We start from the raw sequence: 112,461 nt of genomic DNA, 5'->3' as shown, positions 1-112,461 counted from the left end.
AGAAGTAGTATCCCATAGTCACCTTAGCCAGGCCTGGAGGTCAAGCTCACTTGACCCCAGCCACTTGTACCCTTCCCATTCTTCTCACTACTTCCGTGGAGGGAGCAGCTTCCCTTTACTCTGATCATTCCCTACCAGCTGGTACCTCCCTCCCAAATACTGACTATCCATCTCAGGACTGTCTGGAGTTGGAACTTCACAGAGAATGTTGCCATTTCCCTCAAAGAGTTCACCACTCCACAGGCCAGTGAAACCCCTGGGAACTGGAGCATTTGACTATATTTGTCAATAGTTCTGAGCGCAGGGGATTCCACCCCTGGGGGATGGTAGAGTCACAATATGGAAAGAACTATTGTTCTACTATTGTTCGATATTTCATATTATATCCTTAAAGAAATGGTTTGATAACAGAATCAAGAATGAAAAACTTATAGAAATAATACAAACTCTATAGACTGGTAATGAGAAAGTTAGATACTGTTGAAATTGACAGTCAAAATCTATTAAAAAGTTATGACACACTACCAGACAGAACATCCCTACTGGAAGGCTATATAGTTGCCATCCAAATAACCTCTAAGGATGAGAAGATATCACTAATGGAAAATTTAAAAACTTGGAATCACATGTGCAAAATGAGAACCAGAAATTAAATGATTTGATGAAATCGTTAGAAATATTCACAGGTCAAGAGATTCAGATTTTACAAAAGACAGTGATAAAAAGATTTGAAACAATTGAAGAACTTGTCAGAACTGAAAAGCAAGGAGCTGAGGTAAATACAAAAGACAATAGTAAAGACTTAACATCGCCAGTACTTCTCGGAATCAGAGATGACTTAACAGAGTTTTAGCTACTTACACTGTTACTATTTCTGAAAATCCAGAAAATATTATATACACAAAAGGATATACATGTAAATAGGAGCCTAACAGTATGAAAGATCTAAAAGATATTAAGGAAGCAATAGTTTCTTATGGCATGCATTCACCATATGTGAGACAGTTAGTCAAGACTTGAACTTCAAAAAATAAGGTTATTCCACATGATTTGCTTCAATTAGTCTCAGCTGTATTAGACCATGACCACAGCTATAGTGGAAGACTTATTAGGAGGAGGCTAAGGCCCTTGAGCATCAAGTTAAAGTCAGAAGTTTTGAGATCTTCCAAGATCAAATTTTGGTGAAGACTGTTATGCTGATCCAGATAGTCAAGCTACATACAATGAACACATCTGTCTCCATGTCTTGAATGCTTGGGACAAGATTCAAGAACTAAGAAAAATAATTGAATTGTATACTATGGTTATGTAAGGCCCAAGAGAACCCTTTAGTCACCTTTTACAAAGATTAACTAAAGCTATACAAAAAGGGGTAGCAGAACCCACACACTGAGACAATGGGGATGTTCTATTGGGAACTCACCAAGGCCAGCTGTCCTGGGTCTGGAAAAGCCTGGGATAAAACCGGACTCTCTGAACATAATGGACAATGAGGACTACTGAGAACTCAAGAACAATGGCAATGTGTTTCTGATCCTACTGCACGCACTGGCTTTATGGGAGCCTAGGCAGTTTGGATACTCAACTTACTAGACCTGGATGGAGGTGGGAGTTCCTTGGACTTCCCACAGGACAGGGAACCCTGATTGCTTTTCGGGCTGGGGGGGGGACTCAATTGGGGGAGGGGGAGGGAAATGGGAGGCGGTGGCGGGGAAGAGACAGAAATCTTTAATAAATAAATAAATTTTTTTTTAAAAAAAAAAAGGGGGTAGCAGATCCAGAAGCTAGACAAGTACTCATTGAATCTCCAACTTTTGAAAATGCTAACTTAGAATGCAAAAAGGTATTAGGGACCTTAAAGGTCAGATCAGCACCAATGGATGAATGGATCCTGCACACAGTCGATGTTGAACACTTTGACTATAATACTGAGGCTTGGGTAGGAGAAGTGATTTCCAAACGTACAAAAAGACATCAAAAATATCAAATATTTTAATTGTGGTAGAATAGGCCATCTGAAAAGGAATTGTAGACAGAGCATTCCTAGAAATAATGCTTCTTCTGGGAATAACCAAAATAGAAGTCCCTAACTTTCTGAATTTTGCAGAAGATGAGTCAGAGGCCAACACTGGACCAATGAATGTAGATCAACAAGAGACAAACAAGGCAACAAATACTATTGGAAAACTCCTTAGGGGGCCTCTCACAGACCCCCAGATCGAACGTGGTCCAGTCATTCCCAGTCACTGTGGAGGACACACCTCTCCAGGAAAATTAGAAAATCCAGTGTCTGTTGAAAAAAAAACACTGCTCTGGATGATAGGATAACCATGGAGGATAAATCAAAAATTTCAGTAGAAAATAGAAAACATATATTTTGCCAGAGTTCTATAAATAATCAAAGACCAAAACTGAGGGTATGAATAACTTATAATTGAAGGATTATTAGACACAGGTGCAGATGTGACTATTATTACTCCAGAATCTTGGCATCCGAATGGGCCTCTACAGGAGGCAGATATTTGATTCCAAGGAATTGGAACCCTATCTCAGGTAAAACAGAACAAGACATGGGTTGAATGCATAGGGCCAAAAGAACAGAGAGGAAGGCTGAGGCCATATGTGGCTAATATAGCAGTTAATCTATGGGGTCATGATCTGTTGCAACAATGGAATACCCAAATTAACATGCCTGCAATCTCAGAAATGGATCATAAACCCAGAATAGCCAAAACAATCCTGTACAATTTAGGAACTTCTGGAGACATCACAATCTGTGACTTCAAACTCTACTACAGAGCTAAAGTACTGAAAATAGCCTGGTATTGGCATAAAAACAGACAGGAGCACCAATGGAATCAAATCAAAGACCAGGATATCAAGCCACACACCTATGAACATCTGAGTTTTGACAAAAAAGCAAAAAATATAAAATGGAAAAAAGAAAGAATATTCAAAAAATGGTGTTGGCATAACTAGATATCAACATGTAGAAGAATGAAACTAGATACATATCTATCACCATGCTCAAGTCCAAATGGATCAACCTAAAACCAACCACACTGAACCTCATGGAAGAGAAAGTGGGAAGTATACTTGAACACATTGACACAAGAGACTACTTCCTAAATATAACCCCAATAGCACAGACACTGAGAGCAACAATTAATAAACGGGACCTCCTGAAACTGAGAAACTTCTGTAAGGCAAAGACACAATTAAGAAGACAAAATGGAAGCCTACAGAGTGGGAAAAGGTCTTCACCAATCCCACATCAGAGGACTGATCTCCAAAATGTACAATTATCTCAAGAAATTGGTCATCAAAAGAACAAAACAATTTTTAAAAAATGGGGGTACAGACCTAAACAGAGAACTCTCAACAGAGGAATCTAAAATGGTTAAAAAATGTAGGAGCTGCTTGGCTGCTCAGCCCTGGAATAATCTCACATAAACTATATTATTTAAAACACTGTTTGGCCCATTAGCTCTAGCTTCTTATTGGCTATTATTTAATTCATCTCCATTAGTCTGTGTATCACCATGTAGCAGTGGCTTACTGGGTAAAGTTCCATCTGGCTTCAGTGGGGCTACATGGCTTCTCTTTGACTCAGCTCTTCTTTCTCCCAGTATTCAATTTAGTTTTCCCTGCCTAGCTAATTTCTGCTCTGCTATAGGTCCAAAGAAGTTTTATTATTCATTGTTGATCATCACAGCACAGAGGGGAATCCCACATCAGAAAGACACTTAAAAAAATGCTCAAAAGAAGGAGAAGGAGCACGAGCAAGGAACTCAGGACCGCGAGGGGAGCACCCACACACAGAGACAATGGGGATATTCTATTTGGAACTCACCAAGGCCAGCTGGCCTGGGTCTGAAAAAGCCTGGGATAAATCCGGACTAGCTGAACATAGCGGACAATGAGGAATACTGAGAACTCAAGAACAATCGCAGTGGGTTTTTGATCCTACTGCACGTACTGGCTTTGGGGGAGCCTAGGCAGTTTGGATGCTCACCTTACTAGACCTGGATAGAGGTGGGCAGTCCTTGAACTTCCCACAGGTCAGGGAACCCTGATTGGTCTTCGAGCAGATGAGGGAGGGGGAGTTGATTCGGGGAGGGGGAGGGAAATGGGAGGCGGTGGTGGGGAGGAGGCAGAAATCCTTAATAAATAAATAAATTTAAAAAAAATAAAATAAATAAAAAAATAAAAAAATGCTCAACATCCTTAGCTATCAGAGAAATGCAAATCAAAACAACTCTGAGATTCTATCATATACCTGTAAGAATGGTCAAGATCAAAAATTCTGATGACAACTTATGCTGGGAAGGCTGTGGGTAAAGGGCACACTCCTTTGTTGCTGGTGGGAGTGCAAACTGGTATGGTTGTTTTGGATATCAGTATGGTGATTTCTCAGAAAATTAGGAAACAACCTACCTCACAACCCACCAATACCACTCTTGGGTATATACCACAAGGACATGTGCTCAACTATGTTCATAGCAGCACTGTTTGTCATAGACAGAACCTGGATCATCCTAAATGCCCCTTGACCAAGGAATGGATAAGAAAAATGTGGGACATTTACACAATGGAGTATTGCACAGCAGAAAAAAAAAACAATGACATCCTGAAATTTGTGGGCAAATGGATGGATCTAGAAAACATCATATTGAATAAGGTAACCACACCCAGAAAGACAAATATCATATGTACTCACTCATAAGTGACTTTTAGACATAAAGAAAAAAAACAAAAAAGAAAAAAAAACCCCAGCAACCTACAATTCACAATCCCAGAGAACCTAGACAATAATGAGGACCCTAAGAGAGACATACATGGATCTAGTATCCATGGGAAATAGAAAAAGACAAGATTTCCTGAGTAAATTGGGAGCATGAGGACCATGAGAGAAGGTAGAAGGTGAGGGGAGAGGAAGGAGGGGAGCAGAGAAAAATATATAGCTCAATAAAAACAATTTTTAAAAAAGAAATGGCAGGTGTTAGTTACAGTTATGGGCATTCAAGATCATGGCATTGACATCTGCTTGGTGCTATTAAAGGCCTAAGAGTAAGTGGCATCACGTGGTGGGAATGCATGCAGAATACATCACACAATAAGATAGAAAACAGAGATGTTGTCAACACAGTTGCTTTATAACAACTCATTCTTGGGCAAACTAATCTACTCTGAGAGACAAGTATTAATCTCTTTCAAGGGCAATATCTCAGCACCTGGGCATCTTCTACAAAGGCTCACCTCTGAATGTTCTATTCCTTTGACAACTCTACAGAAGGACACCAGTCACATCCAGACCAGAGAAGGAAAGGGTGATATGGACATACTTTTAAGGGGAAATAAAACTCTGTGTTACTGAACCCTCAAAAAAGTCACTGACCATTCATGCTGTATAAAAACACAGAACAACAACTGGCAAACTCTTAGAGATACCAATGGCCCCAACTTTGAAATAGTTAACTAAGAAACCTATATGGATAAGCAATAGCCTTTAACAAAAGAGAAACTACAGGCTTTAAAACATCTGATAAAGGAGCAACTAGATGCTTAGCATACAGAAGAATCAACCAGCCCTTGGAATTCTCCTGTATTTGCTGTTAAAAAGAAGTCTGGAAAATGGAAAATGGTAATAGATCTAAGGGCTGTCAACAAGATAATTTAGCCAATGGGCTCTGTACAATCTGGAATTCCTTTGCCTTCCCTATTGCCTAAAGGATGACATCTTATAGTTATTGATTTAAAAGGTTGTTTCTTCAGTTTACATTCACAAGAAAAAGACTGTAGTAATAAGGGCGGCGGGGCTGCATCCCCAGCATCCCAGCTGCCCGCAAGGCTAGCTTATGCCCGAAATATCAACACACAAACTGTATTCATTTAAACACTGCTTGGCCCATTCTCTTCTAGGCTAATTCTCACATATTAATTTAGCCCATTTCTAATCATCTGTGTATGGCACCCCAAGGTGCGCTTACCAGGAAGATTCTAGCCTATGTCCATCCTGGGTCGGAGCTTCATCCCGGGAGCAGGGCATGGCATCTCTCCCAGGCGTCTGCTCCCGAGAGGAGAGCTGTCGAGACTGACCTCACTTCCTCTTCCTCCCAGCGTTCTGTTCTGTTTACTCCTCCCACCTATCTTCTAACCAATAAAATGGGCCAAGGCAGTTCCTTTATTAGCCAATGACCTTAAATTTGCCTACACAGTGCCTAATTATAATAATTTTCAAACTGCTAATAGATATCAATGAAAGATTATCCCACAGGGAATGTTAAATAGTTCCACTCTACACCAATATTTTATAAGTCAGTTATTGGACATGATAAGTAAGCAGTTCCTGAATATATAATTTATCATTACATGGATGGCATTTTACTGATTCAAATGTAGATACTTTAGAAAGAATATTTGAAGAAGAAAATTTTGCCCTGTGTGAGATTACAAATTGCTCCTGAGGAGATTCTATTAGTTATTTATGCTATAAATAGGTTTACAGAAAATTAGACATCAAAAGGTGCAAATTAGGAGAGATGAATTACAGACTCTTTACGACTTCTAAAGATTACTAGGAGACATTTCCCATCTATAGCACACTATTGGGATAGGTCCTGATGAACTGAGTAATTGAAACAAAACTTTAAATGGTAACAAGGAATAATAATCCCAGAGAATTATCTGTTGGTTTTTATTGAAAAGAAATTACAGAAGGCACATGTTGATCATGTGGATCCAAATCTCAACTACAATCTGGTCATATTACCCTCCAAACATTCCCCTACAGAAATTTTATTGCAGAAGAAAGATACTATCTTAGAACAGATCTTTTTATCACATAAACTGAGAAGAGAATTAAAAACTTTTGTGGAAAAGATATTTGAGTTAATTATAAAAAAAGGAAAATTGAGACTTCATCAATCAACAGGATTAGACCCGGCAGAAATGATAGTACCTTTTAATAATGATGAAATTGAAAAGTTATGGGAATAAAGTGAACCCTGGCAAAGAGCTTGTAGTAATTTTTTTCAGAGAGATCAACAAATATCCCAAAAGCAAGAGAATTTGACTTATAAAAAGAACTAATTGGGGCCTTCCTTTTATTGTATGGGACACACCAATAACTGGAGCCCCCTACATTCTATACTAATGCAAATAAATCAAGAAAGGCAGTTTACAAACAAAAAAATTTAAATAAAGTGGATCAAACCCTTATGATTCTGTCCAAAAGTCAGAATTATATATTATTGTAATGGTACTAATGTATTTTAAAGAACCTTTCAAGATAGTTACCAATTCACAATTTGTAGAAAGGACTATTTTGCATATTAAAACCATGACTTTATGCCAGATGATACAGAATTGATTTTATTGTTTATTCAGGTACAAGATATAATCAGGAATAGGCATCATCCCAAGTACATAACACATATCTGATCCCATACGTATCTGTCAGATCTTCTAGCACAAGGTAATACAAAAATCAATCAATTATTGATTGGAAATGTACTGAAGACCTCAGAATTTCAAAACAATCATGTAAATAGCAAAGGTTTAAAAAAGGACTTTTCCATAAAATGGCAACAAGTTAAGGAGATTATAAGGAAATATCCTACTTGTTCTTTATACAACCAAACACCACTACCTGCAGGAAGTAATTCAAGTGGTACTCAAAGGAATGAAATCTGGCAGATGGATATATTCCATTTTGTAGAATTTGGAAAACTAAAATAGGTACACCACACCATTGATACATATTCAAGTTTTCAATGGGTAACTACTTTAAGTTTGGAAAAGGCTGATTTGGTAATCACACATTTACTAGAAGTTATGGCCATCATGATTACTTGCACAAATAAAAATAGACAATGCTCCAACATATATCTCTAAGAGAATGAAACAGTTTTTTGCTTATAATAATATAAAGCATATTAGAGGTATACCACACAATCCTACAGGTCAGGAAGTTATAAAAAGATCAAATTGAACTATAAAGGATATGCTAAATAAACAGAAAGGGATGACAAATATCCCCAGAAACAGATTTCATAGGCTTTATTAATCTTGAATTTTCTTAATGCTAATGAGAAAGAAACAACAGCTGCAGAGAGACATTGAACAATAGACAAAACTTCTGAATTAAGTCAGCCAGTGTAGTTCAAAGATGTGTTGACCTCAGAATGGAAGTCAGGAGATGTGTCACATTAGGGAAGGGTTTTCACTCTTGTTTCCACAGGAGAAGAAAAGCTATTGATATCGTGAAAATTAATCAAGATTCAATTTGAAAAGGAGAAACCTCGGGATAAAGAGAAATGACAGCTCATTCACCAAGGTGACAATCCTACAAGCTGGAAAAAAAAACTTACAAGAGTTGGGGCAGGGTTTTGTTCTTGTCTTTGCAGGAAAACAGAATAGGGATCTCTTTTGGGAAAGAACAAAAAAGGGAAGAAATGCAATAGATAATAGGTAAATTAGTGTATCTACTTGTGAACTATTAGTTATAGACAACTGATATTGGTATAGGTTCTTATAAATTAATAGATACATAAAATTATCTCTGTATTCCTGTCTAAGATAATTTGTATATTGATAAAAATTTAAATTATATTTGTTATATTGAATATACTTCTATTTCTGTTTGCAATAATTGCGCACGTATGCAAAGCTTTTTGTCATATTATATGCAAGCATATTTCTACCTATGCTTAAGCTATTTTGTATATATATGCCATTTTAGTATATATTTATCATATTGTGCTATGCATTTCTACCTCTGATATATATATATATATATATATATATATAGAGAGAGAGAGAGAGAGAGAGAGAGATACTTATGTACATTGTTTACATTTTGAGGTCATTATTCTCATTTGCTGCATATCTGTTTAAAGATATTTTTTATAATGTGAAACCTTAGTCTTTAATTTATATAGGTATTAAGAATTACAAGTCAATAGTCACCCATGTTTGTCATACTTAAGACTAGTCAGGTTCTTTAGATGCATAGAGATTATATTACACACACACACACACACACACACACACACACACACATATATATATATATATATATATATATGTAATCTTCAACCACTTCAAAGAACTGTAGAATATGGCATTTAAATAACTCAGGATTCTGTTGAAGCAAGACACAACTGCTCCTGGCAGCACCAATCTATTCCTAAGAGAATGTTGGGCACCAAAGACACTCCACTTGGAGCTGGTTTTCTTCTTGGCAAAACCAGCTTTTGGTCCCTTGCCTCAACTACTGACAATATGCACACTGTCCAAACTGGACAAGCAGGATACAAGCAAAAAATGACTGCCAAATCTTGCCAAAACAGGGTAGGACAGTTTTTTTTTAATTTTCCTGCCTCTGAAAATGGTTTGTCAGATACTCTAGGCCTTAACCAAAGTTGGTTACCCCAATGTTTCAAATGAGACTTTGGGTGATTGCTCAGATAGCCAGATGTCTCTGTCATTTCTTATACCTTTTGGAAGTTGCTTGCTCACACTTCCTGATTACTCAGGTAATATTATTTCCCTTCTCAGGTCTTTGATGGGATTGAAGACTAGATAGTCATAGCTACTTTCCTCTCATAACTTAGCTAAGGAATTTTTAATATAATATACTTAGACTGCTCAGGATAAGATAACTATTGAAATAATCTCTGTTACTTGCTAATTACCTTAGACTGAACATTTAGCATGCATTTCTTGCTTGATGTTGTTCATGTTGGTTGTAGTTCTACTTTTATATATGTTTTGGCTTTTCTTTTTCCTGGACAATACTTGATATTTTTTCTTACTGCATATAGTTTTGTTTTGGGTTTAGAACCCTCTTATTTAGACAAAGGGGGGAGGTGTTGTGAAAGTTAATTCAGCCAATAGTCTTTTGGATACAGGCCCATGAGGATGTGGTCTGAGGTACTATAAGAGGAGACAGGAAGCATGCTTGGGCTCTCTTAGTTGGTGGTTGGAGTTTGGTTCATAGCTTCAAGTAACCACAGAGGACCATAGTGCTCTACCCTTATTGTGAGTTTTTCCTCAAATAAACAAATACTTGTTATCCTTTATTCTGGGCTCTTGTGGATCTCCTTAATTACCCTACAGGACTCATAGCCTGAGTGCCCGCCTAGAGATGAGTCATCCCCAACTAGGGATGCTGAACTGTGATTACAATGTTTTTTCTCTTTAGACAAGGTCTATATAGCCATTGCTAACCTGGAACTTACTTCACAGACCAGGCTGGGGACACAGTGCCCAGTACCACCCAGAGAACAAACCTTTAAAGAAGCCAGAGACTGTACCTAAAGTTCTGTCTAGGTACATGGCCATTTACCAATAGTTACCTATCTGCTTTTATTTTATTTTTAGTTAGTGCATACAATAATCTGTTTTATGATCACATTCTCACTCATATGCCATAATTCCTTGCTCTTATTCACTTTTCCCTCTACATCCCTTCTCTCCTGAAGTAATCCCTTCTGTATTCATATCATATAATTATATATACATATATATATATGTCTAAATTCTACATACAAGAAAACATGAATATACTCTTTTTCTCCCCTCATTAACTTCTCTTGTTCACCTCTCCCCACTCCCTTTAGATTCTTTTCTCCTCCTTTTATGTCACCTATTTTCATTATATATAAATAAATTATATGATAATTTATATTCTATATTATAATAAATACATATATTATTATGTATGTCATATTATTATGATTATTGTATTTATATTTAAATATAGAAAAATCCTACATTTGTTTCTAAAAGTATATATATATACATATATATGCATGTATATGCCCATGTGCCACGGCATGTTTGATGTATGTGGAGGTCAGAGCTAACTTGTAGGAGTTGGTTCTCTCCTTCTACCAGGTGGGTCACAGGCATTAAACTCAAGAACTCAGGCTTGGTAGCTTGTGCCTTTACCAGCTGAGCCAACTCTCCGCCCCCGTAGTCAGTCACAGCCAGAGCCCAATCGAATGCACTGTCTGGTTGACTTTCTCAAACACATTTGCTTTCTCTAGCCTGCTCTTCAAAGTGGGCAGAGTGTTCAAGTCACTTTAAAATCTACCAAAATGAGAACAAAAAGAAAATCGGTGGTTAAACAGGTAATAGAGTGAATAAGGCCAAGCCCTGACTGAAGAGAATTGGAGTGGTTGGTGAGTCACTGTTGAGTTGTGTACTGATGGATATCAGACCAGGTGGCTTCCTTAACACACTCTCGTTTCTCATAGGTCTGGTCTCTAGAAGATCAAAGGCAACATGATGAATGTTTAGATTGTCCTGTGCCCATCCTCATTGGCTCATGGGCAACTAGATGCCACCTTGCTGTGCCCCTCCATGCCTGTCCCCTGTGACTGTCCTTGATCTCTCTTCGTATGTCCAAGTCTTTATCTTTTATAAGGTCAGAGTGGTTTAGGTTCACCCGAAGGCTCACTTAACTCAGTTGCTTCTTTATGGACCCCGTGCCCTCAACCAGACCCATTTTGATGTACTGGGGGATATGAGGAATCTTGATGGGGTAGCATTCGGCCCATAGCAGTGAGAGGAAAACTGGTGGCTACTGGATGATTCTTTTCCTTTTGAACTTTTAAAATTATTTATTAATAGAGACATGAAAAGTTTTTAAGCAAGCGACTTAGTTAGAACAAGATAAGGGTTGAGACAGGTCAGCCCTGTGTCTTCATTGACCAATCTGAGGGCCCTGAAGCCACACAGAGCTTAGGAGTCAATGCTTTGGGGAGTTTGCAGCCACTCATCATGAGGACAAGACACCTCTCCACCCCACTCCCCACATGTATGCCACAAAGACACCTTGAGAGGAGCCACAAGGAAAAATAAGAGCCACCTCCTGCCTGTCATTATTTTATTCAAGCCATGTATCAACAGTGCCGCCTTTGCCCAGAAGAACAAAAGAAAACAAATCTATCCCCTCTCCTTCCACAGGGGAATTGTTTTGGATCTTATCTAAAGGAAGGCATCTGCTTCTTCGAGTTCATGTTCTAATTTGACCAAATGGCCTGTGGTGGATGGAGAGGGAAGAGGAGACAATGTTATTAGGAAACCAGGGAACATCAAGAAGCCTCCATGGTGCTGGCTGCGCCTTGGCCGGGAATTCGATTACAGCTGCTGGTATCAATCAGTAGGCGCTATTAAATCTTCTGCTCAGCTTGACAGGGAAGGCCAAGTTTGTGGAATTGCTCAGGAGATCTGGCCACAGGTCAAATGCCCTGGGCCTGCAGGGTGAGTTCTTCCCTACACCTGCTGACAGCTGTGGACGGGTGGAAGGACCCTGTGCATCCATGTCTTCATTTTTCCACGGTGACACTTTGCTATGGGAACTTGAAATACAAAACTACATGGCTCACTTAACTCCTTCCCCTAAATGCCTGTTCCATCTTAGCCTGGTATATAAGTTGTCTGGGGTTCCATAGGAAGTGGGAAAGAAAGAAGCTGGATTCCTGGGAGACCTTGACTGCCCAAAGCACAGACAGGCATCTGACCAACTCCCCCGAATCCCTGTATTCCAGAAACTGGAGGACACAGAGGTGCCCCTTTGAACTCTATTGTGCAACAAAGCTTCCACAGAGCAAGTTGCCAAGATGAAACCGCAGCTTTCTGTAATTGTTTAATTGCAGAAATCCTCCTGCTTTGGCTTCCTAAGTGCGGACATCACTGTTGCGTCACCATGTCTAGCCCTCTTAGTTCTTTTACACATATCCAAAAGATTATTCTGTAATGTAGGAGCCATGAAGGTTTCTGTGCGCACAGATAAACATTAGGAGAGCCTGGAGTGTTAAACACACAGGGTTGTTCATTCAAGAGAAGGGATGCATAACCTGTTATCTTCCCTGACAGTCACGAGCAGACACGGTTACAAAATTCTGGCAACCTTTGCACTATCTGTGTGGTGAAAACCACACCAGATCCTTCCTCCAGACCCTATTGTAAGCTTTTTTTTTTCCCCAGTCAGTCTATAGAAGCCATCTTTGTGGACTGTACAAAGAGTTTTGATGCAGCCAAGTGTGGTCTGTGTTTACCTTTCTTTGTTCCTCAGTGTAATTTATATATGCTTTGTTGTGCATGTAGGCTTGAGTTAATTAACACCAGAATAAGTTTTCACCAAATGGTGCTGTGCCTAAAATAACCACTCCGGGTCAGACTCCAGACGTTTGAACCAACAGTGGTTACTGAGTTATACTGAACCAAACTATCTTCTTGTCTCCCATAGACGGTTACTGTGGACGGTTACTGTGCCGGCTGTGGTTGTTGCCGAGATGCCCACTCTGTAGAAAATGGACCTAGATTCTTTTAAACAGCTTCATAAGATTTCTTTACTCGGAAGAGCAAGAATGTGTCCACTCTGTTCTCTCTGATGTGCAATCAGGTGACTTGCAAACATTCATTAGAGGAAAACGATACCTCAAAATCATCTTCTTCTTTGTGCTGTGTGCATCATAGGTGAGTCTCCAGGAGCAGAAGTAGCAGTCAGGGAGTGTATTTTACACGTGCCATCTGCTTTACTCCACGAGGCCCTCAGCAGTCAACTCGTCTTCCTAGGAGCAGGGGATGAAAGTGTCTGCACGCTGCAACAGGCAGTCCACTGTGTAGCTTTGAGGGGAGAGACAGCATCCTTTGTGGCTTCCTTTGCATTTCCCTTGTAGTGGGTGGCACCATGGACACTGTCACCTACTGTCTAGCCTTTATACTTTCTTCATTAGGCTGCTGGAATTACTCTTTCATGATGAGGAGAGTAGTACCCCATTATACGGCTCCTCCTCCTCCTCCTCCTCCTCCTCTCCTTCCTTCCTTTTCTCTCAGTTTCTTTAGGCTTCAAATACACTTTTTAATGAAGTGGAATTTAATGAATCAACCTTTTCTTTTTTGGTTTTTGCCCTATCCCACCACCACTTCAGTTATACAAAAAACTCCCAAGCTTTCCTTTAATAATCTTACAGAACCTGTTTCATATTTAAAATATATTTATATTTGTACTTTGTATTATAATATAAGGTGTAAGTCTGTTTACTTTTTCTCAGAGGACAGTTTTTCTTTTTATTAATTTTTAAATTAACATACAAAGTAATGCTTTTATTATATTTTATATATATATATAATTTATTGTTCTCATATGTGCCTCCCATTACCATTCCTTTTGTTGGTCTCTCTTCCCCCAAATAACCTTCCTGCTTATTCTTGTGTGTGTGTGTGTGTGTGTGTGTGTGTGTGTGTATGCGTGTGTGTGTGTGTTATACACGAGAGAACAGAAGACACATTTCTGTGCCTTAAAGCAGGAAACAGAAGTCTATTCCTATAAACTTAGTCAAAGTCCATGGCGGGAAGGGCACAGGCCTTAGTGAGGAGTCTTGTACTGTTGATTTATACTGAAGTCCTGGAGTAAACTACCTGTAAATGCTTGTTTATATCCATACATTTGGAGAAGCTGCCTTTTGAAGCAATTAATGCAGACTCAAAACTTGTCAAAGTGCTGAGATTAAGTAACTGTAAGCATCAGCCGTCAATGAACAGTTTGCACTCCTACCCCCAACAAGGCTCAGGGAGAATCATGGAAGAGGAGGGGCAGAAACCATGGAAGAGCTGGGGGTGTGTGGGAGAAGCTATAAAATTGATATGGCTGTTGAACTCATAAATTTACTGCAGCCATGATTATCTGCACAAAATCAAGCTGCATATAAATATAGACTCTGCATGTGAGAAAAATACTATATTTTATCAATCTTCCTTATTACCCTCTCTGGCTCCCCTGTCTATTTAGGCTATTTCATCCCTCCAAATAGATCCCTTTCTATTTTCATATGCAAACATGCATGTTAATAAATGTTTTTATAATTGCATAAACATGTATTATCTCTGTGTTTATGAAGAGTGTCTAGCATCCTTGTATGAGAGAAATAAATGTGAGATTTGTCTGAATTCAGCTTATTTTATGCAACATGATGATCTCCAGTTGCAGACATCTTTCTGAAAATGGCACAATTGTGTTCTTTACTGCTGAAGAAAACCCCATTGTGTTTACACGCCCCGTTTTCCTTACCCTTTTATCTGCTGATGGACATCTAACCAGCTTCCATATCTTGGCTTCTGTGACTAGCACTGTCATAAACAAGAATGTGTGGGAATGTCTAATGCTGATGCAGTCTTCTTGGGTGTGTTCCCAGGGATGGGACAGCCGGGCTCTGCAGAGGCTCTCTCCTCTGCCTTTTTTCTGAGGCTCCTCCACACTGACTTCCATAGTGACCTCACTAGTTGGGCATTCCCACCAGCAGTGTGCAAAGGTTCCTCTCCTCCCCCACCCTTGACACTTGACAGTATTTACTATTGCTTGCTTCCTTTTCTTTTTTTTTCTGGTTTTTTTTTGTTTATTTGTTTGTTTGTTTTGAGGTCAGGCCTCGGTCTGTAGCCCCAGTTGATCTCAAACTCATTTCAGTCGTCTTCCTGCCTCAGCCTCCCTAGTGCTGGACTATCCGGGTAGGCACCATGCCCGACTTGTTATCTTGATGACAGCCATTCTGACTGGGATGGGGAAAACATCAGTGTAGCTTTGATTTGCATGCAACCGATGGCTAAGGGTGTTGAACATTTTTCACACATTTGTTGGTCATTCTTTCTTTCTTGTGAGAACTGTCTATTATGACTCTCCTTGAGCCATCTCCGGCTTCTACTTCTGCTTCTTACGACATTACCACCAGTGAGAAAGCGTATCACCCAAACCCAAACCAATGTGGCTCCCACAAGGCCCTGCTGCCTTCTAGACACTGGAGTCTTCATCCCACCAAATACTAACTCTTCGTGTTGAGATTTTGGTTTCTGCCTCACCATGGAGAATTTGGAAGTTTCTAGAGACAACTGTGAGGTTTACTCCCAATAAAAATTGGTTTTGGAAAATGTGTTGGCCATCTGAACACAAAGTAGCAGGCCAGCTTCAACCTCTTCTGAGAGTGAGACCTTGCAGGCCCCTCAGATAAGGCACAAGTTTGTCACTGGGGTGAACTAGGGTCTCAGCAAGAAGAGAGCATGGCTGTTGTCACCCCATCCCCAGCCGTCCTGTGTCACTAAAAAGCTCTACACAGGGTCTGAAGCTAAGAAGGCCTGTCTGGTGCATGCATCAGTCCCAGAAGGAAGTCCCCGAAGCAAGGGGACAGCTGCTGGGGCTTTCCCAAAGTCTTCAGAGTGGAGCAGCTGCAGGGTGGGGGTGGGGCTGGGACAAAAGAGGGTCCAGGGAGGCTGGAAGGGGTGGACCTGCGCAAGTCCCCTTCAGGTTTCTTCCCTTCCTCTTCAGTCCTCATCCCAGATAGTTGACTGAGAGACTACACCAGCCACATGCTCCCTCTCAGCTGTCCCCAGCTCCCAAAACAAGCAACTCCCCCGTGTTTTCATTGGTTGCCATGGGGATATAAGCACAGGTTTGAAGGAGAGATGCTTGTGGCTCAGCGATGGAAGGGTGTCAGGTTCATTTTTAAAAACACCCGGGGAAGACCATGGCCAGGGAAGGAAAGCTTTTTTCCCCGAGTGGCCCAGTGTCTTCCTTCTTTAGGGCCTGCTTGAAAACCGAAAGTGGCAGAAAAATGGTATTTCCTGCTTTAATTCACTAAGTGTTTTAAGCAAAACATTATTTAGGCTTTTGGGTTTTGATGCAATAAACTGCAGGGTGAATCATAACCTTTTGACATGTGTCTACACACGGTGAGAGTCTGGAAACAAGATAAAAAAAATGTATGTAAGTCACAGGTTATGGGACAGGCACTATTCAAAACACTGTACAGTTCATGATGAGACTCCTCAATCCCAAGACCGGAATTGTGAGTTACGTATGTTTACTGTGATGGATGGCAATTTGCCTAAGGTCACAAAACTAGAAGAAATATAAAACTTGACCCCAAGGAGCAGAATGCCTGAAGAGCTGTTCCCAATACCACTAGGGTTGCCTCTGTGATGACCTGGGAAGAAACTTGGTTCCCCAAGATTTGGTTTGTAACTATCCCAGCTCCCTGTCTTCCTGGGGCCCCCTCTAGCATTGAAATCCAGTGGCTCACGTGGTGACCAGGCCAGGAAGACACCTTGCTTGCATGGACTTTGTGTTCTACTTTCTTCGCTGCTCCACCAGATAACTCACTGCATGCATGCACATTCCTGTCTGCTGCATTTAATCTGCTAGCATTTAAACAAAGCTTATGAGAAATGTGATACATTGAATGGCCCCTATCGATATCTAGACCTGAACTGTGGTTCTTGTAAATGCTACGTTATGTGGGAAAGGGGGCAATGTGGGTATAACGAAGATACTTGAAGGAAGGAGATGATCCTGGGATATCTGGGAGGTCCCTAAATGTGATCACAAGTGTCCTTAGAAGAGAGAGGCAGAGGCTGGAAGATATAGTCCCGTGTTAGAGTGCTTGCCCCTGTGTTCACACCGCAGCACCACAAACACACACTAGACACTGCGAAAGGAGATCTGAGAAAGAAGGCCAAATGAAGCAAAGTGTAGCATGGCTGCATATGAACACAGGAAAGAAAGCCGGGACACGAAGAATCTGAGAAAAGGTGAGGAAACTAAGTCTTCTTTGGGTCCTTGGCCTCCCCCCAGTGGAAATTATTTCAGACTTCTAAAACTGTAAGAGAATTGGGGTGTCCTGTGCCAGTGTTGGAGGTGATCCGTGTCCACGGGAAGGTAATGAAGTAACTACAGTGAGCTGGGGCGGTGGTTTCTGAAGCGTGGATGATGCGCTGTGGCCTGGCAGCATTAGAAGCACTACAGTGATGCAGATGCTTGGGTCACTTGAGAACCTCAGATTCAGATGCTTGAGTCACTCTAGAACTTTGGGATCAGAACCTCTTGGGATGGGTTCCAAGGATCTGTATTTTAACAAGCCATCACTGTCTCTGATGCTGGCTATTGTGCGGTGGTTAGCCACGGCTAAACCTTCTGATGGCTAGAACTTGAAACAATGCCCATGCCTGATCCACAGCCTACAGATTTGGACCTCATTAGTCTGCTCAGCTTAGATGCTGGGCCTCTGGTGAGCTCCTTAGGCAGCTCTAGCTGGGCTGGGAACCCACACTGTATTATGAGAGTTACTGATGTGGAGTGCTCCCTCCAGTACTGTGTTATGAGGCACTGATGTGGAGTGCTCCCTCCAGCACTGTGTTATGAGAGTTACTGATGTGGAGTGCTCCCTCCAGCACTGTGTTATGAGAGTTACTGATGTGGAGTGCTCCCTCCAGTACTGTGTTATGAGGCACTGATGTGGAGTGCTCCCTCCAGCACTGTGTTATGAGAGTTACTGATGTGGAGTGTTCCCTCCAGTACTGTGTTATGAGGCACTGATGTGGAGTGCTCCCTCCAGCACTGTGTTATGAGAGTTACTGATGTGGAGTGCTCCCTCCAGACTCATCAGTGCAGAGCTCTGGAAACCTAGAAAGGCATGCTGGAGGCTAAGAAGAGAGGGAAAGGCAGAGGCCAAGGCAGCAGGGCTTCTGGCTGCCAGGCCTAAAGTCATGTGCCAGAGGGGCTCACAGTGGTAGATATAATTGGAAGAGCGGAGCAGGTGTAGGACAGGAGGGTGTGGAGACACCGGGTGACTGGGAACAGACTCTCCAGATAGCGATATGCCATCCCAGAAGGAGGGATCAGAACTACCAGGTTGGTCAGTGCTCCAAGAGATCTGTTTCTAGGAGATGCCAGAGATATATTAAAGTATAAAATCATGCATTTTTTAAACATTCACAATGAAAGCAATTGACCTCCACTCTCTGATCTCTCTATGGTGCCAAGCATGAAGTTAGTCACCAGCAGGCCAGTTAGGACACGTTCTCAGAGATGACTGACAGAAGTTCCCTGTGGGTAGGATAACTGTGTGTGAGCTACAACCCACTTGCTGGCACATGGTTGGCTTTCGTTAGAATTTTAGTTGAATGAATGAATACTTCTAGAGTATCTCTGAGACAGAGACTGCTATGCCCATTTTACAGATGAGGAACTTGAGGCCACCCCAGTGAAGGGAACTTCATCACTATCCAGTTCACAGCTATCAGTCAGAGTTCAAACACAGGACCTCTTACTATGGGGGATGCTGTAAAGATCAAGTACTTTATAACTGTCAGAGATCTCTGTAACAGAGAGGTTGGGGCCATTGGTAACAGTCACGGGCGGTACTCATAAGCAGCAGGAGCACTTAAGGAAGGCCTGTCACTAGTTTCTTGTGTGTCACATGGAAGCCAGAGGCTCTCCTTCTCTGAAGAAGCTATGCAGCTTCTGTATGATGATGCAGCAGAGGAAGGCAGCCCTGGATATACTGGAAGGTAAAGGGGAGGAGGGATCAGGATGACTAAAGGGAGAGCTTCCCATCTCCCATACCACTTCTGTTCTCATGGAGATGGGGAGTCGGGAGACCCCTGCTTCTGTAGAGGTTTGGAATGGGGGTGGCAGATGCCTGAGACCCCCTAGAGAGCCGGTAACTTTAGAACCCTCTCTGATTTTATTATCTGGAGGATATATGGAGAACTAAATGAGAGGAGACGGCTTGCTAGTGCATTAAGGAACATTAAACAATAGCTGATCAGCATCAGACACAAATAAATGGCCTGTGATCCAGTGCCAAGAATCTGGATGGTCCCCAAATGGTGGTCTGGCTGGCTTCCAGTCAGCAGAGTGGGTAGCTGGTCATCGTATAGGCCACAGAATGTATCAAGAAAGGATTCCAGCACCTGACCAGACTCACTCCCTTCCAGGAGACCTCACTCTACTGCAGGAGATTTGTGTCCTTTCCCTGACCTGGATTCTGACATTTGGATCCACAAATGCCCTGGAGACCTCCTGTCTGCCTTCTTGCCTGCCTGGGAAATCCTTGACAGAGGAGGAGCCTGTGTCCACGTAGGCTAAGGATCGGGTGGTTCACAAGGCCTAAAGAAATTTGTGGAATTGCCTTGGTTACAGGGAGGTCCCACCCTGACTCAAACTCTTCTCACTAGCAGGTCTTTTAGGTCTCATTTTTCAGCCCCCCCCCCACTAAAATAGAAATACCAGAGAGATAAATGGGTAGCTGGGCAACTCACACACAAGTTTATAAAGCATCAGTAAGCTGAGCATGGAGGGGTGCGTCTGTAATCCTAGCAGCCAGGAGACAAGAGAAGGATGCTGATAAGCCACTCTGACCCAGCAAGCAAGTTCAAGGCCAAGTGGAAGAGAAAAAAAACCCAACAACAACCAAAGCCAATATTCAACCGTTAGAATGTTGGGCAGTGACAACCTGAGGACAAGATGGGAAGGAGTGGACAATGAAGAGTTTCCATGGAGGGTGGATGGTGAGGGGAGGAGGCCTGGCAGTACTGAATAAGCCACTGGCAGATTTAATCCAGGCAGAAGCAGACTTGGCCTACATTGACTTAGAGGCAGGATTCCAGACTCCAGATCTCCTCCAGCCCAGCTGTGTGGTCTAGGGTACATTGTTTAATTAGCTTCTCTGTGCTTCTTCTTCAGAGAAGGAAGAGCACTACTCCCCACATCTTATGGGAGGTCTGCTCCTCTGGAAATACTACCTTTAAACCTACGCCTTATCCTTCTGTAAAACCACAGCCTTTGAGCTCTACCTACACATGGACACCAGCGCCAAGTCAGTCTATACACCCAGACAGAGCCCAGAGTTGGCTCAAACCACGCCAGATGAGATGACCCCTGGGTGACCCACAAAACATGAACTTCAGTAAGCAACAATTCTAGTTTTAAGCTTCAGATGGTAGCTTATTATCCAGCAAATGGCTAAGGCAGACTCCTGGTATTTGTAACGGAAATGGTTCTGAGCTGTGTTTGTCACTTGCCTACCTTTTTGGAAGGAGGCACAATAGAGGGAACACAGTTCTTCTGAGTTCACCGGACCCTCTGTCACCTCCGAGATAAAAGCCGTGCGGTCAGTGTCATCCACAGGGCTCGTATATCCCCTTCCCTCAACCACTCTGTGGTTTTCAACATCATCCCCTAGTTCTTTACCATTTTTCTTTCCCTCTCTGCTATTTAGCCCAAGTAGCCTTGGACTTGAGCGTCTGCTGTCTCGGGTCACCAGAGTGCTGAGATCATGGGCATGCACAATCACACTCAGCCTACTGTAATCGGACTTGCCTTCTACCTTTCAGACTAGCGAGATGATTTGGAGGTAAAGGCACTCGGCACTAAGCCTGAAGAGCTTAGTTCCATCCTGGACCTTCGGGGAAGGAGAAAACCAACTCCTGCAAGTTGTCCTCCCAACATGTGCACCCCTGACCATCATGCTTCAGTCAATGAAAATGCACAACTCTATCATCTGCCTGTTGTTGTCCCGGAACCTGCCTTAGACAGCATGAGCCTGGATGAACCATGCTCAAACGTTAGCGGACTGTGACAAGAACCGGAGATAGTAGTGTGTCAAACCCCTGACGTAAGAGTTGGGATGACGTCACAACTTTGGTCTCTTTGGTGCCTTCTCCTCCATGCTTAGTTCTTCTCTGAGGCCCAGTGGAGGTTGTCGGGTAATGCACACCTGATTCAGAGAGTTGGGGCTATCGTGTGGTTAAGGAGTAGGGTCCTTCCTGAAGAGAAAAAAGGGTGCCCCCAACACAAGGGGGAGCGCTTCCTGCATGAGACCTTCCTCCACCACAGTCCTGGAGAACTCAGAGCCAGTGCTCCCAGACAGCCCCTAAAACACAGGCTGCTTCCTACCAGCCTCTGAGAAACCCTGAGACACTTTACACAGTTAGCACACAGCAGAATCTCCTAAGGCAGAGTGGCCGCAGCCGAGAGAAACGGTTTTCCTGGCGGCTCTCACTTCAGTGTCCGCCCAGCTTCCATTCTTCTGAACAGTGAGAATGTACGAAGTCAGGAGAGAGGATGTCAGATCAAGTCAGATTGTAGGTGGGGATTTGCAAGGTCTCCTGTCGGCCTGCCTCAGGGAACATGTAACATCGCAAGACCTGAATTAGTTTCAGGACGGTGCTTTGGTAAGCCATGGCAACTAAAGGAGGGGGACAAAGTGAAGTGACCCCTGCAGGGGACAGCAGATACTTGTGCTAGACTGGTAACGCTGTCTCTGGTTGACCTAATTGTTTGACCAAATGCCTGAAACCTACATTCCCAATCACAAGCTCCAGGGTTAGCAAGGCATCTTGAGGGTGTGCGGGGCCAGGGATGAAGCTCAGTGGTAAAGAGATTGTGCGGCTTGCTCAAGGCCCTGGGTTCAAGTCCTAGCACCATGAAAAGGGGAAAAAAAGTAAAGAAGATGGGGAAAGAGGGAAAAGGAAAGGAGGAGAAAAAAGAAAGTACAGGGCAAATCAGCCTAAGCACAGTGGGCAGGTAAGCCCGTGTTTGTTTGCCTTGCTGAAGCCTCGGCCCCTGTACCCCACACGTTGATCCCACTGTCTGCGTCAAGGAACTCTGCTCTTAGACCTCTGCTTCAGGTGGGGTTTGAACAATGGTGGGCTTTGTCAAGAGGTGGTTGGGTGGGAGGAGAGAAAGGTGGGAGACTTGGCTCCTCCCTGCTCTGGTTCCCCGCTTATGTTTGGCAGCCCCTCCTTCGAGGCTTCAAGGCTCCTGGGCTCCATCTCTTGCCTTCTCGAGCGGATGGGAAAGCCTTCCTGCAGTCACAGATCCCTGCGTCCCTCGACACGCCAGGTATCCTCGACCAGACTTCCCTGAAAGAGAGCCCTGCACTCAAGGTGTGTGTTTGTTTGTTTGTTTGTTTGTTTGAATCATCTAAGCTGCATCTTGTCACTGTTGAGTCCTGACCAGGACAACCTTCAGAAACACTTCTTTGAGAGATGCCTACACTGTGTAGGTTCTCTCCTAAGTGAGCAGTTCTAAGAAACTATAGGATCTTTTCTGCCTAGCTTTATGAAGGTCATAGTGAAGTTGGTTTTACATAAATTAAATGATTCAAACATGTGGATGACCTCCCCCCCAGCCTATAGATGGGGAGTTGTTGGTTCTTTCACTCAACAAGTGGTTTCTGAGCATTCTCAGACCTGGCAGCGTCCTCACCCTGGAAATATGTATAATTACGGATGCACAAATCACACCGCCCCCGCCCTCCCTGTGCTTATCATCTCTACCCAACGTCTCCCAGCAGGCAGACAGCTCCTAAGAGGTGGACTGGAACCAGAGAAGCTAGTATCCTTAATTCCTGAGCCCTCAGCAGATTCTCAAAGAAATCTATAATCCAAATATAATAAAGAAACAAACACTAGGTCCAACCGAGTTAGCTACCAAGTCCTCTTGGGATTCTGGAAACAGGATTTTGCTCTGTAACCCAGGCCGGTCTTGAACACACTATCCCTCTGCCTCAGCTTCTCAAGTGCAATCATCGGGTGTCTCCACACTCGGCTACCAAGCCTCTCAGTGGATGAGAAAATGCTGCTCCACAGACCAGATGAACTTGGGAGAGACATGCCGACACACTCTTGCGACACAGCCTCCCGCTTTTTCTGCCCCTCCTTCCCAGAACTCCCTTGGGTCCTCTCTTCTAGTTCCCACTTCTTCTATTTCACACACTTTTATAATTAGCCTCACAGCAATCTCCCTGACACTGTCTTCGTGCCTGCAGCGTTTGGCAGCACAGCTGGCCCATGGACTGTTTTTATGAATGGAGAAGGGCTGGGGGTGGGTCCAGAGGGACACTTGCCTGGCCTTTCACAGGCAAGGACACAGATTCAACTGTGGTGCCTAGAAGATGAGGCCTGACTAAAGGTGGCTTGGAGCAGTGGTCGAGGTAAATGAGGGGCTGTGAGGAGACAAGCAGCAAGCCTCAGGCCCTCTGGAGATAATCCAAGTTTCCTCAGAAAGGTTTGAAAAGGCTATGTCAGTAACCCAATACTTCTGAACCAGGTCAGGCAGGGGGAAGACAACAGCTGGGTGCCTACAGCAAAGGTTACCAGGCTGGCTGACCAAGCAAGCCCCTTCCCCAGCCCTGCACTCCGCAAGACTCACCACCCGGCTCCGGGTCCACTGAGTCTCTAGAAGCCCTCACCCTCCTAGGACCTCCTGAAAAGAAGAGCCCAACAGGAGAGTAGCAAGGGCTGAGGAGACAGAAAGCCTAGCCCTGAGGCAGCAAGGGAGCAAGGGAGTCCCTGCTGACAGGGGCCAGGCAGAAGCCCTGCCTTTCACCAAGGTTGTCAGAGAGATGCTTGCTCTCCGGCATCTTGTGGTAAGCCCCACTGGGAGGAGGTCAGAGATAGACTTTTAGAAACACCTGGGACTCACATCTCTAGAAATTGTACTTTCTTCTCCCCAGTTTCCAATTTTCTGACCAAAACAAACCACACAGCAAATGGGCAGAACTAGGAACACAGAAGCAGTGATTTATAGTCTGCCTTAAGCAGCTGAGCAGCAGCAGTTGGAGCAAGGACAGAAGGGCCTTTGGAGACAAGCTTGGGTAACGGGAAGACAGGACACAAGCTGGGTGACCATCTCCCCCGAGCCTTCTTCTGCTAAGAGCAGAATGTCAAAAATGTCAGGACATATTGCTAGACACTCTTGACCACCCCCGCCCACTCCCCCCATTTCCTGTCTCGGCCAGATGGAAGCAAGGAGAGTCGTGGTCATCAGTTACCTGCTGAGACTGGACGGACACTGTTGATGGAAGCCGGCTGAGACAGGATGGAGCGGAAAAAGAGTTGGAGATAAATTCCCAAAGTCATTGGAGTCAGGACAACCATGCTGGCTAGCTCTGCTAAATATTGTTAGTGGGCAAGGCTACGGGAGCTCTCCTAGCTCTGCTTTGACTGGACTGCTGTTTGCCTTTGCCCGCCTCTCTCTCTCTCTCTCTCTCTCTCTCTCTCTCTCTCTCTCTCCTTGCCTCCCTCCCTGCCTCCCTCCCTCTCCTCTCCCCATGCCTTTATCAAGAAAGAATGCCAACCATTTCCCATTAAACCTTCTCCGTACCACACAGGGTTATATTTATCTCAAGCACTGGGTCAAATGGCCACATTAAAATTAAGATGTCAGAAATTTCTTTTTTTGAGTCTGAGGTAAGTGGCTATTAAAAAGATAATAAAGAAGCAGCCACGTCTCCTGCTCCGGGGCAGATGGGTTTCCTGCTCTGTTACCCGCCATCGTCTAATACATATGTGAAACACGGGGACTGCGTTAGGGCTAATCAAGTCTCCTGATGCAAACTGCCTTACTCGGGGCAAAGTTCCTGGCCTGGGATGGTCTTTCCTGCAGGCAACAAATGACAGCTGAGCTGGGACTTTCCGCTGGGGAACTTGCGTTTCCAAACAGCCCTCACTATGAAAAGTCCTCCCATCTCCGAAGTGGCAACTCTTTAACCTCATGTGAAAAGCAAAGCATAAGAGAACAACAAAAGGACATAAAAGTGATCTATTAGTTATCCAGTTGTACTTGGAGCAACAGCATCATCAGCTCAACCTTGCTTAGACAAAGGTTCTTCAAACAGAAATAATTACTGGGACTAGAGAGATGTCTCAGCAGTTACAAGCATGTGCACACACAAGGACCCAAGTTCAGTGCCAGCATCTGTGCCAGGTGGTTCACAACTGCCTGTGATTCTAGCTCCAGAGATCTGATGCCTTTGGCCTTCCAGGGCACCTGCACTCATGTGCACATACTCACACACACGATGTGCACATACTACACACACACATGTGCACATACCCCCACACATGTGCACATACCCTCACACACATGTGCACATACCCCCACACGTGCACATACCTCACACACATGTGCATATACCCCACACATGTGCACATACCCCCCACATGTGCACATACCCCCACATGTGCACATACCCCCCACATGTGCACATACCCCCACACACATGTGCACATACTCCACACACATGTGCACATACCCCCACCCATGTGCACATACCCCACACACATGTGCACATACCCCCACACGTGCACATACCCCCCACATGTGCACATACCCCCACACGTGCACATACCCCACACACATGTGCACATACCCCACACACATGTGCACATACCCCCACACGTGCACATACCCCACACACATGTGCACATACCCCCACACGTGCACATACCCCACACACATGTGCACATGCCCCACACACATGTGCACATACCCCACACATGTGCACATACCCCCACACACATGTGCACATACCCCCCACATGTGCACATACCCCCACACATGTGCACATACACCCACACATGTGCACATACACCCACACATGTGCACATACCCCCACATGTGCACATACCCTCACACATGTGCACATACCCCCACACGTGCACATACCCCCACACACATGTGCACATACCCACACACATGTGCACATACCCCCTACACATGAGCACATACCCCCACACATGTGCACATACCCCCACACACATACACACACCCACACACATGTGAACATACTCCCCCACAAGTATGTACACACCCCACATACATGTGTGCACATATCCCCCACATACATGTGTACACACACGTACAATATCCCCATACACACACACACACATGCACAAACCCTCCACACACATGTGCAATACTCCCCACTCATCTGCACATGCTCCCATACACTCTCATGTGCATATACCCACACAGACACATGCAATACCCCCTACACATGTCCACATACCCCCACACATGAGTGCTCTTACCCCCCACACACGTAATTTTAAAAATAGATAAAAAAATCAAAGCAGAAAAATGTCCTTAAAAGAGTTTATAAAGACTATTACAATGATTCTTAAATTTAAAAACAATTAAGGCACCCCCTCCCCTTGGCTCCACACTAGGCCCCACAGCTGTACTGGAGGCCAGAGCCATCCTAGAGATCCCAGGGAAGACACTGCCCACCTCCCACTAAACCCCTTTAAGCCTGTTCAAAAATCTCAGACTGCACTCCAACTCCTGGCCCCCATATCCTAGCCTATTACTTTGGAAGAAGTCTTTGGCTTTACCAGAGGCCAAGCAAGATCAAGGAACCCCTGGTAAGACACCACCCACTACCAGCTAACACTCCTTAAAACTTGTCTAATAACCCCAGACTGCACACATGCCCACTTCCTCTAAGCCCTCACCCCCAGCTCCATACCCCGGTCTACAACTTCAGAAAAAGACTTCAGCTTTACCAGAGGCCAGGTGGGCTCTAGAGACCCCAGGCCTACAACTTAAGAATTCAGCTTTACTGGAGCAGGGTCAAATCTAGGGACCACAGTACCGGCAGCTGTACTGGAGACAAGGATAGTTCTAGGGACCCCAGATGCCAGACCAGATCTAGGAACCCCAGTCTGCACCCTTCCACTGGGCTCTGTATCCTAGTCTAAAAGTTTGGAAGAGGACTTCGGCCTTACTAGAGGTCAGGCCAGATCCAGGAACCCATAGCCCCTCAAATCCCAGAGGGGACATCCTACTGAACCTGAAGACATTCTAGTCTCCAGAGCTCTTGGCCATTTAGGCCAGGAGACCAAAGAGAAAAGAGCAACCAAGGAACAAAACATCCATCTAACAAAGACAAACACAGGAATCAACACCTAGACCTAAAATTATCCCAAATCTGGATGCCTAAACACCAGTGTAAGAACATGATCAATGACAGAAAAGGCAATCTGGCACCACCAGAGCCCAGCTATCTCACAATGGCATGACCTGAACAATCCAACAGGGCTGAAGCACAAGAAAATGACCTTAAAATTTACTTTATGAAGATGGTAGAGGTCTTTAAAGAGGATATGAACAAATCCATTGAAGAAATTGAGGAAAAGACAAACAAAAAAAATGGAAGAAATCAATAAATTCCTAATGATAACCAAGAAAGGGACTGAGAGGTGACTCAGTGGGTTTATGGTCAGTCTATTTTATACTGTCTGGTCTAGCCCTGTGGTCCCAGTGCTCCTAAAGCAAGGTGGGAGGGGCAGACTGGAGAAGCTCTGAGGCTGGGAGTGTGGGAGGAACTAGTTTGCAGAGCAGAAACAAGGGAGACACTGACTGCCTCAGCACTGGGAAGGGGGACCAGTGACTCCTAAGTGTTATCCTTTGGTCTCCACATGCTTCTTCCCAAACCACACTAAATTTTTTAAAAAGTTAATCATTACAAATAAAAGTAAAATAACTATAATAACTACCATAATGAACAGCACATGCACACATACACGCACCTGCACACGCATACACACACATGCACATGCACACATCTTACTAGATGAACTAGTACAAAGGAAAAGCAAAGGGGAAATATATAATAAATGAACAATAAAAGAGAAGAAAGGAGTAACAACAAAAATGCAAGGCTGGGTGTGACGGCACACTTTAGTACCAACATTTGAGAGGAAGAGGCAAGTGGCTCTCTGTGAGTTCAAGGCCAGTCTAATTTACATTGTGAGCTCCAGGTCAGCTAGAGCTACATACTGAGACACTTTCTAAAAAAGAAAAAAGCTAAAAATATTAAAACTAACAAAAACATTGAAATGGAAAGAACTATACCAAACTTTCTTCATGTGGCCAGCATAACTCACACTAAACCAGACAAACACAAACTACAGATCCATATCTTTAATTAACATCATCAAAATTTTCAATCAGATGCTATCAAACTGAATATAATAATAGCATATCAAAAAAGACCATACACCAACGACAGGTAGGAGCTCTCCCCTGGGAATGCAGATGCATCAGCAGAAACACACAGTAAATGCAACACATCTGTAGGGTGAAGGGAGAATGCTTCAAAAATACAAACATTTCTGGGGCTGGAGAGATGGCTCAGTGGTTAAGAGCACTGACTGCTCTTCCGGAGGACCTGGGTTCAATTCCCAGCACCCACATGGCAGCTCACAACTGTCTATCACTCCAGTTCCAGGGGATCTGACACCCTCACACCAATGCACATAAAATGAATCTAAATAAATTATTTTAAAAAATACAACCGTTTCAACAGACACAGAAAAACGCATTTGATAGGATTCAACATCACTACACACATACACAGAGAGAGAGAGAGAGAGAGAGAGAGAGAGAGAGAGAGAGAGAGAGAGAGCCAATATCAGACTGACTGGGGAAAGTGGAAAGCTTTTCCTCTCTGATATGGGATATGGAAAGGATGTCCTCTCTCACCACCCTTATTTAATAAAGTATTGGAAGTTTTAACAAGAGCAATTAATCAAAAGAAACTCATGTCATCCAAATTGGAAAAGAAGAAGTTTAACTATCTGAGGTTGCAGATGACATGATTCTACCATAAAAAGAATCAAATAACACTGGACTTAGAAAAGTACTTCACAAAGCTGGAAAATATAAAGACAACACATAAAACAGTAATAGTTTATGTACAAATAATGAACCTCATAAAGAGAAATTAAGAAAATGATCTCAGGGCTGGAGAGATGGCTTAATGGTTAAGAGCACTGACTGATCTTCCAGAGGACCTGGGTTCAATTCCCAGCACCCACATGGTAGCTCACAACTGTCTATAACTTCAGTTCCAGAGGACCCAACACCCATGGCAAAACACCAATGCACATAAAAGATAAATAAAATTTTTAAAAAGAAAACTATCTCATTCACAATGTCCATGTAAAATGTTTACCAAGGAAATAAAAGATCTCTACAATAAAAATTATAAAACATTATAAGGGACATTATAGGGGACACACCCAGACAAAATGGAACAACATTCTCTAGTGCATAAACTGGAAAAAAATCAGTACTATTGAAATACCTATACTGTAAATTGGTGTGGGACAATGGTCTGTATTCTGTCACTTATATTTTAAATAAACGCTGATTGGCCAGTAGCCAGGCAGGAAGTATAGGCAGGACAACCAGACAGGAAGTAGAGGCGGGTCAATGAGAACAGGAGAATTCTGGGAAGAAGGAAGTCCTATTCTGCAGTCTTGACCCAGCCACAGAAGAAGCAAGATGTGACTGCCTCGCTGAATAAGGTACCAAGCCACGTGGCTAACATAGGCAAGAATAATGGGCTAATATAAGTTATAAGAGTTAATAAGAAGCCTGAGCTAATGGGCCAATTAGTTTATAATTAATGTAGACCTCTGTGTGATTTCTTTGGGACTTAACAATTGTGGGAACTGGGCAGGGCAGAAAAACCTCAGACAACAAATGGCGCCCACATGGACAACTGATCCACATAATAAAGCCTAACAGAGCTTGGGAAATAATAAATAAAATAATAGAGTTAAGCACAGCTTATTGATAGCAGCGCTCTCTCGAGTGGGCTCTGCTTGCTAGAGGCAAGTGCTCCCATTTAAGAGAGGCTTCCTGACTCAGCTTAAACCTTGCAGCTCTTTTAAGAGATCCTGCCACAAAACACTTCAATGGTGTTGATGAAAAGCTGACCACATGCTTTTTGTTTTTCAGCCGTAGTAGGAAAAAAGCCACAGTGTTTTAAAATGCTGGCTTTCTGGGCCAACCTCCAGCACAAACTCTTGACTCTTTCAGGCAGCAGGTCCAGCTGCAGAGCATTTGAGTGTGGTTTGTGAGCAGACTGCTGATAGCTTGCTTGGTGGCAGGGACCTTGAAATGCCATAGAGCTGTGACAATAAACATGGCTCCTGCCATTACCTCTGCCACAAGGCTGGACTCTCAGAAAGCTAAAAAATGGGCTGGATCCAGTCTTCAAAGCCACAGCTTTAATCCTACCCATATTGCTTAGCAAATTAAAGACTCATGTGGTCAGAAAGAGAGAGAGAGAGAGAGAGAGAGAGAGAGAGAGAGAGAGAGAGAGAAATACAGTAAAGATAGATTCAAAGACAAAAAAAATCTCTAAATGGTTTACTGTGTTTAAAAATATATGTAGGCTTGGGAGAAAAAAGAAAAAAAAGAGAGTAGTTAGGTGTGGTGGCACACACCTTTAATCCCAGAATTTGGGAGGCAGAGGCAAGTAGACCTCTGTGAGTTCAAGGACAGCCTGGTCTACAGAGGGAATTCCAGGATAGCCAAAGATACACCAGGAAATGGGAGGCTGTGGATTTATTCTGAGTTAAGAAAAAATCAGGTTTGAGCAAGGAAGACCACCTGAGAAATCTTCGGGAAGAACAGATGGCCGAGATGTCCAATTCTACATCCAGAACAGATTCAAGATGCTGCCTGAGATGATCAAGCCTCACAGGAGACTCCAGTCAGGACTTGATCATAATTCTACATTTTCTTTAGGTCCCCTTAAGATTATCAGTGCCCCCAACCAGCAGGAAGTAGCCTGGAAAACTACACCCAAATTCCCCAAAAATGGACTATTTTCCTTTGTTTAGAATGTTGGTTAAGGGTTGTTATGGCTAATGGTCAGGAGAAAAGCTAAACAAAGGATATTAGATTCAGAGTTCTTGGTTTTTTTTTTTTTTAAAGAAAAGAGGTGAAGTGGTGTGGGACAACAAAAAAACAAAAACCTCAGACAACAATAAGTAAAGTCTAGAGTTTCAATGTAATTCTCATCAAAATATCAGCAACACTTTTCATATAAATCAAAACAATTCCTAGTTAATTGGGACACGCACACATAAACTTGAATAGCCAAACCAATTCTAAGCAGGACCAAAAATAAAGGAAGAGGGCATGACCGGAGACCAAGAGTTAAGGCAGTTGTTAGTACCTGTTTAGCATGCGTGAAGTCCTCGGTTCAATCACCCAACACCGTCAGAAAAGCAGAGAAACAAGAAACCTCTGGCTTGAGAACCAGGAAGCCTTACAATATCTAATTTCAAAACATCATCTAAAGCTATACTTAGACAGCATGACACTAGTACAAAAACAGACAACATGGGACAATGGGACAAAATAGAGGACCAGAAATTAATCCTCATTTATGCAGCTGACTTATTTTTTTCCAAAGGCACCAAGAACATATATCTGAGGAAAGATAAGTGATATCATTAAATGGTACTGGCAAAACTGGACCTGCAATAGGTAGAAGTTAAAGCTAGATATCTTCCTCTAGTGATAGTACATAGACATCAACCCCAAGTGGATCACAGGCCTACATTTTAAACCTAGAACTGAAATTACTATGAGAAAACACAAGGTAAACCCTTATAGGTGTGTTTCCTCCGAGTCCTGTGGTCTGCATGCTCCCCAAGATGAATGCAACCCAACACAAAATCATACTTACTTAAAAGATTATGAGATTTCTGTGTGTTTTGTTTTTGTAACTTGATCAGGCAGATCTTGAATATGAACTTGGTAGATGGCAATGTCATATTGCAATGTCTAAAGATTGCACAAGGTTGGCTATGGGCAATGATGATTTAGGTAAATAAAACCAGAGGCACGGGTAATGGAATTATATCAGATATTATATAGAAGAAGCTCCTGTACAGAAAAGAACTAAGAGACAAACTACAAAATTGAGAACATATTGGCAAATTATTCACCTTACAAGAGATGATACCCAGAATTCATAAAGAACTCAAAAGATGAATGCCAAAAAAAAATTAAAATTAGGCTAAAGAACTGGCACTTCTCAAAGAAAACATATGCAAATACTCAGCAACTACATGAAGAAAAACCCAGTTTCACTAATCATGAGAGGAAGGCAAATCAGAACCATAGTGAGATATGCTGGAAGACTGTCTTCTGAACAGCTTTGCTGGCCATCTTCATGAGATCAGCTATGCCCACTTGCAACAGTTCATCACAAACGGACATGGGGGCTTCTTTAGAGAAGGAAGCAGTGGGGAATGTCCCTGGTTTCTCCCTTGATATTCCACCACTCCTCTCAACCATATGTGTGAATGGGACTTGAGGAAGGGTTGGAATGTGCATATTGGGGAAGACTAGGGGAAAGCAGACTTGGGAACGTGTCTATGAGGACATGGGGATGCTGGGTTAGAACTCTGTACTCCAGATGTTTTGGGGTCACCCATGCTCCTATTAGTATCCCCTCATCCATGCTCTACAAGTAAGTCCAGTAAATTGGTTCTCCATTAAGAACTGTGGTGAGATCTGAAGACTTTAGGGGAAAAGATAGACATTGCTCATATCTCTAGGGAAAGAATTTTAACCACAGATATTATCAGATATCCCATGGTAATATATATAATACATAATTTATGGATAATATATAACTGAATGATCATATCTTAGTTGAGAAAGTGCTTGCAGCATAAGCGGGATTCAAGTTTAATCTCCAACAGTCCCATAAAAGCCCAGGCATTGTGGCATGTGTTTGCAATCACAGCCCTGGAGAGGGGAAACACTGGATACTGGGCATACTGATCTAGCTGGCCAGCCTCGTCTAATCAGCCAGCCTCAGTCCCAGTGAGAGACCCATCTCTCAAAGCGTAGGGCTGGGAAATGGCTCAGTGAGCCAAGTTGTCACTTAGCAATCGTGAAGACATGAGTGGGATCCCTAAAACTTACATAAGAGATTGGCAGTACAGCCTGTAACAGCCGTGTTTACTTATGACTGCTGGGTGGGAGACAGGTGGAGAACAGACCTCTGGAAACTTGTTTACCAGTCGCTCTAGCCAAATGACAAGCTCCAGTTCAGTGAAGAGGCCCTGTCTCAAACACTATGGCGGATATCCATAGAAGAAAACACCCAAAGTCAACCTCTGGCCCCTACATGTGTATGTATTCACATATACAGATGCATACATGCATATGCACCACACACACACACACACAGACACACACACACGGGACTGTACTATCAAAAAAAAAAACCCAGAAAACAAGCACTCATAATAGTGAGAAATGAAAGGTTAAAATTATAGCCTTCTATAACTTGTCTGAGCAGTTTATGTATATCCACATATCCACATGTGTATGCACAGAATACATTTGAGTACCACAAAAAGAATGATGCCCCATTCTGACATCACAGTTCTCTAGTGCGGCATCACCGATGTAAACTGTGATGAGCTGATGCTCCATTGTGCCATCACTGCACTAAATCATGACACCACAATTCACCGTTGTGCTGTCACAGAGTTGCATTGTGTTATTGCACTGTGTTATAGCATTGTGATGTCACATTGCTCTCGTGTCATCGCTGCCCTGCTGTGTTGGCACAATGGGCATCATGATTCCATAATCGTGACACACTTCACGTTGTAATGACCAAAGAGTGTACTGTGAAATTACGATGGAACATTCCGGTGTCCGTGGCCAAATAAGGCACTGTGGTGTCACAAGATAACACTGATTGAATACTGAAGCATTATGAAGGCTCAACAGATTATCACAGTGGCACAATGAGGCATTAGGTAGTCACAGTGGAACATTGTCCCATCAGAAAGGCGCACTGTGGCATCCTTGCAGGGCATTATGAAGACGTAATTCAGCACTGAGATGAGACAGCGGCACATTCTGATGGAGAGAGGAGAGCTATGATGGGATGCCACAGCTCAGTTCTGAGGGCGGTGAATTCTGACATCGTGATTCAATACGGTGACACCACAGTGAAGCACTGGATCATCACACTCTACATTTGATATCACAATAGTAGTGTGATGTCATAATTGAACATCTCAATGTTACAGAAGGATACTGATGACATAGTGGAGCGTTCTGGTGTCGCAATGAGGCATGGCACAATGGAGAATTTGATGCGACATTCACATTGTGATAGAAGAATACTGCAGCAGATGTCTCCCCTGGTGGCAGGGTGATGTGTCTCACTGCCTTACCCCTGCATGAGATCAGCCCCCAGAGAAGAAGGAAATGGGGAGAGGAAAGAAGTCTCTTAAATATTTATTGCTGTGACAAAAATACTCAAGAAAACCAACTTAAGAAAGAAAAATGTATTTCAGGTTTCAACCCTTAGTTGGTAGGATTCATGCCTTAGGTGGGGGTGAAGCAAAATACTGTAGCAATGGGCGCTGTAGTGGGTTATTACCTTATGATGATGAAGAAGCAGCAGAAAGAGAAGGGAAAGGAGGGGAGGGGAGAGGAAGAGGTAAGGAGAACAGAAGAGGTGGGAAGGAAGAACAGAGGGGGAATGCCCTTCAAGACCACATTCTCCATGGCCTACTTTTTCCTAGACCCTACCACCTCCCAATAAACTATCAAATTATGAATCCATGAATGGCTTTACCGACTAAGACAGAGCCCTCATGATCTGGTCACTTCCCTAAAGCCTCATATCTGAACACTGCATTGGAAACCAAGTCCTAGATGCATGGGTATTTCTGGAACATACCTCTGTCAGTCATAACACTAAAACAGACTGAGCACTAAAGGAGACTGAGTTTTGGGGGCTGGTGAGATGGTTCAGCTGTTAGTACTGACTGCTCTTCCAGAGAACCCAGGTTCCCAGTATCTACATGGCCGCTTACAGCCATCTGTAATTTCAGTTCCAGGGTTCAAATGCCCTTGTAGGAGTCGGGGTTCTCTAAAGGGACAGAACTGATAGAATGAACACATGCGCATGCACACACACATACACACACACACACACACACACGTGCACGCACACACGCATATGTGTGTATGATTTATTAGAAGGGTATTTATTAGAAGGATACTTCCCCTCTCTGTTCATATATATGATGTATTCAATATCTGTGTCCTGAGCAGTTGGACAGTGAGTGTCTCCAAACAGAAAGCCCAAGTGCGTGGAAGTTATTCAGTCCACAGGACTAGATGTCTCAGCAGTCCCAACCTAGTGCTGGGTTCCCAGGAAGTCCTAGAGAGCTGCTGGTCTTCAGTCTGTTTTAATCCCAAGGAAGAAGGTTCTAACACCTGAGTAGGACTGTCTCATTTACAGGGTAGATGAACTTTCCAGCGGGAGTGAAGGAGAGCAGGCAAATTAGTTTCTGTCTTAGTTACTTTTCTACTGCTTGTTAAAACGCCACGACCAAAGCAATTTTAAAAAGGAAGGATTTAATTTGGCTTATGGTGATGAGAAGAGCCCATGATGGTGAAGAGAAGAGCCAAGAGTTCACATCTTAATCCACAACTCACAAGGAAGAGTGAGCGAGCACTAGGGATCACGAATCTTTTGAAACTTGAAAAGTCTGTCCCCAGTGACACACCTCCTCCAACAAGGTCACATCCCTAATTCTTTCCCATAGTTCCACTAACTGGTACCATGTATTCAACGTGGGCTATTCTCATACATGTAACCAAAGCCCGCTTCTGGCCTCCCTGAGTATAGCAGACATGCACATGGCCCACAGAATTATGAAGACAAAACTTCCATATACATATTATAAAATAATTTTTTAAAAAGGAAATAAACCACGCTTTCTTTCTCCAAGGCCATTCTGTCCCCGTGATTAGAAGTGGAAGCTTTGTGACGACCTTTCACGTAAACTGCTGCACACTGGAAACCTACGTGGGGGGACTTTAAACAGTGTGACTGGGGCTGGAGAGATGGCTCAGCGGTTAAGAGCATTGCTTGCTCTTCCAACGGACCAGAGTTCGATTCCCAGCAACCACATGGTGGCTCACAACCATCTGTGATGAGGTCTGGTGTCCTCTTCTATCAGGCATATATGCAAACAGAATGTTGTATCCATAATAAATAAATAAATATTTAATAGAAAAAAAAACAACAGTGTGACTGTGTGGGTCCGACCTGGAGATTCCAATATGCTCCATCAAAGTTATCTAAAGCCCCTCAGTTGATTGCAGTGTGATGGGTGGGTGGCGGGCTGGCTCCTCGACATGAAAGGGCAGCCCCATGCTAGCAAATGCCTGGCCAAACATCCATTCGTCGACTGCAGCCAATTTTCCCTGATGTGCCCTAATAGGAGGAAGCTGTGGCATGGATAATAGCAACCAACAAACAATTTAAAACTAATTTCTACTTGGTTTGGGAATGCAGCATGTGACTTCCTGGCTGCCGACAGCTGGCTAATTCAGTTTGGCTCAGATGAATAGGTCTTTCCTGAGCTAACAACACAGCTCAGCCTTGTACTGAGGTGTGTGTGGAAGGAAGCCGGCCAAGGAAAATGTCGCCTGTGGTTGGCTCCCCAGAATGCCAGACACACAGTCACTGTGTGTCTGCTTACCAAACTGTGGACACTCGGCTTACCAAAGGGTTCCTCGATGGGCCAAAGCTAGACTTCTGCTGACCCCTCACTTTGTGGGTTGGGGCCCAACAAAGGAGAAGAGGTGGGGGGAGGAGTGTGTACCTCCAGTGGCTGCTGAGTGTTTCCATGAACAGTATATATGTGACACAACTCTAAGTTATGTTTCCTACACCCCTCACGGGAGAAGAGGAAGCTGAGGGTCTGAGAGGCTGGACAACTACCAAAACAAAGCTGGCACGGACTCATCATACTCAAAACCTTTCCCCTCTGAGAGACCCATCTAAAGTGAACTGCTGCAGAGAGGTTTGGGTCATACATATCCTTGGATCAGTCTCACAGAATGAACTCTGCCTTCCCAGGTTTTCATTTCAGTCTAAAGGCAGTGGCAAGGAGACCTTCAGAACACACTTGAGGCGACTGAGGGACTCTCCTTCCAACTATGGAGGCACGCCTAAGACAAGAGCCCCAAATACCAATCTCAAATATGCCACACCTGTTTGTACTGTGGCCACATCTTCCAGGTTTGTGCTATCCCCCACCAATGAGACTAACAAGGGCAGCAAGGTGGCCCTCTCTGGAAGAAGTTTTGTCCCATTTTCTTTGGTCTTCTGAAGCATTGATACCTCCCCTCTCCCTTTCCGCTGGGGTCTGATCTACACCCTCATCTGGTGGCTCAACCAGCCTTTCCAAAAGTTCCCATGTGTTATCACTGGTCTTTCAAGAGGCCCTGGGATGACAGTCCTTGCCTCCAACTATGTGGGAAAGAGAGGTCATACTACCACCCTGGCTGACTTACCAAGGGAAAGCTGGGCCACCGTTTTTAAAGGTTCAGAGACCATAAACAAACAAACAAAAAAAAAAAACCCAGCTGTTTCAATGGTTGCCTTTATCACTGGCCTCAATGCCTGGAAGGAAGGCAGTTCAAGTAACAACTGATTAGCACTTCATAAGCAATAGCCAAATTTAAAAGCTATTGTAATTATCTAACCTAGAAATGGTAGGTATTTATTTCTGGGGTCATTATATACCTTTGGGGGAGACATCTGACAGTCATCAGCTTTCCAGTGCTGAGACAAAACACCTGAGAAAATCAACAGAAGGCAGGCAATTTTTATTTTGGCTTATGGTTTCTGAGGGCTCAGTTTGTATTAGTGGGCCCCACTGATTTGGGGCTTATTGTTTCTGAGGGCTCAGTCTATATTAGTGGGCCCCACTGATTTGGGGCCTGTGGCAAGGTAGGACATCATGTTAGGGCTAAATTCAGGGCTTTGTGTGTTCTAGAGAATGTCTCCAGACCTGGCTTTCTGAGACTGTCTCTCCACATGTAGTTCAGGCTCGCCTTGAGCGCTCAATGTAACCCAGGCTGATAAGAGGAATTTTTCAGCTCCTTTATAATCTTAAGGTACTGCTATCTGTCAATAAGCAAAACGCCCTTAAACAGCACAGAACTATATATCATGGATAATTCTGCTGGTCTCGGTGCAGTGTGAACACACAAGGTAGCTAGTCTACAGTGGTTAGTTTGGAGGTGGTGTGACTTCTCTGCTTCAATAAGTTCTTTCCAAGAGAAACATTCAACTTACCAACTATAGGACAAGCTCCACTACACCTGAGACTAGAACCAAGTAATCAACAGTAAAATACAAGCTAGACCGTGCCCACACAACTTTACTCAAAGTGTCTCTATATACATCACTTTTGGAGCTTTCATTTCTTTCTCCACAACACTTTGGAGTTTTTGTTTGTTTTTGTTTTTCTTTTGTTATTATTGTTTTTTCACGACAGGGTTTATCTATGTAATAGCCCCAGCTGTCCTGGAACTCACTCTGTAGACCAGGCTGACCTCGAACTCACAGAGATCTGCCTCCTGAGTGCTGGGATAAAAGGCATGTGCCACCATTGTTTGGCCAGAAAGAGTTTTTAAAAGGTAAAGTTTTAACTTCGGAAATGGGTTTACATAAAAGGAAACTGATAAGTAACTTGGCCGTTAGACACTTACAATGCTGTTATTTGATTATTTATGTGGTAGCATACTGTTAGTCAATTTTCATTCCTTAAAAATATCTGAGAAAATCCATTTAAAAAGAAGAAATATCTATTTTGATTCACAGTTTTTTAAGCTTTATTTTATTTTTAATTATGGGTACATGTGGATCTCTGTGTGAATATGTGCATGAGTGTAGGTGCCCACAGAAGCTGGAGTCCCTGGAATTGCAATTACAGGTGAATGTGAGCTGCCCAATATGCCTGGGAACCGAACTCACTTCTACTGCAAGAGTAGTTTGTACTCTTAAATGCTGAGTTGTCTCCAGCTCCTAGCTCAGCTGGGAAGGTTTCGGTCTGTGGTCAGTTGGCTCTTTTGCTTTGGACAGGGAAGTCATGAGAGGACTTGCCTACAGTGGCATGCATGCCCGGGTCCTAATCTTCAGTGACCTCTTTCCACTCCCCACGTCCTGAAGGCTCGACCATCCTCCAGCAGGGCCACGAGCTGCTCACCAAGTCTTTAGCATATAAGCCTTTGGGACCGTTTAAGATCCAAAATCATAACAAATAATGGAAGCCTTTTCTGTTTTTAATCAAGTTCTTTAATAAAACATAATTTTAAATGTTTTTGCTATGGAAAGTAAATTCTACCTTGCTGGAAAGAGAAAGTTCCTCAAAACCGTCAACAGTTTATTCACATATTAGAACGGGTCAGCCAGTGAAAGTCCTAAAGGAAGACAGAAAAGGACAACATTCAGTCAGAAGAAATACCTGTATTTGACTCACTGTAATTGCTTTATGACGTAGAACTGGACAATCATGGTAAAATAAGGTTTGTGTTTGGTCTAGTCAAAAGGAGCTAAAAATTAATTAGTGAAACCAGCTGTCTTACACAAAGCAGCCTAGGAAACTTACTTTTCCCTAGTCTTCTTCCACTAACCGTGATCAGAACACAGAAAAGCAGAGTTAGGAAGAAACAGACATTTACTTGGCAGAGAAGGGGCAAGACCACGATCTCAGGCCTGAGATGCACAAACAGGAAGAACTATGGAGCTTCTGGCAGTGTCCTCCCCACTTGGCCAAGACACGGGTTACCACAGAGCAGTTAGTTGTCCTAACCTGTGGGTCGCGGCTCCTTTGGCAAACGTCTTCCTCCAGAAATATTTACATTATGATACATATCAGTAGCAAAATTACAGTTATGAAGTAGCAATAAAAAATGCATGGTTGGGAGTCAGCACAATGTGAGAAACTGGATTAAAGGGTCACAATATTAGGAAGGTTGAGAACCACTGCCACAGAGAGAGATTCCTATGCAAAGCAGGAAGCAGCCAGCCTGCATTGTGAGTCAAGGGCAAATGGTGCTAGACAAACATTCAGTTAAAAGAGAAAAGCTTGGAAATGAAAATATGTCAGGATTCCACTGGAATGAAGGTTAAAAATATATTAAAGTGTTTAATATAAAAATAATCCTACAGAATTACTAATGGGGGTGATAATTTATACTTCTCCAGAAATACCCAAATGATGTTCAGAGGAAAATTGCAGAACAGATTTAAAGCAGATCCTTAAAAGAATTAGAAAGATTCCTGCCAATGCCACCTGCCTGCTTCCTCAGCTTAAGCTATGTGTGTTCATCTGCCTAGCCAGCAGGCTCTGTTCTTGGAATCCTTTCTCTCAGCTCAAAGGTAAATTCTCAAGTCTCTAATGTCTATTTTCAAACAAACAGAATTTTAGCATAATTCTATATATTAGACAGTTTCCAAGCTAGTTGCTGTGTATTTTATTGATTGTTCAGGTATCTGGCCATTTGTGCCCCATCTTACGCAAAGAAGAAAGAGACTGGCAGCAGATCTTTGCTGAGAACCAAGAGAGGGACACTAGCTATGCCTCACTATGCGCCAGAGGTCACGTAACTGAGCGGAATGCAACCACGCAGATCCACGATTACAGGCTCATATATGCTGTGCTCACTGCATTTTCTTTTATGAGCCTGCTCCTCTTGACATAGAGCCCCTGTCTTTTCATCTCCTCTTTGCTAACTCATTCTGATCTCAGTTTAAGCACTACCTCCAATGAGCTTTGCCTATAGCACCAATGTATTTCTTCACTTAGACTTGCTTAGAACTGCAAGTCAATTCCTTCCCGTCATGTCCTTTGCTCTGTCATGTTTTGCTTACTTGTTACTCCAACAAGCACACATAACAATATCTCAACAAATACTTGTTGAACAAGCAAATGAAACTTCCAAATTCAGAAAGAAACTTAAAAAGACTTCTGAATCCCAGAGAGTATGCCTCTCAGGGAGGAATCAGGAGAGAACATGTGTTTCTTGCTTTCTGCTCAGTAGCTGAACTTGCCTGGGCTTTCCGTGTGCTCTGTGGTTCAATCATGATGTTGATAAGACAGGGTTTACTTGTGTCTTCCAGTGCCTGCTTCAGAGAGTTTTGGAGTTCTTCTGGTGTTTGTACAAAATACCCTTTGCCTCCAAATGCAGTCATGACCTGCTCATAATGCGAGTTTGGCAAGAGACACATTGGAGGGACACTGAAAAGCAAGTTATAAGTCAATAAAATTTAAATCTTTCAGCTTCTAGAAAAAGTAATGTCCCCAAATTATCTGTGAAAAACATAAACTGACCCACGGGCATACTTTTTTCCAGAACAGCTCTCTATAACAGCAATATGCAGAACACATGTGATTCCTTGTCCCTCTTTTATTCCATCTCATATTTCCATGCCCCCTAGGTGAGCTAGCCAAACTCCAGGCCTTCGTTGCTAGAAGAACCTGCAGCTTTCTCTACCAGTGGCGGCATTCTTAAAAGTTACTGGCTGGCTGTTGTAGGGTTTTGGGTTAGGTTTTGTTTTGTTTTTTGTTGGTTTTTTTTTATCTCCTTTGTTCATTTGCTTTTGAGATAGAATCATATAACCTTGACTGGCCTGGAATTTGTTGTATAAACCAGACTGTCTTAAACTTTCAGAGATCTGCCCATTGCTGCCTCCTGAGTATTGGGATTAAAGGCGTGTGTCACCATGCCTAGTTCCCCACCGCCTTTTTATTCTCGGATGGATTTTTTTTAAGCCTAGTTCTTTTTCCCTTTAGAGCAAAACAACAACAACAAAAACAGCAAACTAAACAAAAACAAAAAGCAATCAGTTAAGCACTGGGTCCAAGCCTAACGAAGATACCCAACAATCCCTTTGACAGCACTTTAAATGTCACCTGCATTCTAGTTATTGGATGTGGAATATACCCCTCAATCTGAAGTCTTCAACTTTGAAGCCATCAACTATCTCAACTTTTTGAAGATTCTCATCTTTGGTTCTTGTTGGTACTGAATTTTCAATAGTTCAATGTGATTCAGGTAAATGTGCATTTCTCAAAGCACGTACAAAGTCGCCTGGTGCAGGCTGTGATGTGTGTGGTCATATAGGTATCAGGGTGCTAACTGGCAATGTCACAGAGCAGAGCAGTGTGGCCCATGTCACTTGCCCTCTGCTACAGCTGGCTGGTCACCACATAGAACCAGCCGAGGGCATGGTACAGAGGCAGCGCCATCAAAGCTGAGATGCCAGTACATAAAACTGCAACTTCCTCATTATTTTTGCTTGTTTTGAGACAGGACCTTGCTGTGTGGCAGAGTCTGGTCTGGAACTCAGTATGTAGCCCATGCTGGTGACCTCACTCTGAATCCTCTTGCCTCAGCCTCCCAAGGGCTTGAATTACAGTTTCCCCCTACTTTCCACTGAATCTTCTTTGTGTATGACGGAGTCTTGATATGTCTTGGACCCATCAGCTCAATGATCTCCTCTTCCCATCTCCAGATAGACTAGTGAATACAAGTGTGTGTCACTACACCTGGCTCCCTGTGCTTTTTATTGTTTATATAGCAATGTCCAGTAGAACTTTCTATAATGATAAAAATTCTTTACATACAGTATGGTGGTCACATCACTGCCTGTTACTATGGGTAATTGAAATGTAACTAAACTGAGAAATTGAATTTTTAATACTTATTTATTTATTTATTTACTTTTGAGACAGGGTTTCTCTGTGTAGTCCCGGATGTCCCAGAACTCACTCTCAAACTCAGAGATCTGCCTCCCTCTGCTTGTCAAGTGCTGGGCTTATTGTGTGTGCCACCATGCATAGCAACAAAATATTTTTATTTTATAAGTATGGGTGTTTTGCTGGCATGTACGTCTATGTACCTACCACATGTGTGCAGTGCCCAAGGAAGCCAAGAGGTTTAACCAACTGTCAACAACTTCTCAGTCAAAGAGGAAAGGGTACTGATTTTTTCTTTTAATGAGACAGGGTTTTATGTAACTCAAACTGACCTAGACTTGCTATATAGTCAAGGATGTCCTTGAACTGCTGATCTTCTTGTATCTACCTTCTGACTAATAGGTGTGCTCCAGCAAACCCAACTGGTATGAAATACTGGGGGTCAAACTTAGGGCTTTGTGAATAAGAAGCAAGTATTCTACCAACTGAAGCCTAGAAACTGAACTTGTCACTTTATTTTTAATGAAGTTTATGTAGTAACATGTGATTCAGAGCTTCTTCACCAGACAGCACAGTCTATACTATCAACTAGAAGGAAGCCAAAAGGCATGGCGTGGTGGTTTGAATGAGAATGGCCCCCACAGGCTCCTACATTTGAATATGTGGTCCTCAGTTAGTAGAATTACTTGGGAAGGATTATGAGGTGTGGCCTTATTGGAGGAGGTGTGTCCCTGGGCACAGGCTCTGAGGTTTCAAAAGACTATGCTATTCCCAAAGTGTTCTCTTTTTCCTGCTTGTGGATGAAGATGTGAGTTCTCAGCTACTGCTCCAGGGCCATGCCTCCACTCCACCATCATTAACTTAACCCTCTAAAACTGTAAGCCTAATTAAACTTTTTTTAAAAATACAAGTTGCTTTGGTTGTGGTGTTTTATCACAGAAAATGAAAAGTAACTAGTACAAATAGCTATGGAAAAACAACAGTGTAATGAAAACACTGGCACTCTACTCTCTGAACGCCTCAGAAAGTTTTGTCAATGCCCACGGCAGTTCTGACAGTCTTAGCTTGACTCTTCCATCAGATGGTAAAGGCGTAGCTTTGTGGTAAAAGTAAGGAAGATCTTTAAATGCCAACTATTTGTGATGGCTAACCTTGGCTGTCAGCTTGACTGCATCGACTAACACCCGACCATCTGGGCATGACTGTGAGGGATTTTTCTTGACTGGATCATTTGCGGTCAGAAGACCCACTCTACATGCGAGCCACACCTCATGGCAGTCCAGATAAAAGGACATGAAAGAAAGAAGCTTGCTTTTTGTTCACTTGCCCTCAGCTTTGGTGGGATGTTCCTCTATTCTGCTGCCAGGCGTTCCTTCACTGGTGTTAGAGACTACTTTCTCAGGGTTCCAGTAAATACTACAGATAAGCTAAGACATCAGATTCGTGGACTAAACAGCTACTGGACTCTTGGCCATCCATTAGAAAGCAGCAATGGTTGGGTGGCCAGACCACAGTCTGTGAACCACTAATACATTCCCTTTTCTTTTTCTTTTATTTATTTGTTTGTTTGTTTGTTTATTTGGTTTTTCGAGACAGGGTTTCTCTGTGGCTTGGAGCCTGTCCTGGAACTAGCTCTGTAGACCAGGCTGGTCTCGAACTCACAGATATCCTCCTGCCTCTGCCTCCCGAGTGCTGGGATTAAAGGTGTGCACCACCATCGCCCGGCAATACATTCCCTTTTCATATATGCAGATTCACATCTACATTCATGAGTTCTGTTCCTTGAGAGAACCTTGACAAATACAGCATTAACAGTTCTCCCTGGTGTAAATACCAGCACTGCTATTACCCTAGGGTAGACATCACAAATCTTGACCTGAGTCTTCAGTGTCCCTGATTGTAAACAATCATAGACAGCTGTACAGAAAAGATCCACTTTAAAAAGGCCGACAAACTAACCAAGTTTACAGCATGTAGGCACATTCCAATCCAGCAAACTTTTAAAAGACAGACTAAACACATGACACAACCTAACTGTACATTTGTTGTGAGTTACTCACATTGTGGCAGCTTCTTGAAGATTTGACATTTTCCCCCAAGTGTCTGCATCAACTCCTTGGTAGATTCCATTATTGTTTACTACCAAGACTATAATTGGCAAGTTGTACCTAAAAGGGAAAGTAAACTATGAAGAGATCATTCTTTCTAAAGCAATTCCTTTTTCTTAAAACTGAAATTTTTACTTAAAAGGAGACAATTTCAATAAATTTTTTCAATAGGGAAAACCAAGCATTAATTATCCTAATAAAAATATAAAACCATTGATAGAAACGTTGCAGCTGTAGGAATGTACTCAAGGCTGATAGTCTGCTTAGCTATGGATCTTAAATAACTAAACTTTTACAGGCAGCTACAAGAAAAACACCTTCTCCATTCCCTCCCTTCCTAGGCCTATTTCTACATGGTTCCTAGGAATACTGTCTGAAAAGTCCCATTATATTGTTGAAAGTGTCAATGACAACCAGCTCATGCTGGATGTTGTGAAAGACACATTGGCAAATAACACCCAATCTGCATCTCTAATGAAAACCAGCATGGCATGATCGGTACAGAAGATAAGTGTCCAAATGTCTCAAACAGTGCAGCAAAGATGAAAAGCCTAAAAAGGCTGAAGAAGAATGTGGGCTTGCTTTTATTAATTGTTGTATGATATTTTGATTGTGTTCTGACAAAGTTTGCTTGGCACCAGGGGGTAGGGTTAGCCACTATCTGACCAAAATTTACCACAAAGGTTTGAAGGACTGTAGAGAGAGGAGACAGGAAGTAGTAAGGTGGGGCAGAGAGCGGATCTGGGCCCTTTCCGACAGAGGAACTGAAGAGGTAGAAAACAACTGGCAGTTGCTCCCTGTTCTTGATCTTTCAGGTTCTTACCCTAATATTTGACTCCCAGTTTTTTATTGATTAAAATTAATTAGATTAATGCTTTATCATATTTTTCCCTGAGGGTTTATAGTAACGACACAACTGAGTCACATGACCGTGGAAGCCATTTGCTCTCTGCGCTGGAAAGGAATTACCACCCTCTAAAAGGCTCAATTCTTTTCACACATCATCTTTTTGACATATGTGGATTTTCAGTATAGACCTCTAGTAGACCAAACTTTCCACTAAAATGCAATAATGCTGACTATGAAAAGCATGTGAGAATTGAACGTCTCGTGTATAATAACATTTTTCATTAGTGTATTTTTAAATTCTCTTTAGATTTACTTAGTTTACGTATGCGTGTATTTTGCTTACATATATACACGTGCCTGCCTGGCACCCTCAGAAGTCAGAGGTCAGAAGAGGGCTTTCGGGTCCCCTGGAACTGGAGTTAGAGGCAGTTGTAAGCCTCTGTTGTGGGTACTAGGATCAAACTTAGGACCTCTGTAAGAGCAACAAGTGCTCCTAATCTCTGAGCCATCCCCAGACCCACAGAAGTATATTCTTTTTTCTTTGTTTTGGTTTGTTGTTGTTTTGTTTTTAGCTTTTTTCTGTTTTTTGTTTTGTTTTAGTTTGGTTTTTTTTTTGAGAAAGGGTTTCTCTGTACAGCCCTGGTTGTCCTGGAACTCACTCTATAGACCACGTTGGCCCCAAACTCAAGAGAGATCCGCCTGCCTCTGCCTCCTGTGTGCTGGGATTAAAGGTGTGCGCCTCCACTGCCTATCTCAAGTGCACTCTTAGGTGAGATTATATAGTTTATAGAAAGGAAAAGTCACTCCTGTAGTCCAGGTTGACCCTGAACTTGCTAAGCAGCTGAGGATAACCTTGGCCTCCAGATCCTTCTGCTTACTCTGTCATCTCTATTCCCAAATGCTGGGATTAGTGGAGTGCATTGCCAAACCTGGTTTGATCTTGATAGTTTTTTATACCAAAGTATTGAAAGTCCCAAAACATGTTTCACAAAAAGCCTACCACCCTAGTAGAACAGTCTTATTATAGTTTGAATACAGCTGGGGTAAGAGGTTGGGAGAGCCCTCACGCTGACACAGTGGGAGTCTCTCCATGAAAGTTTATAACTAGGAACCTCAAAACATGATGCTGTCCGGGACTCCTGTTGTGAAGCAAGTGAGTATTGTACGTTTTCATATTATGAGAATAAAATGCTATGATTTAGGGCTCTGTTTACCTGCAGATGGTTTCTACTTCCATGCCAGAAAACCCAAAGGCACTGTCGCCTTCCACACAGATGACCCGCTGCCCGGGACTTCTATCTTTAGCCACCAGAGCAGCTGCAATAGCAAATCCCAAACCGACTCCCATTGTTCCAAAGGTGCCAGCATCAAGCCTGTTGAGAACAAACCTAAAATCAAACTCTGTAGCACATGTCATGCAGGGTGGAGGTGGCACAAACCTTTCAATCTATATTTATATGGTTTATGAAAAAAGTTAAGAAATAGACATTTTTCTTTAATATTAAATTTTTGGAATATAAGGAAGCGAGTTGTCAAGGATAAGCGGCATGAAAGGAAAATGCCACACATGATTGCTTGGATGAATGTAAAAAACTGAGTACACAGGCCAGGCGGTGGTGGCGCACACCTCTAATCCCAGCACTCGGGAGGCAGAGGCAGGTGGATCTCTGTGAGTTCAAGACCAGCCTGGTCTACTGACCTAGTTCCAGGACAGGCTCCAAAGCCTGTCTCAAAAACAAAAACAAAGCAAAACAAAACAACAACAACAAAAAAAAAAACTGAGTACACAAACCATCACGTTATACCAAGAATTATGAACCACAAACACTATAAAACTATAAAATCTCACCTAAGAGTACACTTGAGCTGAGCAGTGGAGGCGCACACCTTTAATCCCAGCACTCAGGAAGCAGAGGCAGGTGGCTCTCTCTTGGATTTGAGGCCAGCCTGGTCCTGGCATGTACAAGTCTAAAATATTTTTCTTAATCAGTAGTACTGTGGTTTCAAATTAAACATACTGTCATTTTTTCTTGGAGTCTTACCTGTGGCGAGGAAGGTAGTTCTGAAGCACGGTACGGCCAATGTCCATAGTATTAGCTCCCTCACTTACTATAAAACAGTCTCTGGGTAACTGTTCTTGAACATGGGAGAATACTGTGTAGTAATTCATAGGGAGGGATCTTTTGGAAGCTAATTCCTAAAAACAGAGGTAGGTATACGCTGAGTTACATTGGGACATAATGATAGTAACAGTGTCAGTAAGTATTACCAAAGTCATTTTGGAATAGTTCAATCCCTCCAGTCAGCTACAAGATTCCCAAATGGCTGTACGCTGGCTACTCTTTGACTGCGAACAATCCAGAACCATGCTAAGAACAATGTGCCCTACAGTCCCAGTTGGGACACAATACATAAGCTAGGGAATCCCCTCGACCTGGTGAGTGGATGAACCTTTCCTATTAAACACCTGGAGAAGTCTTATAGTAAAGATGGCAACACTGGGCTAAACAAACAGAACGGTAATACCTGTGCACTCTTAGAAAAACATTGTCTCAACTATTTTTCAGAACAGTTTTATCTGAAGTATGGTCCTAAATTTAAAACTAAAAGTTAGGATTACAGAAGATGACCTGAAAATCTGGTTCTTCTCTCTCACAGTGTAGAGGTATACACTGTATATGTTACATCTATTTAAAGAGTCCCTGATTGACAGAGCTGTAGCAAGGTCTTCAAACAGCCTCATGGCCACCGGTGCTGAGAGGAGCCACTGGTGTTTCATCAGTTAACAGTCCTGTCCCGGCACTCCAGCCTCACTGGTGCTACCCTGCTCTGCTGGAGGTTACATTCCCCCCGTGCACGCCCCTAGCGCTGACAAAGGAGCAAACCCTAAGGAGCTCCTAGGGAAAGACGCATTACTTACAACAATGGAGAAACTAGAACTTAGACTGGTTCTTGGCAGGAGAAATAGTCACTGACTAAGTAAGATTCCCCTGCACGGTGGAGTCAGCCACATCAGTTCTGCTAGGACGTTTGGTTCAAAGTACAAACTTACTCTATGATGACAGCTACATTAGGAAACACAGTGCCTAACTCAAACTGCAGATTTGCAAATGTATCGTTCTTTCAGGAGGAAATCCTAGGGCGGGCTGGAGAGACTGCTCAGTGGTCAAGGGCATTTGTTGCTCTTATGGAGGACCCAGGTTGGGCTCCTGTACATACATGGTAGTTCACAACTACCATGTTCCAGCTCACCTCCAAGGGTTCCAGACACACATGGTGCACATATATGCAAGCTCACACAAAATGGAATCAACAACTTAAAAAGAAGAAACCCTAATGTATACTGAACACTACACCCAGCTGAACCAAGACACACCCAAATACACAAAACAGTAAAAGAAAACCTACCACCCCATCTGACAATCAAAGAGAAAGTGCTGTATTTACAATGACTTTGAATAGAAAACAGCAACACTGCTGAAGAGACCCACTGTAGTACTCACTGGGAAGGATTAGTGGTGACCTCAAAATTCAAGACAGTCTCCAAACCTTCACTCTGAGGCAAAGCCACAAGGGCAGATGTGAAAGCCACAAGAGTTTCTGGCAGTGACTTGAAAGATAAATGGCAGTGTGTGAGGAAGGGGTGGACTGACACTTGCCTTGAAGGAAAGATATCTAAAGGGCAGATAACTAAGTCCTAACATGCCCTTAGGACTTAAGGGACATTCTTGCATCAATCCTTAAATGTCATAGGATTTAATTATGATATTATGCACCAAAATCAAACTGACAGCTTTCCAGGGTCAGATTGCTTTTCTTCTCACAGCTCACAGTGACTCAAGAACCATACCCTTAAAATAAACAAAAAAAATTAAAAAAAAAAAGAACCATACCCTTTGGACGCTCAATTATGCAAGGAGCTTAAGGCCCTTTCAAGGTAAAGGAAAAGCATGCACAGGGGCATGCATATGCTTTTTCTTAACTATTTACAAGGTTGAAACTTTACTATCCACCCCTTCCCCCACACACAGGGTTTCTCTAGAGACCAGGCTGGCTATGAACTCTGAGATCTGCCTGCCTCTGCCTCCCCAGTGCTGGGATTAAAGGCATGTGCCGCCATGCCAGGCTTCACTACCATTTCTATTAGGCTATTATGTGACTTTCTGGTTTGTGGACCTTTTGAGAGCTGTGCCCCAGCAGCACCCCTTTTGATCCCCAAGCCTACACAATGCAGTACTTCCTAGGACTGTCTATGCCCCATTATGAGAGGCCAAAGCAACTCATCAACTTGAAGGGATCTTGAAACACAACTGGTCCCACATTACCTTGGATGCAGCTTCATTGGTCCTCATTTTTTCCCTCAGAGTCTCCCACCATTTGCTGTCTATGGGGTACTGCCATGGGGTTTTATCAAACTGTTCCAAAAGCTAAAAACAAACAAACAAACTTCCTTAAAGTAGGCAATGGCACACAGCTCTGCCCTTCACATTGCTCACACTTGCTTCTCTTCCTGCAGAGCAACTGGTGGCAGACCAGTGGGTGGCAGGGTGAGCCACACTCAGACCAAATGCTGCAGAATGACTGCACATGTGACATGGACTGCATCTGCATCTCAAATGCTGTGTACTCAAGATAACGAATATCATACAAAATCGAGCGATAAATGTGACCATATTTTACCTCCGGCCACAATGAAATGTATAGATTACATATAAATAGAAAGTTAGACAAGTCCTTGATTATAGTTTAAAGAGTAAAAATTCCTTTACTACCTAAATATATACTGTTATATTTCCATTGTGTAAGTCAAGTTAAACTAATGCTGTATTGTAATTTTCTCAGAAAGCTGAATTCTACCTATTGAATTCTGGTTTGAATAACCTTAAATTTTCATGACATCAAATTAGTGTTCTAAACGCTTAATTTCCACAAATATGAATAGTGTACAATGAGCTGAATTTACCAAGTTCCAAATTTACAGTTAAAGTTAGTTTCCCATCATGAACTTGCCACCAAGCCAATCAAGACTAACATTATCCAGAATTGACTGTCCACAGAGAACAGTCCACAGGAATTAAAACCCAGAGAAAGGAATTACCTGCTTAGAAACAGCATTTATGTCTCCTAGCAAAGTCACAGAAGGCCTTACATTATTCCCCAATTCTTCTGCACAGATATCAATCTAAAAAAGAGAAAAACCTGAAGAACAAGCCATGTTTGGTCTTTTTTGTTTTGAACAAATTGAGAAATTATTTTTTATTTTCTGGTATGAGTGTTTTGTCTGTATGTATGCCTGTATCACATGTGTGCCTGGTGCCCAAAGAAGAAAGAAGAAAGCATTAAATACTCCTGAACGGAGTTACAAATGGTTGTGGGCTGCCATGTGAGTGTCAGAATTGAATCCTGAACCTCTGGAAGAGCAACCAGCTCTTAAAAACCTTTAAAAAAGGCTATTGTGCCAGTGGTGGGGTGCATGCCTTTAACCCCAGCACTTGGAAGGCAAAGGCAGGTGGATCTCTGAGTATGAAGCCAGCCTGGTCTACAGAATGAGTTCCAGGACAGCCAGGACTAAACAGAGAAACTCTTGTTTCCAAAAAAAAAAAAAAAAAAAACCCAAAAACAACAGCAACAACAAAACAAACAAAACAACAACAACAACAACAACAAAACTCATCCAAATAAAAACAACAACAAAAAACTTTAAGAAGGACAGAGAGGTGACTCAGAAGTTAAGACCTCTTCTAGAGGACCTCAATTTGAGTCCCAACACTGGCTCCAGTTCCTGGGTATGTGGTGCCCTCTGCTGACCTCAGGGGGCATCAGGAGAGGTTGGAGTACTTTCCAGACATTCAGTTTAGGGGCAGGTGAGTTCAAGGCAGAGTCATCTAGAGATTTCCAGAGGCAGTTTTAGCATCTAAAAGGACAATTCACCTCCTTACAAGGCAGAGGTGTCCCTCCAGTCTTTCCTACTTAAGCCTCTCTTTGTCTTTAAATACACTCCAGCTGCAAGGAAGAGGCAAATTATGCTTTTCAAATTGTTTCAGACTCGACTTTGAAAGCTTTTCTCCTTAAAATTAGCACAAGATACTTTGTAGGCTTGAAAAGGCAGCTGACTTTGGTACCTGTAATTACATCAGATAATTTGTAAAATCTATTTCTGTAAGAGAAAAGGTTCTTTACAAAAGAGGGCGAACAAAGAAGCACAGAGCTGATCAGAGTCATCCCCCGCCCCCATGCCCAGTACCTGAATAAACTTCACATCTGCCTGGTATCTTGGAGGCAATCCAAAATGTAATATCCAGTTCAGCCTCGCACCAAATAACACAATCACATCAGCAAACTGCAGAGCCCTATTAAAAAAAATTAACAGCAAAGAAACTAATGATTTTCCTAAAATATTTTCGAAGTCTAGATAATTTGGAGCTTCTAGAGTAAATCTGATCTTTCTAATTGAGTTTTGAAAGATTGGGAAGATGGCTCAGTGGGCAAAATGCTTGCTGTGCAAGCATCAGAACCTGATCTGGACCCTTGGTGCCCACATAAAGGGTGACTGCTATGGTGCTGTCCCAACCTGGGCGCTGGGGGTGGGGACAGGTGCAAGCCAGGTGCCTAGTCAAACTGGCAAGCTTCAGGATCAGTTAGAGATCCCGTCTCAAAACTAAGGGGAAATGTGACTGAGAAGAAACCTAAGAAATCCTTGGCATCCACTGCATGTATGCACTCTACCCCCCAACACATAGAAAAACATAATCTGTCATTTTGTTTTGTTTTGAAGATGGGATATTGCTTTTTAAACTAAAGTTGGCCTCAAACTTGTGGTCCTCTTCCCTCAGCCTCTAAATGCTGAGGTTACAGGCATGCACCACTATGCCTGGCTAGCTTTTGGTTTGTAGGTGTTTCTGGGGCTGAAACCAGGACCTCAAGCATGCTAGTCAAGCACCTTAGTGAGTCCCACTCCAGCTCCCAGACCCATGTTTGCATTTCAATGCATTCTTCACATTGATTTCCAGGAGCAGATTCTCCTTGGTGATGGGATTAAAGACATGTGCCACCATGCCCAATTTATACAACACAGGACTTCATGCCTGCTAGATAAGGACTCTCCCAACTGAGCTACATCTTCAGTCTGGAATTGCTTTCGAAAATATACTATATGCATTTTCACCTAATATGCAAATAATCGAGACCAGGTTGTGCTTTCACAAATTTTCAGTAACTTCATCATCTAAATTTGGGACTTTTGCTTTGTGAAAATTCCAAAGATTCTACCGATGGTACTGTAAGCACATCACTCTGTAGGCAGCAGAAGGCAGATATTATACCAGTGTGATGCCAACTGAAGAATTTTTACAGATATAGAAAAAATGAAAATTGGATAAGAGTCCAAACAACTACCAGGAAGTTATAGCACGGGCCTTTAATCCCAGCACTCAGGAGACAGAGGCAAAAGGATCTCTCTGAGTTTGAGACCAGCCTGGTCTACAGAGTAAGTTCCAGGACAACCAGAACTACGAAGAGAAAACCTGTCTTAAAAACAAACAAAAAAGAAACAAAGAGCCTGGAATGCCACACACCTGGATCTGGCTGCACCTACACAGTTTGGATGATTGTCAGGGACAACACCCTTCCCCATAGGGGTGGGCAAAAATGGCAAATTACACTGCTCCACCAGCTTCCGGAGACTGTCCTCTGCACGGGAATAAGCGGCACCTGCAAGAAATGCAAATCACTGGATGATCAGTCACACTGCACACTGGGAACCTCCAATGAATCATGTGATCCTCTACTGTATAAACATCAGCTTTAAAGCAAAATGAAGAACTGCCTTTAAACAAAAACGTGTATCTCCTGCTGCTCTCGCCTTCCTGCTTTATGCTCAGGGTCTGCTAAACTACTACCCACAAGTCCCTGAATATAAATGGGCAGGGAAGACCTTTGCCCTCTATTACCTGTAAGCCTCCTCTGCAGTACACTGTGTCTGAGTTTTGAGGGTTGCTACAATGCTGTGGTACATATCTGTTTTTACAACTGTGTGCTGCAGAATAAAACATGCCCTCAGTGACACTGAAAACTACTAACTGTTTCAACATATAGGAATAATCTCATTTCTGTAGTCATCATGACTGCTATTATTTTATTTAATTACATACATACAGAGAGAGAGAGAGAGAGAGAGAGAGATAGAGGAGAGAGAGAGTGTGTTTTTTTTTTCAAGATAGGATTTCTCTCTGTAACAGTTCTGGCTGTTCTGGAACTTTCTTTGTAGAGGAGGATGGCCTCAAACTCACAGAGATCCTCTTGCCTCTGCCTCTTGAGTGCTGAGATTAAAGGCATGTGCTACCACAGCCCAGCTTTAATTTTATATTCTTTAGAGCTAATAGCATATCATCCATTTCTCTATAGAATTCTACTAAATAGTATAGTTACATTGATATCCAGTATCATGTTTTGTACTAAAAGGTCATCTTAGAATTCTTTATTATGTATATGCAAGAAAAATAGTGCTTTTAGTTCAGCCAGAAAGTTTTCTTACTCTTTTTCTTGTCTGGGTGTCTTTGTATACTCAGGCCTTGCTTCTTAGACACCTTTGTTCCCCTTGTCTACATGGGGAATGACTGTTTCTTTTTTTTTTTAAAGATTTATTTATTTATTATGTATACAACATTCCTGCAATGTATGTTTGTATGCCAGAAGAGGGCACCAGATCTCATTATAGATGGTTGTGAGCCACCATGTGGTTGCTGGGAATTGAACTCAGGACCTCTGGAAGAGCAATCAGTGCTCTTAACCTCTGAGCCATACTCTCCAGCCCCCAATGACTGTTTCTTAATGGTACAGCTGTGGATGTCATATCCTCTAGATCCTTTCTTCACAACACCCACATAAAATACTCCCTTTCTTATAACTCCATCTCACCTTCCCAGAGCACACAGCATAAGAGTATATATATAAAACAGTGAGGGTGTAGCTCAGTAGATAAGGTGCCTGCAGTGTAAGCATGAGGACCCAAGTCTGGATCCAGACATGGCGGTACACATCTGTAACCCTAACACTGGAGAGTCTGGATCCAGACGTGGTGGTGCACATCTGTAACACTGGAGAGTCTGGATCCAGATGTGGCGGTGCACATCTGTAACCCTAGCACTGAAGAGTCTGGATCTAGACATGGTGGTGCACATCTGTAATCCTAGCACTGGAGGAATGCAGAGAGGTGGATCGCAGGAATCACTGGCCAGATACTCTAGCCAAATCAGTGAATTTTGGATTCAGTAAAAGACCCTGTTGACAGCTACAGAAAGACTTTTGGTATCCACATATGTACATGCATGAAAATGTACACATACATACCATACATAGAATTAAACAGAATTGTAAAGTGCACTTGTTTAATCCCAGCATTTGGGAGGCAGAGGCAGGCAGAGCGCTATGAGTTTGAGGCCAGCCTGGTTTACAGAGCAAGTGCCAGGATAGGCTACACAGATAAACCCTATCTTGAAAAACCAAAATAAATAAATAAATAATCCATCTACAAAATAGAAAAAGAAAAAAACAATAATAATAAATTGCTAACAGGAATATGAATTGTTTCTGTGATACCTAAGGAGTAAGCAATTTCAGTTCCAAAAGTCATTCAGATACCCATACTTTTTAATTTAGTTAATTCTCTTTTTGGAGCGCTACCATAAATCCTAACTATGGAAAAACTTCGCATAAGAATGTTTACCACAGCTACTATAAACAAACAAACATTTCACAACAACAAGCGTCAATGTATACAATTCAACATTAAAATTGTGTTTAGGAAATAATTTCAAGAAAAATAGTTATTATAAATAGCTTATCAAATATAAAACTGTCTATATGGCATTATCACAATATGTAAACTAGGCATAAAAAATAAAATACTGGCTGGGCAGTGGTGGTGTACACCTTTAATCCCAGCACTCAGGAGGCAAAGGCAGAAGGATCTCTGTGAGTTTGAGGCCAACCTGATCTACAGAGCTAGTTCCAGGACAGCAAGGGCTGTTACACAGAGAAACCGTCTCAAAACACCAAATTAATTAATTAATCAATCAACTAATTTTTTAAAATATTTATTTATTATGTATACAATATTCTGCCTGTATGCCTGAAGGCCAGAAGAGGGCGCCAGACCTCTTTACAGATGGTTGTGAGCCACCATGTGGTTGCTGGGAACTGAACTCAGGACCTTTGGAAGAGCAGGCAATGCTCTTAACCACTGAGCCATCTCTCCAGCCCCCAACTAATTAATTTTAAAAGTGAAATAAATAAAATACTGTTGGCCAAAACTGATTTCCTTGGATGGAGTGATTTCTTTTTTTCTAAAACTTTTCTAGATTTTTCTGAAATATCTGTAATAGACAAAACTTATTTGTAGGAGGGAGGGATTGCTTGTTGGTTCCCGGCTAGCTCAGATCCGAAATAATCACACAGAAACCATATTATTTCAATCACTGCTTGGCCCATTAGTTCTAGCTCCTTATTGTCTAACTCTTACATATTAATTTAACCCATCTCCACTAATCTGTGTATCGCCATGTGGCAGTGGCTTACCAGCAAAGTCTCAGCACATCTGTCCCTGGCAGTGGCTCCATGGCATCTCTCTGACTCGGTCCCTTCCTTCTCTCAACATACAGCCTAGTTCTTTTCCCCCACCTAGTTCTGTTTTTCCCAGACACAGGCTCAAAGCAGTTTTTTATTCATTAATCAATAAAGCAACACACAGACAGAAGACCTCCCACACCACTTATTTACATCTAAGTCAAGAAATAAAATTATTCTTTGTGAAAGTAAGGTCTTCAGGCCACTAAACATGAGTTCTGTGATTTGGAAATGGATGAAAAGACCATTTGCGGCAATTACAAACACTAGAGCACATAAAAACAAGCAAGGAAGACAGTGCCAACATTCCCACAGTCTGTGACCTAGGAGTTCTTGTGCTACCTTTCCCGATGATGAGCAGGGGCCGTTTGGCATTTCTAATAACAGATGCTGCCATACACACAGCAGGGGTTTCGGCCATGCTAACTGGAGATGGCATGCAGCACTCCTTGTACCTAGAAATAAAAATGATGCTGTAATAATGAAAAGAGGCTAGGGGCTTGGAGATAGCTCAGCAAGTAAAGGCACTTGCCACCAAGTCCAAAGACCACTAAAGCATGCATATGCACACACACAAATAAATGCCTTAGGCTGAGAGTGGTGGTGCATACCTCTAATCCCAGCACTCAGGAGGCAGAGGCAGGTGGATCTCTGTGAGTTTGAGACCAACCTGGTCTACAGAGCAAGTTCCATGACTGGGTCTATAGCTATTGGGAAACCCTGTTCTCGAAAAAATTTTTTAAAAAATGAGATCTATATTATCCAACTATCTAGACACACAATAAAATAGGGCATCAACCTCTACACAAGTTTAAAGAGAGGCTACATTTTCAACTCACCTAAGGCACACTGTCCTTCATTCCTCAGTATTATTTTGATAGTCATACTCACACACACACACACACACTAGATGTCATCATGTCTGGTTCTAACAAATAGAAACTACCCCAGTATACTGAATATACTGACCACTGTCTGTAGCTACTAGAGAACCATTTCCATAATAGCAAGGTCCACAAACATTGTGTTTAAGAAATAACAATGAAACACGCTAGGCAGTGTTGGCACACGCTTTAATCCAGCACTTAGGAGGCAGAGGCAGGCAGATATCTGAGTTTGAGGCCAGCCTGATCTACAGAAAGTTCCCGCCAAGGCTCTGTAGTGAGACACTGTTTCAACACACATATACACACTTAAAACAATGAATATTCATTGTTATAGATGTTCAGTAAATAAACTACAGGAGGAATGTAACCTATATAATGTGTATGAAGGCTCAGGACAGTAGTGCACACTAGTAAACCCAGTACTTGGGAAGTGAAGGCAAAAGGATTGGCTTTGAAACCAGGCTGGACTACACAGTGAAATCAGTCTTAAATCTTCTAACTATAAATTCAACATGTTGATTAAATATGCATGACAAAAAGGAAAGGTACCATTCTACTGGGCATTTTTACCTCTGTCAAGAAGATGACCTCTCCCTAAGCTGTACTATCTACTTTGATAATAATAATATTGGCTTATACAGAGTTTTGATGAATAAAAATAAATACAAAGATGTTTCACAGCCAAGGTCTGTGAGTCTCACCTAAGGGGCTGCATGGATTGGAGCTCAAGTTAATGACAATTAACAATCAAATCCCAATAGCTAATTTAAATTCTTTAACCTAAATGTTGGGAGATGTGTTCATGGGTCTCAGAGTGCATCACAGCTGAAACAAAACTTTGAAAATAACAAAGTTAGACTTAGATGTTTTTGTTAAGTAACTTTGAGGTAAAAAACCCAAGAAGACTATCTAAAGTCTTAGAAAGAAACATAGTTGAATGTGAAACTCTTTAAGGTCAGGAAACAAGAACAAAGCAGTCCAATTATAACTGGCTGATGGACTTCCATTGCTAGATTTGGATGATGACCAAAGGTGATGATTAATCCTTTATATCCATTTCTGTTCTCAATCTCCTGATGTAAGCCAGGCGGTGGTGGCGCACGCCTTTAATCCCAGCACTCGGGAGGCAGAGGCAGGCGGATCTCTGTGAGTTGGAGACCAGCCTGGTCTACAGAGCTAGTTCCAGGACAGGCTCCAAAGCCACAGAGAAACCCTGTCTCGAAAAACCAAAAAAAAAAAAAAAATCTCCTGATGTAAAAACTATTAATGAATGGATATGTACCCTAAAGATTTAAAGGAGAGCTGACTGATTCTTTTTCTTTTTTTATATTTATTTATTTATTATGGATACAATATTCTGTTTGCATATATGCCTGCTAGAAGAGGACACCAGACCTCATTACAGATGGTTGTGAGCCACCATGTGGTTGCTGGGAATCGAACTCGGGTCCTTTGGAAGAGCACGCAATGCTCTTAACCGCTGAGCCATCTCTCCAGCCCCTGACTGATTCTTTTTCAAATATCAAAGTTTATGTTTATTATTTATTTAAGATTCCTTTCAAGATAAGTAATAAAGTAATTGGCCCGCTCTTTGTAACTGCAGAATGTAGCCTGCCAGTGAAAGACCTGACAAGAACACCATGCTTGCCACGTGGTTAATCTACAAGTTGTTTGGGTATGAATGCATGTGGGTTCTTGGGATAATTTGTATTTCACCTGTAATATATAAAATGTTTAATCATATGAGGGAGATTAAAAACATTTTTTTACCAATAATCTTTCACTTGAGAAATGGAACACAACTGTTTTGACTCTTGCACTGCCTGGAAGATTCTGCTGGGGTATAAAGCTGTGAAACAACATGAGGAGAGAATAAACACAGAAATCACCAACAGAGTATGTGAGTGCCTTTTCCCCTAACACCCCTCCGATAGAAAAGATCAGCTTCGCCGACTCTGTGGACTCCTGCCAAAGCCTTGTGCTGCTGGAGGCTGGCCCCCCCAGACAACAGTACAATAATAAAATAAAACTTTTTTTTTAAAAGAATGATTTAGACATTTCTGGATTTCTCTAAAAATGTTATAACAGAAAAGGCATATTTTATTCCTAAGACTAAAGAAATACCACTTAGGGGGTTGATGGACTACGGTAGCATATTTATCAAGGCGAATGACAATTAAGTGTGACTTTTTTGTATTTCTTTTCACTCAAGGTTTATTTAAGAAATCAAAGTGAGGGACAAATCACAGAAACACACTTCAGAACATTTTAAGTTATAGGGATGCTAGACAAACACTTTTTATACTAAATCCTAATAACTCTTTCATCAGTCATCTATCTTATCTCTTGGCTTACAGTGAAATGCTTGTCAATGTGTGAATATATGTTGCTGTGATTGATTTAATAACAAAACTGGCCAATAGTTGAACAAGATAAGGTTAGGGGGCGAGCCAGACTAAGGACACTGGGAAGAAGAAGGGTGGAATCAGAGGCATCTCGAGCAGATGCAGAGAAGCGAGATGAAAGTGCGATGTTGAAAGAAGTTACAGCCACATGACAGAGGGTAAATAAGAAACACGGGTTAATTTAAATGTAAGAGTTAGCTAGGATCAGCCTGAGCTATTGGCCTATCATTTAAAATTAATAATTTTAATTAATTTTAATTAAATTATAGTTATTTGGGAGCAGCTGGTGAGACACAGAGAAATTCAACCTATATGTTAATAACCCATACGTTAATGGAGATATATATCTGAGGTTATTAACTGGGTGAATAACTTTAAATAAGGAATCAGGAAGTTCCAAGTATTAGATTAGTAATTAAATCGATAGACAGTTACTAAGTAATACCATTTAAATGAAGAGAACCAAGCCTTTTGGCTAGAACTCAGTTTAATTACAAAATCATCAAAAGTATTGAGACACTTGGAGATTAACAAACTGCTAGATAAATTCTTTTCGAAGAGTAAATGTGATAACACAAAACTAAGGAAGAATCTGAATAATTCTTACTTTATAGAATTCACATTCTCCTGGAGGATCACGAGATCTGCAGGAATGTCAACGTAACAAGCACCTGGCCGACCATAGATACTGCTTCTCACTGCCTGTGTTTATGACAAACAAAATGTCTCAATTATCATATTCTTCAAGTTAATCTAAAAGTGTGAAGTGAACACTAAGTTTTCTTGAGGCATTCTTTGCTGGATAAAAGTTATAATTAAACCGGGCAGTGGTGGGGCATGCCTTTAATCCCAGTAGTTGGAGGGCAGAGGCAGGTGGATCTCTGTGAGTTCAAGGTCAGCCTGATCTACAAGAGCTAGTTCCAGGACAGGCTCTAAAGCTACAGAGAAACCCTGTCTTGAAAAACAAAAACAAAAACAAAAGTTATAATTAAAATTGAAATGTCCTCCATTAACTCTTATTTCTGAAAGATAGTTTCGTCTAAAGGGGGATAAAGAGTCCCTGTAAGGCCCTGAGATTCATGCTCTATTACACCTGAAGAACATTCATTAGTCTCTGCTTGCTGTTTACGCTGGATCATGAACTTTTACCCACTTCTTAACCTTAACTACTTGGCAGCGTTTTCAGAAACTGTGAAAATTTACGATGTATCAAATTGATTCTGTAATGCATGGTTTTGAAATAGCTCAATTATAATTTCACATAAAACTCTTGCTAGCTAACATTAATTTACAACATGTTATTTAATTAAGTAAAAGACGATCTTATATGCAATATTCCCAACATTTTTTGCAAGTGCTTAAGAGATCATTACCCAGATATATATTTATCTTTACTTTGGTTCAAATAAAAAGATAATTTAAGGAACTAACATACAGGAGAAACTTTATTCCAAAAATAGCTTGCTTTCCCTCTGTTTCAATAATTAAATATAACGGCAGTGAGCGGTAGAATGCAAATAGCTTTTGAACAATGTCATTTTTATAGTCTGGGAATATTATCGCTCCATTATGAACAAAAATAGCAGTGCTGAAGGTGTTGCTCTGCAGAGGAGTATGTGCTTGGCACATTACATGAGACACTGGGGCCAATCTCCGGAGAGCTTTTCAGTAAATACTGTACCTTTTCAATAACAGAAGGAATATGTTCTATGCTGGCTGGCCGGGCAGAGAACTTGCTATATAATCTGCAAGCTTCAACCTATACAGAAAATGAAAATCATTTAAATTCAGATCACAATTATATTGTTCTCATAAAGGGAAGCTAAAATGTTCAAGTCATTACTGCTTTTTACATTTAGAGGCAAGATAGAAAAAAATGTGGCTTTTTTTTTTTTAGGTTATCTCAAAAAAACATTCAAATCACAATCAAAGTCCTTTCTCAGGATGATTCTAGAATCAAAACATTATTTTCCTTTCTCAGATTAGCAAAAATAAAAATAATATACACCATGTACCATAAAACAGGCAAATGGGTATTCTTCTTATAAACTGCTGGGGGAGGTTAGCTGACAAGCAAGCGCCCAGCAAGACTAAGACATTCACCTGATGCATCTTACATCGTCTTCCATTTCTGCTGCTTTTCTCATGTGTTTTTTGCTATGCTCTGGGAACATGGGAGTTGGAAGTGCTACCTCTATACTGTCCAATGCACTTTGAGGAACATGGAGAAATTTGCCCTTGATACTTTTCAGTATGAAATCTATGGAAAAGATGACAGCCTTAGTCACGCAGGCTTGAGGGGCCAAGACATCCTTCAGTTTTTCAGAATCTTATGTTCATGGCCTTCAGTTTTAAGAACTTCCAATAAGAAAAGGATATTTGAATTTTAAATCAAACTGTTTTAATTTACAATGTAATAAACTTATTATTTTAGGAAAATATATTTTAATGGTTGACATTAATGCTCTACTCCATGCTTCATATGAATATAATTTTAAAGTAACTTCAAATTTTCTTTAAACTATTTTACACATTTATCTCCTCTCTGTATGTGGTGGTTTGAATGAAATGGCCCCACAGGCCCATAGGGAGAGGCACTATTTATTAGGATGTGTGGCCCTGTTGGAAGAAGGATTGGGAGCAGGCTTTCAGGCCAGTGGCATTCTTTCTTCCTACTGTCTGTAGATCCAGACATAGGCTCTCTGCCATGCTTCCTGTCATGATGAACCTGTAAATCAGTCCCAATTAAATGTTTTGCGTTCTAAGAGTTGTCATGGTCATGCTGTCTCTTCACAGCAATAGACACTGTGTGTGTGGACTGTGAAGGTGGGAGTTGAGTATCCTGTCTGTTCTGAGGTTGTCAGGCTTGATGGCAAGTACCCTTTCCCACTGTGCTTTCTCACCTGCCCTAAATTTTATTTTTGTTTTGCTCTAAATTAGGGTCTTGCTAGCCTAAGATAGTCTTAAATGCACAATCTTCCTGCCTCAGCTTCATAACTGTTGGAAATACTGGTGTGTGGCACCATACCCAAGACTACACCTAAATTTCCTTTCAATTATTTATCAATTCTACTTTTCTGGATACATTAGCATCATTTGAAAACTTTTGTTACTGTTATAATTAACCAATAAAACTTTGTATTCAAGAGTATAAGGACTTAAACCCCAAGGTCCAAATCAGGAGCAGAAGGAGAGAGAGCACGAGCAAGGAACTCAGGACAGCGAGGGGTGCACCCACACACTGAGACAATGGGGATGTTCTATCGGGAACTCACCAAGGCCAGATGGACGGGGTCTGAAAAAACCTGGGATAAAACCGAACTCGCTGAACATAGCGGACAATGAGGACTGCTGAGAAGTCAAGATCAATGACACTGGGTTTTGATCCTACTGCATGTACTGGCTTTGTGGGAGCCTAGGCTGTTTGGATGTTCACCTTACTAGACCTGGAAGGAAGTGGGAGGTCCTTGGACTCCCCACAGGGCAGGGAACCCTGACTGCTCTTCGGGCTGACTGATGAGAGAGGGGGAGTTGATTGGGGGAGGGGGAGGGAAATGGGAGGCGGTGGCAGGGAGGAGACAGAAATCTTTAATAAATAATAAAAAAATAAAAATAAATAAATAAAAGAGTATAAGGACTTGTACCGAGGGTAGTATTTTATATTAATGCAATATAAATTCCGTATTAAACTTTGAGTATGGTTCAGTGGTAGAGAGCCTATAGCATGTATAGTTCCAGAGCATTCCTGTTACAGGTCAACCATTCACTCAGCTGTTTTCATTCTATCCCTTTTTTTCTTTAGATTTATTTAATTCTGTGTGTAAGAGTGTTTTGCCTGCATATATGTATGTGCACCATGTATGTGCAGAGTATCTGTGGAGGTCAGATCTCTTGGGGCTGAAATTATGGACAGTTGTGGTCCACCATGTGGACCTGGTAGCCTAGGTCCTCAGCAACAACAAGTGCTCTCTCTTAACTGCTGAGCCATCTCTTTAGCATCCTGCAAGTTATTTTTGAAGCTGTAACATTTTGCTGACAATTTTTTCAACTTCTGAAATACTTTCTTTTCTCCTAAAATAAAAATAAATGTATAACAAGTCTGATAATTTTGAGATAATTTTGATAATTTTTAGCTATTTTTCTAGTGTCTGAGGGTTGTACCCCAAATCCATTTTTATTCATATACCTATTTATTTATCTAGGTTCCTCAAGACAGGGTTTCTCCGTGTAGCCCTGGCTGTCCCGAAGCTCGCTCTATAGAACAGGATGGCCTCGAACTCAGAGATCTGCCTGCCTCTGACTCCTAATGATTAAAGGCGTGCACCACCACCACCCAGGTTTTTTTTCTTACATCTTTAATACTATGCAAAGGACTTAATTTCAGTTTAAAAATCATGTCAGTTTTTTGGGGGGGTGGGGCTGGAGAGTTAAAAGCACTTACTGCTCTTCGGAGGACCTGAGTTTGGTTCCTAACACCCACATCAGGTAACTCACAACCGTCTGTAATGCCAGCTCCAGGGGTCTCTGTGGGCACCTGCACACACACACACACACACACACACACACACACACACACACACACATAGATCTATAGGGACTAGAGAAATGGCCCACTGGTTAAGAGCAATGGCTGTTCTTCTAGAGGACGCAGATTAGATTCCCATCACCCACATGGTAGACACAGCCATCTGAAATTCTAGTTCTAGGGGATCTGACATCCTCTTCTGGCCTTCACAAGCACTATACACACACTGCACAGATATACATGCGGCAAAGCATCCAGACAAATAAATAATATAACAAAAAAATTAAGTCATGTCAATTTTGGTATAGATCAGCAGATCTCAAACTGTGTGTCATGACCCCTTTGGAGATCAAATGACCCTTTCATAGGGGTCACCTAAAGACCATCAGAAAACACATATATTTATATTATGGTCCATAATAGCAGCAAAATTACAGTTATGAAGCAGCAATGAAAATATTTTTATGGTTTGGAGTCACCACAACATGAGGAAGTGTACTAAAGGGTCACAGCATTAGGAAGGTTGAGAACCATTGCTTTACATCTTTTTAATTCTATATATGCACATATATCTGAGTGTAGTACCCACATAGCCTGAAGAGAGTATCATGTTCCCCTAGAGCTGAAATGCCCGTGGTTGTGAACCACCCAAAGTGGGTGCTGGGAACTCTCATCTCTGCAAGAAGTGTGTGTCGCCACTGCCTGGCTTCTGGGGCTAACTAATGGCTTGGCTCTGCACTCACTCTTCAGGCGAGCTTTACTTGTTAGATCACAAACAAAATTCCACCACATTTCATATTTTTAACAGACGTTATAAATTGTGTTTGTGAGAGGTTTTTGGTTAATGTGACCCAAATGAGGGTTATCTGGGGAGAAGAACGTTAACTGACAAAAATACCTCCATTAGATTGCCTGTAGGGCATTTTCTTGATTAATGGAAGTGGGTGGGCACAGCGCACAAGGCCACCCCTGGGCAGGTGCTCCTGAATTGTGTAAGAAAACAGGCTGCTGAGTGTGCCCTGAGGAGCAAGTCTTGCTGACCTGCTGTTCCTCTGTGGCCTCTGCATCAGTCCCTGCCTGACTTCCCAGGACGAGGAAACAAACTCTCTCATCCCTAGTTGGTTTGGGCCACAGTGTTTCACCAAGCATCAGAAACCCCAGGCAAGACAGTGTTTTTACTTCGGCAGTATTTAATCGTTGCTCAGATGGTAGAGCTGGGTACCTGAGGAAACTCCTGAAAGGCTCCCATTGTTTCTTGATTTCTTTCAGAAGAACCACCAATCACAATCAAGGGCCTGAAATAGCAATTTTTTTAAAAAGATAGTTAGAAATGAGAATATAGAAAACATTCACCAGTGTCCAATGCATGACAATTATGAGTGACTAAGACAGAGAACAAAGAAAACTACATCTTCCTTGAAAACCTAGAGATTAAAAAAAATTAAGATGTAATCTGATGGGCGAGATCCCATTCTCAAAAACCACAAAAATGGAAAACGTACAGTAAATGCTTTTCTTACATCAGCTCCCTCCTTCCATGTTAACATTAGGTTTCCAGGTACAGTGACAAAATCAACTTTATGTCTTACTGTTCCTGAGATGGAGAGAAGAAAATTTATATGTTCTTGAGTAAACCTATTTGGAAATGGAAAAATGAGCAATAGTTCTCAATTTTCATTTCTCAAGGCTAAAAAAGTTCTCCACTTTTTATTTCTCAAGGTTAAAAAATATATCAAACTTGGGGGCTGGGGAGATGGCTCAGTGGTTAAAGAGCATTGCCTGCTCTTCCAAAGGTCCTGAGTTCAATTCCCGGCAACCACATGGTGGCTCACAACCATCCGTAATGAGATCTGGTGCCCTCTTCTACCTGCAGTCATACACACAGACAGAACACTGTATACATAATACATAAATAAATATTTAAAAAAATACATCAAACTTAAAGGTTTTTTTTTTTTTAAGATTTATTATGTAGTGTTCTGCCTGCATGTGTGCTTGCATGCCAGAAGAGGGCACCAGAGCTCATTCTAGATAGGTACTGGGAATTGAACTCGGGACCTCTGGAAGGGCAGACAGTGCTCTTTTTTTTTAAATTAATTTATTTATTATATACACAGTATTCTGCCTGCATGTATGCCAACAGGCCAGAAGAGGGCACCAGATCTCATTACAGATGGTTGTGAGCCACCATGTGGTTGCTGGGAATTGAACTCAAGACCTCTGTAAGAGCAAGCAAGCATCCTGTGCTCTTAACCACTGAGTCATCTCTCCAGACCCCAGACTAAAATATCAATTTCTAAGGTAGATATGGAAGAGGAAGACAAGGAAGGAAGACAGGAAGAAAGAAACACAGTGAAGCTCAGACAGACAACTCTGTGGGTGAGGGCAATTGTTAGCAATCCTAATAAGGTGAGTTCAGTTCCTGGAGCCCATGATGCAGGAAACAGCCAACCTCTGTGGGTTGTCTCCACATGCTAGGTCTTGTGTGGGTATGCACAAACACACAGGCACACACGCACACACACAAAGTGCAAAGAAGAAAATGTCCTTCACATTAAAAATGTTCTCAATTGATCAGAACATAATCCCCTTCATCCTACTATTACTGATAAAGTAGCTGAGAGAAGGTTAAATAAAGGAAGGATGGATGATGGAGGAAGGTCATTGGCTAATAAAGGCACTGCCCTGGCCCTTTTTATTGGTTAGAGGACAGGTGGGAGGAGTAAACAGAACAAAATGCTGGGAGGAAGAGGAAGTGAGCTGAGAGACTCCACAGCTCTCTCGGGAGCAGACGCCTGAGAGAGAGACGCCATGCCCCGCTCCCGGGATGAAGCTCCGACCCAGGATGGACTAGGCTAGAATCTTCCCGGTAAGACCGGTGCTCACAGATTATTAGAGATGGGTTGATCGGGATGTGAGAATTAGCCTGTAAGGGCTAGGGCTAAAGGGCCAAGCAGTGATTAAAAGAATACAGTGTCCGTGTAATTATTTTGGGGCATAAGCTAGCCAGGCAGGCGGCCGGAGTGTTGAGGATGCAGCCCCGCCGCCGCCCTTATTACTTCAGATGGAGAATAAGCATTAAACAATTTATAAAGCAAATTTTAACAAATCAAAGAATACAGTTGCTAACCAGACAAAGCAAGATAATGGAAATACACTTCTACATACTGAACAAAGGTGTTTAAAAACTCTCAGCTAGGAGTAGTGCTATAGACCCATAATCCTAACTACTCAGGGGCCTGAGGCAAGAGGATCACAAGTTTAAGGCCTGTCTGGGGCATGTGTGTTCAAAGCCTCCTAGACTAACTTAATAAGATTTTGTTATACACACACACACACACACACAAAGCTTAGCTGGGTGTAGTGTCAAATGCCTTTAGTCCCAGTACTCAGGAGGCAGGCAGATCTCTGTGAGTTCGAGGTCAGCCTGGTCTACAGAGTAAGTTCCAGGACAGTATTATTATGATTATGATTATTCCAGACTAGCCAAGCCTATATAACATAGTGAGGGTCTAGGTTCAATATTTAACACATTTTAAAAGTAGTTCTTATTTAGAACTACAAGCATGCTCACATCCATAAACACAAATACATACAGAGAATGAAACTCTAAAATGTTCAGTGTTTCTTTCTTAGTGATGGACTTAATATGTTCTTCCTAGCATTGCATATAATAAAGGCTACAATGTTGTTTTGATACCTATAGTGAACTGATACTATAGTCAAGCAAATCAACACTCACAATGTCACAGTTACCTTTTTATATATCACAGAAGTACCCCAATCTACATTTGTAGCAAATTTCCAGCATTCAGTACAATATTATTAACTCTTGTCCTCGTGCTGCACATTGAACCTCAGCCGCGGCAGGCACCTTTTGACCCCCATCTTCCCCATCTCCAGTCATTTCCCAGTTCATGACCTTCTACTCTGTTTCCAAGCATAGCAGGGTGGACTTTTGTTTTCCCCAAGTCTTTCCACTGTAGATCAGTTCTACTTTTCTAAAACACACAAAGACACATTTAAAAAGTTTTGAGCAAGAATGATTTAATTACCAGCAGTTCATGTTCGCATTTGCCATGCCACCCAAGGCGTGGATGAGACCTGGGCCAGAAACCACAAGGCACACTCCTGGCCTACAAGTAAAGCAGAGTTATCAACAGCGTCAAAGCTAACAGCAGAAAGAAAAGAGGTGTGAATGCCAACCAGCTATCTCAGCTTTGAACACACCAAGTACCAATTCGTATTATGTTAGTTAGGGTTTCCATGGAAAGTTCCTGGTGGAAAGACATGTAGTCTTTACTATAATTGGTAAACAATTATTAGAATATCTTAATTAAAAATGAGTAACATCAAGTTTCTTTTAAGATATAATGTACATTATTACCATCACATTGTATTTTACTAATCTTTCGTATTTTGCTCCAATCATTTTGGGTTGGAACAAGTTCACTGATTACAGAAGCAAATTTTTGACAGCCACATATATTTTATATGGATTTTTTCATTTTCTAACAAATAAATATAATACACTCAATCTCCATGAGGCGGTGATTCTAGATGCATGGTTTTCCTCCCCATCTTTCTGAATGCTTTCTGCTGACATAGTTCCTGAGCCTAAGCCACTTAGCAGTGAAGCCTTTACATTTCCCAATCTTTCAGACTTAAAGGAACACTAACAACAGTTCTAAGTATCCAGAGCAGTACCATCCCCAGCGAGCCCTACAGATGTAGACATCCTCCCTCCCTGTGCAATTCGACAGGTCATGGACCCCACACAGTCACTGAACACTTTCAGTGTGGCCACTACGAAAAAGCAGTTCTACTTAGCATCTTGGTTATTTTTAATTAAATGGAATAGCTACACATCACTAATGCTACAATACTAGACAGTATAACTCTAAAATGTTCAAAATAAGAATTTCAAACTAAACTGTCAGTTTGTAAAAATAACCATCATTCCAGAATCAATTAAAGCATCAAGGACTGTAATTTAAATGCTTTCCAGGGTTAACAAAATCACAGATAAGGCCACAGAATAGTTCAAAGGCTGTTTCAGACAGCCTGGTTTTCCTCAGGCTCAAATTCAGAAGGTTCCCATTAAAGAGGACTGTGAGCTCTTGCTTGTTTATATTTCTAGAATTTAATTACTAACTTCACTTTTAGAATTTAAAAAATCTTACTAATGCTTATTTTATATATATATTATATATATATGCCATAAAAAGTATGGTACAAATTTTAACAAAGGCCCAAATTCCACCTTAAAAAATATGTGAATGTAGAAAAAAAGTAAAATATATGAAAAAAAACCTTAGCGGTTGTGGGATTACAGTAATTTTAGTTTTTCTTCCTTTTATATTTTCTACATTTTCTAAAGTGGTTATTTTTAACAAGTATTACTTTTTAGTAAAAAGCGAGGGCTGAGTAATTATCTAACACAGAAGACAGGAATGTGCGCTAGCAACCTCATTTGGAACCAAGCCTTTTAGATGAAGTGGCCTAAGGAAGTTAAGGGTTACTTCTTACTAATACTATTGTCTACAATCTTTTCAAGCCAACTAAGTTGTGAGTTGACATGTATATTTCTACCCCAAACTTTTCGGTATATTCTAATCAAGTGGACTTTAGTTACCTGCCCGTTAGGTATCCAACCGCAGAGGCAGCATAACAAGCCTACAAAGAAAGGGCAGCAGGACTGAATGAGACATAGAGGACTCTGGTATAAATACAAAAAAATCTAATTACTAAAGGATGAGAATTTGTGCAAACAGAGGTAGCTCTGTCCCGACCCAGCCCACATCTTCTTTTAAATAATCACTCAGAGGCTTAATATTAACTGTAAAATGTTTGACTGAATAGCTCAGGCTTAATTACTAACTAGTTCTTACAATTAAATTAACCCATTTCTATTAATCTATATATTGAGACGTTACCGTGGCTTTTACAGGTATGCTGGCATTTTGTTTCTTGGGCAGCATCTCTCCTGACTCAGCTCTCTCCCTGTATTCAATTTGGCTTCCCTACCTAGCTATATTCTGCCTTGCTATAGGCCAAAGTAGCTTTTATTATCAACCAGTGAGAGCAACATATATTCACAGCATACAAAAGGGTTATCACAGAGTAAATTTGAGCTGGTCATGGTGGTGCATGCCTTTAATCCCAGCACTCAGGAGATAGAGACAGGCAGATCTCTGAGTTTGAGGCCAGCCTGTTCTACAGAGTGCATTCCAGGACAGTTAGGGCCACACAGAGAAACTCTGTCGCAAAAACACAACGAAACAAAAATAGTTGAGAGTTTACATAGGAAAGGAAAGGAAGAACTGGAATACTACTCATTTTTATGAGATGTGATAACCATACATTTTAAGGAATGGCTTAAGTATCTAAGTTTTATTTTTTCAAGGAACGTTTCACTACTATTTGTTATTATATTATCATCTTTAGAATCTTATCAATCATTTATGTCTGGCACTCCACTTATGAAGGGTTAGTTGATTTGTTCAGAGTCTGGTCTCATTACCTCAGGCTAGCTTTGAATTTGTTGTGTAGTTCATGGTGATTAGCCTTCCAAGTCCTGGAATTTTTAAGGTTTTAGTTTTTCTGTATTGTTTCCTACTTCACTAGTCTCTGCTTAGGCATCAATTACTTAACTTCTTCCCTTGAGTTAGATCTGATTTTCCTCTCCTAGTGTCTTGAGAAATAAGTGGACAGCACTGGTTTTAAACTTTACTAACAGATTCCCCTCAACTACTTAGGGTAAAATATCTTAGCTACATATTATGAATTATATTTGATGTTCATCTTTTCAAATTGATTAAAATATTTTCTATTTGCCACTGTGATTTCTTCAACTCATCTTTAAATTGGGGTTTGTAGCAAGGTCTGTATTTCTATCCCTCACACTGGTGATTTGTGTTTTCCCTTTCATTGTTTATTGTGTTTCCCTTTTATGAGTTTTCAGATAGGTATATGAGGCAGTGAGTGTGTTGCTTCTTTTTTTTTTCTTTTTAATTTATTTAACTTTATTTTGTGTGCATTTGTGTGAAGGTGTCAGATCCCTGGAACCAGAGTTACAAATAGTTATGAGTTGCCACATGGGTGCTGGGAATTGAACCTGGGTTCTGTGGAAGAGCAGCCAGTGCTCTTAACCACTGAGCCATCTCTCCAGCCCTGTGCTGCTTCATTTTAAATGTGATTTTTCACTTATCCTTCTGTTACTGAGTTTGCTTCCACATGGTTGTTACACATTATTTACTGTATGTTTTCAATTTTTAGCAAGCAATCTGTTGCAATTTTCTTTAAGGCCAACATGGTTTTCTATCTGTTTGTTTTGAGACATGATCCCACTGTGGTCCAGGCTGGCCTTGAATGCAAGGTAAGCCCCACAAATCTGTGAGCTCCAGGAACCAGCTAGGAGTTACTACGTTTGGCCACTTTTCACTCAACTGTACTTCATTCAGTGTATAAGGAAGATGAGGAATACAAAGTTAAATCAAATACAAGATGCCCAGGAAAAATGCTGAGTGCATTTTAAAATTATTCTTTGTCTAGGACATTATAGTGTTACTTATCTCTTTTTTTCTTTGGTTCTTCAAGACAGTATTTCTCTGTGTAGCCCTGGCTGTCCTGGAACTAGTTCTGTAGATCATGCTGGCCTTGAACTCACAGAGATCTGCCAGCTTCCACCTCCCAAGTGCTGGGATTACAGGTGTGCACCACTGGGATTACAGGTGTGCACCACCAACGCAGGCTAGTAAAAGTCTGGAGTCCAAGTGTTCTGATTCTGACCCCAGTTCCCTTCCATTCTACTGTTGATTTTGACAAGTTTCTCGGCACACTTGCTTCTTCATCTATAAGATGAATGCAGTTCACAGCACTAATAGGAGGATGAATCAGGGCTCTCAGACATGTAAAGCGCTGAGAATCAGCTTCCTGACAATCTGTCCGCTTTCTGGCCACATGATCAATGTCTCAACTACTCTAAGGAGCTGATGAATGATAATCAAGCAGTACCCAGGTATATCTTTCTCTTTAGCACAAACATGCTCTTGAATCCTGAGCCCTCTTGCATATTCCCTTCATTAAACCCACCATCTTCCCTTCTAGATTGTTCCTCCTCTCTCTATTCTTAACCTCAGTCAGTAGAATTATCATTTGTAGTCTGAGTCCCTAACCTAGCACTCACCTCCTTCCTAATAGGTAATGCCTACTCTTTCCTCAAGATAGCTCTGGCATTATCTTCTGTGGGATGCTTTCTCTGAAGACTGTATTTGTCTGTCTATGTAATTCTTTTGTTGTTGCACTAGGGAAATCCAGAGCACCAGGCATGTTAGGCAAGCACTCTACCACTGAAAGATAAAACAAGCTGTCCAAATCTCAGTTCACTGGGTTGGCTCCAAACCTGTGATTTGTTTCACTCGAGTAGATAGAGATTACAGTTGTAAGCCATAGACTTTCCATAAGCATCCTTTGGCCTACCTGTCCACTCTTACGGCCTGCTGTGCCTTTAAGCTATACTGATACAGCATGCAACAAACATTACTTCCATGAGCAATCTTTCCTGTCCTATCAGAGAACCAGCCACATACTCTGCAGCTACTATCTCTTCATGGATTCCTTTTGTGAGGACCATTATTCTAGATTACCTTTTTTTGTCATGCCCCCACTTTTCCCAGTTGATCAACTTGTAGTTGAAAAGTAAACCTTATTTCTTCTTTATATCCCTTTCTGCCACTGCTTATGCAACACCTACCAAGCATATAGTACATACTCAGCACATGTCTAATGCAAGAAAAAGAAAGCAGTGGCAATCATACTTCCCCTAGAAAAACAGTAAAATGTAGATCAGCAGCTATACTTTCTCACGCAGGTAAAAAAAATACAAAGTTGTTCCAAGTAAGAAAACGGAAAGGTAAGTGTACACAGCTCAGTGGCAGGGTGCTTGTTTAGTATGCACAAGGTCCTAGGTTCAATTCCTAGCACTGAAGAAAGGTGGGGGGGCAAAAGAGTAAGCAACCCAAATTCAATATCTACCAGTTTTCAGACTGAAAACACTCCCTATAAATTCCAAACCTTGTTGATAAACATTTTTCAATTAGTAAATAATGTAGAAGTTATCTATATTATACAAACGCCTCAATCAAACCAAGCACCATGGAGATAGGAAAATGAACCCTAACGCCTGCTGCACTGGAGCTCACATTTGAGGGCAGAGAAAATGAGGCAAGAGGGGGCAAGAGGGTAGATCAAAGGGCAACAGTGGAAGAGAAAACAGGACTCTGCCTCAGCTGGACAGACAATGTTTCAAAATAGTACTCTTTTCTAAGATTTACTTTGTGTGTGTGTGTGTGTGTGTGGTCAGACGACAATGTGAATGGATTATCTCCTTCCTTCTTCCACGTAGGTCCTGGCCACTGAACTCAGATCATCATTCAACCCCTCCATCCACAGCAGATTCTTGCCAGTGTTGCTGAGAGAGGGTAAGACTGGGCAGCCAGGGGAAACAATGTAAGTGGGATCACAAAATGTCTACTTTGCTTTTCCCGCTTCCAGATTAAACCCGGGTTCCCGTAAGAGCTTTACTGTCGTTAAGGTCTTTCAGCTTACCCCACGCCTGTTATGCAGCATGAGTCCTAGCCTTCAATCATCCATCCTGGAGATGCTCTCTGAGCCCTTGTCATGTATAGAAATCACACCAGATACTGACAATACACATATGCAGCGATGAAGCAACATAGCTAGAACTTACAGCCTGATAGTGGCCACGGACCATCCCTTCCAGTTCTGACGTCTGAGCACAGACCCAAACTCAGAATATCTGAGTTTCAATGCCACTACCAAATGACTCATATTGGGCAAGTTTGACTTAATCTCTCTGCATCGCACTTTCCTGTCAAGTAGGAACAGTGTGGTATGTGCAATGCTTTAAAGGTGATGTGGGGGGACGCCATGTGCAGTGAATAATTGCCATTCGGCCATGTCCACACTCACCGCTTGCTCATTCCTCATCCCGATGTACCTGATGCCCAATTCCTGTGCAGCAAGGGCGATTTCGGTCACGGGGATGCCTACGACTCCGAACATGTATTCCACATTCTGGGGGGGAGGGGGGGACAGAGGAATAAACGCAGATCACCAGAAAGGCCAACAGGACCCCCCCCCCGCCCCGCCCTCCTCCGTCTCTATGACAACGCGTTCTCTCTCTCTCTCTCTCTCTCTCTCTCTCTCTCTTCCCCTCCCTCTCTCTCTCCTCTCCCTGACGATCCACCATACTTGCGTTTTCAGGGCCTGGGCGATGACTTTAGCACCAGACACCTGCTCCTCGCTTCTATCGCTACCCTCTCCCGAGTTACTTCCCGGCATCTTCCACCTAAAGTTACTTCAAGGCACTCTGGCGGCCCACAGCCTCACTATCCAGACAGAGTTGGCCGCACGCTACTGGTGACCGACAGGAGAACAGCCAACCGCTTTTAGCCAAGAGAAGGGGCGGGACTAGGAGTCAGTCCTCCGTGAGGCGATAACATGAGCACGCCCATTCTCCATTCAGCCTTTGCCCGGCTCTGCCGTCAGCGGAGGCGGGATGAACCGGAGACCGCGGCCTATGCCGAGCAGGTAAGAAACCCAACCTCCGAGTTGGCCCGCCATGGTTTCCGTCTCCACCGGGGCAGCGACGGGGCTCAGTCCCGCGCAGGCGGGTAACACCCGTGCACCTCGAGGGTGAAGGCTGAAGCCGACCACGTGGGGGAGGGGCGTGGCTCCGGCGCGCACCTCCGCCCCCGCCCCCGCCGGGGCTTCTTGCCGACGGGAGCAAGCCGCGCGGAGGCTGCTGGGACGCGGCTAGCTTGGAGCGAGTGGAAAGTTGAGGAAAATGACCCATGGGTCGTGCTGTCATGCTTCGGCACCCTCTGATTTCATAACTGTGGTTTTTGCACGCCACAGAATGTGCACGTTACTTAGGTCTGTGCTCAAAGGTGTACTTTTTTTTTTTTTTATCATAGATGACACCCAGCTTGTTTGTCGAAAGATAAACTTGTCCAGAACATCCTTCACACCGCAACTGCCCGTGCCCTCTGCCTGGTTTTTATTTATTTTTGTTTCTGTGGAGTGTCACTAAGTTAATAATGTTGGTTGCTCTCGACTTACGGGTTCAAGGCGAAGCCTGCTGTCTATACAGCCAATGGATTCCTTTCTCAAAACAATCACTACCAGAACTCTGTATGAAGTGCACACTTAACTCTGATTAGAACAAATCACTGTAATTCAGATTAAGTGCGTTTTTTTATATAAAAGAATTAGTCAGCCGGGCGATAGTGGCGCACGCCTTTAATCCCAGCACTCGGGAGGCAGAGGCAGGCTGATCTCTGTGAGTTCGAGACCAACCTGGTCTACAAGAGCTAGTTCCAGGACAGGCTCCAAAACCACAGAGAAACCCTGTCTCGAAAAACCAAAAAAAAAAAAAAAAAAAAAAAGAATTAGTCTCCAACTGGCCATATTTTGCCATTTAGCCAAGTGAAAAACCATTGAGCTGGTTCTTGTCTTCACCTGCAGTGCATGGTACACCATTTCACGCTTCCCTCGTTGCCTGTTGTGATTGAGCAGAAGCGATGTGAACACTGACTGGAAGGCCAAGAGTCACTCCAGTTGCATCCCACTGCACCATAGTAACCCCAGGATCTGTAATTTACACAAAGCACTCTGTGCAGGCATTGCACACATTAATCATTGCACACATTAATCATGTTGGCAGTGTGCTTGAGATTTTATTTGTTGAATTTTGCCCTGGTTGAGTCAGACGTGGTGGTGTGTGCCTTTAAAGCCCAGCACTTGGGAAGCAGAGGCAGGTGGATTTCTGTGAATGAGAGCCTAGCTACTCTACCTAGTGTGTTCCAGGACATCAGGGCTATGTAGAGAGATCCCTGTCTGAAATGACAAAACAAAAATAAAGAGGAAGGAAGAAAAAAATCTGGCATTTTAAAAATAATTTATTTAACTTTATTTTATGTGCATTGGTGTGAAGGTATCAGATCCCCTGGAACTGGAATCACAGACAGTTGTGAGCTGCCATGTGAGTGCGGGGAATTAAACCCAGGTCCTGTGAAAGAGCAGCCAGTGATCTTAATCACTGAGCCATCTCTTCAGCTCCTTGGCATTGTTTTTAAGTTTACTTGTTGCTCAAAGGAAGAATAAGCTTTTTGTTTTGTTTTTGTTTTTTCGAGACAGGTTTTCTCCATAGCTTTGATTCTCCTGGAACTTGCTTTGTAGACCAGGCTGGCCTTGAACTCAGATCCGCCTGTCTCTGCCTCCCAAGTGCTGGGATTGAAGGCACCACTGCCCCGCTGGAAGAATAAATCTTTAAAAAATGTGCTAGGGATCGAACTTAGGACCTTGTGTGTATCAGGCAAGCACTCTACCACTGAGCTGTATCACCAGCTCTAAATTTTAACTTTCTTAAAAACAGAAGGCTAGGGGTTTGGAGAGATTGCTCAGTGGTTAAGAGCAGCGGCGACGCTCCACACGGCCTGAGTTTGATCTTCAGCACCCACATGGTGTCTCACAGCCCTCTATAACTCCAGTTCCAGGGAAACAGATGGCCTCTTCTGGCCTCTGAGGGCACCAAGCACACACATAGAACACGACACGCGTGCAGGCAAAACACTCGTACACATGAAATAAAATAACAATAATAATAAAAAGCAAAAGAAAAGGCAGTGTTGGTAACAAAACTTTCCAAAGGGCAGAACCAATCATCAGAATCTAAATAGTGATTATTTTAATGATCTAGATTTGAGATTATGAGGAGTGACTTGGCAACTTTCCTCCAAGTGGGTGAAGATAATATCTAGGTACCTGGGAGAAGCAGGGAGAGCTGTAGGTAGGGTGTGGTGAGGCATGCCTCCAATACCTGTACTCAGGAGGCTAAGGCAGGAGGATCCCAAGGTGAAGGCCAGCCTGGGCTAGAGTGTCCCTGACCCAAAAATAAGTGATTAAAAAGAAAGTCGCAATATTATGCCCAGGAAGATTAACTTTCAGAAGAAGGCAACTTCTATAGGCAGTAATTCCATGGCCCCAGATTGTGATGTTATCTCTGTCGGTTCATACGAACACTAGGAATCCTTACAACCCTAGCTGAACCTGTGACAAATAGGTCATACCTTACCAAAAAGTGGTGCTTGGTTACCAAACAAAGAAGGAATTAGGATTATTTGTTAGTCCACCTTCATTTTGTTGTCGTGACAAACACCTGACCCAAAGCACATTCAGGGAGGAGAAGGAGTCATAGTCCATTTTTCAGAGAGGTTGTCAGATCAGAACTCAAGGCAGGGACCATGGAGGAACCTACTCGCTGGTTCACTCTGTGGCTTACTCCCTGCCTGGTGCTTACTGAGCTTTTTCAGATAGCCCTGGACCCCCTGCCCTATGAGCTGGGCCCTCCTGCCTTGATTAATGTCCATCTTGATTCGTCCCTCACAGATGTGCCCGCAGACTGGCAGCTACTTTATGCAGACACATTGCTCAGTTGACTCCAGGCTGTTTCAGGTTGACGATCGATGATAACTAGGAAATTTGTAACATATTATAGAAGGGCTAAAAAAATCAAAGTGGCTGACAATCAAAACGGAAACTGAGTCCATATCTTCTGCTTTTCTGGTATGGGGATTGAACCCAGGGCCTTGGGCTTGCTAGGCAGCTCCTACACCTGCTGGGCCTGGGAATCGAGCATATGTTAAAGAGCAGAAGCAGCTTTACTCCACCCCACGTGGGTACTTCTAACTAGTTAGGGCCACAAGCAGGGGGATCCGTGTTGTGACCCTGAGCAGGGGGAGTTGGTCCTTTTTGAAGCAAAAGCTGCAAGTTGGGGGCAGGGTTGGGGTGATATAAGAAAAAGAATCTTTACAATTTGAGGTTAAGCTCTGGGTGACAATTTGGGTACATTCTGGGAATTTACTTGTGATAACGTTTTATAATTAGTAGTACAATTTGTGATAACAAGGTATTTGTACAAACTTAACGGGGTTTGTGGACACTTGCTTACACAAGTCTGTGGCTATCTTAACACAACGGAGAGCTTAATTTTTAACCAACTGTTCCCCCATGACTGAGAATATAGGACAGCGGTCAAGCAATAGAAGAAGCTGGGTAGGTGGGTTAATAATGTTCAGACGTACTCTGAGGTCTTCGTACCACTAAGCCCTGTTTTTACTCTTTTTTTTTTTTTTAAGACAAGGTTTCTCTGTAGCTTTGGTGTCTGTCCTGGAACTAGCTCTTGTAGACCAGGCTGGTCTTGAACTCACAGAGATCCGCCTGCTTCTGCCTCTGGGATTAAAGGCGTGTGCCACCACCGCCCGGCCTGTTTTCACTTTTTACGTTAATACAGGGTTTCACTAAGTTGTCCCGGTCGGCCTTGAACTTTGGGTCTTCTTGGCTCAGTCTTCTGAGTAGCTAAGAGCACACAGCTATACCACCTGCGAGTAAAAAGCCAGGAACAAAAATGAAAAGGAAATCTATATAGAGCACTATTTTTACAAACAACCCTTAAACTACACTGCAGGAAATGCGCTGTAGAAAACATCAACAGAGACAGAACAGGCATCAAATAAGGGGTAAAATGGTTGCTCGAGTGTAACAGGCTAAGTTGATTCTGTTTGCTTCTCATTAAATTTATCACCTTTATAGTAGCAAAGCTGAGAAACAAGCTTGAAGCAAAACTGCCCATGGAGACAACTTTAGACGCTGGAGCCGTCAGGGACAGCTTAGTAATAACTCAATAATATGCCCGTTTTGTTGAAAGGCACTAAGCACTTTCCCCTGGTATCCTCTGACCTAGAGAAAGCTTGGATTCCTGCCTCTGGCCTGAACTTTGCCTAGCAGTTTAATGCAGCCATGACCTAGCACTGAAGCCGGGAGCACTATGGAAAGAAAACAGAAAGAATGTGGTTCTCGTGCTTTGTCCATTCTGGGTTTGTTTTGTTCTTCTTTTCTTTTTAAAGTAAATTTGAAAGAGTTTCACATTAGCAATAACCACCGCAATGATATGTGTACTATGAAGACATAATGGCTCAGCATGTAGTGTTTCTCCTTGGAACAGAACTGCAAAGTCCCCAGGGTTGAACTAAGGACATTTTCATAAGGGAAGACTTAATATCATAAACTGGTTTCATCATCATAACCTTTGAGCCCTTTCTTGGGGCTTATCAGCAACTCATTGTTTTCTTATAGTTAATATTTATGGCATCTTTCAGACCCATGAAAGGATCAGAAGTTACTACAAAGCTACAAGCCAGCTTCTAGCTCAGGAAAGCCACACAGTGGGCCGGCCTCCTGTGTCCCGCCCTGACTGCATCTCCTTTCCCATCCCATAGAGGGAGCCATTACTTTGAACTTTATGTTTATAATACCTTCATGATCCATTTTTAGGGTGTCTTAATCTATTTCTGTTGTTGTAAAAGAGTACATGACACTAGGCATTGCCTATTGTTCTGTGGTGCAGGGGAAGCGATTGTTCCACCTCCATCCCTGACTCTTCCCCTGCTTTTTATGTTGAGGTAGGGTCTGTGAGTTGCCTAGCCTGGTCTTGAACTCACTCTGGAAGGCCTTGAACTGGTGAGCCTTAGCTTTAGCTTCCCAGGCAATTGAGGATTATAGAGTCTGCATTATCAACCCTGGTCACTGCTAAGTACTGTGTAAGGACTCCTATTTCTGCCCACTTTTCTAGCAGCTCAGAGGAGTCCGTTACTAGAATCGGGTTTTGGTGAGAACTGCAGAGCAGGAAGGCAAGCAAATGTGTGAGGAAGAGAGAAAAAGAAGACCAAACTAGAGATGGCGAACTCATTCCTAAACAATTCATGAGGATAAATGAGTCAGACGCCCTCCAACTAGACCCCACCTTCCAGCATGGCTGTGTTGAGGGAAATATACCATTTAGGGGAACACAGTCAAACAGTAGCAGACTTTTAGGGTAGTTTCTCAGGGTATGGATAGCGCACTCTGAAGACTTTGTATGTCTTAACGCCTATGTGAGTCTCCGTGTAGAATACTGCTGTGAGGTATTGCCGGTTTCAACAGAAATTGTTCTCCAAGGTCATTTTAAGAACTTTCCTTTATAACATCATTGTGTGAGAACTGCCCTTTTCTCCATCAATTGGAACCTTACTGTTTTTGTTTTTGCCAATCTAGTCTGGCATGGTAGTGCGCACTTATAATTCTAACACTTGGGAGACAGAGCAGGCAGGTTCATCCTCAGCTACATCGTGAATTCAAGGCCAGTCTTGATTCCTTTTAGGAAGAGGATTAATAGCAGGAAACAAAGAAGGGTAACAAGGAAGAATATGATTGAAATGCATCATGTTGATTGTGAACCACCATGTGGTTGCTGGGAATTGAACTCAGGACCTTTGGACTGTCAGTGCTTTTAACCTCTCAGCTGTCTCTCCGGCTCCTGAGCCATCTCTCCAGCCCCACAGTCCAGTTCTTAACACATGGGATTTTATATCTTAGGGAGTATAAGAAATCTCTGAAGACATTTTTGGTTATCACTATCAAGGGACACTATGGGCAACAGTGTCTATGATCTGGGTGTTTTGTTTTGTTTTGTTTTTCTAGACAAGAGTTTCTCTGTAGCTTTGGTCTTATAGATCAAGCTGGCGCTGAACTCACAGACATCTGCCTCTGCCTCCCGAGTGCTGGGATTAAAGGTGTGTGCCACCACTGCCGGCATCTGGGTATTTTAATAACCTGTAGTAGCCCTGACAGCATATAATTATCTGGTCCAGATAGGCCTGGTGGCCTTTGCCTTTAATTCCAGCACTAGGAAGGCAGATACGGTTAGATTTTTGTGAGTTCTAGGCAAGTGTGGTTAAGTCCAAAGTATCAATACTGCAGAACTGAGAAATGTTTATTTTATTATTTTTGTTTTGTTTTGTCAAGACAGGGTTTCTCTATGTAGGCCTGGCTGTCCTGGATTTCACTCTGTGGACCAGGCCGGCCTCGAGCTCGGGGATTCTCCTGCCTCTGCCTCCCAAGTGCTGGGATTAAAGGTGTGTGTTACAACTGCCTGGCTTCATGTCATTCTTTTGTTACACACACACACACACACATACACACACACTCACACACACAATTCAAGTAGCTAGCTGGGCTATGGTGGTTCAGGCCTTTGGTCCCAGCATTTGGGAGAGAGAGATGGGTGAGTTTCTGTGGGTTCGGGGCCAGCCTGGTCTACAGAGTGAGTTTAAGGACGGCAAGGGTACACAGAGAAACCCTCTCTCAAAACAAAACAGTAAAAAACAAAAACAACAACAAAAAGTACTGCTGCTGTCAGTGATTATAATGGCACTGTGAAACTTTTGGGAAAGACAGTGGCAAATTAATTATGCTTAAATAAATATGAGTATGTTCTTATATTTAGTTTAAAATATAAATTTAAAATATTTCAAATTTACAGTTAAATTTAATACTTTAAAAAAAGAAATGCATCGCGTACATAGGTGAAATCTCATAAGAAACCTGTCATCATGCATATTTAACATATGCTAGTGAAACATTAAAATAAAATTATAATTTTTGCCAACTTGATTGACATAAAATAACTTGTCATTTCCAAAGATACTGTGATTATGAATGAAGTAAAGTTTTGCCCTTTTCTTTACTAGATTATTTATCTTTTTCTTATTGGTTCATAGATATCTTTTATATGTCCTGAATGCAAATTATTTGTTTTTTCTTTGTTTATAGCTGCTTTTTTTTCTTTTTGAGAAAAAATTTCCCTACTTGAGCCACACTAGTCTTAAACTAGAGATCTGCCTGTAGTTCCCTTTGAGATGTTGAATTTTCTAATTATCTGTGATAATTGTTTTCCTTTATGTTTTATTTCTTGTATCTCATTTTATAAGTGGTCCCTAATTTGAAACTTTTAACCCTTTTTCTGTGTCATAAAGTTTGTTTCATCTTTTGTATTTATTTGATTTTCTGACCTTGTTTGGACTCACTAGGTAGTCTAAGCTAGCTTTGAATTTGGTATTCTTTTGCCTCAGCTTCTCAAGTGCTGGGATCACTGATGTATACCACTATGCCAACCTCATTAAGTCTCTAGTGTACCTGGTGTAGGTGACCTGGTCCAGCAAGTAATTCTTCAGTGGCAGGATCCTGAGGGGGGAGACCCAGGGATGAGGGAACAGAAAATAAAAAATAACAACAAAGCACCCAGAAACTCTGGGACCAGGAGATCTCAATTAAGCTGATGGTTTATGCCAAGTAAGTATAGCATCTTATATACATTTTACAGGGGAAAATGGGCAGAGTCGACAGATAGCTATCATACAATGAGATGGTGTCGGCAGGAAGCTAACCAAGCAAAGATGTACAAAGGGAACACAGGGAATCTCAAGTGTGTAAACAGAGCACATGGCAGCTTTGGGACTGATAACCCCAGTCTCTTCAGGGGAAAAGCCAGGTTCCCAGGAACCAAAACCTTAATACCTTCCAAGCCCTCAACCCAGCCCCAAACCAGATCTTGCCAAGTCTGCCTCTGGGCAAATACATAGAACTAGTGTTCTCTTTGTTATTTCATCAGCGCCTCTGAGAAAGCCTTGGGTTGGCCTGGCTCCCAACAACCAGGAAATACACGCACACAAGGGGCAGAGGTGTGTGGAACCTGCACTTGTTTCTACACAACACCTTTATGAATTAGGTTTGCTTGGATATCTATCCACCCAAAATTTGGTGGCTTAAAAAAAAAAAACAACCTACGTATCTGTGAACCCAGGTTCAGCTGGGCTCATGCTCAGCTGGCCTCATTCATGAGTCTGATCATTTGCCTATCACTAGATTATACTGGCAGTTGACAGACGGGGTTGTCTGTCTGGGCACCTGGCATATCTGCCACTGAAACACATCTCACTAGACACCTGCTTTCTTCATAGCTGTAGAATGGGACAAGACCCATTGTGTAAGCCTTTGCATATTTGGTAATGTCCCATTTGACACAAGTCACTTGGCTAAACTTAGACTTGACTCTGAGCTAAATTACACTATGAGGAAATAGAGAGGGAACTAATTGATTGGGTTTTGTAATAGTCAAGTTGCCATAATTGTCAGTTGTTTGAGCACCATTTGTAACAGTTCATTCTGATTCCAGTATCATGTTCTGTCGCTTTAGACACATATCAAGCTTCATGTATGCATCGCTTTCCTCTTGCTGTGGTAAAATACCATGAGCAAAGCAACTTCAGAAAGAAAGAGTGTATTTTGGTTACAGATCCAGAGGGATAGCACTCATCAATACACAGAAGGCATAGCGGGGTGGCAGAAACAGGAAACGGGCTGATCATATTTTCATTTACATAGGAAGGGGGTGAGGTGAGAGAGAGAGATTGATTCCCATGTGCAAGAAGCAGAATGAGGCTGTAAACCCTTAAAGTGACCCCCAGTGACATACTTTATCTGGAAAGATTCCACCTCTTAATGGTACCATAACCTCTCCTAACAGTGCCAAACAGCAAGGCTCAAGTGGGCAAATACATGAGCCTATGTGGCACATTTCTTAATTCAAGTCATTTTATACACACACACACACATATACATACATACACACATATATCACATATATACATATATTTGTTCTATTTCCATCATATATATATATATATATATATATTGAATAAAACTTTCTATTCGCTTCCTCTTCTAACACCTATATGATACTATTTTGTTTCTTTTGACAGTGTCTTCAGAGTTTTAAGTCTGGTTTGCTTTTTCGAGACAGGGTTTCTCTGTGGGGCGGTCCTGGTTATCCTGGAACTCACTTTATAGACCAGGCTGACCTCGAACTGAGATCTGCCTGCCTTAGCCTCCCAAGTGCTGGGATCAAAGGTGTGAGCTACCACCACCAGGCTCATTTTGTTAAAACAAGGTTTCTTTATGTACTGAGGTTGACCTAGAACTAGTTATATAGCCCAGTGTGGCCTTGAACTCACAATCCTCCTGCTTCAGGCTCCCAGGTGCTGGGATTACAGATCTGAGCCACCACATCTGGCTTCTGCCTTAGTGTGTGTGTGTGTGTGTGTGTGTGTGTGTGTGTGTGTGTGTGTTGTATGTACATATTTGAGTGGCATGTGCAGGAACATGTTGAGGCAGATGTCGGATGTCTTTTTCAGTTGCTCTTTAACTTAATTTTAAGACATGGTCTCCCTGAACCTGAGCTCATTAGTTCAGCTAGACTGGCTGACCAGTGAGCTCCAGGGAGTCCACCTTTTCCCCCAGTGTTAGATTACAGCATACACCAGTGCTCCCCACATTCATTGAGTGCTGAAGATATGAGGTAACATGCATGGCCGGCAGATTACAGACCAGGGCACCTCCTGACAACATCTTCTCTATTAGTTTTAAGGAAATAAAGAGGAAAGAAGTGCCTACCGACTAAAAGACACTTAAAAAGTCTATTTTTTTTTCAAATGGGCAACAGTAAATTAATGTTTAGTGGGTGACAAAGCTGTTTTAATAATTTTTTCTTTTTATTTTATGTGTATTGGCATTTTGCCTGCATGTGTGTGAGAGAGAGTGTCATATTTCTTGCCACTGGGGTTACAGACAGCCATGAGCTGCCACGTGGGTGCTGGGAATTGAACCCAGGTCCTCTGGAAGAGCAGTCAGTGCTCTTAACGACTGAGCCCTCTCTCCAGTCCCAACAAAACTGTTTTTTTAAAAAAGAAAAAAAGAGAGAAAGAAAGAGACATGGTGGTTCTAAAAGTGTTTTAATTACATGAACATTTATGAATAAGGTTGTCTGACTTAATAAAACAAAAACAAAACCTAGACATCTAGACACATAATTAAATTTTAGCTTTAGATTATCAGTGGAAAAAGTTTTAGTATAAAAATACTTTTAACATGTGAAATTATGTGAAAATCAGATATGACTGGCTTTCCATGTCTGACAAAAGCCATAATTTTTATTTAAGGTGGTAAAGAAGTTTCCATTAGCCAGCCTTCCTCATAGCTAGAAGAGGTTGCTAGGCAACCTTTGGGGAAAGTCAATGGAACTGGCAAGTACATCCTGCTTCTTCACCATGTGGTGCCTAGACTTGGAGCTGTCATCTTGCCACCACAGGGTAATCCTGCAGATGGAAGACACATGCAAAGGCAGATGGAAAGAGAAGAATTCGAGTCTTAGTGAAACCTCTTGAGTCTGACCTCATGGAGAAAATAATTCTTCTATATCCTATGTAGGCGGAAGTTTCTATCCTACAAGCCGCTCCCAAGTAATCATGCAGAGGCTTAATATTAATTATAAATATTTGGCTAGTAGCTTAGGATTGTTACTAGCTAACTCAAATTTGAAGTCAAGATACCTTTAAAATATATGTTGGTTTAGCTTAGCAGTCTGTACAATGAAATGTCTCTCTGTACTTAGCTCATTCACAGTCAAAAATTTTAAAGAAAACACAATAATATGCATAATCCAGACTCTCTGTGTATTTTCCATCATTATGTGGCTTATTTTTCTTTACTCCTTTAATTTATGACTGTCTGTACTCATTTATATTACTTTTACTGTCTCTTTAAAGACTTTGTTTTATTTTTTAAACTTATTTCTTTTTATAATTGTCTATACTCTTTTTCTTCTCTGTCCCAAGCCTACATACATTTCTCCAACACTGTGACCTTTTCAGAGGTTTATTTATTTATTTTTTTAAATATTTATTTATTAGGTATACAATATTCTGTCTGTGTATATATGTGCAGGCCAGAGAGGGCACCAGACCTCATTACAGATGGTTGTGAGCCACCATGTGGTTGCTGGGAATTGAACTCAGGACCTTTGGAAGAGCAGGCAATGCTCTTAACCACTGAGCCATCTCTCCAGCCCCCTCAGAGGTTTATTTTTGTCTGAATCTGTCTTTATTGCGTATCTGTAATTATTTTCTGATAGGATCACCTTTTTTTTTTAAAAAAAAAAAAAAAGCTAAGCAGGCATGGCTAGGACCAATTCTATGGCCCTGCCTGTTTGCTCTGCCCAGGTCAACATGGTGGAAGTAATGTTCACTGCCTCTGTGAGCCATGCTCAGTGTCCCAGCTCCAGGGACACAGCGGGTCTATGTTGCCAGCAGCAGGTCTATGTTGCCATTAGCAGATTGTAGCACACTACTCACAAACCCCATTTAAGTGCAGGACCTTCTGAAAGAACCAGAGTTCATGCTACTAGCAATAGTGAGGGGGCCGCCCCCTTTTTAAAAGAGGCTGTGAAGTTTTTACTGCTAGTGCTGAATCAGGAAGCCTTCTCTTAGAGGAGCTACACTTCTTTGCTTGCTACCAACAAACAGAGCCTATCTGGAAAAAAAAAAAAACGTGGTTACCAAGAATCTGTGCTTGGCTCCCATTTTTGTAGTTCTAGAAGCGCTCTCTCTCTCTCTCTCTCTCTCTCTCTCTCTCTCTCTCTCTGTCTCTGTCTCTAAAAGCTTTTTTTAGGTCTTATGTAGATCCATGTCCCATTTGGTGGACACCATTTTGTAGATAGAGATTGCTTGTTCATTTCAAGGCCACCCATACCTGAAATAATCACACAGAAACTATATTAATTACTACATTTCTTGGCCAATAGCTTAGGCTTCTTATTAACTAACCCTTACATCTTAAATTAACCTATTTCTATTAATCTATGTATTGCCACAGAAACTATATTAATTACTACATTTCTTGGCCAATAGCTTAGGCTTCTTATTAACTAACCCTTACATCTTAAATTAACCTATTTCTATTAATCTATGTATTGCCATGAGACTCATGGTTTGCCAGTAAGGTTCTACGGCATCTGTCTCCTTTGGCAACTACATGGTGTCTCTTCTACTCCACCTACCCTCTCTCTACATCTGTTTGAATTTTCCATCTGGCTTTACTCTGTTAAGCTATTGGCTAAAAGCAGTTTCTTTATTAACCAATAGCAATAAAACATATTCACACTATACAGAGGGGAATCCCACATCAAGGGAGGAGGGTGGAAGGGGACTGGAGAAGAATATATAGTCCATTCTTATCCAAACAGCTAAAATAAAGAACAAAACTGTAGTTCTGTGCAGAGTTGTGCAAGTAGTCACAGTTCTGTGGGAAATGGTATTCTACAGAAGACTCACTAGAAACATAGTTGAGACCTTTTCTATTAACACAGAAATTCAATGCATTCTCAAAATTCAAGTTTCAAGATTTGGAGAGATACTAACATTCCATCACATAATTAATTAGAAAGTAGTGAACAGAATTTTAGGAAGATTATGTAAAGAAAGGGAACATGAGTTTTGTTAATTCTTGAAGGCAACTTGAATTTATTTCTTGGGAAATTAACGAAATCTTAGCAGCTAAAGTATTATTAAGAAGAGCACTCCCAAGCCAGGCGGTGGTGGCGCATGCCTTTAATCCCAGCACTCTGAGGCAGAGGCAGGCGGATCTCTGTGAGTTCGAGGCCAGCCTGGTCTACAAGAGCTAGTTCCAGGACAGGCTCCAAAAAACCTACAGAGAAACCCTGTCTCGAAAAAAAAAAAAAGCACGCCCAGTCTCGACATCTTGGTGAGTAAACTAACAGCTTTATTAATGAAGGTATTGAGGGATGCAGCAGTGAATGGCTGCTGTAGGGTGGTGGTTTCCTCCTAAGATTGCAGCATGTTGGGGGAATGTGATGCAAATGTCCTGCTGAGAGTCACACACTTCCATAGGCGGCAGGTGGGAGAGTCACACACTTCCATAGGCAGGTGGGAGAGTCACACACTTTCATAGGCGGTGGGTGGGAGAGTCACACACTTCCATAGGCGGTGGGTGGGAGAGTCACACACTTCCATAGGCAGGTGGGAGAGTCACACACTTCCATAGGCGGTGGGTGGGAGAGTCACACACTTCCATAGGCGGTGGGTGGGAGAGTCACACACTTCCATAGGCGGTGGGTGGGAGAGTCACACACTTCCATAGGCGGTGGGTGGGAGAGTCACACACTTCCATAGGCAGGTGGGAGAGTCACACACTTCCATAGGCAGGTGGGAGAGTCACACACTTCCATAGGCAGGTGGGAGAGTCACACACTTCCATAGGCAGGTGGGAGAGTCACACACTTCCATAGGCAGGTGGGAGAGTCACACACTTCCATAGGCAGGTGGGAGAGTCACACACTTCCATAGGCAGGTGGGAGAGTCACACACTTCCATAGGCAGGTGGGAGAGTCACACACTTCCATAGGCGGTGGGAGAGTCACACACTTCCATAGGCGGTGGGTGGGAGAGTCACACACTTCCATAGGCGGTGGGAGAGTCACACACTTCCATAGGCGGTGGGAGAGTCACACACTTCCATAGGCGGTGGGTGGGAGAGTCACACACTTCCATAGGCGGTGGGTGGGAGAGTCACACACTTCCATAGGCGGGTGGGAGAGTCACACACTTCCATAGGCGGTGGGTGGGAGAGTCACACACTTCCATAGGCGGGTGGGAGAGTCACACACTTCCATAGGCGGTGGGTGGGAGAGTCACACACTTCCATAGGCAGGTGGGAGAGTCACACACTTCCATAGGCGGTGGGAGAGTCACACACTTCCATAGGCGGCGGGTGGGAGAGTCACACACTTCCATAGGCGGTGGGTGGGAGAGTCACACACTTCCATAGGCGGCGGGTGGGAGAGTCACACACTTTCATAGGCGGTGGGTGGGAGAGTCACACACTTCCATAGGCGGTGGGTGGGAGAGTCACACACTTCCATAGGCGGTGGGTGGGAGAGTCACACACTTCCATAGGCGGCGGGTGGGAGAGTCACACACTTCCATAGGCAGGTGGGAGAGTCACACACTTCCATAGGCAGGTGGGAGAGTCACACACTTCCATAGGCAGGTGGGAGAGTCACACACTTCCATAGGCAGGTGGGAGAGTCACACACTTCCATAGGCAGGTGGGAGAGTCACACACTTCCATAGGCAGGTGGGAGAGTCACACACTTCCATAGGCGGCGGGTGGGAGAGTCACACACTTCCATAGGCGGCGGGTGGGAGAGTCACACACTTCCATAGGCAGGTGGGAGAGTCACACACTTCCATAGGCAGGTGGGAGAGTCACACACTTCCATAGGCGGGTGGGAGAGTCACACACTTCCATAGGCAGTGGGAGAGTCACACACTTCCATAGGCGGCAGGTGGGAGAGTCACACACTTCCATAGGCAGGTGGAGTATGCGTTGAAGCATAGTCCCACGCCTAGTAAACTGAAATAGAAAGGACACCCAGGAACTGCACAATGCTAAATTGCCATTTTGTTTTGAAGAGACTTTGGGAGGTGGTGAAGGTAACAGAACCTCACAGCTACTTCCAGATAGTATTTTGGAGTTGAAGACTCAGTAGCTAGTGAAGACCTCCCAGGTTTATATCTCTGTGTGCCAAGTGGGAACCCGGCTTGCCTCTTCCATAACGGTATAAACACCGTTTCGGGTGCCAGGACTGGGACTGATTCTGTGTCTTGCCCTTTGCCCTTTGGTTTTTTTCAGTGCGAAATAACAAAACTGTATGTGTACTGTATTGGCCTTTCCACCACGTGGATTACGACAGGATACTTCACTGCCTGCTATTGTCTTCTTGCCCTAGCGGCTGTCCTTTAGCCTAGCATTTGTGGTTCAGTGACTCTGGAGCTGCCAACACAGAAGGAATGACTTGATTATACAGTGAAGTCCCTGTGGTTGTGCCCACCACACAGGTTATTTTGTTTCCTCCTATTACCCTGTCTTTAGATCTCATCCAGCTGTCATCCTTACTGTTCATTTTCTCTAGACTCCCTTTTAGGTCTTTATTCCCGGTCACGTCGCTTGCTTTTCTAATTCTTGAGCATTTCTATTGTTTACTTCATTTACACCATCGTCAGGTTCCTTTGTTTGCCATAACTGTGTGTATGTTGGGGCGGGGGGGGGGATGGGGTGGAGCACAGGCTGTTGAGAGCACAAGTGGAGGCCAGAGGTAGACGTTAGGAGTATAAGGTGTCTTCCTCAATTGCTGTCTAGAATCTCTTGCCGAACCTGGAACTTGCAGATGCAGCTGGACTGGCTGGACAGGAAGGCCCTGGAACCGGCCTTACAGATGATGGACATGGACATCCTTGCCTCTTACATGGCGCTGGGATCCGAACTCAGGCCCTCATACTTGCACACAGCCACTTTATTTACAGGGCTGTTTCTCTAGCCTTATTTTCTTCCCTACTTCTTTTTCATTTCATTTTGTCCTCTTCCTCTCTGTCTTCCTTCCCTCCTTCTTCCTCCTCTTTTAAATGCTTCCTTCTCTTGTCTATTTTGTGCTGGTTTTTAAATATATAATAAGCAATTATTGCTTTGTTTTCATTCATAACAGAGTGTTTAGTAACAATTTTTACTACGTGTGGTAATTTTCTGGTGAGTAATCTTCAATTTCTTTTCTTATAGTAGTTTTCAAAATATCTTTGGCTTTTTGTTTACTCGGTTCAGAACGAGTGAATCCTCCAGCACAGTTTGGGTTTATTTGTAGGAGTTTATGTGGGAGGTAAACAAGGCTGTGTGATAATTACCTTCTCTCTGCACTTTGAAGATATCTTATTTCTGTCTCTGATATTGAAAAGTCTACTGTTGTTCAGCTCACCATAAAAAAAAATCACTGTACCAGTTTTTTCAAATTAAAATTAGGGTGTGGGTGGGGGAGTGCATGCCAGGTGGGTGTGTGGAGGTCTCCCTAAGGTTGGTTCTCTTCCACCTTTATCGGGGAGCTGTGACGTGAACTCAGGCTGCCACAGCTTTCTCCACTGAGACATCAGGATGATTCCAAAGACCTGTATCTTTAAAGGTCATGCTTTCCCACGTTTGCTTCCAAGACCCACGATTGCATAAGATTGCCTTGCTGTAGGGTTCTCTTTTTTTGCTTTTTCGAGACAGGGTTTCTCTGTGGCTTTGGAGCCTGTCCTGGAACTAGCTCTGTAGACCAGGCTGGTCTCGAACTCACAGAAATCCGCCTGCCTCTGCCTCCCGAGTGCTGGAATTAAAGGCGTGCGCCACCATCGCCCGGCTGTAGGGTTCTTTTTTATCCTGAATTTATTATTTCTGTGTTTCGTTATCGGACATGAGGCTTTCCTGTAATTACTTCGTAGGAATATTGTGGGACATCATATGTGGTTTCCCTGTCTCTACCCTACTTTCTTTGTTTCTGCCATTTCTGTGCTGTATATTTTTTTAATTTAAAGATTTTTTTAATTTGAATTTTATGTATCTAGGTGTTTGCCTAAATATTTGTCTGTGCACCCCATGCGTGCAGTGCCCAAGGAGCTGAGAAGGAGGCATCAGACCCTCTAGCTGGAATTACAGATGGTTGTTAGCAGCCATGTGAGTGCTGGGTACCAAACCCAGGTCCTTTTTAAAAGCAGCAAGTGCTCTTAACCACTGAGCATCTCTCCAGCCCTTCATGTTGTGTGCCAGCTCTAATCCTCATTCATCTCTTACAAACCTCTCCATCTGACTCTATTTAATAATCCCTCGCTCTTTGATCCACTTTAGGGCCCACTGGGCTCTGTCAGTCATCATCAATGCCTTTGCCATTTTTCACTTGGGTTACAGTCATCTGAATTTGCTAGGGGTCTCATTTTGCTGTGGTCTTTGGATTCCCTTGAGTAATAATTTCTTTGTTTTATGATGTTGAACATTTTGTTGAAGACTCTGATTGGAATCTCCTGTGTGGTCTGGGTCAAGAGTTTCTATAGAGGGGGCATGGACTGACATATCCAGGCGTCTCAGGAATGTGAACATCTTCGGAATTTTGTGCTTCAGCACCTTTATCTTGTGGCCTGGGTTGTGTGTGTGTTGTCAGAATTTGAATTCCCAACTCACTGTAAGCAAAAGCTTTGGTTATCACTTCTCTGAAGTGTAGTGTCCACAGCCTAACTTTGCTGTGGCAGATGGGTAAGCTGCCAAGAGACTGAAGACAATACCCAGACATAGGAGAGTCCAGTGATAATGGAGACCATGAGCACTTTCCCTCCACGGTACTTCCTCGCCACCTGCTTACTCCAGGTAAGGGGTTATAGGCAAGCTGACTAAGTGTTGGTCTTTCTTATTTGCCGCCTTTGTTTCCGTGTGTTCAGCATCCCAGGGTCAAGCTGTCTTTAGGGTCATATAGCCAAACAAGTTCTCTCTGCTTCTCACAGGTGACAGCACTGGTCTGTCGGTTCCCAGTGTCCCTTTCTGTCTTCTTCAGGAAAGCAATAACCAGGGCATTCTGGTTCTGCCCCTCCCTCATTGGCTCTTTTTACTTGAAGGATCCTTGGGGTCAGAAATGGATTAGTTCTCAAGGACCATACTGGGGAATACTCATCCCTTCTCTGGAGCTAGTGGGGGGATTGCTGATGGCTTTTTATTTTCCTACTTAGAACAAAGCAGAAGATGAGATATATGGTTCCAGGTCCAGCAGTTACTTTTCCAGGCAGGCAGGCAGGTGTGTGTGGTTTTTTCCATCTGTCTTCTTTTTTTAAGATTTATTTCTTTTATGTACATGGTGTTTTATCTGTATGTACACCTGCACGTCAGAAGAGGGCATCAGAAAGAGACATTCTGTATGGCTGTGAGCCACCACATGGGTGCTGGGAATTGAATTTAGGACCTCTGGAAGACCTGCCAGTGCTCTTAACTGCTGAGCCATCTCTCCAGCCTTCCGTCTTTTCGGTGAGGGAATAATTCTTCGAGTCTTCTTAGCTAGATGCACAGATCTCACCACAACCCTAAGATTTTTTTTTTTCTTAGACTGTCTCTGACAATTAAAAACGAAACGTCTTAGATGCCAGGCTTGGGAAATCTTCCAATCCTACCTTCCCATTCTGGCTTCTAACTTATTTTTTATTTAAAAGACTTTATTTTTAAGAAAATCTTTAGGTTCATAGTAAAATTGAACAGAAATTACAGTTAGCCTGTACCCATCGCCCTGATTCTTACACAGCCTGCATCATTATCAACATCCTGGACCAGAGGGTGGTACATTTGGTACAGGCGATAAACGTGCCTTGGCCCATCATCATCCAGCAAAGCTCGTAGTTTACATTAGGATTTGCTCTGCCCATGGTATTTGCAGCCCTCTTTTGGACACAGACACAGTGGTTATAGATAGTCCTTCACCCTACAGGAAGGAGGAGGCTATCGAAGTCCAGCAGTCCTGCACCTTGGACTCAGAGCTGAGCTCACCGGCTCCAGGCACACGGCTATGAATGAGGTGCTCCTTACGCTGAGCAGTTTCCCAGCCATGAGACCCAGATCGGGCCTGCAGTCTCTGCTGATTGGCACAGGACAGGGCTCACTTGTCACCAGAAGGCAGACCCACCGACCACTGCATGGGATGTTAGACGTTCAACCCTCCTTTTCCAGCTACGCAGTAGTTACTTTTCTGTGGCTGGGATACAAATATAGAAGAGTTGATTTGGGCCTGCAGTACTAAAGAGCTATAGTGCACACTAGCGGAGACAGCATGGAGCAGGCATCTGGAGCAGGAAGCTGCGTGAATCAGTCTTCAACCACAAAGACAAAGCCAAGACAGCAAACAGTGCTAGACCATGAGTTCTCAAAGCTCCATCCCTCACTGACAGTTCCTTCAAGGCCACACCACCTCCAAACAGCAACACCAGCAGGGAACCAAGTTTACTTGAACCAAGGGGGTGTATTTCTCCTTCAGACCATTGCACCCTGACTGGCCCCCATTGTCATTTTCCACCCAGACTCTGCAGTGGACGTCACCAGGCCCCTACTGTGGCTGTTCCCAGCACTGGAGCCCTCAACCTGGTACCTGGCTCCAGTGTTCAGAGTCTCTGAGAAACACTGCCAGGGACTTCTCCAGTGCTGGCCTGTTGTACCAGGCAAATGCTTGCCCTAGATTTAAGGCTGGGGAAGAGAGGAATTCTGTGGCTAGAATTGCCATCTGGGACACCAGGGCCGCCAGGCTTGCCTTGTGTGCCTTCCTCCCTAGGGTGCCAGGGCTGGAGCTGAGGCTCGCTGTTTTTTCGCGGCAGCAGCTTTGTGTTTCTCCATCCTTGCGAGATTCCCTCTGTTCCTTCTTGATTGCCAGTGTTCTCCTTACCCCCTTGGCATGTAGTTCTGCCCTACTTACCCTGGCCCTTCTGACATGCAGAGGAAACGCTAACCTCCGGCTTCGCCTGGAAGCACCTGCTGTGTGCCCTAAGCTGCACTGGCCTGTGGCTTCAGTGTCTGGTAGTCATCTAGGAATTTCCAGCCATAGCCCTGAATCCTGCACTCCTCCTCCTTCTCCTTGTGCAGGTTCTCCACTCACGTGTTCACAACCTTGTAATCGTCCCATAGTGTGTGTCCCTGCTTTCTTTCTGAAGTTTTTTGTGGCTGTCGTTTGTCCATTTGAAAGACAGTTTTGCTGTATTGTGGTGCTTGCCCCAGACAGCCCCCCCTTTGCTGGCTTCCTGAGTCCTTTTATTTGAAGTTTCTATTAGCAGAGTAAGGTAAAGAGATTATTTTCTCAGCCACGTCTATTCTACTAAGGAGCAGCTAAGGATTCTTCGTTTCTGTTAGTGTTTTTGTATGTTGTACCTGGAAGAACCCATCCTTTCTTCCACCATGTCTTTTCCCCCCAGCTGAGCCCTTAGCACAGTTGTCATAGTTATTATAAGTGCTATTCTGATATGTGTACTGCCTTTTCAAACTTTGGTTTTGACGTTTTAGTATCCTTGTAAATTTTTGTTGAGAAGGTTGGAGAGATGTTTCAGGGGTTAAGAGCACAGGTTGCTCTTCCAGAGGTCCTGAGTTCAATTCCCAGCAACCATATGGTGGCTCACGACCATCTAGAATGAGATCTGGTGCCCTCTTCTGACGTGTGGCAGGCAGAATACTGTACACATAATAAATAAGTAAATAAATAAATAAATCTTTAAAGAAAAAAATTGTTGTTGTTGTTGAGAGAATGACATCATGCTCTGGTAATGCGAGCAGCTTCAGGAACCAGGCCTTTGGTAAAGAGGTGGTGGTGTGGAGAGCCCACCAGAGACCACTCACCAGCCAAAAGTCATTCCAGCTGGCTGGACCTATATTCAGGGATTCAGGACCCAAGTGAGTGCCCCGTGATTAGAGTAAGGGGTTTTTAAAGGCTAAAACCATATCCTGGTGACTCTGTCTTGGCAGTTGCAGTGGGTGGTTTTGTGCCCGAGAGAAGTGTAACTGAAGATAAGATAAGCCGTCTGCTGCAGCTGGAGGTTTCCCTAGGCAGGCCATTTAACAGAAGCTTACCTAAATTAGCGGGGCACCTTGACCTTGGGTTCCTAGAACAGAGTTGGGTAATTTTCCACAGAGCTTACCAACAAAAGATCAAATTCCAGTTCCATCTAAAATGGCTGCAGCAGTAATATAAGATGGAGGAACCTCTGCACTGTCTTGCTGTCACAGTACCAAGAGAGGTGTCCTGGAGTTTGCAGGTACGTCGTGGACTGTCTGTACCCTTGTACTTTTGACCTTGGACTCAGGGCTCTCCCTCAAGGTGAGGTGGAAAAGCCAGAAGGAGCTAATGGGGAGATTTCCCTCTCCCACGCGGCAGCTGGAGAGGGCTAGAGGTAGCGGTTTGTGACTTCCCCTGATCCTCCCAGAAGTGGGACGAGGGCTTTTCTCTAATCTTCATTGTGAAAATCGCTAGCCTTCCTAGAGGCATGCTCAGACTGGTCCCTGGGCCTGTCCATCTCAGCCTCACCCATGCTGAGCCTTTTGCAATTTTCAATTACCAGTTAGGCTTCCTGCCAGGTTCTGGGGGCCAAGGAGCTTTCTGCTTGCTCCCAGGCCTCTGACCTCCAAGTGCGGTTCTCTGTGTTTGTCTGTATGCTAATGTACAGCTGGGAGAGCCCCTGATCCTCAGTTTGTTAGTAGGATAAAGTCTCCGTATCTATGCTTCCTGTGGGCCAAACCAGAAACTTGAACTCTCTGCTATCTATCTATCTATCTATCTATCTATCTATCTATCTATCATGTACACAGTCTCTATGCCTCCATGCATTCCAGAAAAAGGCACCAGATCTCATTATAGATCATTGTATTCACAACGAATTGAACTCAGGACCTCTGGAAGAGCAGTCAAATCCCTTAACCTCTGAACCATCTCTCCAGCCCCTTGATATTGTTTTTAATAGTTGTCATTTATTAGAAAAACCGTGTAACACTAAAGAAAACATAACAACAACAACAACAACAACAACAACAACAAAAAGATAGGATCTGTCTATGCAGACCAGACTGGCCTCAAAACCTCGGTGATCCACCTACCTCTGTCTCCCCAATCCTGAGATCAAAAGTGTGCACCACCCCTGCCCAGGAAAGAAAACATTTTAAGCAATTCCAGCACAGGAGACAGAGGCAGGAGGATCACTGCAAGTTCAAGGCCAGCCCCGTCTCCGTAGTGAGACCCTGCTTCAAAACAAAGCAGAACCACAGAACGTGGTGAGTCCCTATGAGATAACGTGTGTGCTCCCACTCCCTCACCAGCTGCCATCTGCGGTCTTTGCTGGCATGCACATGTGCTTTACCCAGCGGCTATCGCTGTCGCTATGGATAGTTTCCCGTAAGAGGACATATTAAGCGTATTTCATTATCAAGGTTCTTCTTAATTATGTTTTAACCTTCTGCCTAATGCTCCGTGTCACCGATATGCATTGATTTCCGTGATTTTCTTCCTACTGCTCATGGCTTTCCTGTTAGACCGGACCTCCAGGATCGGCCACGTCAGGGAATGGAACAGTGAGCACTCCACATCAGAAGCTTTATTTTCAACTTACAGGTGAAGGGGTGAAAGCTTCGTTTTCTCGCCTTATTTTATTACGAGGATCAGAACTGATCTTTAGCCCCCTGCACACTGAAACCCGAATGCCCATTTCGTTTACTTCCGTGTTACGCTGTCGTTCCCCCCCCCCAACACCCTCCTCCTCCGTTAGAATGACGCCCTGAGATAAAGCCCCCAAGCAAACGGTGACGCACTCGGAACACCAGTTTTCAGATCTGTTTGGGACAGTTAGAGATCGCTGTGATCACTTTACTTGCTTGCCTTAATTTTTTTCTCAACTCAAAGTTTGGGAAGGTACCAGTTTGAATTGGTCTTCTAGGGAAGTTCGGAGGCTTTTCCCGTGCCTGTGGTTTGCCTGTCTGCCTAAGGGCCGCCTTGATGTTCATATTTTGCGTGCAGATTCTGTCAGTCTGCTCTTTGACCGGTTTAACTGCTTCATCTCTTAGACAGCTGTCCCAAATATCTGGTGTCTGGCAGTTGTTTGTGCATGCCACAAGATATTTGAGCTTATTTCCAAATTGTTGTTTAGCCGCCCCAGGTGTATTTATTCTACCTTTCCTCCATGTTTTGATTGAGGCATTGAAAGGCTGTGTGAACTCCGACACATGTGAAATCCTGGCTGTGGCTTCAGTCCCTTTTTAGGTAAAGGGCCACCTCTCTCCAGCCAAGGAACTGGAATGTCTACCTCAGCTTTGCAGTAAATGCTAAGAAGTGTAGAACCTGCAACATTCATGGAAGGAGCCGAACCTTCCCTTCCCGGCCATAGCTGCAGCACCTTTGGCTTCCCCAGGTCTGGAGGACTTAGCCCCTCAAGCTTAGTAAAGCTGCAGGATTTTGAAAACAGGCCACGGGCCTGTCCAGTTAAGAGACTGGAAAGCATAGGACAGTTGGCCGTGTGTCAGGATCAGGATACCACTGAGACTGAGCTGGGACCTTTGCTATAGAAATAGACGCCATTCATCACATAATGCCTGATTTAACCAAATCAGACCAGGCAGAAATGCTCGGGACCGCTCGGTGAGTCACTCCACACTCTGCACTGCTGTTGCCGAGAATGGGCTGAGTGGTAAGCAGGCCCCAACAGGGAGCTGTCATTTTATCATGTCCTGCCCTCTGTCTGAACACACCACTGGCTTCTCTTAGTCCCATATGATCTGTCACATGCTCCTTCCTCTTCCTGATCCAGGGACTGATGACATCAAGATCCATGAGTTTTTCTGTTCCTCTTTCTCTGGACATAGTTACCTTTGCCAATTTGTGCCGCTCAGCTCTGCGGGGGAAGGCGCCTTCACCTGTTACCTGTAGGATTCTTTGCTTTGGCCTTTGTGGGCGCTCTCTCTCTCTCTCTCTCTCTCTCTCTCTCTCTCTCTCTCACACACACACACACACACACACACACACACTTCCTACCATCACTTGTGTTTCTTACAGACTGTCCTGTGAAGGACTATCATTTTGGTGTGAGGAACAGGAGCAGTCTTTGACCCTCTCATGTACAGCCTGCCCCTGTCTTCAGCTCTTCCAGAGGACTGGCATTCTCAGAGCACATGGTGACAGGACTGATTGGAGCACTTGTCCGGTTCCATCTGCCACATACCTAGACATTGTGACCTTCGTTCACGTGAGATTAGGTGTCCGTCATGCATTTAATAGAAAAAGGCAGCCTTCGTGCTGTCTTCTGAGATTGTCATCCCTGGCAGGGTTGACAGGGGACTCCAGGCCAGTTGTGCTGCCAACTTTGGTCTTTTAAAGGTGGTTCTTATCATTTAAATTTTAATTAATTCAACAGGAAAATGGAGGAGAAATTTCCACAATTCCCTATTGGTGCCTATTGAGGCACACTTCAAATCACCTATTTTAAGACAAACTCTCACTATATTACCCAGACTGGTCTTGAAGTAGGTAATCCTCTTGCCTCTGTCTCCTGAAAAATTGGAATTATAGTTTCAAAACACTATCCCTTGGTGCTCATGAAAACACTTTAAAATGTACCCAGATCCCATTAGCTGTATGGGAAAAACACCTGAGAAATAAAGGTGATATTTCTGACGCCTGGTTTAGGAAGACCAAATCCTTTAAAAAAAATCAGATATATTAAGTTTTCCTTTTTCATTATGAAGTAGGTGAGGGAAGGAGGGAAACAGAACCCATCTGCTACTGCCTGTCAAATAAATACCCACGGGTGGTAGTGGTTCTCAGGTGGGCCACTAGGTGGCAGTCACACCTGTAAAATCAGTGTGCTGGGCTTTCCCACAGCGGATGGCGCACACAAAGACCCCAAGATTTAAATACAAATGCAGTCAGCAAACAACAACCACCTCCTTACCAAAATCCTTCAGCACTGCAGGAAGATGTTCGCAGTCATGGGCCAGGACCTAGGGCCTTGCATGAACTGGCCAGTGCTGGACTGCAGAGCCACAGCTGCAGTTCGGGAGGTTTTACTCAAATGAACCTCATCTCAGAGAAATGTAGGCTAACATGTCATGATCTCTGGATTTCTCCCTTAGTTTAAGCTGTTTAGTTAGTGCAGCAGAACTTGGTCCTGTCCAAGGCGCAGTACCGAGCCATTTCTGCCTCATCTTCTTTAAAGTCACACCTCAGAGGACTTGGCACTTTCCTTATTGTTCTTGTGGGTTCAGCTGTGACTTCGCACAGCATTGGTTGCCACGCTGTGTTTATTTACAGTTGACCTTTTCAACTGGCTTGCAGGCTGTCACCCAGGTAGCCCAGCAATGGCTCCCTCGGGACAGAAAGGCCAAAATCAGCTCACTGTTTAGTCTGCGAAGCTGGGGTCCGGGCAGATTCATGGGGAGCTGCTGGTGTTCAGTCTACAGTGGAATCCTGAAGAAATCTGATTTATTACCAGCAGCCACAGTATAGATGAATTGGCCAGGTAAGCTGAGGGCAGGCAGGCAAAGGCAAAGTTTCCTCTTGTGTATTCATTTATGTGACCTGCTATCAGAAGGTGGGGCTCAGACATAGATAAATCTTCCTGCTTCAAACAATTAAAAACAAAACAAAACAAAACAACAACAACAACAAAAACCTTGATGGAGTGTCTAGTAGCTTGGGTTTTAGTTGATTCCAGATGTAGTCAAGTTGACAACCAAAATTAGTCATACTATGTTCACCCCTTGTCAACTTGACACACAGTGATATCTTCATATGTGCTAAATTTTCAAATGAAAATGATAATCAGGCCATAATTCTGCTTAACACTGTAGGCCTGTTAGAGAGGTCCACAAGAGCCCAGAATGGAGTATAACAAGGGTTTATTTACTGGGGATTAAAACTGACAGTAAAGGTAGAGAGCCACAGTCCTCTCTCGGTGCTGGAAGCTGAGAACCATATCCAGCAAAGAAAGGGGTCGGTATCTAAAAGGCTATTGGCTGAAGGAGTTCCCACAACATAACACCTCTAATGAGATGTGGGAGGAGGACAAGTGATGTGCACAGAGGTCTTCAGTCCAGTGACCAGACGCTGCTCTTCCTCTAATTCCACTGGCCACCCCTTCCCACCTGCATCCTCTGACCACCCCTTCCCACCTGCATCCTCTGACCACCCCTTCCCACCTGCATCCTCTGACCACCCCTTCCCACCTGCATCCTCTGACCACCCCTTCCCACCTGCATCCTCTGACCACCCCTTCCCACCTGCTATCTGTGCTCCAGCCATACAGATCCTCTGCCATCTCTTGAATGGGGGGGCATGCTGCTACCTTGCACCCTCCTCCAGGTCCAGTGTGCCTTCTCACAGCTGCCTCAGGTCAGAGGTTGGTGACCTTCCTCTCCACACTGTCACAAACTGTGCACTCTCACTGTCTGTTTCTCCTTTACCCATATTGCTATCTGACATATAGAAACTGACGTCTTTAAGTCCAGCCTCCTGTGTATCCAGTGATGAGCTCCAAGAAGCCCTGTTTGCTTACTGATGCATTCCAGACATGTTCCTGGGCCTGGCTCAGTTAGCTAATATGTGGATGTCTGGAGTGAGTATCTTCTTAGAAGTGGGGTACCTCAGAGACCAGACCCTGTCTCAGAGTGGAGCACGCCCAAAGAGGGCAGGCACATTGTCTCCTCAGCTATATACTGGTCGAGGCCCTGCCACAGTTCAGTTCCCTGTGTCCTGCAGTAAAAGGACTGTTACCACCATGTTGGGCCAGACACTTACTTCTGGCTGTTTGGTTAAGGTCCTGGCCATCTCCAAAGATGGGTCACTGGTTGGGTTTCCAAAAACTCCTTGGCTCCAGAGCCCCTGTTCCAGGAAGCCCTGCATCCCAGTATCTGTACATCATGAGTCAGTACCTAGCAACTGCCTCATCTACATGTATCTAGAAGTGCTGGCCACTCCAGAACATCCCTTCCTCCCTGCCCCCTCCTTAACACAAGCTGCCCTTGAATTCTGTTTCAAGGTAAGGATGACCTCGTCTTTTCTTTTTGTTTTGCAGTGTGTGGTATATGTGATGCGTGTGCCCATGGCGGAGGCCAGCATCAGCAGACTTCCTCTAGCATTCTTTACTATGTTTTTTTCTTTTTTGAGACAGAGCTTCTCATTGACTCAGGGTCCAGTGGCTAGCCTGACATATAGATCAACCTATGTCCATCCCTTGCAGTGCTGGGGTTACAGGTGCGCCCCCGTGCCCGGCGCTGGGGTTACAGGTGTGCCCCCGTGCCCGGTTCTGAGGTAACTGGTGTGCCCTCATGCCAGCTTTTATGTGGATGCTGGGGTCTGAATTTAGAGCCACTTTACTCCCCAGCCATCTCCCCTGATCCAGGACCTTGCACTAATGGTTCTTCTGCGTGCACCTCTTGGGTGTTGGGATTCTAGGGATACACTCCACAATGGCTGGTTTGTGCAGCGCTAGGATCAAAGCCAGGGCTTTGTGCATATCAGACGAGCACTCTGACAGCTGAGCTGCCTCCCTAGTTTCCGACCCTGTCACTTTAAAACTGAGCACCCTTCTGCTGCTGCTGAGCCCTTCGGCGTCCTTGCTCAGCCTCCTTATGTTTTTCCTGAGACTGTGTGATGCCAAGTGCGGAGAGGAAGCCAGCTTCACAGCATTGGTGAGAATGTCTCCCGCTTCGCTGCCATTGGGGAAGGGCAAACTCTTGCAGCTATTTTTATTGTAATTAGTCATTCTCTCCTACCTCGTTAAGCCTGAGCCTTTGAAGCGTGAATACCTGGTTAACTGTGCATAGCCTCTAATTATCGATCTACCTTTGTTCTCTCTCTCTCACACACACACACACACACACACACACACACGATTGCAACTTGGGACTTTCCTATTGTACTCCTACAAAGAACACAAATTTCACTTTCTGAAAATAGAAAGGAATGTGGTATTTTGCTGGTCCTGCAGTTTCCTTGTTATTTCCTTGGATTGCAGTTAGATATCTGTATCTCAGGGCCTGGGTGAGGCTCAGTGGCAGAGCCCTAGGCCGCCATTTGTGAGTTCCGTCCCTTCCCTGTGTGCCCATATCTGCACACAGAAACTGTCAAGGCCCCTCCTAGCCTGGGAGTCCCTGACTTGCCACCAGCAAGGCCTGCCTTATGTGTCCCTCGACCTCAGCCAGTTTCCACACCTCCTCAAGGGGCCATCAACTTGGGCTTTAAAAGTATTGTCACTATTACTGTGACCTCGCCCAGGCTGCCCCATTACTGTCCTTTCAAAGAGGAATGCAAAGTAGATTTTTTTGAAGCATGTAAAATTATTCCTTGGTGTCTTTGCAGACAAAGTTCCAATAAGAAAGCTTATCAATTACTCCTTTGTGTCCACTCCAAAACTCGTGACTGCTCACTCAAAGGCCCTTGTTCTTGCCCTACAACATTGCTTACAGTGTCCAGATGAGTGGCAGCAAACCCTGGGCTTTGTATGGTCCATTTATTCCCCGGTGAAACGAATGGCAGTTGCAGATGGGATGGGGGTGGGAGGAAGAAGGCAGCTCCCTGAGGACAGTTTGATGTCGAAGGGTTCTGAATGAGGATCCCTATGTCTAGTCTTGGCTGTAATAAATATGGCTTGTTTCTGGAACTTTTAGCCAAATAATAAAAAGAAGACTAATAGCAGCCCAGGCGGTTTGTTTGGGATATAAACATACGCATCCCGAGTTGAGGCTTGGATGTCATTTTTTTGGATGGGATGCCATTTTAAAGAACAGCGGTGGGATTCCTTGATTTGTCGTTGTTACGTTGGCTTTGAACCAGAATTCTTCTTGGGTGGTTGTCAGCCCCTGTCTGTCTCCACAGGGCAGCCGCTTGACTGTGGTACACCTCCAAGGGAGGGGCTTAGCTAGGAAACCAGGGGGTTTTTTTCAAGGCACAATTGGGCCAGTCACTGAAAAACACTTAGTAACACATGCAATTATGGAGAATAACTATTTCTATGTCAGGGACAGGACAAGGGAGGATACAGAAGTGTCATTCACTTTTGTCTATGGTAAGTAGAGTCTACTCACATACAAAAAAATTCCAATTTATTTTCTGGAAAAATTCCATGTTATCACTGTAAGAAGGATTTTTATTTCCATTTTTTTTTAAACCTATCCTGGAACTAGCTCTTGTAGACCAGGCTGGCCTTGAACTCACAGAGATCCACTTGCCTCTACCTCCCACGTGCTGGGATTAACAGCCTGCGTCACCACTACCCCAAACAGATGTGTGTTTTAGCAAGTGATTTGGAGTAGCATAGACAAAGGTGTAGAAAGCAGTGGCTGGCAAGACTCACCCAGGTTCGAGCAGAAAGCCTTGCAGGGCTCTGACTGGGAAACTTGGGTATGGCTGCCCTGTGGGTGATACAGCAAATGCTAGGACTCCTGATGGCCCCCAAATAGACTGAAGAATGTCAGCTAGGAAGCTGCTCTGCCTTCAGGAGCCTCATGACCTTTACAGCTGTCCTAGAGGGCTGACTTGTAGCACTGAGTAGGAAGGCTCCGACAGAGCGTCAAATATATCACAGAAATTGTGTCAAAAATTCCGCACAGTTCCTGCAGCGCACAGTGTAGGCGCCTGGCTTGCAAGGCAGTGGCGCATTGCAGGATTCCTGCATGCTGCGTAAGAAAACAGAGGCAAACACGGAGTCTGTTTTGCAAATGTTCTGAAACCAGTCTATTAACACAGCGAGCCATTTGAAATGCAGCTCTACGTGTTTGGAGAGAAAAACATGGCTTTTATTAGGGACATGAAACAAACTCTTTGAGCCGCAGCATCGCTGCGGGCGAGTGTAATTGCCAGGATTAATAAATCACATCTGCGAAAGTTCAGTCCTTGGCAGCCCTCCTTATTCAGTTCTTCTCCCCTTGCCGGTTCGTTCCAGATTTATGGTCTGCATTATGTCTGGAGCCCGTACCACGCCTGCTGTCTTCCTCCTCTGCTGTTGTGCGCTTGCGCTGGGCCTCGGCTCAGGCTCCCTGGAGCACCGCGAGGCCAAGCACTACATTGCTGCAGTGTATGAGCACCGGTCGGTCCTGAGCCCAAACCCTCTGGAGCTCACCAGCCGCCAAGAGGCCCTGGAGCTCATGAAGCAGAACCTCGACATCTATGAACAGCAAGTGATGGCTGCAGCCCAGAAGGCAAGAGCCCTTTTTGTCCTTAGCAGAGCCAGCTGCTCTGAGCAAGGAGAAACCGCAGCCTCTCAAGGCCCCCCTGAGAAATGCGTCAGCTTTCTGGTCTGAGTTGATAGGTCAGCTGACTGGCATCTTGCTTCTCAGAAGTTAGTCAGCGGCCCAACCAACCGCACATGGCAGCTTATTAAATCGGGCCCCACTCCTGACCTCCAAAGTCAGGACCAGCAAGCTAAGCAAGGTCATCATCTCCAAGGAGTGTTTTCCCCAAGCTGAAGAAGCCCCTGCCTAGGTCTTGGGTGGCTTTGCCTGGGATTTGACGGTGAAGTAAACAAGAGCTGGAGTTTGGGTCTGGTGCCCTAGCCGACTGTTCCAGAATGGGTGCAGTCTGGGCTGTGGGAGTGTGCACAGCACATCCCCGGGGGATTAATGATATTCAGAAACAAACAACAACAACAGAAAAAAAAAACCCACTTGAAAACCATTGAGCACAGTGAACTCCATGCTCAGAAAGGCGTTCAAAGCTTACAGGAACTTGTAAGTGCCCACAGAACTGCCGCTGGCTGTCTGCCCACTGTCTGTGGTGCACTTCGTGCAGATGGGGAGCCCTTAGTCCAGACGGAATAGGACCCCAGGCTCACACCCTTGTAAGGACTTCCTCTTGGCTGTCTTCCCTCTTCTGCCAGCCAGGAAGGGTGGGGGTGGAGGATAGGCTCCCCTGGGACAGGGGAGGAAGTGCTGCTCTCAGAAGAAGCTGTGGGGTGGGGAAGTCTGGAACCAAGAGGATCTGAGTTTTTTCCCTGTTGGTGGGGCCGCCAAGCCCAGCTGCTTGAGGAAGGCCTGCTGTGCTAATGACGATGAGCCAATGTCCTGCCTTTGCTGCTGGTGTGGACCTGACCATGCCAACAGACCCACCACCCCATGCCCACACCTCGTGACCCGAAAGGACATAGCTACCACTTCTTTTTTTTTTTTTTTTTTTTTTTTTTTTTTAATATTTATTTATTTATTTATTTATTATGTATACAATATTCTGTCTGTGTGCATGTCTGCAGGCCAGAAGAGGGCACCAGACCTCTTTCCAGATGGTTGTGAGCCACCATGTGGTTGCTGGGAATTGAACTCAGGACCTTTGGAAGAGCAGGCAATGCTCCTAACCACTGAGCCATCTCTCCAGCCCAGCTACCACTTCTTGGTGCACTTTAAAATCCTGGGCTAGTTAGTGTCTATGGTCCAGCATTCCTCGTGGATGGCACTCCTCTCTTGTCCCCACCTGGCACCTGGCTTCTCGGCCCCCCTCAGTAGCTCAGGACGCACTATTTCCCAGGTGTTCCACTGTGCTACTTCTGGGAAGGTTTTGACCACAATCTGACCTTGAAAAGCTGCTGAATTCCATCGTCTGCACACCTGCCCCAGTCCCCCAGGAAAAGCCTGAGCTTCCAGTCCTCTTCAGACTTCTCTTAGAACTGTGGGCACGAATGCACTGCTGTGTGGCAGGGTGGGTGGCAGGCCTTCTTGCTCCAGGTGATGTCCCCAGTGGACTCCTGGCAGTCACATCACACTGTGTTTCCAGGGCACTTAGGACCTCCTGTTCCTTTACACACGAGGCTGTGTGCGGCCCCCCTGCACTCGGGCAGTCAGCTGACAACCTGAGCAAGCCTTCCCATCCGAGCTGTTCCCTGCTCCGGCCTGTTGGGCTATTTAGGGATCTTTACTGACATCTACATAGCGTTCATGCATTTGATACTTATCCCTTTTATGTCTCTGCTGAAGTCAGTGTAAAATAAATCCCAGCTGTACTTTCAGGCCTCCTACCAGCCCTGACCCACACAAGGGCAGGCCCTGTGGTGGAGGCACTGAATGGCACGGTGCCTCCTCAGCACCTGCAGGCTCACCTGGCTTCTGCATCTGTCCATGGTGACTGCCGAATCTCCAGCTTAGAACTCCCAAACATGGTTATGTGAGTCGTGCCAGGGGCTCACAGGGCTGCTTTGTGTTGTCCAGCGCCTTCGCTCCTACGCTGTGTTTGCGGCATCCACGTCTTACATCAGATGCACTGAAGACAGGAGTTCCCCACAGGACCCCTGGCATAGAGGGACAACAAGTCAGCCTTAAAGATTAGACTGTGCAGTCCCAAGGGTTGGTGACCTTCATTCCTCGGGAGTTCTTGACCTCATTAGGCCTGTCAGGACCCAGCCAAAGCACTGTAGTCAATGTGTAGACATAACTGAATGGCAGGCTCCCTAAGACATCCTTCAAGTGTTTTTGTTTTGTTGTTTTGGTTTTTTTCTGAATAAAGGAAAACCTTTCTCCAAGTATAATTTTCAAAACGTTAAAAGAGTGACTCATAGCCAAGTGGTGGTGGTGCACGCCTTTAATCCCGGCCAAGGCAAAGGCAGGCGGATCTCTGTGAGTTCGAGGCCAGCCTGGTCTACAGTGAGTTCCAGGACAGCCAAGGCTACACAGAAACACCCTGTCTCGGACTCACCCCCCGCCCCCCCAAAGGGGCTCATGCAAATACATAATGAACAGTTTTTATTTAACTCATTTGATCATGGTAGGAATTTGAAAAAGGGAATGTTGCCAGTGACCCAGCAGTGACTGGGAGAATTTGTTGCTAGCTAAAATAAGCAACTGTTCCTCAAGACACAGATGCAGTCTTCAGTGTGAGGACTTGTTCCATTTTGATTTTGATGAACCAGGCTCAACTGTTAGCTAGGCTGGCCTTGAGCTCAGGAGCCTCCAACCTCCATCTCCTTGGAGTAATCTTTTAATTAACAAAAGGCAGCGGTGGCATATTCTGTACACAGTCAAATCTCCTAACTCTGTAGCAAGCCTGCTAATCTGGGAAGACAGGCCATCTCCTTCTTGAGTTTGTGATCAGATTGTTTGCACCGTCAAGGCTCATTGTACAATGGGAAGGTCATTGTCACTCAGTGCTATGGGGAGCCACACCAGTTTGTCGATGCGTATTAAGAATGTAAAACTTGCTGGGCAATGGTGGTTGCACTGGGAAGCAGAGGCAGGATGATCTCTGTGAATTTGAGGCTAGCCTGGCCTACAGAGTGAGTTTCAGGATAGCCAGGTTTTTCAAAACCCTGTCTTGAAAAACGAAAAAAAAAAAAAAAAAAGAATGTAAAACTTTTCCCGCTCTTTAACCCAGCGGTTTCACATGTGAAATTCACTGTATTCTAAGTGGAAGCCAACTAAAGACATGAACACCTTTCAGTCAGGGTAGTGAGCGCCGCACACAGACCACACACCGACAGCTGCCTCAGCTTTGGTTTTACTGCAGAGGTTGCATTCCGATGATCAATGGAGGAGAAATGGTGGTATCTTATGTAACAAGCAGTTGGCATTTCTGCTTGTTCTCTATGAGAAAGACAAATGCTACACAATATACCATCTCATCAGCACCCAGACACACAGGGAAAAGGACTAGCAGAATGACAACAGGCATCTTTGTGTTAGAGATATGCATTGATGGATTTGAGTTTTTTGGTCTTGCAGATTTTTATATGGTTAAACTTTGGAGCTTTTAGAACCAGAAGTGGGTAAACAAACCTAAATAAAATTGCAGTTCCCTGAGGAACTAAGTGCTGGCGCGCCTGCTATTGTGTGTGGCCGCCTTCACTACCTGCCGCCTCCATCCTCTGCACTGGGCCGACATCTAGGCCTGGCATTTTCATCCACAGAGCTGGAGAGCCCCCGGAGAGCGAGGTGAGACGAGGGCAGAGGGCTGCCCTGTTTGTTTCTCCTCCCTAAGTTGCTGTAGATGCCACAGTGTGGGGAGAGGCCCGCAGTCAGCAAGAGCCCCTAAAGGGACTCCTAAGTCCCGGGTGGGAGCTGCTTTGTGTACCGCACTTGCTGCTCATCCATGGCCCCCAGAGTCCAACTGTGACTACACAGTGGAATCTTTTAAACAAACACTGCAGCCAGGGCTCACCCACATTCCAGTCGGTTGTTTTATGGATGGGCCTCCATATCAGAGTTTTTCCCAGAAGTTCCCCAGCTGACTTAGGCATGAGAGGATGGGCAAGAACAGCTGGACTAGAGGCGTCCGCTCCCCCCTCCCTCCATCCCCACATGCTGGTGGTTCTTCTTCCAGGACACGGACACACGTGCGGCCACGTCCAGCACTTGGGCGGTCAACTGATGGCCAGAGAGCAAGCCTTCCCACTGAGCTGAGTTGAGCCATCTTCTTCCCAGCCCCTGTCCTTCAGCTTGTTGATGTTTGGCAGCCAAGAACGTGGTGCTTCCTTACCTCCCGACACTCTCCTGTCTTTCTACTTACAGGGTGTGCAGATTATAGTGTTCCCAGAAGATGGCATCCATGGGTTCAACTTCACAAGAACATCCATTTACCCATTCTTGGACTTCATGCCATCTCCCAGGCTGGTCAGGTGGAACCCCTGTCTGGAGCCCTTTCGGTTCAATGACACGGAGGTAGGTGAGAGGACCAGTGAGCAGAGCCAGGTCCTTGGCCGAAAGCCACAGCATGCTGCCTGAGGTCTGAAGGAGGTCTGGGCTCCAAACCACAGAACCCAAACGCCCCAGGCCCTGTGTTAACTAATCTAGGACATTACTTAGCTGCCGGGCTTTCACTGGTGAATTACACAAGAAACACACGCAAACTGAAACATATTAAGCAAGTCAAGTTCAAACAAAACAAAACACTCTAAAAGTTCAGCTCAGCACTGCCTGGCCCTCATCCACTGGCTTTTCTGGAAGCTTCCTTCCAACAGTGGTGTGCTGTGCTTTCTTTTCTCCCCCTCCACTGACCTCCGGCCGAGCAGGAGACAAGCTCCCTTCTTTTCCCGCTTGCTATTTTAAGCACTGCTTCAGTGAGCATTCTGTATGTATATTTTTGTAAGCATGTTCAAGTTTTCCTGCAAAACTCTTGGAAATGGAATTTAATTAGTTTAATTAATATCTAATGTATTCTTCAAATACTAAATTTCGGGGTTAAAAGATGTTTGTCTCATTTTACATACCTCCAGTACTAACTTGTGAGTCTGTTTTTCTGCCCTTGGGTCAACATTAGATGCAATACTTCCTTGAGCTTTTGCCATTCTAACAAAGGTGAAGACTTGGCTCCCTGAATTTACATTTTGTCGTCACTACTGAGTTTAGTTGCAGGTGCCTCTGTGTTTGTCCTGTGAATCACATGTTCATAGCCTTTGTACACTCTCACAGTGTTTGCCCACTGACTTACGATAGCTGTTTATATATGACAGACACAATACAGGAACTTCTTTACCGAAATATGATCCAAAAGGCAGTATTTAAACTTATTTTATTTATTGTCCACTCCAGGTCCTCCAGCGCCTGAGTTGTATGGCCATCAAGGGACAGATGTTCTTGGTGGCCAATCTTGGAACAAAACAGCCTTGCCTTCGCAGTGACCCCAGGTGCCCAGATGACGGGAGATACCAGTTTAATACAGATGTGGTGTTCAGCCACAATGGAACCCTTGTTGCTCGCTACCGTAAGCACAATCTGTACTTTGAGGCGGCTTTTGATACCCCTGCTCATGCGGACCTCGTCACCTTTGATACCCCCTTTGCGGGCCAGTTTGGCATGTTCACTTGCTTTGACATCCTGTTCTTTGAGCCTGCCATCCAACTCCTCAGAGACTCCAAGGTGAAGCACATTGTGTACCCCACGGCCTGGATGAACCAGCTGCCGCTCTTGGCAGCCATTGAAATCCAGAAAGCATTCGCCACTGCCTTTGGTGTCAGTGTTCTGGCAGCTAACATCCACCACCCGACTCTGGGGATGACTGGCAGTGGCATCCACACCCCTCTGAAGTCCTTTTGGTACCATGACATGGACAACCCCGAAGGCCACCTTATAATTGCCCAGGTAGCCACAAACCCCCTGGGACTTGTTGGGATAGAGAATGCAACTAGTGAAACGGACCCATCCCATAGTAAGTTCTTAAAAATCCTGGCCGGTGACCTGTCCTGTGAGAAGGATGCCCAGGAAGTGCACTGTGAGGAGGCTGCCAAGTGGGACATGAACGCACCACCTACTTTCCACTCAGAGATGATGTACGACAACTTCACCCTGGTGCCTGTCTGGGGAAAGGAAGGCTATGTCCAGGCCTGCTCCAACGGTCTCTGCTGTCACTTACTCTACGAGAGGCCCACCCTGTCCGAAGAGCTGTACGCCCTGGGTGTCTTTGATGGGCTCCACACGGTACATGGCACTTACTACATTCAAGTCTGTGCCCTGGTCAAGTGTGGGGGCCTCGGCTTTGACACTTGTGGGCAGGAGATCTCAGAGGCACAAGGCCTGTTTGACTTTCACCTGTGGGGGAACTTCAGCACTTCCTATATCTTTCCTCTGTTTCTCACCTCAGGGATGACTCTGGATACCCCTGACCAGCTCGGGTGGGAAAATGACCACTATTTCTTGAGGAAGAGTGGACTGTCCTCTGGTTTGGTGACAGCAGCTCTCTATGGGCGGTTGTATGAGAGGGACTAGAAAAAGTGTGTGGTCAGTGGAGCAGGCTGTGCCAGCGTGCCTTTCCACAGGACCGTCTCTACCCAGAGGGTGGAAAGGGACTTCCGTGGCACAGGGTCCCACCCTCAGTCCCACCCTGGGAACTGTAAGAAGATGGGAGAGGCAGTTCCTTCTTCCTTTCTACATAATGACAGACATTTTGTGGTATTTTCTATTCACACTCTTTTTCAAACCACACCTTCTTCCTACTATGCAATTAGTTTCAAATGCTAAAATAACAAATAGACATAAGTTGCTACTTTACAATCCCACAGAGCCCTGGTTGTTTTTTTTTTTTTCTTTCCATTTTGTTCTTTCATTGTTGATCAAGTGACACAGTGTCCATATTCTCCAAGCCTCGAACACTTTCTGTGGTAAAAAAAAAAAAAAAAAACAGACTCTCGAAGCAAAAGCTGTGAAAAGAGCTGCTATGGTGAATCATCCTATTCTGGTCAACAGGGACTCTGTTCGGATGCGGTGGCAAAGTCAGAGCTACCAGCAGTGGCAGAAATGTAGCCCTAGAAACAGCCCTTCCAAACAGCAGGGAGGCGAGGCTTTCTCATGTGTGCCTTGCTGTCGTGGTGGCAGTGTGGGCAGGCTTGGAATCTCTGCAGGAATGTGGTGCTGTGGAAGTGGGGAGGGGGGGCTGGAAAATGTTGAGCAAGGCCAGGCTAGGAAAGCATGAGTAATAGAATTATCCCCTCCAAAGCGTCTCATCCAGGGATTCCAGAGACCTTAGCCAATCGATTTAGCTGTGCTCAACTGAGTTTGCACCCAATAGGTCTCCCTCGTGCAGAGAGGCTGGGAGCTGCCTGGCCAGTCTGCTGCAGTCACAAACTCAGCTCAGCTCATCACAGCAGGTGTTTTCTCAGGGCCTACAGAAGCACAGAGCAAGGACTGTGCACAGTAACTGCTGCGCACCAGAAGCTGAGAAGCCATGGGTAGCACAGCGACGACATTTATAGGCCACTGATACTTTCTTTGCAACCAATGTTTGAAAGCCATTTAAAAAGTATTTTACTTCTATACAGAGCAATTGTTTCTTTTATTTTTGTTTATTATTTTATTATTTTTTGAGTACAGAATGGATAGTCTTCTGAAATTTGCCTCTTTTTTTCCCCAACAGTAGAAAATATTTAATATACCACCTGATAAGTAACAAAACACTTGGGATTAATTTTCCCCTTTGTCCATATATTCAAAGAATTGTAAAACCATTC

At 43.5% G+C, this 112,461-nt stretch overlaps 2 protein-coding genes across 6 annotated transcripts; one reads left to right on the top strand and one right to left on the bottom strand.

Annotated features, from left to right (window-relative positions):
- Window positions 1-39,142: 39,142 nt before the first annotated feature.
- Hacl1 (2-hydroxyacyl-CoA lyase 1) lies at window positions 39,143-74,832 on the bottom strand. 2 transcript variants are annotated; one of them, XM_041662860.1, is made up of 17 exons: window positions 74,657-74,832; window positions 74,375-74,479; window positions 70,017-70,057; window positions 68,437-68,517; window positions 65,604-65,676; window positions 61,538-61,615; window positions 60,464-60,558; window positions 56,907-57,019; window positions 53,516-53,651; window positions 52,186-52,291; window positions 51,040-51,123; window positions 50,267-50,368; window positions 47,984-48,138; window positions 47,156-47,314; window positions 45,045-45,152; window positions 41,337-41,523; window positions 39,143-39,703 (listed from the first exon to the last, which is right to left on the bottom strand). In XM_041662860.1, exons 1-17 carry the CDS (start codon window positions 74,744-74,746, stop codon window positions 39,671-39,673), a joined length of 1,746 nt encoding a protein of 581 aa, XP_041518794.1. In that variant the 5' UTR covers window positions 74,747-74,832; the 3' UTR covers window positions 39,143-39,670. The 2 variants fall into 2 exon arrangements, with proteins under 2 accessions (XP_041518794.1, XP_041518795.1); XM_041662861.1 differs by lacking the exons at window positions 70,017-70,057; window positions 74,657-74,832.
- A 54-nt stretch (window positions 74,833-74,886) lies between these two features.
- Btd (biotinidase) lies at window positions 74,887-111,510 on the top strand. Of its 4 annotated transcripts, none has more exons than XM_041662862.1 (4): window positions 74,887-74,995; window positions 104,488-104,743; window positions 109,031-109,180; window positions 110,051-111,510. In XM_041662862.1, the coding sequence occupies exons 1-4, from the start codon at window positions 74,964-74,966 to the stop codon at window positions 111,221-111,223; spliced, it is 1,611 nt and encodes a 536-aa protein (XP_041518796.1). In that variant the 5' UTR covers window positions 74,887-74,963; the 3' UTR covers window positions 111,224-111,510. The 4 variants fall into 4 exon arrangements, with proteins under 4 accessions (XP_041518796.1, XP_041518799.1, XP_041518797.1 ...); XM_041662863.1 differs by lacking the exon at window positions 74,887-74,995 and adding an exon at window positions 95,727-95,823; XM_041662864.1 differs by lacking the exon at window positions 74,887-74,995 and adding an exon at window positions 102,210-102,235.
- The last annotated feature ends 951 nt before the right edge of the window (window positions 111,511-112,461 follow it).

The sequence above is a fragment of the Microtus oregoni genome, unplaced genomic scaffold (genome assembly GCF_018167655.1).
Source record: "Microtus oregoni isolate MIOR12 unplaced genomic scaffold, Mior012 000013F_ref0000133, whole genome shotgun sequence".
NCBI classification, from domain to species: Eukaryota; Metazoa; Chordata; class Mammalia; order Rodentia; family Cricetidae; genus Microtus; species Microtus oregoni.
Note: the sequence above shows the minus strand (reverse complement) of the source record. Positions and strands in the feature narration are given on the sequence as shown.

Bases quoted from the DNA above. Each gene is read 5' to 3' on its own strand.
- Hacl1 (XM_041662860.1), bottom strand. From the start codon at position 74,746: ATGCCGGGAAGTAACTCGGGAGAGGGTAGCGATAGAAGCGAGGAGCAG. The intron at 70,058-74,374 runs GTGAGTGTGGAC...CTTTCTTTGTAG, and splicing joins GGATGAGGAATGAGCAAGCG to GCTTGTTATGCTGCCTCTGC. The intron at 65,677-68,436 runs GTAATTAAATCA...TTGCTATTTCAG, and splicing joins AATGCGAACATGAACTGCTG to GCCCTTGATTGTGATTGGTG.
- Btd (XM_041662862.1), top strand. From the start codon at position 74,964: ATGAACCGGAGACCGCGGCCTATGCCGAGCAG. The intron at 74,996-104,487 runs GTAAGAAACCCA...GGTTCGTTCCAG, and splicing joins CCGCGGCCTATGCCGAGCAG to ATTTATGGTCTGCATTATGT. The intron at 104,744-109,030 runs GCAAGAGCCCTT...TTCTACTTACAG, and splicing joins TGATGGCTGCAGCCCAGAAG to GGTGTGCAGATTATAGTGTT.